At 42.5% G+C, this 144,179-nt stretch overlaps 3 protein-coding genes, 1 long non-coding RNA gene, 1 other non-coding gene and 1 pseudogene across 9 annotated transcripts; 3 read left to right on the top strand and 3 right to left on the bottom strand.

Annotated features, from left to right (window-relative positions):
- Positions 1 to 33,105: 33,105 nt before the first annotated feature.
- Positions 33,106 to 33,579, bottom strand: LOC122668531. The gene has a single exon (XM_043865084.1). It carries the CDS (start codon positions 33,577 to 33,579, stop codon positions 33,106 to 33,108), a length of 474 nt encoding a protein of 157 aa, XP_043721019.1.
- Positions 33,580 to 63,298: 29,719 nt separating this feature from the next.
- LOC122669931 (serine/arginine-rich-splicing factor SR34-like) lies at positions 63,299 to 80,765 on the top strand. Of its 3 annotated transcripts, XR_006334101.1 has the most exons (15): positions 63,299 to 63,394; positions 64,007 to 64,104; positions 64,906 to 64,971; positions 65,187 to 65,261; positions 65,358 to 65,466; positions 65,558 to 65,604; positions 65,715 to 65,772; positions 70,747 to 70,796; positions 78,148 to 78,204; positions 78,282 to 78,397; positions 78,486 to 78,590; positions 79,543 to 79,631; positions 80,225 to 80,258; positions 80,343 to 80,450; positions 80,538 to 80,552. XR_006334101.1 is itself a non-coding variant. In XM_043866848.1 (14 exons), exons 2-14 carry the CDS (start codon positions 64,018 to 64,020, stop codon positions 80,556 to 80,558), a joined length of 933 nt encoding a protein of 310 aa, XP_043722783.1. In that variant the 5' UTR covers positions 63,307 to 63,394; positions 64,007 to 64,017; the 3' UTR covers positions 80,559 to 80,765. The 3 variants fall into 3 exon arrangements, 2 of the variants coding, with proteins under 2 accessions (XP_043722784.1, XP_043722783.1); XM_043866848.1 differs by lacking the exon at positions 79,543 to 79,631 and having other exon boundaries at positions 63,307 to 63,394; positions 80,538 to 80,765; XM_043866849.1 differs by lacking the exons at positions 80,225 to 80,258; positions 80,343 to 80,450; positions 80,538 to 80,552 and adding an exon at positions 79,702 to 80,149 and having other exon boundaries at positions 63,302 to 63,394.
- On the top strand, positions 66,301 to 127,594 carry LOC122669928 (beta-glucosidase 11-like). 3 transcript variants are annotated; one of them, XM_043866847.1, is made up of 14 exons: positions 66,301 to 66,307; positions 82,326 to 82,504; positions 83,040 to 83,103; positions 83,824 to 83,879; positions 83,987 to 84,062; positions 84,177 to 84,248; positions 84,354 to 84,441; positions 84,822 to 85,077; positions 85,234 to 85,349; positions 85,418 to 85,638; positions 85,734 to 85,762; positions 85,860 to 85,947; positions 127,187 to 127,289; positions 127,385 to 127,594. In XM_043866847.1, the coding sequence occupies exons 2-14, from the start codon at positions 82,334 to 82,336 to the stop codon at positions 127,584 to 127,586; spliced, it is 1,542 nt and encodes a 513-aa protein (XP_043722782.1). In that variant the 5' UTR covers positions 66,301 to 66,307; positions 82,326 to 82,333; the 3' UTR covers positions 127,587 to 127,594. The 3 variants fall into 3 exon arrangements, with proteins under 3 accessions (XP_043722782.1, XP_043722781.1, XP_043722780.1); XM_043866846.1 differs by lacking the exons at positions 127,187 to 127,289; positions 127,385 to 127,594 and adding exons at positions 86,790 to 86,892; positions 86,989 to 87,221; XM_043866845.1 differs by lacking the exons at positions 66,301 to 66,307; positions 82,326 to 82,504; positions 83,040 to 83,103; ... (7 more) ...; positions 85,734 to 85,762; positions 85,860 to 85,947 and adding exons at positions 122,794 to 122,996; positions 123,523 to 123,586; positions 124,281 to 124,336; ... (6 more) ...; positions 126,175 to 126,203; positions 126,301 to 126,388.
- LOC122669932 lies at positions 72,263 to 72,985 on the bottom strand (annotated as a pseudogene).
- LOC122669933 lies at positions 87,098 to 117,708 on the bottom strand. Its single transcript, XR_006334102.1, has 4 exons — positions 117,698 to 117,708; positions 106,046 to 106,054; positions 96,179 to 96,190; positions 87,098 to 87,221 (listed from the first exon to the last, which is right to left on the bottom strand). It is a non-coding gene; the product is annotated as an uncharacterized LOC122669933 (long non-coding RNA).
- Positions 107,832 to 107,938, top strand: LOC122670193. Its single transcript, XR_006334167.1, has one exon. It is a non-coding gene; the product is annotated as a small nucleolar RNA R71 (small nucleolar RNA).
- Positions 127,595 to 144,179: the final 16,585 nt, after the last annotated feature.

Genomic DNA, 144,179 nt, shown 5'->3' with positions numbered 1-144,179 from the left:
AAAGGGGGGTCCCGACGCTCTTGGTACTACAAGGACCTCCCCGCGGGTTAGGCTCCTCAGACCGAGTCCCATTACTATTGCATCAAGGCCTTCCACTCCCCCATCCACCGCAGTGTAGGGGGTGGCTTCTTCTTCTGCCGGTGTGACCATTGATCGACCGACTTCACCTCCTTTGGTGCTCCCCTGGGAGCTCCAAGAGGGCACGGTCTTGACTTGTCGTGGTGTATCCCGGGAGTGGCTGGACCTGGGGAGGCTTCCAGCTGAGCATTCGGCCTTGTAGGGGATGAGTCACTCGGTTCTAGTGCAGTCCCTTTACCAGGACCTGGCTTCAATAAGTCGTACCTTTTAATCCATTACTTTCGATGTTATTGTGTGTCAGAGGGCTTCTAATGATCTCACTGTTTGCAGGTCCAGCACCTCACTATGGAGGCGGCACTCCGTCTAGAGCATTTTGCCTTCCAGGAGATCCAACAGATTCACAGGCTGTATAGCATGGAGAGGGAGCTCCAGGAGCACAGGGTCGCCTGCGAGGAGGCCGCTGTTCATGAGAGGAGGATGGCTGATGAGCTTAGGATCATGTCTTCTCGGAGCATGACTATGGAGGCTGAGAGTTCAGCTAGGATCCACGCTTTGGAGGAGGAGCTCCGAGGTTTGTGGTAGTGCCAAGAGGTAGAGTTGGTCGAGGCTGGCAGGCAAGCCATGTCAGAGTATTAGAAGCCCTTAGAGCTCATGGATCTATTTTATGAGCAGAACCAGGGGATATATAATGCGAGGATCCAGGACTTGGCCGCCTACGTTCTTGAGGAGACTCCTGGTTATGACTTCTCTTGGTTCGCAGGTGTTGGGCGTTGACCTGAGTTGTTACTGTGGCCACCGATGTCCCTATGGGGGAGAGTACTGTGGCGCCTGAGGAGGGCGTTACTCTGCCTGATGAAGGCACTACTCCTACAGAGGAGGGTGTGGCACGCCCGCTTGAGGCTGAGATGGCTTCTCCTCCAGAGGAGGATGTGACTCCCCCAGCGGAGGCTTCTTGACTTTTTATGTACATGTCATGTCAAACTTGTGGATTCTGAACTTTGAGTTATAATTATTGTGACTTCCTTCTCTTGCTATTTGTAGTTAAATTCTTATCCTCTTCGCGTACTGTTCCTTGTGGTTGATGTGTATGGTCTATCAACCTCAGTAGTCCTTTGATCTAGTGCTTTAATGGTTCTCGGACTTGGTTAATCTGCAGGCGTCGTGCCTTGGAGGTCTACGGACCTTGGTGGTCTATGAACCCTAATGGTCTACAGACCTTGGTGGTCTACGGACCTTGGTGGTCTACGAACCTTGGTGGCATTGCGCCTTGGTGGTCTACGGACCTTGGTAGCATTGTGCCTTGGTGGTCTACGAACCTTGGTGGCATTGCGCCTTGGTGGTCTACGGACCTTGGTGGCATTGCGCCTTGGTGGTCTACGAACCTTGGTGTGGTGGAAGTGATCCGATTGATGGGTAGAAGTAGACGAGTATAACCAAAATCAACTATTTACTTCAAAACATCTCGAATAAAAAATTTTAAATTATCCTTGAAAACTGTAATGTAACCTACTGTGTACCATGGCTGACATCTATCTATGCTACTGCTACTGCTACTGCTACTGCTACTACTACTGCTACTACTGCTGGTGGTACTACTGTTTTTACTGGTAGTACTTCTTCAGGTGTTCTGAGTTCCAAGTATGGTCTACCTTCTTGCCCCCCGAAGTTTTCAAGTGGTAGGTCCCTGAACGTATCTGCTTGAAAACTATATATCATCCTTCCTAATTGGCAGACAACTTCCCTTCCTTTTGTGGCTGCGATGCAGTTGTCCTCCTGAGGAATAGGTCTCCCTAGTGGAATAGCCTTTCTCTTACTCTAGCGTTATAGTACTTGGCCATTTGCTGCTGATATGCCAAGTTCTTTAGGAGTACGTTCTCACGGACCTCATCTAAGAAGTCCAGGTTTGCCCATAGTCCGTCATCGTAGGTGCGATCGTTGAAGTGTAGTACTCTATGGGACATGGCAAGGACCTCTACTAGTGCCAGTGCTTCTATGCCATATGCTAGTCAGAAGGGGCTTTCTCTTGTGGGCATCCTTACTGTGGTTTGGTACGCCCAGAGGACACTTGGTAGTTCCTCGACCCACTTCCCTTTGGCTCCTTCTAGCCTTTTCTTGATTCCGTCTAACAATGTTCTGTTTGTTACCTCCACCTGACCATTGCCCTGTGGGTAGGCTATTGAAACAAGTTGATAGTCAATGTTGTAGCTCTGACAGAATGCTCTAAACTTGGGGTTGTTATTGTTTCCCATTGTCTGAGATTAGTATCCTTGGTACCCCAAACTTGTAGATGATGTCGTCTTGGACGAACTTCTCCATTTCATTCTCTGTTATTTTAGCTAATGGTTTAGCCTCAACCCATTTGGTGAAGTAGTCTATGGCGACTACCAAGTACTTACGGTTCCCTGATGCTACCGTGAAATCACCTAGGATGTCTACCCCCACATGGTAAAGGGAATGGGGTTGAGGATCGATGTCAATTTGGTGGCGGGTAGATGGGGTACTAGGGCAAACAATTGACACTGCACGCAAGTCTTAGCATATTATATTGCTTCCTCTTGCATCCGTGGCCAGTAGAACTCCTGACGGAGGACTTTGTAGGCTAGAGGTCGCCCTCCCATGTGGCTTCCGCATATCCCCTCTTGAACCTCTGCCACGGCATACTTGGCGCCCTTGGGTCCTTGGAACTGGAGTGGTGTTGCTGTGACCCCCCTCTTGTATAGTACTCCGTCTAGGACAGTGTACTTTGCAGCTCTCATCCTTGTCTTCCTTGCTTCGACCTTGTCTTATGGTTAGACGTCATTCTGTAGGTAGTTGAGTATAGGGTCCATCCAGCTAGGCCCTTCCTCAATCTCATTGACCTGCTTCTCTTGATATGTTGGCTCACGTAGTATTTCAATGTAGATGGCACTGGCTAGGTTACGGAGCTCGTCATTGGCTAGCCTGGATAGGGTGTCGACAGTGGCATTCTTGATCCTGGGAACCCAAACCATCTCGAACTTCATGAACTCCCCGATCAATGCTCGAGCACGTGCTAGATATGACACCATTCACTCGACCGTCGCCTCATACTCTCCATTCACCTGGTTCACTACAAGCTGGGAGTCACTCCAGATGGATAAGTGTGTGACTTGAATGGCTTTGGCCACCCGGAGTCCAGCCAGTAATGCTTCGTACTCTACTTCGTTATTGGATGCTGGGAAGGTAAATCGGAGAGCATACTGGATTTGAAATCCTTTGAGGCTGGTGAGTATGAAGCCAGTCCCACTTCTTGCTGCGTTACTCGAACCATCTATGTACATCTCCCATGATCCTTGATCATGCTCCTCTGGTTCTTCCGTTTCTGGCTCGATCTTAAATAGGGTGCATTCGACGACAAAGTCTACCAGAGCCTGGCCTTTGATGGCCGTTCATGGTTGGAACCTCATGTCATGTTCACTCAACTCTACCGCCTAGGCAATCAACCATCCGGAGACGTCGGGCTTATGTAATACCTTCTTCAGTGGTAGGTTGGTAAGTACTATGATAGTATGGGCTTGGAAGTAGGGTCGTAGCTTTCTAACTGTGATCACCAACGCATAGGCTATCTTCTCGATCCTTGTGTACCTGGTCTCTGCATTGATCAGGACATGACTGACATAGTAGATGGGTCTCTGTATCTTTCCTTCTTCCTTCAATAGTACTGTGCTCACCGCGACTGGGGTGGCGGCTAGGTAGATCTACAACTCTTCATTGGGTTCTGGTCGCCCAAGCAGTGGTGGGTTCTCCAAGCACTCCTTCAGCTCCTCAAATGCTTTTTGACACTCTTCCATCCATGCAAAGTCTTTTGGACTTCGGAGGTTCTTCAACATCTTGAAGAATGGTAGACATTTGTCCCCCAACCGTGATACGAACCTCAAAAGGGCGGTGATCCTTCCATTCAATATCTGCACTTCTCTGACCGTCTGAGGGGGTGCCATCTCTTAGATGGATTGGCTTCGATTCCCTGTACTGAGACCATAAACCCTAAGAACTTCCCTAACGTTACTCTGAAGACACACTTTGTAGGGTTTAACTTCATCTGGTTCCTTCTTAGCACCGTGAATGCTTCCTCTAGGTCGGTCAAGTGTTGGTCGGCTTGGACGTTTTTTACGAGCATGTCATCCACGTGCACCTCCATGTTACGCCCGATTTGTTCCTTGAACATCTTATTGACCATCCTCTGGTAGGTGGCCCCTGTGTTCTTCAGTCCGAATGGCATAACACGATAGCAGTAGTTCTCCTTGTCAGTTCAGAATGCAGTGTAGGACTCATCATCCTCATGCATGAGGATCTGGTTGTATCTAGAGTAGGCGTCCATGAAGCTTAGCATCTCATGGCTGGCAGTGACATCGATCAGCAGATCGATCCTGGGTAGTGAGTACTCATGACCATTATTCACTTCCCGTTGGGCAACTTCATCAATGCACATTATTCACTTCCCGTTGGGCTTTGGTACCATGACCACATTTGCAAGCTAGGAGGGGAACTTCTCTTCTCTGATGAACCCCAATCGGCTCAACTGCTCGACCTCTTCCTTGATAGCTGCTTGTCGGTCGAGGGTGAAATTTTACCGCTTCTATTGGACGGGCTTCCTGGTTGGGTCTACATGTAGCCTGTGCTCTGCTATGGATCTGGGTATCCCAAGCAAGTCGGTGGTCGACCATGCGAAGACATCCATGTTGGCTTGGAGGAGGTGCCCCAGTTCTTCTTTTTGTTCATCACTCAACAACGAGCTAACCTGTACGACCTTGGAAGGGTCATCCTTGCTAAGTAGCCATGGGATGAGGTCCTCTACTGGCCTTCTTCTTTTCTTTGTCAGTTCATCTCTCTAGTTGTTGACTAGGTTCTCCATGTATAGTGCCATCCTTGGGGTGTTACCATTATTTTTCTTGATAAAGGTGGCATAGCACTCTCCGGCTTTCTTTTGATCTCCTCGGACTTCGCCTACCCCATTATTAGTGGGAAATTTCATCTTCAAGTGGAGTGGTGATACAACTCCTCTAAGGGCTACCAGGGATGGCCGCCCCAAGAGGCTGTTGAATGACACCACGGACCTGACAACCGTGAAGTTTAGCATGATGGTAACTTATCGAGGGTGCTCTCCAAAGGTGATGGGCAGCTCTATAGTACCTCTGATGGAGGCGGTGGCGCCCAAAAATCCCTGGAGGTAGGTGGCCTCTAGTTTGAGTTGGTCGTCCCCGAACCCAAATTGGCGGTAGGCTTCTAATGAGAGCACATCCACTGACGCCCCTGTATCTATTAGCACCCTGTGCACTGGTCGGTTGGCTATCTCCACTCACACTACTAAGGCATCCTCATGTGGAAAGCTCACACCTTCCAAGTCTGCATCTGAGAAGGAGATCACCGTCTCGGTCTTCGCTACCTTACTTGGCTTCTCTGCTACTCCCACCAACCTGGTATGGGCTTTGGCCTTCCTGGTAAATCCTTTCCCTGGTCCTCTAAGTATGGTGAGGATGGGGGCTCCCTTGGTGCCACTGGGTTCTGGTACATCTCTCCTTTCTTCTGTGTGGTCTCTCTCTCTATCTCGATCCGCCTTCCTTTCTTCCCTTCTTAGTTCTTCTCTTTCTCGATCACAACCTCGGTCTCCTTGGCCCGAATGGCCGTCACGCCTTCCTTTCACGTACTTGTTTAAGCTCCCTGCTCTTACAAGTTGCTCTATCTTCCTCTTCAGTTGGTTGCAATCCTCCGTGTCATGCCCGTTATCCTTGTGGAAGAGACAGTACGGATTGCGCTTCTCAGGCTCTGCTAGCATGGGTTGTGGCCAACAGAGTAGGTCACGGTCTTGGATCTGCATAAGGATTTGGGATTTGGTGGTGTTCAGGGGTGTGAACTCTGGGCTACTTGCTCTCTCACTCCTCTCTGGGCGACGGTCATTCCTTCTTAATGGGCGATCGCCCTTCTCCTATGGATGTTAGGTCCTCAACCTCTTGCTTTCTTTACAGTCATCCTGTGCTGACCTCTTGTTATCCTGTGGCTTGGTTTCAATCACCTTCTTCTGAGCTTGTAGTACCTCGGCCATGTTGGCAAACTCGTTACACCACTCTAGAAGCTCCTTCATGGTCTTGGTCTCATTACGTGCCAGGTCTTTGATCAAGTCCAGGTCCCTGATGCCTCCAGCCAAGGCTACATGCTGGGTCTGGTCGTCTAAGTCTCGGACCTCCAGGGACTCCTTAGTGAACCTGCTGACATATTCCCTGAGGGACTCCCTAGGGTTCTGTACCATGTTTAGTAGATTGACTGTGGTCTTCTTCTGCTTGACACTGCTCTGGAAGCGGGTGACGAACTGCTCACACAATTCTACGAACGAACCTATCGACCTCGGTCGTAGTCTGGAGAACCATGAGGTGGCTGCACCCTTGAGGGATGCATGGAATGCCCGGCAGGAGACCACGTTCAATCCATCGTATAGGGTCATCATCCTGTTGAAATAGTTGATGTGGTCATTAGGGTCCGTGGTACCACTGTAGAGTTCAAAGGTGGGTAACCTGAATCTGGATGGTAGTGAGGCTGACATGATCTCTTCTGAGAATGGATGCTATCTGGGGATCGAGTGTGTCTCGCCCTTGGTCTGCTTCTTCAATCCTTCCAGCTTCTCATCCAAATCTTAGAGTCTTTTGTCTAGTTCTTCCTCCCGTGACTGTCCCTCATGCCTGGCTGGATGCTCACTGCAGCCTCGTTCTCGTCCTCTTCTTGAAGTTCCCTTCTGCCTTGAGTATTGGCGGGATGGTGAAAGGTCATGTCGCGATGAACCCTGGTGTGAACGTGAGGGGCTTTCTTCTCTGTAAGACTGGCTCTGCCCTGGGGCGTAACTTCCCCCTAGTCGACCTTGGAACACCGATCTCCTATTTGAGCCTTCCGAACTGGGTACCACGGATCAATGTGATGGTGTTCTCCCACGGTCTGACTGTACTAGGAGGTCCACTGTTCTTCTGGGATGTTGGGAGGGATCCTCTCGCTGCCTGGTGTACCTCTCTGACCTATCACCCCTGGGAGGGGACCTCCTAGGGATCTGCTATTGTCAAGGGGAAGGATCTATCCTACGATGGTGGGATGTTGCGCGCTGCCTCATTAGTCACGAAAGAGTTATTGGTCATGGAGGATCTGTCGCTGCAAGTCATTGATCTGACCCACAGTCGCCGGTGCATTAGGATCTAATGGTCTACAGATTTTTGAGTGCTTGTACCTAGATAAGAGTCCTTGAGCAAGGTGTGGGATCTAGGCATGATGGCCATTTTAATCCCTGGTGTAAGCTCGGAATACCTTCTGTGTACACTTATTCAGTTTTCTGCCAGACAGTGTCCTTATTTCCATACCTCATTTTGCTCTACTCGGAGGGAGCACCTTCTCTAAGTAAGTGAACTTTCTCCTTCATATTATGGCTCTAGACCCACCTCGTTCCTCGTCCTCTCAAATGTCTTCCAGTCCTTCCTTTGTGACTTTCCCCCAAACTCATACTGCCAAGGTTGATTACCTATATGAACTCAGCTACACTCCCACTGACCAGCAGATCCACCCGACCAACTTTCCTATTCTCAACCCCTATGATGTTTTCCCCAAGGATGCTTCATCTTTCATAAAAAAGGTTCGGACTCTTCTTTCCCCAAAGAAATCTCCTGGCTTAAAGGAATATGTTCAGGCATCTCCTTTTTCTCAAAACCAGGTAACAGCTTTTGGCAAAGAACAATATTTTTTGATTGAATTCCCCCCGAACCTTATCCGTCAATGGCTACATTTAGGATACACTCATCTAGGAGCGGTCAAGATGACCCTTACCTTGCATGGACGAAAGGGCCTGCCAATGGTCATGAAACTGGACCTTCTTGATACCAGATTCAAGCAGTACCAACATGCAACCATCACAAATGTCCAGACCACCTTCAGCTATGGCAAGGTTTTTTACACACTGTACCCAAATTATAACATTTCCCTGAAGGATCCCAATCTTCCAACAACATTGAAGTTTTTTATCCATATCAATGTAGCACCACAAGTTGCCTCTTCCATTGTTGCCACTTTGCACTATCAGATCTGCTATCGACTATAGAACCATGCTTTTGATCTGCATACTGGCCATACCAGTAATGATTCCATTTTGTTTCTACAAATCGACTCTGAGTAGACCCCAACAGTGACACATGTCCCCCGACAGATGAGCCGGTCTGATCTTGCCCGATTGATTCCTGACTCATGGATCATGGCCTATGAGTCTACTCATGAGGAAGACACCACTCCCCTCCTCCAATCTACAGATCCCACTTATAAATAGCTTGAAGGTGCACGAACGGAAGTTCAGTTCCCCAAACCAACTGATATGAGTCCTCTGCTCCCTCAATTCTATGGCGAGCTCCCGGTCCGCCTAGATGGTGTTCCCATTGATGCTTTTGATGCCCAAGGAAATCCTATTTATCGATTTCAAGGTTTGACCAGACACAAATGGTTTGATATCTGTGATTGTCCAGATTGCTATCAAACTGAGGATGAGGATGACTCTTCCTGCCGTCGTCGGAATAAGAGCAAAAAGAAAAAGATCCCAGATCCGTTGTGGCAACGTTATCAAAAGGGTTGTCCAAATGTTGGCCCTCTTGGAGATGACCCTGGCAAATACTAGTTTATTGTTGAATATGGCACCAGTAAGCCATGCTCATTAGGATGCTGTTCCTCGCGGGTTCCTCCAGCATCCCTAGCACCAACCTCACGTTGTTTGCCCCCTAATCCTCCGACTCCACCAGCCCTAGCAGTTCTAGCGATTCCTTATTGTATGCTCGGTAGTGGTGCGAGTTCCAGTTCAGTCTCCATCAGCAAAAATTTCCCTGCTGCTACTGACTATGAGGATGTAAACCAGCGCATGCATAAGTGGAAGGTCACTCCACCAAACACGATTGACCAACATGGACAGAAGCCTGGTAATTCCTCGATTGAGGCTCAGCTCAACTGGCAAGCTGAAAATGCTATAGTTCAGAACCAGTACCTCAAAAAAATTGTAGCATCCCAGGAGCATACCACTCTCGCTCTCCAAAAGCAAGAATTGGATGTTACATATCTCAAAGGGAAGATTGAAGTTGTACATCAAGAACTGATGCATATAGCCACTACAGTGAAAGATGTCGCTTATGCGTCTAGTCTAATCTCTGCCAGAGAAAGAGAAAAGAAGAGGTTAGAAGACCAACTCAGTTGGGCGCAGGCTCCATTACAGTCATCTCATGAACATTTTTATCCTAATTTTCCTCCTGTCATGAATATGATGCTTCACCAAGGCACCATAGTTTCCCGACGGAAATGCTTACAGAATTACAACCAGAGCAGAGACGCCGAAGCCAGCGTAAGTCATCTAGGTCATCCTCCTCTTCGAGATCGGGATCTCATCCTTCCCCCCAGCTTCAGCTATCTTAAGGATCTTCAATGTCATATCTGCCATATCAGGCTCCATATCAACCATACCAGTCTTATTCCCAACCCACTTTCCAACCAGTCCATTCAAGACCACCCCCATTTGTTCCTTATGTACCCCCAACCAAACCACTGTCAACTCAGCCTGCTTGCTCACCATTGCTCCCAGCAAAGCACCCTAACTTTTTGAGCACTTTCCTCAAACAGCTTTACAGTACCTCCAAAACAAAGATCCCTGTTCTTTCCATACAAGAACCAGTCGATTCCAGCACGGTCAAATCTGAGTCTATTGATTCAGTAGATGATTTCCCTCGATCTTTATTACAGAACATGATCAGCAGAACCAATAGCACTAGGATGACCCCAATGTCCATACTGGAGTCACCACTGAACCACTCTCAGATGAAGGCAAAAATATTCCCTAGGTCCCTCTTCCAGATTTTTAGCCCTACCAAAACCAGGATCCCAAGCAGTTATTTACTTTTGATGGAATTTCATTTCACAAATGGCCTCATAAGATTTTGGAATTTCATGCATGGCTAACTGCTGAACTCCTCCAAGAAGCGATGACCCCTCGTGCTGCTATTACAAAGTTCCTAGCCCGCACTCATGGCACTCTCTGAGAATGGTACATGTCCCTTAGCCCATACCGACAATTACAATGGGTACAACTTGGAGAAGATGAATTTGTTTTACAACTGTATAGTGAATTCATCGGACCCCTTGAAAGCAACAGAGTCAAAGCTCGAGAAGAGTCCTTCCAGATGAAATGTTGTTCCTTCCAAAAATCAGATCTTGATAAACATTTCACCCGGATGATGGATCGTTTTTATGTCCTTGGAGGAATTGATGATGTTAATATGAAGCAAGTTTTCCTAAATTCCTTCCCAGAACCTTTGGGTAACGATGCTTTCAAAAATCTGCACATTCAAGGTCTTCAATTGCACCAGACCTCCCTTGGCCGCCTGTACCAAGAGATTCAGACAGCTCTCCAAAAATTGTGTGATCAATAGCAATTCTTTAAAACATGGGAACAAACTACTGAGAAGTTGAAATATACCTGTGATACTTCTTTTCTAAAAACCAAATGCAAAGACCAGAGCTGCACCAGCCCCACAAAGAAGAAATCTCATCATACTCGGCTTCCTCGGCACAGGCCAACTTCCCATTGTCACAGGCGCTCTCGTCCATCTAATGGACCATAGAAGGGCAAAAGATACAAATATTTTAAGACAAAAAATTTTCGTGGCAAGACCACAGATAAATGTTTCTCTTGTGGAAAAAAAGGCCATTTTGCTAAAAACTGCCTGAATAAGCAGAAAAAGGCAAAGCTCATGCATATGCTCGCACAGTTTGATGCCCAAGATGACAGAGATGTTGATGTGGAATCTCTTTACTCCATCGATGATGAATTCTCTCATGATCTCCTTTTTGCTTTAGAAGAACAATTCTCGGACGATGAATCCGACATTGTAACTGAGTCCGACGAATCAGATCCCGTCTACCCTCTCCCCCCCCCCCCTTTCACACCCTTTTCGGCCCTTCCAGCAACCAAAGTCCTTCTCCCATTAGCCCCGCTGTACATAGTCCCTTCCACATGGGACCGTCCAGTCAAAATCATAGGATATTTTGACACAGGAGCCACCATGGCCATCTTAGCACCGCATGACCCCCAGTTGTTGGAAATCCCATAAGCAATATTTTACTGCTGCAGATGGCAAAACCTTTGCTGTGGATCTTATTTCCAAAACCCCCCATTACCTTCAATATTTTTCCCACTTTGACAGTCCACCATAGAGTCTTAGGATCCTCACTCCCTAGCCGAGATGCTCTTAATGGTTTTGACCTCCTCAGTAAATTTCCCTCTCTTTAATGGAGTGCACAAGGTCTAACATATAAAAAGCATTTCCTCTCGTGGACCACTGTCCCCAATCTTTTTCTAATAGTTCCTTTTGCAGATATCAAACAACAGTTGATCTCTCAATGTTGTGCTGACTCTCACACTGAGTTTCTTACTAAGTGTGACCATCCATTATGGCAAAACTCTCAGTTCTTCATAAGGCTTCCCTTTAAGAAGAATGAAATGACATCACCATGCAACATGGAATTATGCTCTCCGCAAAGAAAATGGAAATTGGTGTTCCCAACATTAATTTCCTTGGCGTTACCATCAACAAAGGCCGATACGAACTCTAACCTCATATTGGCAAATCCCTTTTGTAATTTTCTGATGGACCATTTACGGTCCCCCAGCTATAGCATAGTCAACTACATGACTGAATTCATCCCTCGGCAAACTCGGTACACAGGCCCCTTGAATAAGCTTCTTAAGAAAGATCCTCCTCTGTGGTCAAAAGAACATACTCAGGTAGTCCAGACCCTCAAACAAATTGCCCAGAAATTACCTTATCTACAGATTCCATCTGATGGTCTCTGGATTCTTTAGACTGATGCTAGTGATGAACAATGGGCTACAGTTTTGATTGAAGAAATCTCTGATGGAACTCTTAAAGTTTACGGATATAGGAGCGCTCAGTTTAAGCCTGCTGAACAACATTACCATTCCACTTTTAAAGAAATTTTGGCAATCCAACGAGGTATTGAGAAATTCTAGTTTTACCTCATTGGCCATACCTTCCAGGTGGAAATGGATATGTCCTCTTTTCCCCGCATGCTCCAGTTCAGGCAAAAGGTTCTCCCTGAACCTCAGCTCCCTCGATGGGCAGATTGGTTCTCTCAATGGTCCTTCAAAGTGAAGCCCATCAAAGGAAAGGAAAATGTGCTTGCAGACTTCTTGTCTCGCACCAAAATCCCAATTCAGTCCTCAATCCCTATATTATGCATGCCCCTTTGGCCATCGTCAAGACCCTTAACTTCTAGGTCCAATCCTCAGGACCCTGGTCCCTCCCAGCCACTGCCTCTAACCCCAGACCAATCCACACTAGACCTTACTACCCTCTTGCCAAGTCTTCCCCCTGAAATTTATTCTGACATTTCAGGACGAACCATGGTCAGTTACAGTACCTAAACTTACCAGTCCCTCCTAGCTGTTCTTGTCCATAAATATGGTCTTACTTATGATTGGCAAGTTTGTCACCCCGATTACCCTTTTCTTACCTTGTTTACCATCACCCATTATTTCAGTTTTGAAAAAGAATTCGTAGTTTTCTTTTGGCACTTTTTAGTGGTTCATAAGATTACTGTGAGTTTCTCTGTTCATGCCCTTATCCACTATCTCAGGCAAACTTCCTTGGTGTATCGTGTCCCATCTAGGACTAACATTCTGTTTCGCCTGACTGTCTCATCCCATTTTGCTAAATTCCTACAACTGTTTGCTCCCATTCCACACTGGATTAATCTCCTATCTAGTTAACCCCATGATCATCTTTTTGTTACTATTCTCTTTCACCGCCTAGTGGATCACATTCATCCTGCCCTTGTAGAACCTCCCATCTTAGATCACCATCTTATTGCTTACAGTCCTTCCTTCTCCATCCTTGGCACTTCAGATGATGATCTTTTCTCCCAGCGAGATGCCAATGATTCCACCAGAGAGTGCTGGAGACAGTTCATGCAGACCATGTACACTGAGAACCAGGTGGACCCTACCACGTTACCCCCCATCCTCATCAATACTACCTTCACGGCATGGGATGTCAATATAAATGTTCTCCATCATCCTGTCATCCACCAAATCATGATGCAACACGTGGAACATGAGGTTGATGCATATCTCCAGGATCAGATAGTCTCTTCTGACTTCGACTAGTCAAGACAGCTCCAGTCTTTATTAAAGTTGTGTGTTTTGTTTTTATGTGGCTGCTTTATTAAAGTTGTGGTTCCTTTGAAACTTTTGTAATTATTTTGTGTGGTTGCTTTGTATTTGCTTTAAGCTTTGTCTCAGCGGATTCCAGAGTCTGTTAAGTCCGGAAGTCCAAAATCTAGAGTCTGTTAAGTCCGTAGGTTTCTATAAATAGTCGGTGGTGCAATGTTTGTATCAGAGGTTGGAAGGAGCGTTTAATCAATAACATCGCTTTCGCTTTGGGTTTGCTTGCTTATCTTCTTGCATTTACAATATCTTCTTCTCTACTGCTCTTTATATCCTATCTTTGGCTCCACGACTGCTTCAGGGTTAAGATCAATTACCCCTACTTGTTGGTTCTCGGGGACCTTCCTCTCCTGAGAGACAGGGTTATTGGCTCTGCGACACAAGCTCTTTGGAGGAGGTGATCCGTTCCCCTCCCTCGCAGCATTATTGGTGGAGGAGCGGTCTTCTACCCCGTTGTGCCATTGAGTGATGGTGGAATCGAGCTAGTAGATTTAATGGCTAGCATCGTTCCCACAGACGGCGCCAATCTATTGCGTCAGGAAATCGTTTAGGGGTCCCTCTAGTGCTGTACCCTGCAAAAGGACCAAGGTGACAAAGGAGAACAGGTGTGGTTCCTCCTAAGACTCTCCGATGCCTAAGTTAGATCTCTCTGAGCAAACAGATGAATGATAGAATTCAAGATGGGTTGATGGGGGGGGGGGAATACCTCTGCTTTTATAGTGGAGTGTGGTGGTGTGGAAAGTCCCAGTTGATGGCGAATAATCCTCCATAGTGGATAGAGTCCTTGAGTAGCAGGGTCCTTCCATGGTTGGTTACCTCTCTATGGGGGGGATAGTTTCCGATAAAGATGATGTCTCCGATAGATAGACGTTGATGTGTTGTAGATAGGGTATCTAGTGCTTGTGTTCATCTGGGATTGTATAGATGGTGGTCTAGAGTCCGAAGTCCATGTTCGCCCGCGTTCTTGCGAGGTCCGCGCTCTAGGGAATCCACGCCCAAGAGGATCCACCCCCGAGGGTGATTGGTGCCCAAGGGTGGTTGGTGCCCATGGGTGATCCGCACCCACCATGTGGTCCACGCCTATGCTTGGCCCTCCTCTAGTTCTGGCATGGCCCATCTCCTTCTGCTAGGACGCGTGGCGTCTTCTGATTGGTCCATGTAGATTGGGGTTCATCAAGTTGATTCCAAAGGGACGTTAAGATGTCGAAGTCTTCGATTTTTAAGGACTATATGGGTATTTCGGTACAATTTCTGTATAGAGTTTTGCTATAAATATGTAGCGAGGGTTCTTTCTTTTTAACGCAATATGGGAGAGGTGTGAGGATGAACGACAATAACCCTATTCTTCATTGATAGTGAAACAGATCCCATCTCACCATAGACGTAAGCAATCTTATCGAACCACATAAAATCCTAGTGTTCATTGTGTGATTATCATTTACGATTTATATTATTTTTTTCATTGTGTTAGGTTTCATTTTCAACACTTGACATGCTGAAATAGAGAAATCAGAGTTGAGAAATCAAAAAAATGCAAAGAGAGAGAGAGAGAGAGAGAGAGAGAGAGAGAAAGAGAATAGAAAGCAAGAGAGTTTTTTTGTTCGATTCTGATGCCGATGGATGGTCTAAATCCAATTTGATTTCTATGTAAATTTTAAAAGATGAGTAATTAATTAGGATTATTTGTAGGGGTTTTATTCTATTATCGTGTCCCACATGACCAATTAAGTGTTAATGACTTTCTAAATGCCTCATTGCTTTGTGTTGGTTTTGTACACTCGAATTCTATGTGATACCCATTCAATAACCAATTAAGGAAATTAGAGTCTAACCCAATTGTACTCCTTGATGGGAGGATTGCATTAATAGTGTATAAATTAAGGGTTCGATGTCCTCTCTTTATTAAAATACTCTGAAGAGGAGTAAGAAAGAGACACCTTGAGTTTCCACGTTTATGTTAGAGATGATCGTCAGTCATAGCTCACGGAGATCAAACAATGGTGGACATTATGTGTTTCCTTATTCTGATTTGATAATTTGGGATTCGACATTGCATAGGCAAAGTCCTATTATTTATGTTTATACAACAACAACAAACGTAGTCTTATCCCAACTTAACAGGGTCAACTATATGGATCCAAACAAAAACAAAAAAGGGAAAATTGAGATGAGATGAGAAATGCAAAAATGGAAAATGACAAATGAAGGGGGAAAGATAAAAAGAAAAATGAAAGATGTAAGTTAGAGGAATGAGTTAGAACCCAGTAAGTCAGGAAAATCTTAGTTAAATGGGGTCTACTTGCCCTGCAAGAGACTCTATCCAAGGTCGTATGCTATACAAGTCCTCCTATTATTTATGTGTATATGTGACGTAAATCTCACACTTGGTATCAGAGAATTGGTTACGTTGATATACTCTTGAAATCACATATTGTGAAATCAATTTTGGGCCATTGACACTGTTTACACCGAGTTTGCGCTCACCACATCATGGTCGAGATGGACCTTGGTCGAGAGATAGCTTGGCCAGGAAGGCAAGCAGTTACCATCATAGGTAGTTTCTTTGCAGTTGGAGCCAAGAAGTAGTGGTGACTGGAGCATGGCTGGAGCATGGCTGGACTTTGGCTGATACTCAAGGGAACCGCCCCTGGCGGTTACACTTACTATAAATAAGCAAGAAACACAGAGAAAAGGCATCAATCAAACACACAAAAAACCTGCAGTTTTATTTATCTTTCCTTTATTGCATTATATTTTCCTTTGTTCTTAGAATGGTGTGAAATTAAGGTTTCTTTCGCTTTATGCACCCTTTTGATTTGCACTGTGGATTGTTCGTGACAAATAACTTAAGTGCAATTCCATACGAGTTTTCGGACCATTTGTTTGTTCTACTACCCCTGAGAAGTCCTCGAATTATCGGGGCACAAGTAAAACCCTCGATAGCCACGGCTAGCCTGTGTCCTATTACATATCCGATCATACTGTAGCGTTCACAAGAAATTGAGCATAACATTTTTGGCGTACTAGGTGGGACACTCGATATAGTGATGGAAACTAGAGCGAGTCAGCGTAATAGGGAAGGCAACTCAAATGAGTCCGATGGCAAAAATGCTGGCCAAGTAATCACGCAGGGCGAACAACAAGTGGATACTGCTATGCCTCCTTACGTGACTGCTTTATTGCAAGGGCAGGCCCGTGCGGCCGCAGAGACGCAAGGGTGTCTGCAATCAGGAATTGAGGACATGAAGGCCATCATGGCTTCCATGGCCTAGGCTTACAATGACTCCCAGGCCCATTTTGAAGAACTGATCACAATGTTTCTGGCCCAACAACGTCCCCCGCAGGTTGCCCAACTCTGTATCGGCCAAATCTCAGTCGAACAAGTTGGCAGCACGGCCGGGACAGGGGCTGGGATCCCGGTGGCCTAAAGGTCCTACCCTCGACCAGGCAAGAAGTTCGTCCAGCCATCCGGTACGGCCGAATGGCACAGCGATTAGGACTTCGATGCCTCAGAATGGAGCCACATCCTCGGCGTCGCAGGAGCTACAACCTCCCCAGCAGCGGGACTCCAGATTGGAGGGGAGCATTCTGGTCATACGAATACAAGCTTTTATCAGAGGTCGGCGGTGCTCAGGATGAACCTACCGGAGCTAGAGTGGCTGTACGCTGGTCATTTCCCTCTGCCGCCCAATGAGGGCCAGGCGGAGGTCCAGCCGAGGCCATTGGCGGTGGAGTAGGCCAATCAGGTAATTGTTAACTAAGAGGATTTGACCCGATTGATCCAAGAACAGATTAACCCTCTGTTCTGGCCTATCACCCGGCCGGTGTATAGGAAATCGTAACCAGAGTACTATGACCAGCTGGTCCTTGGGTACACTCAGAAAATCCCATAATTCACTAAATTATCGGGAGAGGACAATACGTCTACTGTCGAGCATATAGCGAGGTTTGTCACCCAATGTGGAACCTTAGGGGCTAATGAGATTATGAAATTGAGACTGTTCCCGAATTCTTTGACTGGTTCAGTGTTCACATGTTATATTAACTTGCCGGCTAACTCAATTCAGACCTGGCGGGAGATGGAGGACCAATTCCATGCCTAGTTCTACCGGATTGATCCTCTCGTCTCCATAGCAGATTTGGCACGCATGTATCAGTTGCCTGATGAGTCAGCCACAAAATTTGTTAACAGATTCAAGCTGGCACAGTACAAGTGTCCAACTGTCTTGCAAGAGCCAGAATATGCTAAGATGGCCTTAGGTGGGCTCTCCTTTGAGTTGCAAAAATGTTTTGCTGGCCAGGAATTCCCCGACCTCAGCCAGCTTTTTTGCTCAGGCGGCCAGCTATGAGATGGTCCTCAAGGAAGAGGAAGACCTAAAGGCTTCATCCTCAGGGACTTATTATAACCAGTCAGGCTGTCAACTTCTCAGACTTTGAGGCCGATGAGGAATGCTAGGTTAGCATCGCCGAGATAGTCTCGGGAAAGCCTTATGTGTGTAGGACCTTAACTCCTATGATCGAGCGCGCTGGGGCTAGCCCGAAGCCAAAGCCAACCCCGACGAGGAATCTTGATAGCAGGGCCCGATATTTCTATGATATTTCCAAGGCCGAGTCAATTTTTGACCACCTTCTGAAGGATAAACAAATAAAGCTGTCGGAAGGGCATCAGATACCCTCGGCCGAGGAGATCAAAGGAAAAAGGTACTGTAATTGGCACAATTCCTTCACTCATAATACTAATGGCTGTACTATTTTACGCATGGCACTGCAGAAAGCTATTAATGATGGGTGCTTGAAGTTCCCTGATAAGGGTAAGGGCGTCATGTTGGTTGATGAGAACCAGTTCCCGCCAGTCAACATGGCAGACGTTGATTTATCAAAATTACACTTGCTCAAGAGGAAAGAGTCGTTGGTCACATTGAAGCATCTCCAACATTTGTTTGAGGAAAAGAAGAAAGGGACCGACCCAGAGTCTATTGAGCCGTTGCCCGGTCAGCGGTTCCAGTGGGGAGTTTGTGAGCATTGTAAGAAATTATACGAGAACAAGCCCCAAGGGGAATTGGGCACTCCACTGTTGGATGAGCCTGAAGATAGGGAGGTGAAACTCGCACGGCCTACAAAAGATAGCAGAGAGGCTAGGTCGAAGCGCCGGGCCACTGCTTATGATCGTGGATGGTCAAAAGACCCCCCATGGCAACCAAAAACAAGGGTTGGAGGACATCCTTGCGAAGAGACTGACCGAAGGACGACCAACAGGCTGGAGGGAGAGTCACGGCGGAGGCCATCCATGAAGGATCGACTGGCGAGGCCATCAGCTTTGGCACCAGTGCATCTACAATTAGTCCTCTCAACACCAGAGCAGGGGGTGCAAAGTGAGCCGCTGGGAGACTTGTCCCTACCACATCCCCCAAGGATGGTAATTCCCTGGTTAATGGCCGAGAGGGACTATCATTGGAATGTGGCAAGGCACCCAAAGTTTCCTTCAACCAGGGGAGAAGGATGTCCAGAAGCCAGAAGCACAGGGTGGTAGAGGCGGCAGGCCACAGCACGTCGTCAGTATGAGGAGCGAACAAGCTGAAGAGATCCTTCCCTAATCAAGGAGCAAAGGCAACAGGTGCGCAGGTTACCAAGGGAGAGGGGCGACCAAGAAGGTCTTTCCCTTCCCGCGAGTCAGCCAGAGGCTAGCGGGGGAGGTGGTCAGCAGACAGCCAGATTCCACTCGAAGGGGAAGGAGAAGATGTTGGCCGAGACTGAACTGGCCAAGTAATCTGAGGCAAGTTTTGAGGTGGACCAGCAGCTGACCCCAGGCTATGTTGCTCCGACGACAGAGGAGGAATGTTTGGCCGAATGTGAGCCTTCATCCTCTGAGAAGGGAACATCTAACTATTCGAACCAGGAGTATACTGATGATTTTGAACTTCAATGGTATATCCAGACTATGATGGTTGGCACAATCCAGTTCAAGTAAAGACGCTAGCTTCGTTTAAGGCCATGGCCAACATGGTCCATGTGTTGTCGCAGGTATACCAGTTGAATTGTGAATGTGTTGATGTTCTGGACGAAGAGTTTGAGGAGGAGGATGGCAGCCCCATGATCTTAGGTGACGATCCTGAGAGCGTGCCCGATGATTCTGTCTCTCATGGCATGTTGTCAATCGACGTAGCTGATGCAGGGGTAGCGTCCAAAGCATAGCCGTCTCCCCCGTCGAGCGTGAGTTTTGAAAAGCCTAGCAGAGAGATGACCCAACATCTGAAGCCTTTGTACATCAACGTTTTGCTAAATGGAAAATTCGTGCCAGGAGTTCTAGTAGATAATGGAGTTGTGGTCAATATTCTCCCTTCAAGGATGATGAAGCGTCTGGGTTATGATGAGATCGAGCTATTGTCAGCAGACGTCTCTATTACCAAATTCCTCGACGGGACCTCAGAGCTGAGGTGGATACTCCCAATTGATGTCAGGATTGGGGGCAAGGAGTCATTGACCACCTTCTTTGTGATGGGCACTGATGCCAACTATAATGCCCTGCTGGGTCGTGATTGGATCCACGCCAACAGTTGTACCCCATTGTCCCTCCATCAGCTGTTGGTCTTTTGAAATGATAAAGGGAAGATCGAGTAGGTAAGCATTGACAACAGGTCTTTCCTGGTCAATGCGAGTCACGTAGAGGCTAGGCTCTATAGTGGTGAAATCACCCCTATCACCTTCGTTGGTCAGGGTGAGGATGGAAGGCCGACTACAATGGCCACGGTCTCCATGGTAGTGGAGGATGTCGAGCAGCTGAGCTTTGCCCTCTATGGGCTATTTAACCCGTCAGGTGTAGACGAGCCTGCTTTGAGAAAAACCGAAGTTCATGACTAGAAAGCTTGAGGAAAAGAGCGTGGTGGTTAATGTATTGAGGAGGTTGGGCTGCCATAACTTGGAACAACAGTTAGAGCCGGCTCAAGCCCACATGGCCGAGTGCTTAGCCCACAATAGTGAAAACATTGGCCGGGGGTTGGAGCTGAAGCATCTTCGACCAGCGCTACCTAAGATGGAAGAGACATTGGCCGAGGTTCAGGACCCACTCGAAGAGGTCGATATAGGTTCTGGAGGCACTAAGAGGCCCATCAGTGGTTTACTCACCCCAGCTTTCTGGGCCTTTATTGTAAATTTATTAATGGAATATAAAGACAATTTTGCTTGGGACTACACTGAATTGCCCGGCCTCAATCGGAAACTTGTTGAGCACCGTTTACCTATCCTGGAGGGATGTAAACAAGTCAAGCAACTCCCACGGCGCATGGCACTTGAGGTAGTGGCAAAGATTAAAGACGAAATTGAGAGACTTCTTAAGGCAGGATTCATTCGACTAACTTGCTATGTTTAGTGGCTAGCGAATGTTGTACTCGTCCTTAAGAAGAATGGGAAGCTAAGAGTGTGCATTGATTTTCAAGACCTAAAAGCCACAACCCCGAAGGATGAGTACCCAATGTCGATGGCCGATATGCTAGTGGATTCGGCCGCGAAACATCAAATCTTGTCGTTCATGGATGGGCATTTTGGGTACAACTAGATCTTTATTGTTGAGGAGGATGTGCCTAAGACGGCTTTCAGGTGTCCAGGGGCAATCGGGACGTTTGAGTGGGTTGTGATGCCTTTCGTTCTGAAGAATGCAGGGGCCATATATCAAAGAGGAATGAATCTCATTTTTCATGACAAGATTGGCCATTTTCTAGAGGTCTACATCCATGATGTCGTGGTTAAATCCATGACCCAAGAAGAGCACGTTGAACACCTTTGGAGATCTTTCGAGCGGATGAGGCGTCATGGTCTCAAGATGAACCCCTTCAAATGCTCCTTCGAGGTGTTGGCAGGAAACTTCCTTGGGTTCTTAGCGCACCAGAAGGGGATTGAGGTTGATAAGAACAAGACGAAGGCGATCCTGCAGGCAGTAGCCCCTAGGAATAAGAAGGAGCTTCAAAAGTTTCTAGGGCAGGTTAACTTCCTCAGATGGTTTATCTCCAACTCCACTGGCCGGGTTAGGGCTTTCTCTCCATTGCTCCGGCTTTGGTCAAGTGATGAGTTCTACTGGGAGGCTGAGCAGTAGCAGGCCTTTGAGGAATTGAAGCGCTACCTGACCAAACCCCCAGTTCTGATGCCACCGCGAAGGGGAGTGCCGCTTAAACTGTATGTTTCGGCCTTTGAGGACACGATCGGCAGCCTACTCGCCCAAGACAGTGAGCTTGGGTTTGAGCAGGCCATGTATTACTTAGACCGCGCTTTGACTGATATGGAGAGAAAGTACATGCCCATTGAAAAGCTCTGTCTGGCATTATACATCGCTTGTACCAAGCTCAGGCATTATTTACTACCTACAATGGTGCTTGTTCTTTGCCAAGCATACGTCATCAAGCATATGCTCTCTAAGCCAATTATCAGACACCGGATTGGGAAATGGATGATTGCCCTGACTGAGTTCTCGCTCCAGTATGTACCTCAGAAGTCTGTCAAAGGGCAGGCATTGGCCGATTTTCTGCAAGTGCATCCACCTTTAGAGTTGGAAAGCGTGGCCGAGGGAGTAAATGTCGTCACATAGACGGCCTGGAGATTGTTCTTTAATGGATAAAAAACCAACACCTCAGTTGGCACGGGAATGGTGTTGGTGTCTCCGACTGGTGTTGAAACCCATCTTGCTTTCCAACTATGCTTCCCGTGCACGAATAATCAGGCTGAGTACGAGGCTTTGATCCTCGGCCTAAAAACCTTCAATGCACTTGGGGCCCAGAATATCGAGATCGCTGGCGATTCCCAGTTGGTTATCAAACATCTGGCTAAGGAGTACCACTATAAAAGTCAGACACTTTTGCCATTTTATTCACTCGCCCAGCACTGGTTGGGCAAGTTCGATGACAATTCGGTCAAGCACATTCCTCGGTCAGAGAACAGTGTGGAGAATGGTCTCGCCTAAGCCGTGTCAAGCATCTTGTTCTCGAAAGGAGAAATTGAGAGGTTATTTGTCATTCAGAAGAAGACTTTCTCATCAGTCCTGGAGGAAGGAATGTTTGAGGTGGGGAACCTGGATGAAGTTTGGCCGGACTGGAGGGCTCCGGTCATTCATTACATTCAAAACCCTAATGCCAGGGTTGATCGAAAGATAAAGTATCATGTGTTGAATTACCTATTGCTGGGCGATGAGTTGTACAAGCGAGGTCAGGATGATCTTCTACTCAAGTGCTTGGGGCTAAATGAGTCAGTGCTTGCCATGGCCGAGGTTCATGAAGGGATCTATAGGTCCCATCAGGTCGGCATCAAGATGAGGTGGCTGTTAAGGCGCCATGCCTATTATTGGCCAACCATCTTGCAGGACTGCATTAGGTATGCAAAGGGGTGCCAGGCATGCCAAAGGCATGCGCCTATGCAGAATGTACCAGCAACTCAACTTCATCCCATTGTCAAACCCTGGCCGTTCAGAGGGTGGGCTCTTGATTTAATCGAAAAAGTGACTCCTCCATCAGCCCAAGAGCATGTGTTCATAATTGTGGCAACCGATTACTTCACCAAGTGGGTGGAAGCTATGCTGATGAAGTTGGTCAGCCAGGCCGATGTGATGAAATTTGTGAAGTGTGAATTGATACATTGTTTCGGTCTGCCTGAGACTTTAACCTGTGACAATGGGTCAGTTTTCTCTGGAGGTGAGGTGTCTCAGTTTGCGCAGGAGTATGGGATAACGGTCACCTTTTCAATACCCTATTATGCGCAGGGTAACGGCCAGGCGGAGGCAAGTCACAAGATCATTAAGGCAAACCTATCCAAGGTAATTGATGATAACCCCAGGACCTGGGTGGAGATGTTATCGGAGGTGCTATGGGCTTTTAGAACCTTAAAGAGGACGGCAACAGGAACAACCCCTTATGTACTGACGTTTGGCCATGATGCCATCTTGCCCATGTAGGTGACTATGAAGTCCTTACGAGTGGCAAGACATTTTGAGATGCCCCTAGGACAATACAGGGACTCCATGATGGCCGAACTCGATGACCTTGATGAGGAACGTCTCTTGGCCCTTGATCGGGTATAGGCCCAGAAGGAGAAAGTGGCTAAGGCCTATAATAAGACGGTTAGGTCTAAGTCAGTCGCTGAGTCTGACCTAGTGCTGAAGGCTGTGTTGCCAGTTGTGCATAAGGACCTAAGTTCGGGAAATGGTCACCCACCTAGGAGGGACTATCCGTTGTGCATCAGGTCCTGAAGGGTGGGGCCTACTGCTTGAGAACAATGGATGGACAAGTGCAGTTAAGGCCACTAAATGGCAAATTCTTAAAAGCGTACCACCCAACAATGTGGGAGGTTATGAAGTAACAAGGGCCGGTTGACAGTCATTTAAAAAAAAAAAAAAGATTGTCAAGGCCGGTGCACCACGGCCATTACAAAACATCATGTAGCAAGGGCCAAATCACCATGGATCGGCTGAGAGATTGACAGAGTACCCTATGACGTCAATTGGAACGCAACTTGCCCTCCAAATTGCTACGAACCTGTGCCAGTAGGTCTTCAACCCTTTTGATTTTTGATCGAGAAATTGCAATTTGGCGAACAAGCTTGTCTTCTGTTGACAGGATGATCCGATACGCCTCTGATTCGGTGGCTATAGTAGAGGCCCTAGTGGTTAGGGTAGTTTTAACTTTCTCCAGCCTCTCAGAAACAATTTTCATTTGGCGATCCAACTCGGCCAACTCGCCCTTGAGCCTGATTTCTTCTTGTTGGTATCCCCACAATTGGGTCGAGAGGGTCGGGGGCTCAACCTTCTTCTCGGCCTTTAGCACGGCATTGTCTCACTCATCCTACAATGCCTAGAATGCTGGAGGTAGGCTGTGGGCTATCAGACGGAGGAGCTTTGTGTAACTCTGGGCTGCCATACGTTGTTCATGAGAAGTGTGGGAGCTGGCAATGATCGTTTGTAGGGCTACAATCATGGGGTCAGCCTTGTTGGAGGGGAGAATCTACTCCATAGTCAAACGGCTATTTTCACCCATAATCTTCTAGGCAGCTGCAACTTCAAGAGTGCCTGGGGGCGTCAGAGCAGCTTCTTCAGTAGTTGGAACAATGGGAGGCTCAGTGGCAAGGAGATCATCCAAAGAATCCAGCAGTAGAGCAACAGGATCTCCTTCCTCTTCTTCTTTTTCTTTCTACAAAAAGGGGAAGGGGTGTAAGTTGAAAGGCCGATCATGATGCAAACAGAAAGGAAGGACGACCAATGTACCTGCAGGGTGGCTCCCAAGAGAGGTATCGCCTGGCCTTCAATTTCCCCTTCTTGGATGGGGGGCAAGGCGGCTGAGTGCTTTTCAATGATTGGGGCCATCTACGAATTCACGGGTTTTTCTCCTTCGGGCTCACCAACGGGCAAAGCAATAACAGCCTCAGGGGCCATAGCGATTGGCTTCGGTGGTGAGAGCCCACTTTCAGGGGACTATTTTCTTTGGTACTCTCTACCGGAGGGGAAACACAAGGAGCAATCATGGTTGGAGATGCATGGGGAGTTGCAGGAAACATGAGTTCTCGAGGGTCAAGCTGGTTGTTCTACTGAACTGACTTTAAGGGTGATGCAGGGCTTGAGTCTTACTTCGATGGAGTTGAGAGCGGAGCAGTTGGTGCAGCAGGATCCTTTGGGGCACCGAACTTCAGAGTTGAGGAGGTGGATTTGTTCGAACTCGATCGAGAAAGCCTGGATGGAGAGGCTTTGCTGGTCCCTTCACTATTTTGTTTCTTCACATTCTTCACACTTGTTTGGCTCGGCTGAGGGACAGGCCGGAGCTGCGACCATCGGGTCATCAAGGTTTTCAAGGGGGTACAGTCTTTGGTATCACAGGTGCCTTCACTATCGGCCTTCTTGCTCTGGGCCGTTCCTCGACGTGCCCTTTTGGATGCTTGGGGCTTCTCTCCTTTTACTTTTTCTTTTCCTTTTCTTTCTTCTTCTTCTTCGCTCGCAGAGTCAATGGTTACTACATTTGCAAGGGGGAAGTTGGTAGAAATCAGCATGATAAAAGGGGAAAGAAAAGTAGACCGTAACTCGACCACCCGAAATCTTACCCTCACTGGTTGTCGCCCGCTTCTTGGATGATGGCGACGACTTCAAACTTGTAGAGCCATGTTGGCTGGACGTGGACGAATGCCTTTCCTCCCAAGTGTCAGCTTCATCCTCGCTATAGTATGTGGACTACCATGCATCGAACCTCTAGGTGGTTCCAGGCAGAGGGGAGAAGTAACAGGGCTGGAAGGACGAGAGAGCCAAGCCGCTCAATAAAGACCCATCAGCAATTTCATTATAAGTTTTCAAGAGCTCCCATCCAGGACCACCATTTGAGATGGAGAAAAAGCAGGGGATGGGGATGGCCTGTGTCAAGCCAAACTGATGGGCAAGGAATTGAGGATTGCAGGGTTCAGTGCTGCACATATTATTTTTGGTGTGTTCGAGAAACACTCTGTAATGGAGATCTCGACATGTCAGGTAAGAGGCCCAAAGGTCTCCATGGGTGGCAGGGTTTGCGATTGCATCCCCGAGCCAGTCGAGCAAACTATTTGAAGAGTGAAAGGGGTAAAAATGGCCGAAGGCTGGACATCTTGAAGACAGAAAAAGAACTCAAAATGCTCAGCAGTAGAGAGAAGCGGTGGTGGCGAAAGAAACTTGAAGCCAACAACTGGGAACTCAGCGACAAAAGGGGGAGAACTGGATTCATGAAAGTAGGCGCTCAGCCACAGTTGCAAGACCCAGAAGGGGTCCCCACCCTGGGCGAAGTCAGACTCGACTAGGTTGTTGCAACCCCTGTATAGGGAAGAGAGAACAAATGCTACTAGATTGACACGATGGCCGGAAGCCAACATATTGGCAAGGCTGAGATACGCCTTTGTGATCTTGTCAGCCCGAGTGCAGATGAGGCAGCGACAGATCCAGGACAATGAAACACGATGTACTCTTGCTTGGTTATCGGGCCACTCTATTTCTGGCAGTGAATCAGGTAGGAGGTGTAGCTGGCATTCCTTGTGAGATTCAAGACCTAACCGATCCAGGAAAATTCAGAGCTACCGTTAATCTCTTCGTCGAAAGACTTCAGGCCGAGGAGGGCCCCAATGTCAAGAAGGGTTGGTCCCATCATCCCAAAGCTGAAATGGAAGCAATTGGTTGAACGGGACCAGAAATGAAGGGCAGCGTGAAGGAAATCGATGTCGCAGGGGTCGGAGATGATGGACATTTGGATGACATTGAAAATCCCAAGCTCTCTCCATTCGTCAGCCTTGGCAGCAGTCATCCTCCTTACCCACTCGTCCCCTTCAGGGTAGTGACCGGCTCAGTGCCGCTTGATGGCACCAGGCTTGTACTTGAAATTCAGAATGACCTTGCGAAAGAGAAGGCGTTCAGCTAGTTGGGCCAAAAAGTTTTGGAGAGATGGGATGGTAGAAGGGTCTTCAAAGGTGGGACCAAGCACAAAGTGGCCTGATCGTGGGATCAGTATCTCGAGGTTCACGACAGGGTACAGACTGGCACGCTTGTCTTCGTACTTCTCGGTGGCAGTCCGGTTATCAACGACCTTCCTCAGCAGCCATGGTTACCTTGAGTGGCAGGGCAAATAGGCTGGAGAGTGTTACGAAGAAGATGAAGGGGAGACAAGAGGTTGTCATGCAATCAGGCAGGGTTGGAGGTTTAAAAAGGGTTCTCGCCCTTTTTGAAACTCAATAAGGAATTATGATGGCATCGAGAAATGGAGTGGTAACCCAAGAGGCGCGAGCGTCAGAATGCTATTGGACCACGTGTCTGTGGCTGAAGATTCGTTTGCTTTCACAGTCATGTCACATTACGGCAGGTTAGAAGATATTTTGAGCGAGAAACCGGGATAGGCATGAGTTTCGAGGGCTCCCCCAATCAACCTCCCAACTCGTGGGGGCATTGTTTACACCCAGTTTGTGCTCACCACATCATGGTCGAGATGGACCTTGGTTAAGAGACAGCTTGGCCAGAGAAGTGATTGATTGCACTCCAATGTTTTCAGTCAGGAATCGTTTCATCGGCCAGGAAGTGAAGCAGTTACCATCACAGGCATTTTCTTTGCAGTTGGAGCCAAGAAGTAGTGGTAACTGGAGCATTGCTGGACTTTGGTCGATAATGAAGGGAACCGCCCCTGGCGGTTACACTTACTATAAATAAGCAGGAAACGCAGAGAAAAGGCATCAATCAAACACATAGAAAACCTGCAGTTTTATTTATCTTTCCTTTATTGCATTGTATTTTCCTTTGTTCTTAGAATGGTGTGAACTTAAGGTTTCTTTTGCTTTATGCACCCTTTTGATTTGCACTGTAGATTGTTCACGACAAGTAATTTAAGTGCAATTCTTTACGAGTTTTTAGACCATCTGTTTGTTCTGCTACCCCTGAGAAGTCCTCGGATTACCGAGGCACGAGTAGAACCCCCGGTAGCCACGACTAGCCTGTATCCCATTACATATCCGATCATATTATAGCATTCACAGGAAATTGAGCATAACAGACACCCACATGAAAGATTGTCGCCGAACCATTATTAGGGAGGCTTGGAATCTTATGCGTAGCAAGGCAAGTTCTTATTCAATTAAAAATAAAAACCACAAACCAAGCGTACCCCGCTAACAAGGGGCCCAGCACAATGGCTTGGCGCTCCCACCAACCTTAGTTTGTTCGAGCATGCTCAGCCTGCTATTTGCATAAGTGAAGACCAAGTGACTTGTTGCATGTTGTTCAGCCACCGACCAACAAGGGTTTTCTGACATCACTAACGCTATGTTTGTGTTGGTGGAAAAAAAGTATCCAACACTCACAAGATGATGTGGATTATGATAAAGGGCAGGGCGTGCCAAAACCTTTGACGCAGGTTCAAACGGACTGGGGTTTATGGCCTATCTGACTACCAACCAGGGACGTAAGGTTCCCTTGTGCCTGAGTTATCTCCAAGGACCTTTGGGTTAGACTATATAGGTTACGGACTCAATGGGGCTCACCAAAAGCTTGTAAAGATCAATTAGGAGAAGCAACTAATAAATTACTAAATTAATTAATAAGAGAAATACACTGACCAGTTACAAACAAGCCAAATCCACAAGAACAGAACTTCTCCAATGATTGGCTCGATGAGGTGGCAAGTACACTCCTCCAACTACTAAGAAAGCTAAAATAAAATTGACAAGCAAGAAAACAGTAAAGATAATGCCAAGGAGTTTGATTTGTGTGTCCTTTCTCTGTAGTAGCCACCGTCCCTTTTATAGTGATCCTTTAGATGGTGGGGGCGGATTCCCCTTGGCTTCAAACCCTACCTTTCCACCTCCACGTGGAAGAATTTGTCGCGCCCTTCTTGGGCTCCACCGTTGAGGTGAACGTGGCCTGCCCCCTTAGAAGTAGGGGACTCCTTCCTCATGGGAGCGATTCTCTCAACTGCCTTTGATGAAGTCCTCCTCACTTCCCTTAGGCTGCTGACGTGGCCCCTCTCTCAACGGTCTCTTGATGGGGCACAATATTGTGGGACCCATCCGAAAATGGCTTCAATGATCGTCCCTCACAACTGCCTGAGGCGGTGTCACATGGCCTACCTAGCATTAGGAAGTTGTGCGCCTTTCATGTCACCTCCTGGACTTCCAACGCTGTAATTATAATGCAGCACCCTATTTTGCCTTGGCACACTGCCCCTTCAATCAGTGTGACACCCCTGATGTAACCGTCGGCCTTTCGATTAGCGTTCAAAATGACCACGCTCCTTTTAAATTTTGAATTCTCCCAGACTGGCGCCATAAATTCCCTCAGTTTCCTTTTTAAGGTGCCATTCTCCGTGGTTTTCCTTTCGTTCTCATTTTCTTCTAATCATCCATCTTCTAATCCTGCGCCATGGACAACCTTTCTCCCTACCCCGTGATTTCTCAGAGGGAGCGAGAACTCGAGAAGATTTTGAAGGCGAAACAAGCACAGCTCCCGCCTTCATCCCGTTTTGAGGTACTCATCCCCTCTCCTGATCCTCCCTAGTTTACGTTGGGACCTGCTCAACCTAATGTACCAGCTCCTATTCCCAACTTCCCATGACACACGCATGAAGCCATTCTCCTTTGCTCCTCCACCCCTTTCAGCGTCAAACCTAAGCCTTTTAGCAGTCTCTGGCCGTCCTTCCTCCCGGATTGGGAGGCATGGGTGGACCGCGTCGCGGTGATAGAGCATGACCGCCTCACAGCCCTGGGGATTCTCGAAGCCCTGGATACGTCTAGCACTGCCATCCCCCCAGACATCCCCCTCCTACAAGCTACGTTATGTTTCTGGTCGAGTTCCAGCAACGCTTTCTTTTTTTCCTGCGAGCCTATGAGCCGCACCCTTCTAGACATTGGGGCCCTTACCGGCCTCAAGGCCGTTGCCCCCGAGTTTCATGGGGCTTCTCATGTCTACATAGATTCCAAAGGGTTTGAGATACAGCACGGCCTAGATTTCACCAAAAAGGCCAGCTATAGCATGTACCTGTCTTCCATTTGGGGAATGAAAGGGCCCATTTCTGAGGCCGAGTTCGTAGCTTTCTTACTCTTTTGGATTTGCCTTTACCTAGTGAGTGTAAAATCCAACAAAATCGCCAATACCTACCTGCGTCTGGCAAACGCCCTCACCCGAGGGCGTCCAGTGGATATGGCTTCTTTCGCCCTATCCTCCCTCTACAGGGGTTGTAGCAATATAGTTAGCACCAACTTTGAGTCAGGGGGTGGCCCTTTCTGGCTACTCCAAGTCTGGTTGCGGGCTTATTTCCCTTCCTTTTACACTCCCTCCCCAGTCCTTGAGTGCCGCTCCATCGGCCTCTATTTCATGCCAGAGTTGGCGGAGGAGGAACATCCTTCTCTACAGGATTATCATACTTCTTTCTTGGTCTTGGGGAGTCCTGTTCCCCTGCACTATTGATGCCCTTCCATCTTCATCCAGATCTCCCTCCTTAGCTTTTGGATGCTTTGTCCAATCCCCGGGTTGCCCTCGAGCTATGTCGCAAGTTCCTAGTCTACAGGGACCTGCACTTTGGGGTCACCTCAGAACCTTCTGGCAATAATACGTGCTGGGTCAAAGTGTATAATCCCCAATGTTGTGCCCATTAGTTCGGCCTATGGCAATCTGTCCCTCTCCCATGCTACTTCTCCAAAAATAAGGGTGGACCCACTCGGCCTGTCCTGATAGTAACGAGTCAGATCGAGCTCACCGCCAGCATTGACGACCTTGTCATGTCCCGTTTCTTCCCTAAGCCGTTCGACCCAGAGCCTTCCACTATGCCAGAGTTTTCAGCCTGGTGGTCCATGTACTCCGCTAACCTGTCTGCTGAAGCGCTTCCTCTCAATACTGACGACGCTGACTTTTAATCCGAATTGCAGATGGAGGATGTCTCCTGCAAGGGCAAAGCATCGGCCTCCCACGTCTCAAATAAGTCACTTCTGAACTCTATCCTTCGATATGAAGAGGCTTTCGGAGTCAAGTACCATCCAGACCGCATCATTATGCAGCGACGCCACGACCTAGCTGTAGACCGTATCCATCTCGAGATGCGCAGAGCATTCTTAGCCCGGCCAACAAATGCTCGCAAAGTGGCTAGGAGGGCCTACGTGGATATGCGCAGCTTTAACCGCTCATTTAAAGCCTTCATGGATCGGCAGCCTGCTCTTCCCAATGCCGACATGGGAGTGGCCGAGCTTGTCAACCCCCACCTCTGGATGTGGTCCGACGAGGTTGAATTCATTGACTCCTATGTCGATAACTACAGGTCACTCGTACGAGGCATGCTGTCTAGGTCGTCAATCCTGCCCGGCACGGTACCCCTGTAACCCTACAGTCTCTGATTCATTATTATTTTTGAAATTAACAGCTTGTTATTTGGTGTCCAGAGGCTCGCCCTGCCCGGTCTGTGCCTTCCCAGACAGCTAGACCTGACACTTCCCAAAAGCGAAAGACCCCATCATCAGCCCCCACTAGTCCGTTGTCCAGAGGTCATCTCCAGAAAAAACCAAAGCAAGCAACGAAGAAGCCCCCCAAGCAGCAGCAGTCCCACAAGGAGGCTCCCACCAGCGAAGAAGTTTTCAAAGCACCCTCCTGTCTAAGAAGCTCCCGGTGTCGTCTTATGAAAGCTCATGTACCATACTCCCCAACCTTCCTGGACATTGCTTCAGGTTCAGAAGAGGAGGACACCCCAGTCGCAGGTTCCCATGATGAGACAATCTCCAAATCGCCTGCTCCCATTTTCTTGTCACCCTTCTCGAAAGTCGTTAGCACTGGGGACCAAGTGGGCACTTCTAGTCCTATTCCTACTCCGGTCTAAAGTCCTTCACCTGATTTAGTGGTACGTCCTGACGATGGTCTTTTGCTCACCGGTCTGGCTAGGTATCCTCTGACCGAGCTCCCCTTTTTTTTTCTGACAGGATTTTGATTTTGACCCGGTCCTGGCTAATTGCCTCACCCCCCTTGGGGAAGCCCTTCCTATGGGCACACTAGCCCCACTCCCTTTTGCTGTTGAGGAGGCGAAGCGCACCTCAGTTGAGTTTGTAGAACAATAGCTCCCCGCCAAGGAAGGTCTTGACCCAGACCATTTTCTCGCGCTCAGCTAGCCACTTCAGACTCTGTCAGCCTGCACCATCCTCCCGGACTCAGCCAAGTTATGGGTTAACAAAGCCGCTACCAATATCCTAGATCTGACTGCCAATGCACCGCAGCCTCTTAAGGCGGTCCGTGACCTGAAAGAAGTCATCAGGGAAGGGGACGACCTATGTGCTGAGTGGGAACAGACCAAAGCGAAGCTCCAGGAATCAGGTACAACCAACAAATATTTTAAGGATGAGATCAACGCCCTGGGCTCCGAGATCACTCGCCTGGAGGCCAAAGTGATTACAGCCCGACGAGCCAAAGAAGAGAAGGAGGAACTGGTGAAGCCCTCCTTCGCCAGTTTCAAAGTTCTTGTCAAAACTGTAGAGGCTCTTTGGGCCTCTGATGCAGAGGTCGTTAATTTGAAGGGCAACCAGATCGCCCAAGTGGAGACTGCCAACCAAGATGTTGCAAACTTTGAGTCCCAATGGAATGACCTGTGGGGGTCGTTCCCCAAAGAAGACTTTTCTTAGGCCTGCGTGCCTGGCAAAATCTAGGGCAGATGTCCCCTAGTCTTGAACACTTCCTTTTGTTGCAGTAATACTTTAATTCTTCTTGTTCCGCGGCCTGACCGTCTGGGTTGGTCTCTCTTTTTTTTTTTTTTTTTTTTTTAACATACTTATCGACCTGACCGCTGGGTCGGCCTTAGACTGGCTTTGTCTTCAATGCCCCTACCCCAAATCCCACATGGTGGGGTGGAACCTTTTCAAGAGTTTCCCATTTATGGGTTTTAAGTGTACATCTCCTTCCATTCTCTTAGCCTATACACTCCCCCTCTTAGCACTTGATGGACCACGAACGGCCCCTCCCCCGTGGGGGACCACTTGCCATAAGTGGGATCGTTAGTCCCTATTGGAAGGATAGCCTTTAGTACCACTTCGCCCTCCTGAAAACTCTTGGGCACCACCTTTCTATTATATATGGCCGCTACCTTTGCTTTCTGAACCAAAACTCGATCAAGGGCCCTGAAGCACTCCTCATCCCGATCTTCTAGTTCGATCAGTATGGCCTCACTATAAGTGGTGGGCGTAAATCCCTGTTGGAACGCCACCCTTGCAAACCTAACACTTATCTCTAGGGGGAGGACTGCAACATGCCCATAGGTGAGGGCGAACGGCGTGGTCCCAGTACTTGTTCACTGCGACGTCCTGAATGCCCATAGAACTTCAGACAACAACTCAGCCCATCTTCTGGGGTTTTCCTCCACCACCTTCGCTAAGAAATTCTTTAACACCTTATTGCTTGCCTCGGCCTGTCCATTCCCCTGAGCGTAGTAGGGCATGGAATGGGTTATGGTGATCCCATAATCCACAGCAAACTCAAGGACTTGGTCCCTAGTGAAGACTGACCCATTATCGCACGTGATAGTCTCAGGCAGCCAAAACTTGTGAATTATTTGGGTTTTCAGGAACCGGATGACTTCCATCTGGGTAACCGTCTTCATGGGAACGGCTTCTATCCACTTGGTGAAATAGTCCCTTACCACGATTATGAAACAATGCCCCCTCATAGCTGGCGGTGTCACCTTCCTGATCAAGTCCATTGCCCATCCCCTAAATGGCCACGGCTTCACCACTGGGTTAAGCTCCACCGCAGGGGCCTGTTGCATCGGACCGTGCCGTTGTCAAGCCTGGCATCCTTTGGCATACCTCACATAATCTGCCAGGATGGTCGGCCAATAATAGCCATGCCTCCTGATTAGCCATCTCATCTTAGGACCGACCTGATGTGATCCACAGATCCCCTCATGTACTTCGGCCATGGCCACCATAGATTCATTGAGGCTAATGCACTTGAGTAGCAGACCGTCCTTCCCTGTCTTGAATAGGTCATCCCCCATCAGGACATAACTCAATGCCCTGTACTTAGTTCTCCTATCCATGCTAGGACTTTGGTCCCTCAAGTACTGGATTATTGGGGTTCTCCAGTCCAGTTGAGTGTCCTCTACCTGGTTCACCTCTACCTGGTCCATGTTAAGGACTAATCAAACTAACTGCTTTCATATGATGACAGTTCGCTCTAAACAGTCTTCTGTGGGGCGCAAGCCTGATGCTACCTATGCCAAGACATTGGCAGTCTGACTCTCGACCGAGGGACGTGTCTTATTAACACATCATCAAACTTGGCCATCAGGCTTTTTGCTAACAGGAGGTGACAAACCAAATGCTCGCTTTCGCAACGATATTCCCCTGCCACCTGCTTAACCATAAGCTGAGAGTCCCCGCTCACCTCAATAGTTCTAGCCCCCATAAAGAGGAGAATCTTCATTCCGATGATGAGGGCTTCATATTCGGCCTGATTGTTTGAACATGCAAACCCCAAGTGGATGGTTAACTGGGTCTCCAGTCCCTGCGGGGACCGGACTGCTACCCCTGCCCTAGTTGACTGACTAGTTTTTGACCCATCGAATGTCAAGGACCAAGGAGTAATGCCTATGTGTGTGACTTCCCTTACCTCTCCTTGCCCTTCATTCTCACCGATCTGTATAGGTAGGTGATCTGCGAGGAAATCGGCTAATGCTTGGCCTTTAACAGCCTTCTAAAGCACGTATTGGAGGGCGAACTCCACCAATGCCAAGGCCCACTTTCTGACTTAGCCTCTCAAGATTGGTCGTGTGATCATGTACTTAATAACGTTGGTCTGGCATATAACCTCAACCATGGTCGGTAATAAGTAATACCGTAGCTTGGAGCATGACCAAAATAATGCTAGGCATAGCCTCTCCATTGGCAAAACACTGCCTGTTCTATCCCAGCCTCATTGTCCTGGGCTAACAGGCTACCAACCAAAGATTCTATAGCTGCAATGTATAGCTTTAACGGTACTCCTGCCCATGGTGGTGCCAACATCGGGGGTTTGACCAAGTAATCTTTAATTACATCAAACGCTTTCTGATGCTCGTCAGTCCAATGGAAGTCTTCCCCTGGCTTTAGCTTCAGTAGGGAGGAAAACACCCTGGTACATCCTGCCAAATTTGATATGAAACGTCGGAGGAAGTTGACTTGCCCCAAAAACTTTTGCAGCTCCTTCTTGTTCATCGGGGGCCTGGCTTCCCTGATGGCCTTGGTCTTGTTTCGATCTACCTCTATCCCCCTCTTATGAACAAGGAAACCCAAGAAATTCCCAGCTGCTACCCCAAATGTGCACTTAAGAGGATTCATTTTAAGGCCATGAGACCTCATCCTTTCGAACACTTTCTAAAGGTGAGCTAGGTGTTCCTCCTCAGCTTCAGACTTTATCACCACATCGTCAATATAGACCTCCGTGAATTTACTAATCATGTCATGAAATGGCGTTCATAGCCCTTTGGTAAGTGGCTCTAGCGTTCTTCAAACTGAAAGGCATCACTACCCACTCATAGGCCCCTAATTCCCCAGGACACCGGAAGGCTGTTTTTGGCACATCTTCCTCAGCTATGAATATTTGGTTATAGCCCGCATGTCCATCCATGAAAGACATTATCTGGCTTCTAGACGCAGAGTCCACAAGCATGTCTGCTATGGGCATTGGGTATTCATCCTTTGGGGTTGCCTTAGTAAGGTCCCGAAAATCGAAACACACTCTTAACTTGCCATTCTTCTTGACCACGGGGACACTGTTAGACAGCCATTCCACATATCGGGCAAGCCTTATAAATCTGGCCTTGAGCAGCCGCTCTATCTCGTCCTTCACTTTCAGGATGACATCTGGCGCCATGCGCCTGAGTAACTATTTTACTGGTCTAAAATTGTCCTTAATGGGCAACTGGTGTTCGACCAGCTTCCAGTCCAAACCTGGCATCTCGGAATAATCCCAAGCAAAACAATCTCTATATTCCTTCAAAAGAGCTACAAGCTTTTCCCGAAATACATGATTAAGCAAACTACTTCCCAAAGATAAGACGTTTCTCATCCTTGCTTCCTAAGTTAACCTCCGTCAGTGGGTCCTGTACCTCTGCCGGTGTTTCTTCCATCTTTGACGGAGTAGGCCGTAAGTCCTCCATCCTAATCTCGGCCTTGAGATCTTTTAGCTTTCTAGCTGTTATTTCGGCTACTAGACCTTCCTCGATAGACATCCTTCTTTCTAGGCCCGAGACTGTCAGCCTCCGAAGGATGTTTGTTACTGCTTTGCCACTTATCTTAATCATAACTACTGGTGATGTCTAATCGCCAATCCTAAATGGACGACAGTTCTGGCTGCTCTGGCATTTATCTTGCCTGGAGGGTTGGTTGCATTACGGTGGCCGTTGTGACTAGAGACGTCGGTCATCCGTACTCATCGGATCCTACAAAGTTGATTGGGCCGACGCGTCCCCCATAAAGGATGGCATCAGCGTGACTTACTTCTACCACTAACGGCCTGCTGTCCGCTGTGACTACCCTGATGTCACCCTCCCCATGCCAGAAAATGAGGATTTGGTGTAGGGATGAAGGCACACATGCATTGGCATGTATCCAATCCTACCCTAGGAGAGCGTTATAATGAGCCGATGTGTCCATGACGAACAATGCTGTCATGGAGACACACTCCCCAACCTTTAGTTCTATGGGCAGCACACCCTTAGGCTTCGTGGCTCCTCCCAGAAAGTTTATCACAGATACCTCTGTAGGAATAAGATCCAACTCATCCTTTTCCAACCGCTTCATCATCCTAGCTAGGAGGATGTTGACGGCCGCCCCATTGTCAACCAACACTCTTGAAACAGGCTTGCCCTCCATATGCGTCTGGACGTACAAAGGCTTCAAGTGTTGGCACATCTCTTTTGAGGGCTTCCCTAGGACGTCAGGCACCCACCCCTTAGCTATCAGGGTATGAACCATTCATTCGGTCTCTCTGTTAATCACTGTCTGAATGTTCTTCGGCCATTCTTCTTAGTCTCCTAGGGGAACTATTTCAATGTCCATCACACTAGATGTTATTTCCTCCAGGACGTTGCCATCCAACTGGTCCGCCTGTCCTGGTTGATACTCAAATATCCGAGGAAGAACGTAAACCATGGAGACTTGAACCTTTGTTTCCACGGAGCCAAACATCATACTTACGAATTTGGCGAAGTCGGTCTCCTCTTTTGGTGTATCACCCTGCGCGGCAGAATGGCTAACGTCCCCCAGTTTGGCCCACCCGACGACTTTGACCGCTTGACCGTCTTCCTGGTTTGGGGATTGATTCACCAAAACTTTGAAGTCACTTTCTACAGTCTTATAATCTGACACCTCAGACTCCGGAGCCTGCCCTTTGTCAACGGGGTCTTTATTATTCCACTGCGGCCAGAGGATTTCAATCCCAGGCCGCTCCCTGTCTGCTTCCTTGTTGTCCTGCGTCGTTGTTGCCTGAGCCCAGCTCAGGGCGGCTTGCTTCCACTACCACCTCCTCCTCTGGGTCCTGGTCATTTCCATCCTTCTTGACTCGGCGGGAAACTTGGGATGGTGGGCCAAAGTCTACTCGTCCGTCCTAACGGGCTTTGGAAGAACCATCCTTAGCTTGGTCCTCGGCCAACGCAGGCCTTCATCGAAGTTCAGGCCCATCGCATCATATGCCAAGCATCGCTTCACTGACGTCCTACCCAGACAGCCTCTGACCGAAGGTCTCGAAGCAGCTTCTTACCTGGTCATCCTACTAGACCGTGTCATGCACGACCAACTCTCAGCCTTCCTTCCCATGATCCTTTATCGAAGGGGGTCGTCTCCTGAACATGTGCTAGTCTATCCCTCGCGGGGCCCTGGTCCTCCATCAGTCGCTTGCATTTAGTGCGCACCCCCCATTGGAAAGTGTGTGCCTCTGTGGGTGGTGAGTAAACAGGACTGCTGCTCCATTCTCTGAACGAACTGAAGGGCCTCGGCTGTGGGGCATCCCCACTACCACCGGCCACTCGGTAGTCGCTCTAATGTTCAATAGGTGATCTGTCCTGTCTAGACCGCTTGTGAATGGTCCGAAGCATCCCACTCATAGGTCTATATCCCCCCGCCGTTGTTGGTGCTTTCCCTGGTGTGGCAGAGCCTACTACCTCTCTTACGGGCGTAGCCTGTGGACTGCGGCTGTCTGCTTGGGTTACCTTCTCACGTTGCTCAGGTCCTGCCTCCCTCGGCCTGGTGGGGCTGGCCGTGATCCTACTTGCAGTGCTGGTTATCTTTGACAAATCAGCTGTGACCATGTTGACCGGGAAAGGATTTTCATCGATCAGCATTAGGCCTCTCTCCTTCTCTGGGGATTTGATTCGCCCTTCCGGGATAGCCTTCTGCAAAGCATTGCACAACACAACATAGTTAATAGTTATATGCGTACGGGTATTGTGCCATTTACAATACTTCTGGTCTTTTAAGTCTGCACTTGCTCGGATCTTATGTCCAGGCAGCAGCTTGATCTGCTTGTCTTTTAGAAGCTGATAAAAAATAAGCTCAGCCTTAGAGATGTCGAAGGAGTACTTTACCCCAGCATCGAAGGTCCGCTGGAGGTTTGGTCTGGGCTGTTCAGCCTATCGATCATTCACAGCCTGCTTAGCTAAGGCCTTGCAAATGTAGGGTTTCCCTTCAGCTATTTCTGCCCGTCAACCTCGCAATCAAGGAAGCTGACCATTTTGGAATCTCTCGCCCCTAAGAGCGGGTAACCGCCCGACGTGGCTTCCTCCTTTAGCAGGGCCTCATATGGAGTTGGCTGCACCACCAGCTGGCCAAGGTCCGTGAAGTTTTGGCCAGCAAAGCGTTTCATAAGCTCTAGGCTTAGCCCGTCGAGGGCCATTTTCGCATACTCTCCCTTCTGTAACAGGGTTGGGCACTTATACTTGGCTAGTTTAAACAGGTTGACAAACTTGTCCACAATTTCCCCTGGCTCCTGGCACATGCGGGCCAAGTCCCCAATGGTGGTCTCTGGCTCAGTTTTGTAAAACTGCGTGTGAAATAATTCCTCCATCTCGTGCCAATTCTGTACTGAATTGGCTGGCAAATGAAAGTACCAAGTAAACGCTGAACTTATCAGCGAGTTGGGGAAGAGTCTGAGTTTTATGGCATCACTCGCCCCCAGGTTCCCGTATTGTACGGTAAAACGGGCAATGTGCTCAATGGTGAACATGTTATCCTCCCCTGAAAACTGTATGAATTCCGGTATTTTCCAATTCCTCCCTAGATCAATGTTATCCAGGTATTTCGGGTACGATTTTTGATAGATCGACCGTGCCACCGATCGGTAGGCAGGGTCTATGTTGTTTTGTATCAAGCGTGTCAATTCCTCGTGGTCAAGTACCGGCCTGTTCCCCATGGCCAGTTCCCGGTTCACGGCCTGATTGGGTGCTATTGCCCATAGCCCCACAGAAGGCCATGTTGGCATGTACCCTGACCCCCTGCGGTCAGGGATTCCGGCCGAAGCTTGGCTCCTGTATCCTCCCACAGGGATAGCATTCGCCCCCATTGCCACGGGGGGCGGTCGTGTGTTCGCTCCTGACTAGCCAGCCTCAGCTCTAAAATCTTGCTGTGCGGTCGGGGCCCCAAACGAGGCTCCGGTTACTGCTGCCAGAGGCATGTATGCCACTCCGGCCTGGGTTCTGTTTGTCCCTACAGTGTTAGCGAACGCCGGAGTGGGACCGATGCTCGCTCCGGTGCCAAATTGGTACAACGGGTTAGCAAAAGCCACCGATTGGTCCCCTGGTATAGGGGCCTGGCTGGCACTCCCGGTGAACGTGGCGTGTTGACCGCGGCCTGGCTGGCTTATGTTTGGTTCGACTCCCACTATTTAGGATGCTCCCGCCTCTGGTGGTGCGAACCCTAGAGGCTGGACCAGTCCGTGTGGGGCGGCCTACCTCTGGGTGGTCAAGATCGTGATGAGCTGATCTAGACGCGAGTCCTGACCATTTATGAAGCGATCAAAGCTGGCCTGCTGACTTTTATTGGCCTGGTTCTAAGTCTGAATCAGGTTACGGATATCTTCAGTGACCGGCCTGATGGCAGTCACCAAGTGTCTCATGTCTAAAGCCATGGGCTCCAGGGCGTCGTGCATGGCTGCAGCAAATTGATGCGATAATTCACCGCTGCTGCCTGTGTCATGAGAGTCAGAGTCCTCGGTTTCCTGGCCGTCTATAGCAGCCAAGGGGTTAACCATTTCGTCGGCTACCTCTTTCCTAATCAGAGTCTTGTTAGCTTTCTTCTTTGGTCCCATTGCGAATCCTAAGTCTATGAGGGTCCCACCGGGCGTGCCAAAATGTGTTGGTGGAAAAAAAGTATGCAACACTCACAAGATGACGTGGATTATGATAAATGCAGGGCGTGCCAGAACCTTTTGCGGCCTATCTGACTACCAACCAGGGACTTAAGGTTCCCTCGTGCCTGAGTTATCTCCAAGGACCTTTGGGTTAGACTATATAGGTTACGGACTCAATGGGGCTCACCAAAAGCTTGTAAAGATTAATTGAGAGAAGGAACTGACAAATTACTAAATTAATTAACAAGAGAAATACACCAACTAGTTACAAACAATCCAAATCCACAAGAACAGAACTTCTCCAATGATTGGGTCGATGAGGTGGCAAGTACACTCCTCCAACTACTAAGAAAGCCAAAATAAAATTGATAAGCAAGAAAATAGTAAAGATAATGCCAAGGAGTTTGATTTGTGTGTCCTTTCTCTGCAACAGCCACCGTCCCTTTTATAGTGATCCTTTAGATGGTGGCGGCCGATTCCCCTTGGCTTCAAACCCTACCTTTCCACCTCCACGTGGCAAAATTTGTTGCGCCCTTCCTGGGCTCCACTGTTGAGGTGAACGTGGCCTGCCCCCTTAGAAGTAGGGGACTCCTTCCTTGTGGGAGCAATTCTCTCAACTGCCTTTGACGAAGTCCTCCTCACTTCCCTTGGGCTGCTGACGTGGCCCCTCTCTCAACGGTCTCTTGATGGCGCACAATATTGTGGGACCCATCCGAAAATGGCTCCAACAGTTTGGTATGCATTTAAGGTAGATTTTACATTCTTGAATGATAAAAACAGCTAGAATGCATACCGTGCAAACATAGCCCAACTTCTACTCTAGGCCATTTTGTGGCATTCATGTTATTAGAAAAAATTTATTGAAAGAGTTACAGGGGCGGTGGATTTGGTTTACGAAGAAGAAGATGAAAGTATGGTATCACTTTTATGGATATAGACCATACAGTGGTGTGTTAAAATTTAAAACTAACGTATTATTGCTATGGGCTTGGGCTTGTTTGATTTATTTTTGTGACAAAAAGATCGAATTCTGTTTTACTTTGTAATTGTTGATGAATTAACTTATGGGCTGAGCCTATTGAGAAGCCAACTGAACTATTAGTTCTCCTTAAACCATAGGGTATATTATATGGGCAGCCTGATTCTTGACCCAAAACGAACCTGTATGGTTGATCGACAGGCTAGACCTAGGTTGACTCGATTCTTCAAACCCATTTGACTGTAACTTACATAAACCGTTTCTTGTTTTTATAGAAATTTTGAAGAAACTATTATGATGTTTAATGGTTTCTTTGTGAAAGTAACTTTAAGAATTAATTTTCAGAAATTATTTTAAGGGATTATTTCTATTTTGGTCAATTAAGTCATTAGGCCTGTTTGAGTTTTAAAAATTCCACAAGCATACGGATCAATCGTAGCTACTGGTCGAACACAAGGAGATGTATGCCACTCTATCTTACTCACTTAAAAGCAACGCAAAGTGAACCAAATTAATTAAAGTGTTGGATTAAACTAACAATAATTAAACTAACGAATCCTAACTCACAAGCATTTACGTCTTAACACACATCCATCTAACCTACTATGCATCTAACGCGGACTGACAAAATTGGAGGAATTAAAATTACAATAACCACACAATCAGAAGCTAGAAATCAAAGAAATAAAACTACCGAATTGTTGCTTGAACCAGATCAAGCCACACTTGTCCCCCCCCCCATGTGTGGATGGCAGTCTTCTCTCTCCTCAAGATTGAAAATCGTAGAAAGGGTCTCGTACTTACAGTAGATCTCAACCCTTGATTAGAAATACCTTCTTTGATGTCAAAAATACCCTTGGGAAGTGATTGAATGGCTTTGGGCTTGCATTTCAGCTCATTTCTGGCCCATCATTCTTTCCTAGTCTAAAAAGAATAATTGCTTGCATGGTGGCCTAAATGAATGCGTACTTGAATTTCGTCATATCCATCTTGCTCAAAATTCAGTCCTCTTTACAACTATGGAAAAAAATATGGTGACTTTACGTGTAGATTAGGTTATGCAGCTCCCGATAGCCCAAAATAGTATAAAATGACCAAAAACCTGAAAAGTACAGGAAAGCACCCGAGTACCTCTGTTCAATGTGGTAAATACATGCTTTATACCCTAAGATTTCACACATAAATGTGCTCATCAGATTCCCCCACACTTGAACTTTGCTTGTCCTCAAGTAAACAAAACAAAAACTAATCTAAAATGCAGAAATCCTAACTCACTTTCGTAGGAATCACAGTTGCACTTAGCATGTGCAACAAACCTTCAAACCCCTAGGTTATCCCTAGTGGATGAGTTGTGTCTCGTGAGTGTTTCTAGTGAATAAACACCCAAAATTTAATAAGTCAACAAATGCTACAAATTTTAATCATGGCATAAGTAGGATAGTGCACACAATCTCTAAAAATGCTTAACTAAAGATCAAGGAGCCAAGGATTCCCCCACACTTGAATTTTATTACCCCACATCTATTCAATTACGCAACAAGCATGTACCAAGATTAAGGGATATCCTCATATCTTTTGAACACTACTCACCTTCAGGTAAACCACTCATAGTACCGATGGAACCAAAGACTCAGGCTTTGAGCATTTTTATCGTACTTTCTTTTCAGGCATTAAGGCAATAGCTTCTCTTTCTCAATAGTAAACTCGATTTCTACTCCACTACTGTTTCCTGAATGACATGGTGGAGCATACACCAGACACCCAAATACTTGGTAGCTTCACTTTTTGCATATATCTATAAAGACATTGAGACATTGATGCAAGAGTTTTTTTTTCAGTTTCCTTCCAAGGAATTTCGAACAAGTCACCCTGCTTCCTGAGGCACCAGTGCCCTGTCTAGTTCCAAGGAATTCCACTTTCCTTTCTTGTTTCTCTCTTCTTTTTTTTTCCATTCACTTTCATGCCTTGCCACAAACAAATTGGTCTCAGCTACTAGCCAAAAGATCAAAGGGTCCATAAAACACTTAGAGGAATCCAGCCATCAAATGAAATAGTGCTCATTTTTCTAACTCAGTCCCCATTATCGGATACATACCAATTATCATCCTTGAAAATGAATTTTTTTATTAGTTCGCATGCTAGGGTACTTAATTCCCTCTTTCTCTCGCTTCACAATCAAAGAAACGTATGCACAAAACCAAAACTACCGCCACAATCAAAATTCACCAATTAAGTTCACACCCCCCCCCCACACTTAATTCATGTAATGTCCTCAATACATGCAGAAAAGAAAGAATAAGGACAAGGGAGGGCAAACATACCAGGAGATCAATCATCAAGGTAAAGAGGCTCATGGAGATCCATGACCTCTTCCACAACTGGAATGGACATCTCAATGTATGGCTTCAAGTGTTGGCCATTCACCTTAAAAGTAGCACCTATACTTGGACTGGCAACTTCAATAGTCCCATGAGGATAAACAATTTGAACAATATAAGGGTCATCCCATTTAGAGCGCAACTTACCTGGAAAGATGTGCAAACGAGAATTGTATAACAAAACTTTCTAACCTACCTCAAAAGATTTTCTCAAAATATACCTACCATAGAAAGCCTTGGTTTTTGCCTTATAAGTCTAGGCATTCTCATATGCATCATTTCTCAGCTCTTCCAACTCAGATAGTTGGATTTTTCTTTGGGCACCCGCAGTAGGTAGATCAAAGTTAAGGTTTTTAATAGCCCAAAAGGCTTTGTGCTCTAGCTTAACAGGTAAGTGACATGTCTTTCCATACACCAGATGGTACGGAGATTGACCAAGGTCGATCTTAAAGGCGGTCCTATGGGCCCACAAAGCATTTACCAAACTATTAGACCAATCCTTGCGGTTCGAGTTGATAGTTTTCTCAATCATTTGCTTTATTTGCTGATTTGAAACCTCAACCTGGCCACAGGTCTGGGGATGGTAGGGTGTAGCCAATTTTTGAATGACATCATACTTTCTCATGAGGGCATCAAAGGGACGGTTGTAAAAATGTTTGCCCCGATCACTAATGATAGCACGGGAAGTACTTAAATGGGAGAAAATGTTCTCCTTTAAGAATTTGATAACCATCTTATGGTCATTTATCTTGCAAGCAATTGCCTCAACCATTTGGACATATAGTCCACAGCAAGTAAAATGTATAGGTTACAAAAAGAATTAGGGAAAGGTCCTATGAATCTATACCATATACATCAAATACCTCAACCACCAGAATTGGATTGCGGGGCATTATATTCCTTTTAGAGAGACGCCCTAAAGATTGGCATGAAGAACACGCCTTGCAATAAGTAAAAGTATCTTCAAAAAGACTAGGCCAATAAAATCCTCATTGTAAAATCTTGATCGCTGTCTTATTGGGCCCAACAAGGCCTCCACAAGCCTGATCATGGCAAAAAGATAAGATAGATTGTTGCTCATGATCAGGAACACACCTTCGGATGACTTGATCTAGACAGGTCTTAAAAAGATAAGGATCATCCCAAAAGAAATATTTAACTTGAGAAAAGAAACAATTCTTATCTTGGGTGGACCAATGTACAGGTGTCACACCCGTAACCAGATAATTAACAATGTTAGCGAACCAAGGTTCACTATACAATGCCATCAGATACTCATCAGGAAAGTTCTCATTGACTGGAGAAGTATCAGTCAAAGAATTTGGCAACCGGGATAGATGGTCTGCAACCAAATTTTCACTATCTTTTTTATCCCTAATTTCAAGATCAAATTCCTGCAATAAGAGGGCCCACCTAATGAGTCAAGCCTTGGCATCTTTCTTCTGCACAAGATATTTGATAGCTGCATGGTCAGTGTACACAATCACATGTGAGCCTATCAAGTAGGGTCTGAACTTCTCTAATACAAATACAACAGCTAAAAATTCTTTCTCAGTAGTGATATAGTTAAGTTGTACATCATCTAGAGTCCTACTTGCATAATAAATGACATGGGGCAGTTTATTGATTCTTTGCCTAAGAATAGCCCCTATAGCAAAATCAAAGGCATCACACATAAGCATAAATGACACTATCCATTTTGGAGCTTGAATAATGGGTGCTGAGGTTAACTCTCTTTTTAATTTCTTAAAGCTCTTATGACACTCAGGGGAGAACTCAAAGGGGCAGTCCTTTGTCAATAGGGTAGTTAGAGGTCTAGCTATTTAGCTAAAGTCCTTGATAAATCTTCTATAGAAGCCGGCATGACCCAGAAAAGATCTAATATCCTTCACACTCTTGGGTGGTGGTTAATTGACAATAAGGTCCACTTTAGATCTATCAACCTTAATCCCCTCTTTAGAAATAATGTGACCAAGAACTATGCCTTGCTTCACCATGAAATGACACTTCTCCCAATTCAAAACCAAGTTTTTTTTTATGCATCTCTTGAGAACCAAAGAAAGATGGTGCATGCAATTAGAAAAAGTAGAGCCCTGAATAGAAAAATCATCCATAAACACCTCTAGGAAGTGCTCTATCATATCAGAAAAGATACTCATCATGCACCTTTGGAATATAGCAGGGGCATTACAAAGCCCAAAAGGCATACGCCGACAAGCAAAAGTTCCATAAGGGCATGTAAATGTGGTCTTGTGTTGGTCCTATAGAGCAATAAGAATTTGGTTATAGCCTGCATATCCATCAAGAAAATAATAATATTCATTGCTAGCTAGTCTCTCTAACATTTGATCAATGAAAGGCAAGGGAAAGTGTCCTTCCAAGTTGCCGCATTCAGCTTCCTATAGTCAATGCCCATACTCTCTATCCTATTTGGATACGGGTTGGAATCAGTTCATTATTTGCATTCTCAACTATAGTGACTCCTCCTTTCTTAGGCATAACCTACACAGGACTCACCCATTGGCTATTAGAAATAGGATAAATTATGTCATGATCCAAGCACTTTAGGATCTCTTTCTTAATTACCTCTTTCATCACAGGATTAGCCCTTCTTTGTGGTTCCCTAGAAGGACTGAAACTCTCCATCAGATGAATATGATGTTGAACAATGGAAGAGCTAATACCTTTGATGTCTGACATGGTCCAACCTGTGGCTTCCTTATGCTATTTTAGAAGTTTGATAAACTCTTCTTCTTGACTAGAAGTCAGATCAGAAGCAATAATTACAGGAAAAGTGTGATCTTGTCCTAGGAAGGCATATTTTAGGTTGGAGGGCAACGCTTTCAACTCTAATGTGGGGGGCTCAATAATGGAGGGTTTAGGAATGGAGGTGGATAGGGGTCCAAGGGACTCCAATGGTGGTTGGATGCTCCAGAACTCAGATAAGGTGGTATCATCAACACCTTCCAATTCCTTCATATATTCCTGAAATCCCGAATCAAAATCAATCTCAAAGAAAGTCTCAACATCATCGGGGAATCCCTGAAGCATATATATCTCTTCATCTATATCAGGCTGCTTGCCCAACCTAAACACATTAAAGTCCACAGAAGTATTACCAAAAGATAATTTTATGAGACCATTCCTACAATTGATTAAAGCATTACTGGTAGCAAGGAATGGTCTACCGAAGATGATAGGGGTTTGGTCCTTAAAGTTTGCAATAGGTTGGGTATCTAAGACAATAAAATCCATAGGAAATATAAATTCCCCAACCTTAAGCAAAACATCTCAACCATCCCCTTAGGAACTTTATCAACCTATCTACAGGCTGAAGAGTGATTCTAGTGGGTTTTAGCTCTCCCAATCCCAATTGTTGGTAGACATGAAAAGACAGTAGGTTCACACTTGCACCAAGGTCCAATAAAGCATGACCAATAGTGGTGTTGTCTATAGTGCAAGATATGGTGGGGCTTTCAGGATCCTTATGCTTGGCTGCTACTGGCTGTGCGATGAGATAACTAATGTTAGCAGCTAAGAATGCCTCTTTGGGCACATTGGTGGTCTGCTTTTAGGTACATAAGTCTTTGAGGACTTTAGCATAAGCGGGGACCTGGACTACAGAATGTAATAAAGGAATGTTCACCTGAACTTGTTTAAAAACATCAAGTATTTTTTCCACAGAAGGAGACTTCTTGCTAACCAACCTATTTGGGAATGGGGCAGGTGGGGTATACACTCTTTCAAGGGTGGGTCCTTTTCACTTTCTCAACAGAATCATCTTTAGTTTCCTCAACCAAATCATCTTGAATTTCTTCAGGTTCATCAGATGAACCTGGAACAGAAGGCACTATAACAATCTCATCACAGGGGGAGAGTCAACAGGAGTGTGAGATGGTAAAGACTGAGGGATACTACCCTATTGATACTCATGACCACTCCATAGAGCATAACTGTATTAATCTGGCTGGAGGGCCCTTGATGCTGATGACCTTGTGCAACATTAAGCTGAGGAACTTGGGTACCTTGCTGACTTAGAGCCTGATGTCTAGGATTTGGCTCAAGTTGGCTAGGCAATTTTCCTTTTTCCCTCTCATGTATGATTATAAGAAGCTGGATGAGTTACTTTTCTATATTATTATGGCTTGTCATAAGAAGGGCCATACTTTTTTGTAGCTCACTGATTCTTGTTGCTTCTCCTATATTGGTAAACCCTGGGGGTTGCTGATAAGGTACAAGGAGAGGTGGCCTAGCAAAATTCATTGGGGGTCCTAAATGAGGACGAGGGGGAAGGGGGTGAGGAGACATACCTGAGTTTTGTGGTGTATACTTGGGCTTTTAGAGACTAAGATGGCCTTGATGGAGAAAATTGGAGGGGCCTGTTTGGTTCCCTTAGTTCCAGGAGAAATTAGGGTGATTTCTCCATCTTGGATTGTAAGTGTTACTATATGAATTATTTTAGTAGAGAGCATTTACATTTTCAGTGTTGAAATTTCCTGCAAAGGTGTTGGGGCATTCCTCCATAAGATGAACACCAACTATACATGGAGACATGGTTAACTTGGTTAACCGGTATAGGCTCTTTAGGAACTATGGATTCCAACCTTTTGATAAGGCTGTCTAGTTTGGTTTTCTTAGCTGGTACACCCTCAATGAGATAACCCTTAGTGGTCCTTTTAGCCTCTTGGGTAGATTCCCACTCCCTAGTCTTATTAGCCAAGTTGGTCAAAAATGTCCAGGCCTCATTCTCATCAATAAAAGAGGTAAAACCATTAGGACACATAGACTCTAAAACTTGCTTTGTCTGAAAGTCAATGCCCTCATAAATGATTTAACAGATTTGCCACAAGTCAATACTGTAGTGAGGGCATTCTAACACGAGGTTCTTGAACCTTTCTATAAACCTAAAGAAGGACTCATGTGGTTTCTGCCTAAATTGAAGTATGTTACTCTTGAGTTTATTGGTCTTGTGAAGAAGGAAAATTTTTCTCAAGAAGACAATTGTGAACTGATCCCATGTAGTAATGGAATTAGTCAACAGTCCATAGAGCCACTTCTTAGCATGGTCCTTCAGGGCAAAGATTATAAACCGAAGTCTAACTGCATCATCAAATAAATTTTGGACATTAATTAGAACACAAACCTCCTCAAATTCCCTAAGGAAGAGATAGGCATCTTCATTAGCCGTCCCATGGAAATGGGCCAGCATACTAATGAAGTTGGTCTTAAGTTCATAATTGTTTCCTGTAGCAATTGGCAGACTGATGCAGGAAGGCTGTGTAGCCCTGGTAGGAAACCTATCCTTAAGAGTCTTGGGTTAGGGTTGGTCCACCATGGTTAAAAGTGGTGGAGAAGATAGTATTCTAATAAGACGGTTGGTCGAATCACAGGTCCACACTATAGCCACCTAAACAGATAAGAAGTCTCGTCTTTTTTTTTTTGGAAAAAATATTAAAGAAAAATAAAAGGACTAAAACAAAATCACTAAAAACATGAGGGAATCAATAAACAATTGGTGCATTGCCCTCAAGAATTGAAACAATGGTTCCAAAGCTGTAAGGTTGCCATATAGGTTGACAGCAAGGGAACCTGTATAGTCTTCCATAGCCACTTACGTACGACTCCAAGTGGATTCTGATGTAGAGTAGATGGCTACTATATGTTTTTGTTTCCAAACAAAAGCACTCACTATGTTACTTTCCAGTTATTAAAGTTGGTCACCTCTAAAGATAAGTCGCATGCCAATCCAAACGAATCAAGGGGTAGCGTCATAAGTAACTAAATCCTTTGAGGGACACCAAGATTGGTTGGGTTTGGCATATGAAAAAATTTAAAGTGAGTGCACATTCTTTAAAACAGAAGAGAAACAAGATGAGGTTTTCTTTTCTTTTTTTTTTAAAGAAAATAAAGTACTTCGATTTACTTAAAAATAAGAAAAATAAAGTGGACAATTATCTCCCCAGCAACTGCGCCAAAAACTTGTTTGAGTTTTAAAAATTCCACAAGCGTACGGGTCAATCGTAGCTACGGGTCAAACACAGGGAGATGTATGCCACTCTATCTTACTCACTTAAAAGCAACGCAAAGTGAACCAAATTAATTAAAGTGTTGGATTAAACTAATGATAAATAAACTAACAAATCCTAAGTCACAAGCATCTACGTCCTAACACACATCCATCTAACCGACTATGTGTAAGAACCATGGATTCCAAAAATCCAAATTCCCCGACAAGGGGTTGGTTCTCATGTGTGAACCAGATCTTGCCGGTGAACCCTAAAGCAAATACCCTAATTCCTCCTAAGAGGGTAAATGGGTAAATAGGAGCCGCCACCTAGATAAGGGTCTAGGACCCATAAATGTTCCCGCTAGGGAAACGACTAATGGCTCAACGGATAAAGGCTGAGGTCCACCCAGATCTTTGGGCAAGTGTCAAGTTACGGACTGGGAAGGTGTTAGGCACCCAGTCCGTCTGGCCCAGAGCCGGTCATCCTTCTATTGACCATTTGCTTGAATAAGTCTTGCTTGCAACCCTAAAACTAATTATTCTAGATCTAAGTCATCCTAACACTGGGCACCTAGGACTAGGCATCTATGTACAGGCTGGGCAACCCTACGCCAAGTTCCTATATCATTCTACCCTAGGGTATTTAAAGTAATCAAATCAACATAACAAACAATTAAGCTAAAAAAAGATGAATATATATACAATCTAATCACAACAACATATGGCTAAATTATTCTAACTTGACTAGACATAGCATGCATGGAGTTCACACAATGAAAGCAAATCTATTTATCCTACTCGTGTCAAGTAAACAATAAAAGAATTGCTAAACAACTACGGGCTAGATGACGGGCTAGCCCAAATCCCGTAAATGCGCCTACGTCCCACGGGATCCCAACATGCAACGTGTTTCAACTCGGGCTACTAGATGCGCATCCTCACCCCTTCTCACACGTCCTAATTCTACGATCGATCAAGGGTCGACGAAGCTTGAACAATTGCTCAATTTCCTAGATAGGGTCCACTCATGGGCCTAACACATGGGCTCCAACTCCCCGCTCAATCTAACCTTGGTTGATAGGTTAATGCCCATACTGAAATCAAAACCAATTGGCTCCAAATCAATATGGGCCTAAATTGGGTCCACATAGTCCATTATCCAAAAATGGCTCATGCCCATTCACAATGGGCCGATCCAAATCTAAAGTCAATTGCTTTAATAAATGAGCATCAAAATGGACCCTAGGAATTCCAATTCACGTCATCATTGCTTGACCAAAACATTTTTCCAATAAAAAGGAAGCCATTGAAGAGCTTCGATCCAAATGGGCCTGGCCTATGGACCCATGTCCAAACTGAATCTGTCTTGAGACCAAGTTCGATGACCTATGTTGGTTTCAAATGGGACCCTAAGCCCAAGCACATCGGTCAGGGGACCAAATATGAAATATGGCCCACACTCAAAATTAAAACCAAACCGTCCCATCATCTTTCATTACAACGGGCTTCAAATAACCCAAAAAATCAGAAACGGTCCTATAGTAATTCATGGTTCGACCAAATCCCTTCCCCCTTTGATCAAGGTCTCGGCCTAATATGGACCAAAGGTTAATAATTAAATCCGATTCAGGCCCAAAACTGCCACTCATGGTCTAAATGAAGATCAAGATATAACCTTACTTGAATTGGAATCTAAAAGCCATGGAATTCTATTCAACAGTTTGTTTGCAAGCATATTAGATCAAATCCCAGCCAATAAACCATGCTTTGAACTCCAAAACTGAAATGGGTCACACATTAACCTTAAAATCTACGGTTGGAATTGATTTTAAACATTGGATTTAGAACAAAATTCCAGCAGCAGAGAAAAGGAGTAAAAGAAAAAAGAAAAAAGGCACTTAGGTAATGAAGTCGAGATTTCTCCGAGCCGGAGAAGATGCCCAGCCAGTGTGATTCTTCTTCTTCTTCTCGTTTTTATTTTTATTTTCTTGTCTTTTGCTTAAACTCCAGCCATGGTTGTTAGCCTTCTCTTATTTTTTCCTGTTTTGCCCCTGCCCAGGTTAAACCTTCAATGGGCTTGATCCAATAGACCTTCATGGGTCGGGACCTAGGCAGTCTAGTTTTTTATTTTATTATTATTATTATGATCATTTATTTTTTGGTATCTGAGACAGAGATCGCTGGTACTCCATGTATCATCATCTCCAGGGGGGTTGACAAAAATCAAGTGTCTACACTGTGCATCTAACGGGGATTGACGAAATTGGAGGAATTAAAATTACCACAACCACACAATCAAAAGCTAGAAATCAAAGAAATAAAACTAACGAATTGTTGCTTTAACCGGATTGAAGTTGATTGGTTTTCTCTACCACACTTGAATGCTCCTACCAAATCTGAAAAATAAAACAAAAATAATTAAATTAAGAGCTTAACATAATGCGTGATGATGAAAGTAAAAAAAAAAAAAATCCCAAAAGCAAGGAAGAATTAGAGAGATAAGAGAATGAGAATGAAATAAAAAATAAAATCCTACTAGAATGGAGGAATTAGAGAGGATGAGAGTAAGAGTAACATAAAAAGGGTGGAAGAAATAAGAGACCAAGAATAAGAGAAAGAAAAAAAATAAGAACTTTGAACCAATACTCCCTTCTACCAAACTTGCAATTGCATTAATTGATTAGGCATTGGATGGATATGGTTGATGAAGCTTGAAAACTTGAATGAACTTTGCATGTCTTCCTCTTCCAAATCTCTAAGTCTTCTCATAAGAATTAGAAACCTAGACTAGAAAGCTTAAACTAGAATTAGAGATTAAGATATTACAACCATATTGAAGACAATAGTTGAATTAAAACTTGCATAAAATTATTACAACCATGTAAATCAAACTCATAAAATTAAACTAGAAGCTAAAAGCCAAAAATTAGAAGAAGAAGAAGAAGAAATTTCATTAAGCATTGAACACTTTACAACCCCCAACCCTTGGGTATTTATAGGGGAAGGAGAAAAGAAGAGAGAAGAGGGGGGAAGCTCCATGCTTTTGGGAGGTTCTATCACGCTCCCATCCCGATGTAAGATATTTTACCACATAGGGGTATGACTGGGACAATCACACATCATCCCAACACCTACCAGGATCTCAGATGCAGTGTCCCGAGCCACAGTCCACCCTGTCATCACATATTGATAATAGAAAAGAACGTACCAATACGGAATAGGTTGTTCCAAATACAGAGTTGACGGAATCGAAATTAAGTTAAATCATGTGAAATTATAGAGCATCGATTCTCTAATGATAACACATAGTACAATTCTAGTATAAGTAACCATTCATTACTCTCCTATTAAATAAACACATAATTTATACATGATTGTGGAATGAAGACAGAAATTAAATAATAAATTATTACCCCAAGGGCACTAATCTTGGGTGTACATCTGCATTCAAGTCATAGCCTCCAGCACCACTTGATTCGCATCCAACGGTGTTCATCTAAGTAGTACCTCCTGCATAACAACTAAAAAGGGGTTGCGCAACAGGGTTAGCTACACTAGCTAGCGAGGGAGCAAAGGAGAATGCACATACATTACACAATCAATATTAAGCAAAATAATGCATGCTAATGTTAGATTCATTTTCCACCTAGCACGCAATTATATCGGTCAAGTGTATGCTACTGTGATAACTCGGGAGACACTGAGGGTCATTTATCCTATCGCCTCAGTGAAACCTTAATTATTACAAGGGGACCTACGCCGGTAGAAGCCATCATGACCACCCAGTGGCAGACCATGATAGCCATCACTACCCCTGTCCTGGCCTCTCCCACCTCCACAGACCATAGGTGCTCAGGCTATCCAACACATAAACCCCTGTTGGCAAGGGTCATAGCGTAAGGGAACAATCATCCTAGCCGCAGATATACTATATGCAAGTCCTATCATCCCAAGAGATATTCCGGGTGCATCAACGTCCCATTCTATCTAGTACCCGGGTACCAGCATGGTACGGCACATACAGATCAGGATGACATATAGCAGTTTTTGTAATTAAATAAATTGGGATTTCGCGTAGCCTGATACAATGGGGAGCATGCTATCACATTCATAACAGATCACATTTGGATAATAATGCAATGCGCACAATGCTTATAAATATATAATAGCCTGTTTAGGATTTTATAGTAAATATATATTCAAGCCCAATAAATCACCTAGAACCCACTCACCTAACACGAGCGTCGCTGTGTGTGGTTGACATGAATCTCACTTGGGCTCCCTGCTATTCATCAAGTTGGGTAGCCTAGGAATACAAAAACAATCATTAAAGCATGTAGAGATGGGTCCCATGCTGGGCCCTCAAGGTTAAAATCAGATTTCAACCAAGACAGCATGAGCGGACTCACGGACGGTTTCAACAGAGTTGAGTCCGTCCTTGACTCCATTCAGGCTAAATGGTAAAAACAAAGCGAGTGGACCCACGAGCGGAACCTCTTACTTGGATTCGGTGGTGCATCCATTTGGCACCTGGGGCATAACTAAAGGGGAGCGGATTAACTGGCGGATGTGCTTCTTGGGTCCTCCCCTGCATCAGTTCAATTCCTTGAGACAGACCTAAGAGCATCAGGCCCCGAGCGAAGGCAAACAGAGTGATTTGGTACCTTCGTCCGCTCAGGCTAAGGGGCAGGGTTTGTACTGGGCGGACTAACGGGCGGTACCACGATTGGTGGATCCGATCGTTCGTCCGTCGGCAGTCTCTTCCGAGATTTCAGAGGGATTTTGCTCCAGCTTGAAGCTTGGAGTGCCCCAAGCTCTTAGGGACAAGGGTGAGGTGTCTAAGCCTTCCTAGGGTCACTAGGTCCTAAGCTCACCTTAAGGATCCAAGATACTACATGGTTTGGGTCTCACATTGGTCCAAGAGTTGGGTTTCAAGGTTCAAAATTAGGGATTCAACAGTCATGGTTGCAATGTAGCACTTAGAGGCCTAGGTCAGCATCATTAGAGCTTCCAACTAGGGCCAAGCTTCACCTTGAGTCCCAATTGAACCCTAGGTCAGCCTTAGCTCAAGGAAATTCATCAAAATCAAAGAGAAATGGGGGAGAGCTAGGTTTGGGGTGCTTACCTTGGTGAGCTTCCTTCTTCCAGCCACTCTCTCCATCTCTTCTCCCTTGGGTCCGGCCAGCTTGGGAGGAGATGTGGGGTAGCCAGCCATTTTGGCATAGCTCTCATCTTCTTCCCTTCCCCTCCTATTTCTCTCTTACTTCTACTTCTCCTTCTTCTCTTGTCTCTTCTCCTCCACGGTTTATTGGGGAGGGGGAGAGATAAGTGAATGAGAGGGGTTTCCTTATCCTTTAAGGGCTTAGATGGGTCTTAGGGTGTGTTTGGTTTAGGCATCCCCAACCACTTAGTGGCCCTTAGGTCTTTAAATGGATTCTAGTTAGGTCTTAGGACTTGTTTGGCCTTAGTTATAACCATTAGGTCCATTTGGTCATGTTTGGGGTGCACCCTAAGTCCATAGGACTTAATTGTTCACTAAGGTCTGTTTGGTTTTAGGTTAGGGTATATAAAACCCATTATTCATCCAAGTTTGATCTTGTGAGCCCACCTCCATGGTTCAACTATCCATCCATCTAATGGTAAGGGTAGGGGTTCATATAGTCCAAAGGTCTAACTATAGTGTCCGAGACACGGGGATGTAGGTCTCACAAGAAAATAAACCAAAAAGGCAGATAACAGCATGGGTGGATCCTTGAGCGGATTTAGTACGAGTGAGTCTATTTGTGACTTCGGTGCTGCTGTCAGGGCCCAAACTTCAAGGAAAGTTGTGGGGCTTTGGCCCACACTTCTAGGTCTTCAAGGGGATACTGTTAGTAATATTTTAAGTCTAAGGTCACAGGTGTTAGCAAGTGCCACCATGGCATTGCCCCTTAGGTAAAAGGTCTAAACTGCCCCGGGGTATAGGGGTATATCTGGGGTGTGGGTGTAATAAGTTCCCTCCCTCTAAAAAATGTGGAGGGTGGAGCGAATCCTCCCAAAATTGATTCTCTCATCTCTATTTCCTTTACAAATTTGGTTAAATCCCAAGGAAAATAAAAAAAAATAGAAAGTAAGAGGTGTACAAAGCTTAGTCTAATAGACCTGCTATTTTCTAAAAAGTAGACTTTCCAATTTAATTCCCATGTTTCCTCTTTTTTGCAGGTGTCTTCTCCAAGTAATGTGATCAAGGCATCTCCAATCTTTGGCTTTACAACCTTCCAAGGATGAGAGAATATTCTCCACAAAATATCCATCCATAGTCAAATTCCTAAAATACCATTGGAAATTTGGAGGAGAGAAGAGTGCATGACTAGGATTCCACTGAAAAATCAGTTAAACCCCATTATATACTCTTCAAAAATCATGGAGACTTGGTGTACCCTTTAAAAATCGTGGAGGGTGGGTCCCCCCATGTGTGGATGGCAGTCTTCTCTCTCCTCAAGATTGAAAATCGCAGAAAGGGTCTTGTACTTGCAGTAAATCTCAACACTTGATTAGAAATACCTTCTTTGATGTAAAAAATACCCTTGGGAAGTGACAGAATGGCTTTGGGCTTGCATTCTAGCTCATTTCTGGCCCATTATTCTTTCTTAGCCTGAAAAGAATAATCGCTTGCATGGTGGCCTAAACGAATGCGTACTTGAATTCTGTCACGTCCATCTTGCTCAAAATTCAGTCCTCTTTACAGCCATGGAAAGAAATATGGTGACTTTACATGAAGATTAGGACATGCAGCTCCCAATAGCCCAAAATATCATAAAATGACCAAAAACCTGAAAAGTACAGAAAAGCACCTGAGTACCTCTGCTCAATGTGGTAAAATGCATGCTTTATACCCTAAGATTTCACACATAAATGTGCTTATCACATGTGCTCTATTAAATAAATTGTAAGCATTATTGATTTTATTATTTATGGACCTAAAGGCATGCTTGTTTACTAATAAGTACACTTTTAAGGAGCTATTTGGATAATCCCGTTAAGGAATAAAAGTGTATTCGCCCATGTCATTGAAACTGTCTTGATACATCATGAAATCGGCAACCAATAGGGTTCAGACATGTGTATCCCCATGTGGGAGAGGACAATACAAGTCTATGACCGGGTCGTCCAATGGATGACGAGGCAAGGAAGGACCGATCTAGAGTAGATAGCGACCCGATCCTAGGAGGGGGGCCGACCACACCCCGATGCCAAATCCAGATAAGGTGGTGAAGTCACGCCCCAAAAATGACGCAGAATGGCCCTTACAGCCCTAAATTAGCGCATTAATCTAGCCTGATGAGGTGTGAGGGGTTGGGGAGCTTATCCCTAATCCTAAAAATACTACTAATCATCTAAACTCATGCTAGGGAGATTCCTTTCCTATTAAGTCACGTCATTGTATGCAGGACTCTCTCAATCACCTATCTAGGTAACCTTCTTCTATGATCATCTGAATTTAATCACTATTATCTGTTGCTAGAGAGTTCTGACTTAGACATCGGAGTGACTAAACCGGCCCAGCCCGCTCCTCTATTGCTATTTTCTTCTTTGCAGGAACGGCATGCTCTACCTCGGTTCTTGATGCAACATGTCCTTGTAGATACCTCATTTTGTCCTTCCCCCCGGTGGTTTCCCGTAATGATGATGAGCATCCCCCAAGGCCTTGAGCCGGTGTATCTGTGGATGTAGAGTCAGTGTGCACTGCTTGAATCCATGCCCACCCTTCCTTACCCCTTTGCTAGAGCCCGAACCAGAGCCTCTAAGCCCTCCAAGTACCTCTAGAAAGGTTAGCCCTGACCCAGGCCCCTTGGAATTAGCCTGGCCCAGCCCAAAACCTGGCCCAAACAATCCAAACCATGGCCATCGACATCTAAACCTATCTTGATACTCAAAAGCCTCGAGTTGACACCGAGACAACCTAATATCGACATCGAGCCAGACCCTTTCACTATTGAATAATACCCTTCTACTGTCTATCTCACTTCAACATTCAGCCAATGGCACTCGACATCCGATTCATTTCCCTCGATGTCGAGTTCTACTCATCGATAGCCATTCGATGTCGAGTGTATCCCCATTCGATGTTGAATCATGTTCTTTCACTGTTGAATAACAGCAAATCCGAGAAACCTAAACCTTCCATGTTTTGCTCTGATTGCGATACCTTTCGTGTCCCAGCCTATTTTTGGTACTTTGGATCCCAATCTTGGCTCCATTAGGCCTCAAGAAATACCCCCAAAGGTAACTAAACTCTTGCCTAAGCCTCATTGGTCCTTACCTTGACTTTACACCCATCGTCAATACAAAGACCCCCATCTGGACAATCCAGATTAACTCCACCAGCCCTACACAAATTTGGGAGTGCACACGCCCCTCTAGATCTATAAATACACCCTCTCTCGCGTTGAGGGGGTAACCTAGCCATTGCAAAAACTTGGCACAACCTCCCCTTGGTGATTTCTTGCCCACATCATATCGAGACATCCCTCCATCCCTACTTAGCCTTCACATAAGAGCTCCTACTACTATTCCTTTGCATCCCTGAATACACACAACCCCATTTGAAGCTTCAAGTCCGATACTTGGAGACACCAATCTAAAAATCTTAGCTTGCTTGCGAAGTGCTTAAGTGCAAGAGACAAGAGAAGCTCTACAAGTGGCGATACTTGCTCCCCATACAAATCCCCTGAGTTACGAAAGGGAAACCTCCACATCTTTGTTTTGGTCTCTTTTGCTAGGTAGGCCTCCTTTCTTTATTTTCTCTTACTTGTACTTTATGTGGCTTCTCTTTTTACTTTCGTTTTGCCTCTTTTGAAGGGGTGTGATCCCATCTCTCTAGATGGTGATCACGCGTTCCCTCTCTTTTCTCCCCCCTTCTCCATAGGTTTGAGCATATTCCCTTTTTTATGTCATTCATGCATATATTCTTACATGATCCCCATCCCCGGTAATTCAGGATCCCTTCATGCATTTATTTTACTAGTCTTCTCACATGCCACGTACACATACATTTCCATGCTTCACTATCGGTTTTCATGCATAGGTTTAGCCGTCATCTTTGTCTCCTTCCTTTCTATCATCTTCTCCACGCCTAGTCTAGAGTTAATCATGCTTAGGTTTATTAGGTTGTGAGTCCATTTTACATTCAAGCATACTAACCTTTGTTTTGCAGCCAAACCTCCGAGTATGTGCACCTCACTTTCCTTATATTTTATTTCTTCGTATCTTCTATCATTTTATACCACCTTCAAAGCATGTTATGTCATTCCACAATGCCTAGCAATAGATGACCGACAAGTCCGGGCAGACTGGGGTGCCTAATACCTTCCCTGGATCTTAATTTGATCTGTACCTAGACTAACAGATCATTTATGCCCAAAAGGGCGTTTATGAGAGTCATTATATCGCTTTCCTTTACAAAAAAAAAATAATTTTTGATCGCTTCCCAATATTCCCCTTTACATTAAATTCTCCACCCAATAGAATGTTGGTTGACTTGATATCCCTATGGTAGATGGGATGGGACTGTGTGGTGAGGAGTAAAGATAAGTTGAGGCCTTTGCTATTTGTAGAGCGATCTGTAATCTTTTTTTCCAGTCCATAAATGTGCCATCCTTACCCTATGGGTTGGTGCTTAAAGGATATGGGACTTCCATGGAGCCACAATTTGGGTCAGTCCAAGAGAAATTAGAAGTTACAAAGTGTTCCAATTAATAATTAGATGACATTCCATCTATCAATCATCATGAATCCAATCCGAGTTAGCATATTATATGATAAATAAAACAGAGGACTGTGTCAAAGAGCAATCAATAAGAAAATGTGTTTCTCCATGAAGCAGCAGAAATCCAACTGGGTATTCAATATGCGGGGGTGGGGCTTGTCATAGGGCATAATCGAGGGGAGGGGGTAGTAATTTACTCCAAAAAAAAAAAAAATACCATATCAATTACCCAAAAAAAAATTACAGCAATTCCAATTGCCAACTTAAAAAAAAAAAGTTTAATATCTCATGAGTTTAACTTAATACAGCACTTAGAGAGCATAATGTGTTTCTCCATGAACCCTTGCTTCCGACCTTCATGCCATGAACCAACAGAAATCCATTGGGTATTCAATATGCGGGGATGTGGCTTGTCATTAGGGCATAATCGAGGGGAGGGGGGAGTAATTTACTCAAAAAAAAATTACCATTTCAATTACAAAAAAAAAAAAAAATGCAGCAATTCCAATTGCCAATAATAAAGTTTAACATCTCTTGAGTTTAACTTAAAAATAAAAATACAACAACTAGAGAGCATAATGTGTTTCTTCATGAACCCTTGGTTCAGACCTTCATACCATGAATCCTCATAACAGCAGCCATTGGCAAAGTGATACCCCAAACCCATAGATCTTGTATCCGAAATACTATCCAGCATATGTATCTCCATTCCTGAGTAACCAAATACTTAAACAACAGATTGCTTTTAATTAAACTTACAAATAGATAAAGATTCATATGATTGCAACAATAAGATTGTCTCCTCTGTCCTCACTGTTTTATTAATCCAAATTCAGTGTGAAGGTCAATAGACTACTCAATCTTCAATTTTTTAAACTGTAATCAGTCAATAACAAACCAGAAAAAATATAATAAAATAACCCAAATGCAGGGCAGAACCCACCTAATAATAGGAAAAATACAACAACTGGAGAGCATAATGTCATTAGGGCATAATCGAGGGGAGGGGGGAGTAATTTACTAAAAAAAAGTTATATATTACCATGGCAATTACAAAAAAAAAAAAATTGCAGCAATTCCAATTGCCATTAATAAAGTTTAACATCTCATGAGTTTAACTTAAAAAAAAATACGGCAACTAGAGAGCATAATGTGTTTCTTCATGAACCTTTGGTTCAGACCTTCATACCATGAATCATCATAATAACAGCCATTGGCAAAGTGATACCCCAAACCCATAGATCTTGTATCCGAAATACTGTCTAGCATTTGTATCTCCATTCATGAGTAACCACATACTTAAACAACAAATTGCTTTTAATTAAACTTACAAACAGATCAAGATTCATACGATCGCAACAATAAGATTGTCTCCTCTTTCCTCACTGTTTTATCAATCCAAATTCAGTGTGAAGGTCAATAGACTACTCAATCTTCAATTTTCTAAACTGTAATCAGTCAACAACAAACCAGAAAAAATATAATAAAATAACCCAAATGCAGGACATAACCCACCTAATAACAGGAAAAATACAGCAACCAGAGAGCATAATGTCATTAGGGGCATAATCGAGGGGAGGGGGGGAGTAATTTACTCAAAAAAAAAAATTACCATTTCAATTACAAAAAAAAAAAAAAAAAAAAAAAAAAAAAGAAAAGGCAGCAATTTCAATTACCAATAATAAAGTTTAACATCTCATGAGTTTAACTTAAAAAAAAAAATACAGCAACTAGAGAGCATAATGTGTTTCTTCATGAACCCTTGGTTCAGACCTTCATACCATAAATCCTCATAACAACAGCCATTGGCAAAGTGATACCCTAAACCCATAGATCTTGTATCCTAAATACTCTCTACCATATGTATCTCCATTCATGAGTAACCAACTACTTAAACAACAATGCTTTTAATTAAACTTACAAACAGATCAAGATTCATACGATCGCAACAATAAGATTGTCTCCTCTTTCCTCACTGTTTTATCAATCTAAATTCAGTGTGAAGGTCAATAGACTACTCAATCTTCAATTTTCTAAACTGTAATCAGTCAACAACAAACCAGAAAAAATATAATAAAATAGCCAAATGCAGGACAGAACCCACCTAATAACAAGAATGATATACAGCTTTACAGCAACTAACAATGGAGTCCACTATTTTGATCCATTTTTCTAAACAAATATTTAACAACAAAAGTCACAGATATCACAACCAAAGAATAATGGAGCTCAAATGATCTCAGATGTGCCTAGAAAATAAAAATTAGAAAGGGGAGTAATCACAAAAGAAAAGAGAGACCAATTATTCAATGGAAGTTGGCTCTACTGCCATTAAACGGAGAATCCATGGAAGATTGCTCTATAGCCAAAAAACAAACAAAACAAAAATTGCTACCATGGAGGCTCTATATTCTTATCCTCCCTATAATCTAACCGATAGCCTAGTTTCCCTTTTCTTTGTTGCTGCCATAGGTTTTGAAATAGTTCTATATTGCTGCTGGATTAAACAAATTTAAAGAACAAAAAAACGAAGTATACCTGCGGTGAAGATGTCTCCTTCTATAATTTAACCAATAGCCTATTTTCCCCTTTCTTTGTTGCTGCCATAAGTTTTGAAATAGTTCTATACAGCTGTTGGATTAAACAAGTTTAAAGAACAAAAAAACGAAGTATACCTGCGGTGAAGATGTCTCCCTCTATAATTTAACCAATAGCCTATTTTCCCCTTTCTTTGTTGCTGCCATAAGTTTTGAAATAGTTCTATACAGCTGTTGGATTAAACAAGTTTAAAGAACAAAAAAACGAAGTATACCTGCGGTGAAGATGTTGTATCCAAAATGCAGTGGCCTTCAGAGCTCGTGAACAGGGTATTTTCAAGCTTCAAAAAATAAAACCCACATCCAATCATTCACAAGGCCAGAAAGAGCGAGAGAGCAAGAGAGAGAGAGAGAGAGCCTGTTGCTTCTTCTACAGGTTGTTGATGACATTTCAAGTGGAAAGCATAAATCAGCTGAGAACCCTAGGAGACTGAGGCGAGAAGACGAAAAAGGTGTTTTATGTTTTTTTAAGTGTATTAGGTATTTCTTTTTTAGTAAGACAATACATATTTTATATAAAAAAAGATTCGTATTTAAGTTTATACCATTGTATACCAAATCAATGCATCATATTTAACTGTTTTAATCCTACGGTCCAAAAACTACCCCTCAAAAGATTCTTAAATGGGGTGGACAGACCAGGAAACCCCGCCCTGTATTACATAGATATAAACAAAAACAATGTGTATTTTAGGGGACAACATATTATACACGTATAATACATACTATACATTTATTTATATTAAAAATAAAAGATCCAAAATCCCCAAACCCCTTATTGTCGTTCCACTCTCTCTGCTCCTTTACTTCCACCTCACCCCTCCATGAGTTGCAACGGCCTAGTAGGCCACTCTAGAACCCCAACCCCTTCCTGTGATCCGCAACACCCACCCAAGGTAGCCCATTCCAGTTTTTATTGCAGCGTCACTCCTCTTTGCTCCATTCATTCCGCCTCACCCCTGCTTGAGTTGCAGCGATTACCCCTGTTTTCCCTCTCTCACGACTGCTTAAACTTCTTCGCCGCCTCCTTCAACTTGCAAACCTCATCCCAATCATGAGTTGAAACTCAACCTATCCACAAAAACAAAACCCCTTCTTCTTCCCTATCGCAGATCAGAATTCTTAAGCATAATAGAAAGAGGAAAGGAGAACTGCAGCAGTCCATTGTGTGGTTCCTTTTCCCATATTTGTTTTTGGGGAAGGATTTACTTTCCAGTTATGTGGTTCCTGCACTGGCACACGTGCAACGAGGGGGCTTACAAGGCATCCAACAGGGACCCCACTTTTGTGTAGGTGCAGGGAAACGCGACCAGACAGCGTTCTTTGTCTCCTTTGTATGTAGACGACATAAATCGAATAAAGCAATCTGAGCCATTAATTAGAAAATGACACTGTTTTAATGGCATCAAAGGTGTGGAGGCAAATATCGAAACAGGCAGTCGCACCTACTTTTATGTAGCCCTATTTTATCATCCTCAACAAAAACCCAAACCCTCGAAGCTTTCGTCATCCAGTTGCTCGCTCTCCTTTTCCTAACTGCTCTTCTTGTGCGAGTAAGTTTTGAACCCTAGAAGTCCCAGTGTTCTTTTTTATTCTTTGTTACTTGTACTGATATTATTCTGTCTGTTTAATCTATGCACAAACATGCATGCAGTATATGAATTTTCTTTTATTTGGATCTTTCTCACGAGATTTTTCATGGAAATAGCTTATATTTGTTGTTTCTAACGTTTTGAGTTTTTTACGGATAATAATTGTTTGTTTATATACTGATTTTGATTTATCTGCTAACGATATCGGTATACGAACTAACTGTTCCTTTTAATTCAAGCAAATCTCAGTTCTCGTGGGTGGGCTATTATTCCTCTTTGTCGTGTTTGGGTATCCGTGGTTATCTTCCGGGGCTTATTTGTTTATTTATTTAAAATTTTTTTTTTGGGATGGGGGAGTGGATGTACATGTTTGTTAGGTATGGAGATAGGTGTTCGTATTTTTGGAGTTGCTAATTTCCTTTCTTTATTTGGGGTTGAAGAAGTTAGGGTTCCTTTTAGTGCATGTAACTAGTTTGCTTTGATTGCGTTTTTTGTGTCTATGTCCAAGGGAGGGTTGAAAGTAAAATATACTGATGTTTCTTTTTTTCCTTTTTTGTTTTTCTGGATAGTCCCAACAAAAATGAGCAGCCGTTCAAGTCGAACCCTATACGTTGGTAATCTCCCTGGTGACATTCGTGAGCGGGAAGTGGAAGATTTGTTCTATAAGGTGATTTGTATTTATTGGAAGTGTTTCCCTATGTTTTTTTTTTTTTAATATTTAAGCCATTTATGTTCCTTTCTCTTTTATTATGAGCACTTATTAAATTATCTGGTTGCTAAAACACTCTGACAAGTTATTGGATGGCTCCATATCAACCCCCAAAAAAGTAGAAATTGTTTTTTATGTTAATATATTATTTGTTCTAGGTTATGCTGTTCACTCTGTTTGTCCTTATGTTACATTGCCATTTGACAAAAGAAAAAGGGAAGGGGGAAGAGGATTAGGTTGAATAGTCCTAATACATATGTTTGATGTACCAATTCTAGACTGACAATGGAATTTAGTCATGGTCAAATTATGCACTAAAATCAGAGTTTGAGTTTGTACAGCCGAATTGGCAGCCATTGCAAATCGTGCCTATTATGGATTGGTTATTTTTTGGACAAGCGGTTCTGTAAATATCATTAATCTGATGTATTGGGGCTCCCCCATTATGTTTGTTGTAGTAAGGATTTGGTTGAGCTCTCCTCCTATGTTTAAGTCATTATCCTTCAGTGTTAGTCATGGTCAAATTGTGCACTAAAATCAGAGTTTGAGTTTGTACAGCCGAATTGTCAGCCATTGCAAATCGTGCCTATTATGGATTGGTTATTTTATGGACGTGCTGTTCTGTAAATATCATTAAACTGATGTATTGGGGCTCCCCCATTATGTTTGTTGTAGTAAGGATTTGGTTGAGCTCTCCTCCTATGCATAAGTCATATATATATTTTTTTAGTGTTTGCTAATTGGTTTTGCACATTGCAGTATGGGCCAATTGTTGACATAGATTTGAAGATACCACCTAGGCCTCCAGGCTATGCTTTTATTGAGGTAAGCAAGAGCATTCGTAGACCCAGTGATGGTTTCAAGATTTCTTCCCCTCCCTCTTTTGACAATCTTCCTTTCTGTTATGTTGTTTATGTGTGGAATTTTGGTTTTTCTTCCTTGTGGTCATATTTTTGGTGTGGGTTTATGATCCAGTCCTCCCCCCCCCCCCCCAAAAAAAAGGGGTTATTTTCCTAACAACGTTGTTACTTCGACTGTAGTTTGAAGAAGCCCGTGATGCTGAAGATGCTATTCGAGGTCGCGATGGATATAACTTTGATGGGCATCGTTTACGTGTTAGTAACCCTTTTCTAGTGTTTTGAATATCTATACTAATGCTTGTGCCTCTTCCATTACCAGCTGATGTTTCTGGTTTTTCTTCGTTTTTATAGGTGGAACTGGCACATGGTGGACGAGGACACTCGTCATCAGTAGATCGCCATAGTAATTACGGTGGTGGAGGTGGCCGTGGTGGAGTCTCTAGGCGCTCAGACTATCGTGGTGTGTATTGCCATCCATACCCTCTTCTATACCTTTGCCCTTACAATGATATGTTTTTTTGATCCAGACACTTTTTCCATTTTTCCTTCAGTGTTGGTCTCTGGATTACCTACTTCCGCCTCATGGCAAGATCTAAAGGTGAGGATATATATTAATACATTATAAGTTTTTCCTAGCTCATTATATCTATGCTCCCTTGCATGATAATTTTTCCTAGTTCATCTCGTCATTCCTTTTTCCACACACAGGATCATATGCGCCGAGCTGGAGACGTTTGCTTTTCACAGGTGTTTCGTGACGGTGGTGGTAAGTTTCATTCAGTTATTATTTTAGTATCTTTCATTTGCAAGTCAACATCATATTTCTAACCATGGAAAGTAATATTTTACATTTTCCCTTTAGTTTTTTTGTTTTTTATGTTTACATCTTTATCATGCTTATACTGTGTAGGACTTCTACTACAAACAGTTCATTCCACATGGTGGCTAATTGATGCATTTTAAAAGATGCAGCAGGCCTGATGGATAGGTGTCAGGACTGGGAAAATTTTTTATCCAGTTGTGCGAACTTGTGTCTAGTTTATCTTGATGATTGATGTAGGAAAGCGTTCTTGTCGTGTACTGATGACCGTTGAGGAAATTGATGAGGAGCACCCCACTAGTGCAGGGTTGAGAGAACTCTATCCCAATTCCCAACTACTGCAGATTGGTTACAGGCATCCAGTTGTGCGGTTTGATGGTGGTTAAAAAGGTATGGTAGATGGAATGAAGTAGGTCTGATGGATAGGTATCAGGTCTGGTAAGGTAAAAAAGATAATCCCAGTTGTGGGAATTTGTGTTTAGTCTATGGTTATGATTGATGAATGAAAGCATTCTGGTCATGTGCTGATGGTCATTTGGAATATCAACAAGGAGCAACTTGCTAGTGCAGGTTTGCGAAAGAATTCTATATCAAATCCCTACTCCTTAGGGTCAGCATAATTGTGCCGTTTGATGGCTCTCAAAAGGTACGGTGGACAAAATGATGGTATTAAGACATTGAAATGCATATAAATTAAAGGGATTTGAATGTCTTAGCTGAAGGACCTAAATTCACAGTTATGGTCTGTGCCATTGTTTAGTGGGGTGGTTGGGGAGGGATTATTAACATAGTTGTCTAGACGTTGCCTAGGCATCCAGGTGCCTTGTTGGTGTCGCCTTGATTTTGGACCTTCTCCAACACCTTGGGTTGCCTAGATGTCGTGACAACTATGACCATTAAATGAGTGATCTGTTCTTGCCTAATTTGGTTTTGATTTAGGTTTAGGAATTTATTTGGTAGGATTGCAGTGAGTTCCAATTGATTTGCTTTAGATATTGTGACATCTATTAATGGTTTGTAATATCTGTTGTCAATATTTCTATCATGGAACAAGACGCTAACACCTCGCTTTTTTGGAAAGGCAAGACTAGATGAATGGCAAAATGACTGGTTTACATTATCTCGGTCGATATTGAGATCTCGGTCGAACCGAGATCCTGGCCCATATAAAATGTGTAGTAGAGATCTTGCTACTCTCGCTGGTCTCGACATAGAATCCTTAGAAAACCCAATTTGCATGGTTTTGATCCCATTTTCCATCGAAAATTCGTCGGATTGCGCAGAGAAGCTTCATCCAACATCAAATTTGCTACATCTATAACAAATCCAAAGAAGCTTAGGATGAGGACATGAGTATGAAGACCATGCTTGAAAGTTTCGGGAGCATGAGTATAGATATTACTAGTGAGCGTCAGTCATGGCATGCATCTCAGCCTCAGTATGACTATAAGTATGGCCATGAGAGCACCAGTTCCGAATATAGTGGCTATGGTCAGTTTGGGCAGGCCGCAGTTAGTACACTCTGCACATTATTCCATAGTTGGAGCACTGAGTCAAGTTTTGTGGACGATATATTCACAGTCCCAACCCAACCATACATGCCGATGGTAGTTCAAAAGCCTGATGGCAGTAGCAGTGGATTGATCTCATCGCAACCGCCTCTTCCATACCATAGTATAGGGTACCTTCCTTTAGTTGATGACAACACTTATATGAATTGTGTAGAAGACTATGTGCGATTCTTCAGCAACACAATGACATGGGAATTCTACGTGGCACATTTAGAGGAATACTTGATTTGGCAATATGGCTTAGGATGATAGATGTATATGTTAAGATTGATGTATTTTACACTTTTACATTTTTAATGCTTATTTAAGTTGTTTTATATTAATTGTATGCTTTGATTGTTTTCTATTACTAAATTATGTGTAGAATAGGGTCTATTAGTACATCATAGCCTACCAAATTAGGGTCTATAGTAGTTCGATTTTGGACAATTTGATAGTGCCATTGTGTTTAAATGGCCCAAAATAGTCTGTATACCAAGTTTCATGATCAAACTTGGTAAAAAACCACCGAAACCATCTACCGAGTTAAAAAAAAAAAATGCACCAACTCGCCGAGATTTCGGTACTTGGTTTTCTGGCTGGGTGAAATACTGAAAACGAGTTCTCGAATCATGTCCTGTGTTCTAATTTCATATGTTCCGTAATCGTTTCTCCATTAACTCATACTATGTTCTGTACTAGCTGTCAACGTCCTGCACCAGTTGACGTGTTTGGACGAGATATGGATTAAAGAAACTATTTAGGTGTTCTTAGGTCCTACTGTCAAGGGGCTCCTATTATTGCCAGTATCATGCTTCTATTGCCCTGTTCACATGGGTTCGAAGTTCTTATCTTGATGACAGGGTCTTATTGGTGCATATGGTTATTAAAGTTGTGCTCATTAACCTAGCGTCAGTTTTGGATACATTCCAGTTGATGTTGAGATCAAGAAATGCCTTTAATGAATGATTAACCAACATGGGAGTTTATAGGGTTTCTATGTTGTAGTAGTTCATTGTTCTAGCATGGGAGGAGAATGTTTTGCTGTTGGGGACCTTATCATTTACCTATTTTTTCATGCCTCTGATCATTGCCAATTACACATAAAAGAGGGAGGGAGGGAGGGAGGGAGGGAGGGAGGGAGGAGAAAGAAGAGAGTCAAGAAACACATGAATGTAGAAATGATTGCATTCGTGTGTGGTTCATGTTGATGTCCCAGTAGAGCCTAGGAGAATGCCGAGGGCTTTTATAAACAAAATATCCGTATGTTTATGTAGCTAAGTAGTGGAATAGGATTTCTGTGCCTGGGAATGCTGAGGGCTTTTATAAACAAAATATCCGATTGTTGATGTAGCCGAGTGGTGGAATAGGATTTCTATGTGGATCATGAGTAGGCTAGATAAGGGTAAGTTAAATTTTTTTTGAGTAAATTACTCCCCCCTCCCCTCAATTATGCTCTAATGACAAACCCCTCCCCTGGGTTTTGGGTAATGACTCTCTCCTCCCCTGCATTCTTTAGATTCTATCAACCGTACCCATTCCGTTAAAAAGGGCTGTTAAGTGTTATAAAAAGACTATATTACCCTCTGACCTCCTTCTTCCTCCTGCAACTCCGCTTACAACTCTGCCCCCAATCGGTTGATTCAAAAATAGAAAATATAAAATCACTTTTCATTATAAATTGATCATCCCTATCCATTTAAAAGGAACGCTACCGATCCATAACTCATCGTCTCTCGTCTTCCTACTTTCAGATGTCCATTGAGGATTTTATGTTATCAGTCTCTGTTTCTTGTCAAATCTTTACTAATCTCAACAAATCCTAGCTAATTCAAACAAACCCAGATTAGATTCTTTATGGGGCCTTCTTTTTTTTCTTATTTATTCCTCAATTGCAGATCACTCTGTAGTCTTTATTGATGGAATTCTCTTTCATAGTGCAGCATAGAAGAATTCCACAACCACAGGGTTAGGAATTAGAACCAGATTAGAGAAAGTTGATAGTTGGAACAAATCTGGTTGGGGCTGAACCTGGTCGATACGGTCTAATTAACAGGGATAATATGAGAGTAAGATTTGATTACAATACAGTGGCTTATTTGAGACATATTGAGGTTTCCTGTTGGGGTTAGGAAACTTGAAAACCCAGATGGAAAACAGAAATTGGTAGCAGTGATTTAAGGGCTCAAAACAATGAACTAATAATGGTATGATCTAGTGATTAAACAATAATATGTGCAATTAAAGCAATAACTGAAACCAGATTCAGAAAAATCAGAATTGAAGAAGTAGCCTTGAAGTAGACTTGTGGAGTATCAAACAGAAACCTGAAGATCATACAGAAGCGGAATCCTTGATTAAAGAGGCAATTCAATAGCTGGTTGCAAAGGAAGAGAGAGAGAGAGTTATGATATTGGAGTAACCTAAAGTAGGGCTTAGCTTCCAGTTGTGATTGGAGTGACCTAAACTATCTTCCTCACTTCACCTCATCACCGTGACCCACTCCCTTTCCAAGACTTCCAAAAACGAAACCCATCTTCCTCATTGCACTTCACCTCAATTCAGACGATCTTAATCCCTTCTTCTTTCTTATCTTTTTTGGGTCTCTTCTGTTTGTCCAAATTCACCATAATTCTTCTTCGTTGAGAACACCCAGATCAAGAATGTGGTGGTTTATTTCTCCGGTGACCTTTCCGAGGAGATACGTCAGATTCGGGAAGCCATTGAAGGTCTGGATGTTGGCATTCTCATTAACAACGTCGACGTTTCCTAACCCTATGCAAGGTTCTTTCATGGTGGCGGCGGTGGCTACGAAAGTGAAAGTGGTGGTGGCGGTGGTGGATACAGTCGTGGTGGCTGCGGCATTTCCTAGAGATGTTTTTAGGGTTTTGATATGGTTAGAGGGTATTATTGGAATATCACAAATATATGAGTATTTTGGGGTTTTATTGAATATATTTAGGATGATGTCACCACTTAACGGCCATTTTTAACGGAATGGGTACGGTTGATAGAATCTTGGGAATGCAGGGGATGGGAGAGTCATTACTCAAAACCCAGGGGAGGGGTTTGTCATTAGAGCATAATCAAGGGGAGGGGAGAGTAATTTACTCATTTTTTTTTATAGATGTCTAAAGCACTTCTACAAAATCTTTCCTTATTTTACATTCATCTTCTTATAATGTAAATGATGTGATGTATTTCTTTTTTGTTTCAAGGTCCCCCCCTTTTCGTGTTTATATGTTCTTCGCCTCTTTTGTGTTTAACTTGTTTTTTCTTTTATTTATTTTTGAAGTGATGTGGATTTCTCCATATTTAGAGAATTCATTTGATGAGTTTCTGAATTTCTTTTTGGGTGATAATTTTCCAGGCACCACTGGAGTCGTGGATTATACCAACTACGATGACATGAAATATGCAGTAAGTTGATTTTCTGTATAATGATTTATTGATCATTGGAATTGTAGATCTCTGAGATTTCTTATGATAGTTCATGATATTGTATGTTTTCTACCATTGTGATGATGCAGTTGGTACCATGGTAGAATATTGGTTTATTTGCTATTTTGACGCCTTCAATATTACAAATTTGCATTATAGTTATCCAATATTAAATTTAATGCTTTGCTTTAGCGCTAGATGTTAGCAGCATAGTATTAAATCTTGTTTCGGCAGGCAGGCCATTTTGGGCTGACCAGAATTTTTGAGATACCCAACTTTGGTATTTTTTGTGCAAGATTTCGGTTGGTCATTTCCGTGTGTTTTAGGCCAAATTTCATGGAAACCCCATTTTAGGCTATATAAACACATGTAAATGTTCATATCGAAAAAATAGTGACCCAAGTGGTGTTTTGTATTTGCACCCTTGATTGGCAGTATACAGTCGAATCCTAATGTATAAATACACATTGTTTTAGTACTAGACGACAAAATAAGCAATTTAAAATTTTAAACAAGTAAATCATACAAACATAGAGTCAATGACTCATAAGTCATAATATTTAGTACATAATTTGGATGACATCAATGCACTCTCCTAATACAAGTCAAGTGTAATATTAATTACTGCGCCGTCTAGGATCGATCCCACTCCAGTTGTATGGACCCGATGTTCGTTGTCCACTTAAGGCAGGTGCACTGCCTTGGACCGACCCAGACCCATTTGGGTATCCATGTGAAGATGAACCGGGTTCATGGGCATTTTAGGTTCAATAGGATATTTAATTTTTTTATTTATTAGGGTTTTTATTAGTTGGGATTTTATCTTGTAATGTTTTATTTTTGATGGACGACTTAGGCTATCTTTGGTATAGTTTTTATTTTTGATTTTTGTCTATTTAACAAAAATCATTAATGAAAACTATTTTTGATTAAAAACTAAAAATCGTTTGGTAAACATTAGACATAATAGAATTTAAAAATGAAAAATAGTTTGGTATGGTCATGTGTAGAATAGTTTTTTGAAAAAGTGGTGTGGGAAGATATTCCCTCTTCACCCATCTTCCTTCCTGAAAACGAAAAGGGATGAGGAGAAGCTCAAATTAATCAAATACGAGAGGTCGCCCTGACCCCACTGGCTTCTCCGGAGCTGAAGTAGTTGCAGCCACGGCGTCCAAGGCGAGCTTGTTTGGAGATTGTCGGGCAAAGATCAATTAATATTTTAACAAAAAATAGCTGAACCAGAGGAGGTGGTAAGAGAGAAAAAAAACCCAAAAAAAAAACGAGTTGCGACTTGGGCTTCAAAGCAGGGATTTAGGGTTGGGGTCACCCTTAGATGTATGACCTATGTTCCAAATTTCAAAGAGAATCGAGAAGGATCGATAGATTTCAATCCAAAGATTGTTGGACTGCAGGTACCAATTTTTATTTTTTTGGGCAGCAAGTAATAAAGACTACTCAATTTCTATCAACCACTGATCTTGGTCCTCCAAACACAATATTCTCTGTTGCATTCCATTGCCCAGATACACACTTTGGAATGACAGGTGAAAAAAGATATGCAATTGTTCTATGACCTCCCTCGGCCCCTAAAGCCACCACCACGGCCACCACCTCTAAAAGGACCACCCCTGCCTCCCCTTGGAGCACCCCTTCCACGAGAACCACCACCTCGCCCACCACCTCTAAAAGAGCCACCTCTGCCTCCACGATCTCCACCTCTTCCACCAGCTTGTACCTGTCCCTTTGGCTGTGGGAGAAATCTTGAAAAGGGCAAAAGCTTCCCCGGCTCAATGTAAAACTTGTCACCCAATGAATATGAAGTTGCCACGATGCCTTCCATCATCTTAATAGAAAATAAAGATTCATTGATGGGACCAAAAATATTTTATCAACCTTCCCAATCTGTGTCTTGTTTTGCAGATAGATAGGTGCATTGAAGTATGGCATTTTCTCATTCGTGAGCTTGGTTACAACGTCACCTTCACATGCGTGAAGAAAGGAAGCAACCTCTGTAACTTCCGCAGGAGGTCCTTCGTCGCAAAATCCACCGCTGCCACGGCCACGAAAACGTCCACCTCTGCTACCATCGCGACCACCGTCTCTACCCCCTCTAAAACCACCATCTCTACCCCCCTAAAACCACCCCCTCTACCCCTCGGAGGTCGCATGCTTCCCCCCCCCCCCCCCAACACACACACACACACACTGACACAGAGACACACGGAATGTAGCTCCCTTTGAGGACTTGAGGTGCTTTTCAGCTAAGTGGAGTGACTGTGAACTGGGCTGCAGGTACCATTAGAACAGGGTACAGCAAATAAAAGGGATAGAAACTAGAAGTTAAAAGAAGATGAAGAACAGAATAATGATAAGAAGCAAGGAGAGGATAGAAGAAAGGGGAAATAGAAAGTGTACCTGAGACGGGAAGAAGGATGGAGAAAGAATAGGAGAAGGAGAAGAAGCCAACAACCGGTGGTGGTGCTACTGGCGCCAGCGGTGGCGGCATTAGATGTGGATCATGGTCTCCCTATTCTCTCTTTTGATCGATGAAGAAGGAGAAGGGTCAAAGGCTTGCCCTTTTTAAAAACAAAAGCAATTTACTACTTTAATCTTTAATTTTGGGGTATATGAGCACATGCTCATTAAAGTGTCCGCACAAATAGCGGAAAATAGTTTTCAACCAAAAACCATAAATGGCTTTCCATCTATTTTTGGTTTTTGGTTTTTTTCAATCTTTTTTAAATAGAAATAGGCCCCATAAACGATACCAAACGCAATCAAAAATGTTTTTAAAGGCAAAAATCAATAATAAAAACTATACCAAAGATGCCCTTAGTGTAGAGTCGTTTCCATACTTTAGTTTTAGTAGGCTTATTAATAGTAGAGTTGATTTAGGAATTTTATTTTGAGATTTAGTAAGCAATTTGGTGTCTCTTATTTTATCTTTAAATATTCTTGTAATCAGGTTTATTTTTCAGTTTTGAAGATTGAAATTTTGAATGAGTTGTTTTTGGTGTCGGGTTGGTAACATAGCAATGGTCGTGTGTCCTCTTCCTCTATCTCTTTCCTCTGTCTTCTTCCCTCTTCTGAGTTCTGATATTTTCTTCTTCTCCTTCTGTTCTTCTTATCATCTTCCCAATCTCAGGTTCTGTTTTAGCAGAAGAGTGATTAACAGAGGGTTTGCTGGAACTCCGTCGGCAGAACTCAGTTTGGTCCAATGTCTTGAACAAAGGTAGGTCTTTCATAGGCGATCGGTATCTTGGAGTTTCCTTTCCCAAGCCTTTATCTGTCACGAGCAGATAAACCAGTTTCAGTTCTGGTCTCACCTTTACCTCCAGGAGCAACTTCAGGTGTGCTAATCTGATGCATCGAGTACTGTTTCACCAGATTGTTACTTGGGTTCATAGGACTGAAGTAGAGTGACATTCTCCCAAAATCTGGGCCCCATTAGAGTGCTGTGGAGGAAGATCCAACTCCCATTGTGTTTGGTTTTTCCGGCTCTGGTTTATTCTAGAGGTTGAAGACAACCACCCCTAAAACCCTCTTCCATGGTTCCTTTTACTTTTTTATTTTACTCCTTAATTGCCACTATTGCCCCTTCTTTCTTCTTTTATCCCCTTAATTCCCTATTATACAAACCTTTCCAAAATTACTCCTCTCACTTCATACTTGACTATTCCCTTTGTTTCTTTTTCTTGTGATTAAAAAAAATTACCAGACTGCCATTGAATCTTATATTTGAGTATTTCTTTGGCTGGGTGGGTCCACAAGCAACCCAATAAGGGTTAATCGAACCTGGGTTTGCATCACCTCTAACTGTAGGACACTTGAATGCCACATCATAATTTGGAAGAAGAAATGAGTATAGTCCTCCACAGTTGCCATGTAAATTGCATCATCGACATAGTGAAGGTAACCTATCCTAGGATATGTGTCACCCAAGTGTGAAGAACTACCCACTGATCCACTGTGATATGACGCGAGCATGTATGGGTACAACTGGTGGGTTGGATAGGAGATGTCCACAAAAGACGATCCAATACATCCTTGTGTGTGGGAGTCGTACTCAAAATTGGGAACAGATGAACAAGATATATGTCCCATCACCCTAGTGAATTGCCCATTCGACACTGTGAGGTTGTAGATCGGCCTCTGGTGTCTAATATATAATAAATTCCATAGTTGTCAAGGCGTCACCTTGGCGTCCAAGCTGAAATCTTGTGGGTTAGGCGCTTGGCGCTTTATTGTGAAGGCATTATTTTATTATTTTTTTATGTTTTATATTTTTATTCCATCTGTTATATTTCTATTGGGTTGTGTACGATATTACTGTACAATGTTTTACACCAAATCACCTAAAGGGAAAGATATATCGAATGAAATCCTCGACTCTGGATACTTTTGGTCTCACGCCTCCTCTCAAGGGTAGAAATGAAACCCTCGATTCCTGCCCCAGCTCTCGCCTCCAGCAACTCCGGCAACCACGAACTAGGCTCCTATGATCCTGTAAGTTCTTCGATTCCTGCCCCAGCTCTCGCCTCCAGCGACTCCGGCAACCACAAACCTGGTTCCGGTGACGACTGCAACCTAGATTTTCTCCGGTAAGTTCTCTTCCTCTCTTTTGCGATTTTTTCGATGTTTCTTCTTCTTCTCCGTTAGTATTTTTTTTTGCTTTCAATTCCGGCAGTGTCTCACACTCGGTCTCTGCTATTCCGGCAACAGCAAGTCAGCAACTACACTCAAGCAAAGCTTCGTCCTCCTACCTGTCCGGCTCCAGCAAGGTAAGTCCTTACTCAGTATTCTTCTTCTTCTTCTACTTCTCTGTTTTCCTTTTTTTTTTTTTTTTTAAATTTTAACGCTTGCTTCCTCCTGCCTTTGATTAACTGCTGTAATGCTGTTTCATTGTTTCTTTTTCTTCTTCTCTGTAGTCTGTAACACTTGCTGCTGCGTCTCTTTTAATTTTTTTGCCTTCTGCTTCTTCTTCTCTGTATTCTGTAACGTCTACTGCTTCTGTGCTTCTTCTACCTTTGATTAACTTCTATGTTTTCCGTTTTTTCTTTTGTAAAAAATTTTCACGTCTCCTGCTGCTTCTATTTTTTTTTCTGGCTTGGTAAGTGGTAACTTGTATGCTGCTTCTTCTCTGTAGTCTGTTACGCTTACTGCTGCTTCTCTGTTTTTGCTCGATTAACTGATGTAGTTTGTAATGCATATTGTTACTTTTTTTTTTTTTTTTTGGCTTGGTTTAGTAGTTAACTGCTTCTAGCCTTCTTCTTCTTCTTCTCTGTAACTTAACTGCTTCAAGCCTTCTTTGTCTGCTTCTTCTTCTCTGTAACTTAACTGCTTCTACCATCCTTCTTCTCTGTAACTCACTAACCCTCTGATATAAGGTATGATGCATCATGCCATCATGTATTGAGTGTTGGGGGGGGGGGAGGGGGAAAATTAACACTAGACTGCCTTTACCGCTTAAGCTCCGGTTAGGCGGCCGCTTTACCGCCTAAGCGCTTAGACAGGCCTCCACCGCCTTGGACCACCGTGACAACTATGATAAATTCATCACTAACTAACATGTATTGATCATATGTTTTGGAGAATATTGTGTACTTGAAATAGTAGAGCAGGCTTCAATGATGTGTTTCCCAAGTGATTCCGGTGTTGATACGGCGATAAATCAAAGAAGAAAGCTCAATATAGCAAGTTCCAGCTTCAAAATCGAAATGGGACAAACCAGAGAGGTCTGGGTCAAAATTTCAACACTGACAAGTTTTGCCCTTTTTATACTTGGGCTTTGTAACATCTTTCTGAAATTTCGGCTAGATGTTACAAACAGTCGAAATTTCGACTGAAACATTGTCTTTTTTCATTTCAAATTCTCATTTCGTTTCGGCTCGACCGAAATTTCTGAGATTTCGACGTGATTATGTGGAGATTTTGAACTATGGTTGGTAGACAAGTCATTTGTGCTTATTTTCGCCGTCTTCTTGCATTGGTTCCAAAAAAAAAGTCAATTCATCAGACTATTCATTGGTAGGCATTGTTTTCATTATACTAGAGGTGGAATTTGTTGCTGTTTCTGTTAAAAATTTTTTCTCCGTCAGTTTTTCTGGGGTCAAATTTTCTGCTCGACATTGTCTTGGTCTAATTGGAAATGTGACCTATTTAAATTTCTTTTCTTTTGTTTAAGTGCCTTATAGTTTATATTCTTTCATTGGTTTCTCATTTTGCTATAAACATTTTACAAAGTTGATGAATTATTATTATTTTGTTGCATTTTGTTCATTTTATTGTGTGCTTCCATGTAAAATCTTGTGCATCAAGGAAGCTAACAAAATCCCAACATTTGATAGATATATATGGCTTTTAACTCATATATTCTCCATCCTCATGTTCTCTTTTCTTCCCTTCCCTTGAAAGTGCATCAGTGAGTCTCCTCTGGTTGCCAAATCTGATAGTGTTTGCCTTGTTGTTTTCATTTGTCATAGTCTGTATTTCTCCTTTACCATCCAAACTTAGAAGACAGGTCATTATGCATAATCCTTTTTCCCTCTGTAATTTCATTTAGAGGTATGTACGGATGGAACTGGGTGAGATGTCAGTTCGATCTCAGATTTCCCTTTCTAGATTAAGAGTCATCATTATCAGTCGCTACAGACTGATCAAAGAGGATATGACTCATAAGAATTTCCTGGACCCATAGTCTAACTTATTGTATCTGTATTTTGAGCTATAAGAAATCCTGTTTTAGTAAGACTCTTGTCATCAGATTCGACCTTTAGAAACCTTCTTACATGGACTACATTTCTTGCCAGCTCTACTCAATGTTATTGTGGCATTGAGGGAAGCAGCACGGAAGATAATAGAGAAGAGGAGGGAGGAACATAGGGAAGGTTGAGCAGAAAAGTAGAAAAGGAAGAAAGAAGGTTAGATCTGGTGGACTGATTGGTCTGTGGTAGGATTCTGTCCCTGATTTTCAGATTCACAGACATGAACTTTACACGGTGGAGACATGATATCCCAATGTTGAATATGAAGTCTGGCTTATGGTTTCACAATTACTTTTTGCCATCTTCAATTCTCCCTTGGTAACCCTCCCTGCCATCATTGATTAAACAGAGATATGGCCAAACTAACTCTGTTTATAAAATGTGGGAATATAGAGGGTCATTAAAAATATAAGAAAGGTGAGTGGTGACTGTTTTTTGCCTTTGTACATATATTAGCATCAAATAAGCCTTAATGCATGTTTATATTAAATTCTTCCAATGTATATTAACTATGATGATATAATACGACTGTTATTGGTTACTGACTCTCTCCCCCCTCTCTCCAGATCAGGAAACTTGATGACTCTGAGTTTCGAAATGCATTTTCACGGTCATATATACGGGTATGAACTGTTTAACTTATCATTATAGAACCTATTTTTTGCGTCCTTTGCATTACACTTCTATTTGTCTCCTGTAGGTGAAAGCGTACGACTCAAAACGAAGCCTTTCTAGAAGCCGTAGTCATAGTCGTTCCTACTCGAGAAGCAGGAGTCCTAGCCGCAGTCACAGCAAAAGTCGAAGTCAGAGCCGAAGGTTTGCCTTACTCTAATTTTGGTATTAAAGGCTAGAGCTTCATTGAAGTGGTTATGGTTATCTGACCTAAGGATTAATGTATGTTCAGCAAGTCTCCAAAAGCCAAATCTTCACGCCGTTCTCCATCTAAATCTCGTTCGAGATCTGTTTCTTCCCGTTCTCGTTCAGGGTCAAGGCCACGCCCTGCGTCAAGGTATGCCTTCCTTCATTATCCAGTAGACTTGTTAACATATATGTATACATTAAGTTCAAATTGTTTAAAATATTGTGTGTAAAACTTATTTGATGCATATCTACCTGCTTATTGTTCCAAATTGTAGTAAACACAGGCTCTGAGTTCTGCCTTACACTGCTTTGGTTTTGTCTTGGTATGTTTTTGAAGTCTCATGGTACTGTCTTGGGCAGTCTGTTGCAGTATGGCATTACTGGATTGGTATTGTTTTATTGACATTTTTTTTTTCCATATGTTTGAGAATGTTGGCATAGGATCCCATTTTTCTCCGAACCTACCCCCTCCCCCAAAAGAGGAAAAAATTGTCTTCATGAATACTTCAAGTTTTCTTATATTCCCAAAGGAGTGAATTCTCTTCCTGAAAACGAGCACAGTTACTTTCCAGTATGTATTAAGTTGTAATTAATTATTATATCAAGTTCTAAGCAGTATGGAATTATACAGTCTGTTGAAATAATGGAAGTTAATCCTAGAAATATGCCGTTTTGAGGGAACAACTATACTGTTACTTTATGTGGTTCTCATTGACTTTAGTAAATTTAAAAATACTGCGGGCAAAGAGATTCTTTGGGAGGTGTAATACATTTTATTAGGAGAAGTAGGAAGTTCTTATAAAGGGCCATGCCTTGTAGAATGGGACAATTCTTTTACTTTGCGAAGCAACCTTTTTGGGGCATATTAGTTCACATGGTATGAAGTCTTAGGTGCTCTCAATTGTCCAGGTTACACTGGTGGGCGGCTTTCCACGATATCCCGTTCTATTCTTATTGTGCCTTTTTTTAATGTTCCGTGTACTTTGCCCCTCATAATAATTACTTTATTCAAACACATAGATGGGGGTTTTTGAGAAAGAGAAAACTAGGTTTCGTGATTATCATCCGTGTTTATGAAGGTTGCCTTTTTTGTTTTCTAGATATGGGCTTTATGCGGCGATTTGGGGATGCTTATTAGGAAACATGATGGGATATGGTGCAAATGCCTGCAACTCATTTGGTTGTGGAGGTATGCTGTTTCATAGGGGAGCAGCTTTATAAACCTTAATGATATATTAATTCTTATGCGTGATGCATAGTGTATGCACATGGGAGCTAGAGAGGGACAAGCAGGATGATGGGGGTTGATACTAAAGCTGGATTACCGTCTCTAATTGCTATTGGGATGCCGCACCGATCGGTGGTAGAAACAAATTCAAAATTCATATTCCTCATCCAACATCATGATGCCTATAGGGGTTGCGCTCAGGATTTATGGATTTTGGTGGTACTCATTGGAAAGAAGTTCCTCCCTTATCCTCTAATATCTTAATAGTTTAAAGTAACTATTGTTTTACTTTTATTGAAGTCTTTCTATCTAATTTTTTTTTTAATCTGGTCATCTAGGTTTAAATTGACCTGCTGGGTTAGGTTCCTTTTGTATTGTTGGCTGGGAATTGAATCTAATGCTATCTATTGAGTTGTGCTAAAAGTTTTATTGGTTGTTTTTTGCCATTTTGAATATGGTAACTCTGACGTGGAAGAGGCGTCAAGGCTTTTGGGTCAAAGGTGTTAACGGAACGTTGTGGATATTGAAATGGGTTGTTTCTGGAACTTTTGCAGATCACGATCAAGATCCAAATCTCCGTTACCATCTGTAAGTGAAACCTTATGCATGCCTTGAAATAGTGCAATTGCTTGCTTTGTGTTGCCTCCCTATACTGAGCTCAAAAATGTGCAGCCTCCTCGCCCCAAGCGTGTGAGTAAAAGCCCAAAGAAACGGAGTCCTAGCAGGAGCCGGAGTGCCAGTCGGAGTAGGAGCCGGAGCAGAAGCTTATCTGGGTCTCCTGTATAGTACTTATTAACCTGTTTTGTCGATCTTCAGCCTGAATTTGTTTTGTAGGTTCTGATAGCAGTTGTGATTATTGGTTAACAGGTAAGATCTGATGGTAAGTGATCCATTGATGATGGTGCGAGGGTGCTGTTGCTGAGGATGACATTTCATGCTTTGCTATGATATTCTCTGTGAACCAGAGGGAAACAAGAAGGGGCTGATTTAGAATTATCTAAAATTTGTTGTTTAGTTTTTAACTATTATGCGTCTATTAGAATGTTGATTTGGTATGTGTTGAATTATTCATTATTACATGGACAAGTATTTGACTGACTGGGCAATTTATAGTGGTTCATTTTTGGGGGGGGGGGGGGGTGTTGGTCTCAGATTCTCAGGGCTAAGGTTCAGAGCTGTTTTAGGATTTTCCAGAGGTACTTAAATCATCTCCTTGAATTGTTATGGGTTCCCTTGGGGCTAAATGTGGTTGAACATATTTTGTTTGATCACTAACTATTCTAGCTTGGGTTGTTTTCTGGGAGGCTCTGGATAAATTGATAGGGCTTGTGAGTGCGGTACTAGGAATAAAAAAGGTCAAGAGATCACTACCTGGTCGTGTAACCCCTGCACCAGTTGGGGGGGGGGGGGAATAAGAGTGGGCACTTCTTGCCTATGCTCTACAAGGTAGCGTTCAGAGTCAGGTTCACATTCACGGATGAGAACGATTCAGTGGTTTAGATGGAATCCAGCGTGTGGGATCCACATGGAGTGATCTCACAGGCTGGATTTTTCGATTCTAACTGAACGGCTGTGAACTGTTCTTGTATGTTCATGTACGTGAACGAGAGCCCAACTCTAGCGATAATCTCCCCACACCGCCCCCCCCCCTCCCTCTCACACCACAATTGAATATTAGATATAAGAATAGGCATAGCAAAAATGTATATCATAAATAAAGTTTAGATGCAATTCATCCATCAGTATAATATACTAGAATCGAATAGGCCAATTTGGAATGCCCAGAATTGAAATCGTTCAAAACTGATTTATATCTGACTCGTCCAATTCGATCGATTCGGATCTGATTACAATCTCTCTCTCTCTCCAATAAATACATAGGCTTCAGATTAGACAATTTGTCCGTCCCCATGTGCGTAACTGATCCGGATCCTGCCTCTACGCTTCTACCCATGTGATGTTTATATTAATGTACAGGCACATGATAGAAAACCAGGCCACGTAGCTTGTGGGTTCAAAAGATAAAGAGTGTTCTTCTATATAAATATATAGGCACGTGATAGAAAACGAGGCCACTTCACTTTTTGTGGGTTCAAAAGATAAAAGAGTATTCTTCCCATGTGAACTTCTAAAGGGAGGACAGTGGTCTAAAATCATCCAGCCTTTTTCTGAATCATGACTCTCTCTCTCTCTCAAAACTCAAGACTCGAGTGAAAACTGTAACTCTGTAACTGTAAGTACACCTTTCAACAGGATCCCAAATATGGCGGAAGAAACCAGAAGAAGTACGAGAGCAGGAGGAAGAGAGGAACTGATGGTACCTTTGGGTCAAATCAAATCCAGGAGGTTGTTTTTTTGGTCAAACCTAGGAGTTTGAATTTTTTTTTATGGGGGGCGGTAAAAACCTAGGAGTTTGTTCAATGACAACCAAAGTGATCTTAATCAGGTTACAATAGTTAGGTTTTGTCATGAATCAGAACCAATTATATTTTGAAGGAGAAGAATCCAAAAGTGCAAGAGGGGGTCAATGAACTCAACCACTAAAAGTTGAAAACTAGTGTCTGATCTATTGACAAAATGGGGCATGAGATATTATAAAAATGAATTCACACACTGAGCCTGCCTGGCTTCCTCCTCAGCGTTGGGACTTGGGAGGAAGAGAAATGAGGAGGATGGGTTGTCATGGTTATTGTGTATTGATAGTGGTGTTACATGTTGTAGCCCTAGTAAGGGTTTCACCGGCCTTGCTCCAAACTGCCACCAGCGATTTTAGCAGAGACGACTTCCCACCACCACCTCGCTTTGTTTTCGGCGCCGGATCTTCTGCTTATCAGGTACAGTAACAACTCCAAAAACTTTCATTAACATGTGTCTGGTTCATAGCTATAAAAATGACCCCCCTTTTTTTTTTCTTTCCTTTCTTGATTCCATCTATTACCCAAGTGAAAGAAGAAGGTTTACCAAACAAAAAATTCAGACATTAATAAGGAGAAATCAGAAAACCAAGATTACCCATCTAAGGAACCCGAGTGATAATTTGATGATATGGGCTTCAGAGGCTACATGATGAAAATTAATATATATTCAAAAGTTTTAATGGGTCTGAAGCATATGAGGGCAAAAGATAAATTTCATGGGCATCAAAGTGGAGTTGGGGACATATACATGAAAAGAGTGAAACCTCTTAAGGTTCATAAAAAAATTTAGCATGCTAGTGATTGTTAAATACTTGGAAGTGTGATCCAGCTTAATTGTTAAAAATTGCAAATCCTGTGAAACACTTTTTACTAATGTATTCTAAAATGGAAGAAGGGAATATTTGAAGAGATTAGTGAAAGATAGACTTTAATACATCATGATATCTTGAAGGTTGAAGGAGCAGCATTCGAGGATGGAAGGACTCCTAGCATCTGGGATACCTTTGCTCACTCTGGTAAGTTTTCCCTTTCCTTGATTACCTGGCAATAAATTGGAAATTTTTAGAATGATTAGAATGATAAACAAGTTTTTTTTTCTTCCTGATAATTAAAATTCAAAGAGTTGCATTAATTGTTTATTACACTAACTCAGCATTTCCTTCAACATAATGGCATATGTTCTTATTAATCTAAAAAAAATAAAATTTTCTGTGACATGGTTAGGCTAATCGGACCACCCAATTTTAGCCATTCAATGGTGAGCCTCAGGCTGGGTATGTTACCACACAAACACACAGTAAAAATACTGTTGGGTTCATGGTTCAAAATTTCGACCTAAATATCAAAATTTTGGCAAAATATTGTGAAATGATTACCAATTTACAAGCTGAAATCTCCAAAATGTATTGAAGTTTACCAAAATATTTCTGTTTCAGCAGGGGTCAAGATCCCTCCGAAATCCAAAATTTTGAACCTTGGTTGGGTTATCATGCCACTAAACAGAAAAGGCTAATGTACAACCCGCTTAAGATTTGTTAAATTGAATGTACAGCCACAACTGCATTAAGTGTATTAGCTGTACAGTTGCCCTTTCCATATTTTACATGTCACTCTTGAAAGTTGTACAAATTTTGGTGGTATGATAGCATTGGTGGTGCATAAGTTCTTAATATTTTTGGTTTATTAACTTCCTCTGAGAACCTAGCTAATAATTTCTGGTGGCTCAATAATTTCAGGAAGATACGGTGACAAAAATGGGGACATAGCCTGTGACATGTATCACAAATACAAGGTGTAATTCAGCTTCTTAATCTTGCATAATTTATTCTTTCATACTTAATAGACACAGGTTTTACTGGATTGCATATTCAAGGTTCTCTTGTTTTTTGTGTCTCCCAGGAAGATGTCCAACTCATGGTCGATACAGGCTTAGAAGCCTATCGATTCTCCATCTCATGGCCTAGGGTTATACCAAGTATGAAGCTCTAAACAAACAGCAGATTATCCCAGTGTTATAATTGAAAAATGAGATTAATTTTTCAAGTTTACTTTTGTGACTTTTTTTTTTGCCATCTTGCCAACTTGTCAGATGGAAGAGGACCTGTTAATCCAAAGGGAGTACATTACTATAGCAGTCTCATCAATGAACTGCTTAGCCATGGTAAGAAAATGTGTTTATAAGAGGAAATACTAGGTATTATGATCATGTTTGACCCTGCCTACCCACAAAATTGCTTATGTTTCTTATACTTTCTTGATGCAATAGGAATTCAACCACATGTTACACTGTTCCACTATGATATCCCACAGGCACTTGAAGATGAGTATGGAGGATGGGTTAGCCGAAAAATTGTGTAATCTTAACTCACTGTCACTTCTCCAATTTATATCCTATATATTCTTGGCACCTAAGAGATAGGAATCATGTTGATGAGTGCTCCAAGGGCACTGATTACAGAGCATAATTTGCACCTATTGGGAACAGTTTTCAGAGTTATGAAATATTTTGAGTACATTGTGTCTAAATTACCTAAATTGATGATGATATGAGTGCATCAAATACACTTTAACTAGCCATGTAGATCACTCATTGATGTGACCCTAAGATATTCTATATAACAGTGACCACTATGGAACACATGACCTAGCAAAGCAGAGTGGTTGCGCACTTTGTAACACCGATTTGTTTCATATTATAAAGGTGATAATAATATAAATGTATTTGTGGATGTAGGAAAGATTTCACAACATTTGCAGACGTGTGCTTCAGAGAATTTGGTGATAGAGTTTCACATTGGACTACTATGAATGAGGCAAATGTGTTTGTCTTGGGAGGGTATGACAAAGGTGTATTTCCACCAGGCCGTTGTTCTTCACCGTTTGGTAGCAATTGCGCAGGAGGCAACTCAACAACAGAGCCTTACATTGCCACACACAATATCTTGCTGGCTCATGCATCAGCCGTGAGGTTGTACAAGGAGAAGTACCAGGTACCAAGTTAGCATCTTTAATGTGGTTTCAACAGTTGCCTTGGTCAGTAATGTTTATACAGTAATTTGTTTGGAGGGGAAGATAAAAGTCATGTAGATATAACCTTATTGAATCTGCATGTAAGGGAATTAAATTAACATGGATGGGTGATGCAGGCCAAGCAACATGGACTTATAGGTCTTGATATCTTAACCTACGGGTTGGTTCCTTTAACAAATTCAACAGAGGATGAGAAAGCAGCTGAAAGGGCCCATGACTTCTTTCATGGTTGGTAAGTCTCCAATTTTGAAAGAATGATATTGACCATCACCTTATTTTCTGAGACTTGTCTAATTGCAGGTTCCTGAACCCTTTAGTGTTCGGTGACTATCCTGAATCTATGAAAAGGAATGTTGGCTCAAGGCTCCCTTCTTTCACCCCACTCCAATCGAAACTAGTGAAAGGCTCATGTGACTTCTTTGGACTGAACCATTATAGAACAATGTACATCAAGGATGATCCCGGCAGTCTCAATATGAATCAAAGAGATTACTTGGGAGACATGGGTGCACAGATGTTATGTATGTTGATTAAATCAATTCCTTGGTCACATTGGAATTACTCGTTCACATTAATTGAATCTATGGAACTTACTTGAGGCTTTCATTTGGTACAGCTAAGCAGGGCATATTACCAACTGGTGAGGTAATAATACGAAACAAATAAGAGTTGTATTAAGTGGTTTAGGTTATTTTATAGAGCCTATGCCTTACTAAACTAAGCTAAATATCTGCTGATTCAGTTTCCTATTGATCCTGCTGGTCTTCAAATTGTGTTGGAGAATTTCAAGGAAGTTTATGGCAACCCACCCGTCATCATTTATGAAAATGGTACCTCTTTCTCTACTTTTGATTTATTTGCAGAAAAACTCTCCCACCAAGTTAGCAAGAGAACGGTCGTTTATTCAGTCATATCAATAGTTTGCCCCTTAATTCACTATTCATTTTCTTCTTGTGAATTAAGATTGAAAGATCACGTAGACTTGATTCTTATTGCAATCATCTGCACGCCAAGGGTGCACATGAAGACTCAAGTCTAAATATACACCAAGGGTGCACTTGTAAGTCAGTTCTTTTAGGGGATGGTGTAGTGTGCATACTCCAAGGGTGGTCAGGTTCTGAATATACTGGTCTGTTTTGCTCAAGGTTGGCTCTTGTAGGGCCAGGCAAACCAATAATGGGTTTCATGTTCATAATATTGGTCTATCTCCTAGGGTTCTTAAAGCATACTCTAAACATCTCTCTAGGTCAACAATAGTAGCTTATGATTGGGAGAGGGGTCTTTGGGTTTTGTTTGCGAGCTGTGGGGGTGTTTCTGCCCCCCCCCCCCCAAAAAAAAAAAAAAAAAAAAAAAAATCTTTTCCTTCTTGAAAGAACTCATGAAGCCCTAAAATAGTGTCAATTATTTCCACAAGGTTGCAAAGAGCCTGCACATGACGTGGTAAGCTCTATGTGAAGGGCAGTTGATGGAGAGTACTGTAGGGAGGACATAAGCTCATCCATTGGTTTCTTTTACAGTCCTGTTTAACCCTCTCCCTCTTCCCTTCCCCTCCCCCCCCCCCCCCCAAACCACCCCGAACCCCCCCGAAAAAAAAAATGAACAAAAGGAAAGCCACTTCACTGTATATTGATATGCCTTCATGATGTGGCATGATCATAATATGTCTGCACAGGCCAAATGACATTCCACAATGCTTCGTTGGATGCTACCTTGAATGACACATCAAGAGTGGAATATTTGGAAGCTTTCATGGGAGGTTTGCTCCAGGCCATGAGGTATTGTATAATTTTATTTTAGGTAAAATTATATTCAGAGTAGGGGTTTTTGTTTATAGTTACAGTTAATGTTATTTTTTTTATGTTAAATGACAGAAATGAGTCAAATGTCAAAGGGTATTTCGTTTGGTCCTTCATGGATCTGTTTGAATTATTTGCTGGTCCCAGATCCACCTTTGGCCTCTATTACGTAGATTTCGATAACCCGGATTTGAAGAGATATGCTAGGTTCTCTGCACACTGGTACTCCAGCTTTCTCAAGGGAAGAAGGATCAACCAGTACCTATGGCATTATTAAAGAACTCTGCACTCTACCCTTATCTTAGTTTCTTGAGGCTGAGTAATTTAAAACCTTGTTTTCATTGTAAGATGTGGTGAGATTCATTTTGTATACTCAATGAAATGCTCAATGTCCTGGAAATCTTTTTATGTTCTTTGCAAACAGTACAGTAACTACAAGGTTTTTTATTAGAAAGGTGATTGATGTATCGATAGTCCTCAAGTACATAGAGTAGTTGCAGCAACTCACAATTATTCAACCTACCTCTAATAGTATCATTACAACTATGTCTAGCTAAAAGATTTGCACCAATATTAACATCCCCTGAAATCTTAATAATAGAATAAACTTGAATTTTTCAACAGATTTCTTAGATCTAAAAGTCCATGTTCAGTTGTTCCTTCCTGGGTTTTGATCCAATTCACCCACTGTTGAGTCTCTGTTTGGATATCAGAGCTTCAGTCTCTTAAACCTTTCTTATTCCAAGCTTGGGCTTCTGATTCAGCTGCTCCTGGTGCTGATCCACAATCATATATATAAACACAATTATGTCAGAATAATTACTGATAATTGTACTCTGACCCGCTCTTGTATCTACAGGGTTTAAAAAACCAGGATTGGATCGGCACAATTCTGGTGATCCAACTTGGCTGATCTCCTTCCAAAAACTAGGGTTAGGGCATATTTGGGTTGGTTCTTATTGATTCACCCAACAGGATCAATCCAGATCTCGATTCCTGGTTTTTAAACCTTAAGTAGCTACCATTAATAATAATTGTAGTGGTTCATTTACTCTACTCTAAGGTCTTCAATTCCCTGCAAATTGTTTCACCCAACATATATGCTCCAAAATATAAAGTTTTTTTTTTTTTTTTTTTTTTGAGTAGAAAAAATATAAAGTTTTCTTTGATAAGTTGGACATGGATGTTCATTTTCTAAAGGACTTTTTATACCTAAATCATAGTGCTCCAAATCCCATTTATCGATATTATTTATCGAAATCTTTTTGTAAAACGTTCCTGAAAATCAAATAATTACTTGTTTGTCATAGGAAATATGCAGTTATTGGGGACATATTGCAAATATTTGTTTGGTTCTCAAGCTCAGTGGTCCTGCAACCCTTAATCTCTTAGACAAAGGACATGATATAAAATATTCTAGAAATAAGACAATGGGCAATCTTTTTTGTGTAGCTACCATTAATCCATCCTCTTAGTAGTGTTCACAAAAAGGATATCTAGATGACATAGAGATATTTTTGGGGAGATGTTTCTCAATTGGAGTGGTATAATATTTAAGGTGAAACCAAAGTGGTTGATTGTCCATTGACTTATTTCTAAAATGTTTTTAGGTCAAATTAAAATGAGTTTTCAAAATAAGTTGAAAGTCACTTACTGTTATGCCATATGTAAGAGTTGTTATTGTCTTGTACGTTTTTTTAAGCACACATATGAAATGAAAAGATTTTAACCTCATTAAAAGAAATGTGTTAGATTAAAAGGACTAAAAGTAAAGTTATTTATTTTTCACCGACTTAGGGTACAACTATCTCCATAAAGAACACTTCAAACTTAGGGTTTTAAATTGAGAAAATATCAACCCCCTCCCCTCTAAGTTTGCCTAATATCAATTCAGTACCTAAGTTTTGAAAAATATCTACCCCTCCCCTACTTTATAAAGATTATAGGGAAAATATCATCCCCTTCTCCTCTAAGTTTGCCTAATATCAATCCAATACCCAAGTTTTGAAAAATATCTTCCCCCTCCCCTATTTTATAAAGTTACTATTATCAACCGTACCCTAAGTATGTAATACTGTTAAAAAAATATGTGTAAGAAGAAAATTACCCTTTTTAATATCTATTGAAAGCATTTGTCTTTCTGTCTTGCTTGTGAAAAGACTATATTACCCTTTTATTGAATTACAAAGAATGAATAACCAAAACAAAACGGACCACTCACCAAACCGACCAAACCAGAATTTGGACCTGCACCTCTCGTCTTCTTCCGCTCACACACTGAACCATCCATCTCTCTTCTTCAGAGTTCGAAGCTATTCTCAGATCTGTTCTGTTCGTAGCTTTCAATTCCTTTATGCTCTTCCTCTTCTCCCTTGCGTCCCTAATGCCTACTGATTAGTATACTATTGGCCACTCTCTTTTCCTTTGTGTTTCTTCTTCTTCTTCCTCCGCCAGCAACTCGACTGATCCTTATGCTGAAACTAGGGTTGAGACATGTTCCAACCAATTTCTCATCGATCGTGATCATATTGGAATCACGCTGACTGATCCAGATTTCGATTCTGGATCAAATTCTAAGGGTTGATAAAGGAATCACATCAATTCGAAGTTTTTAACTTTTAAACCATGGGGATTGAATAAGAAAATGTAGAGCCCAAATGGAGCAGGTGGGAGCGTAAGGAAAATTTGAGGGAAAGATGTATTGAATCGATTCATAAAAAAGATGAGGCGAAAACCGAAACCCCACTGAAACCCATTTCCATCCATTTCATATTTATTCTTCATTCCTTCTTTCTATTCCCCATTTCCATATAGTCGAACCTGAAACCTCTGCAACCCACCTCTGTTTCCTATTTCTTGAAACCCATTTTGATTCCACTACCACCTACCCGCTTTCTCCTTTATTTTTCTAATTTATTTTTCTAAAAAATCCCACATAAACCCCACCGAACCCTCTCCCATTTTCCATATTCTTCTTCTATTTTCCAGCCGTTATCACATCCCATTCTATTTCTTCTTTTTTATTCTATTGAAATCAATTCTCCCACTTTCTCTTCCCATCCCGGTTTTTTATCCTTTCTTCCATCTTCTGCAGGTCTATCGACCAAAACCTTTAACCAATTTCTCATCGTATCCCAACCACGACATAACCAACTCCTTCTTCTCTGTCACCGCCAACAACCTCTTCACTTTGCTCCCCAACTTCAGCTCCTCATCGCCAACGTATCAACATTACTGAAAACAGAACATTACCTATAAACAAGAATAGAGGAAGTAAAGGAAAATTTTGAGGGAAACATGTATTGGATCGATTCATAAAAAATATGTTAGAAGATAATCAGCATCGGTGCATCACTTTCTTCCTCACACATAAGCACACACACGCACAGAAGATTTGTGTTCGTAAGAGACGCCACAGGGTTTTAGGGCTTTAAAGGAATGAATGAGGAAGGAAAGGAGGAGCAAGTTGTCTGTTATACATACGAACTAGGGTTGGGTTTTCCAAATTCTTATATCAATTTCCTACTTTTGCCCCGTGGTGGTGGTGGCGGTGGAAGAGGATCGGAGGCGGCAGTGGTGGCGATGAGGGCATTCGACTGGTTGGACGCCATTTCAGGGACGAAGGAGTTAGGTATGGACAGTAGCAGAGAGATGGATGGTTTAGTGTGTGAGAGGAAGAAACATTGGATAGTTCAGTGTGTGAAACGAAGAAGACAAGAAGTGCAGGTCCAGATTCTGGTTTGGTCGGTTTGGTGAGCGGTCCATTTTGTCTTGGTTTACGGTTTATCTCATGAAACCATATTTCAACTCAACTTTTGTAAGATTTTAATTAAGGTCCGTTAGATCTTCTTTAGGCCATGTGTCACTCTCACAAGAGAGGACAGGATGCTGCTACATCTTAAGCCGTAGAAGATCTGAATCCTACAAAAAGGGAATTTTGGGATTGGAGGGGTAAAAATGGAATTAAAATAAATTAAAGGTAATTTGGGGTTTTAGATAAATCGGATTTGTCCACGTCATCCATTAATGGTAGTTTTTAACGGTTTGGGTACGGACGTACGGTTGATAGTAACTTTATAAAGTAGGGGAGGGGGAAGATATTTTTCAAAACTTGGGTACTAAATTGATATTAGGCAAACTTAAAAGAGAGGGGGATGATATTTTCCCAAGATTATATCAACCGTACCCTACGTATGTAACGGTGTTAAAAAAACCTATGTAAAGATAAAATTACCCTTTTTAATATCTATTGGGCATGTCTAAATTTTTTAAAACCCCAAATTACCCTTTATAATTTAATTCCAATTTTATTTACCCTTTCATTCCAATAACCCCTCTTGCATCTTTTTCCCCGAAACCCATTTTTCTCCTCTCTGTCTCTGCGTTTCTTCCTTCTCTTCTTCTTCCGCCAGCACCACCAGCCACCCTTTTTTTAGTTTTTATCATCCTAAGCTTTTGTCCAAATGTCTTCCCACAGACCCACCATTCCATAAACATGCAACTACTTCATATTCCATTTAACAATAAGATTTCCCATAACGAGAAGATTAAACGAGTAAAACCCAGATCTAAGAAACATTCCAGTGATGAAATTCGGGATCGAAAGAATTGTCTATTGGGTTATGAAAGTGGATCAAATTGAAACAGAGATGTTCCATTAAGGGCAAACCCTGATTTTTAGGGCTTCTTTTTCTTCTCAATTTTTTTATTTTGAAATCCCTTGCAATGGAGGTCTCTGAAGGGATCCGTGAAAATCTTTGCTTCCCTTATATTTTTCGTCCGTCTGCCTTTGTTTTCCTCTCTCTCTTTTGGGTTTGGTAGGAGTTGTTAATTCTTCGTTTGCTCCCATTGAATTCTACAAAAATAAATCTCCCCTGTTTTTGACCCTATGAAGAGATTTTGGAAAATGCAACAGAGATTGAAGCAGTCGCAGCAAGCGTTGCTACAGCAACAACAACCTCTTATGCAGCACGCGTTGCTACAGCATCAGCAGCTCTATCACCCAGGTGTACTCGCCGGTGCTATGTCGTAGGTTCAGTTTTTTAGTTCTCTTCGCTTTTCCTGTTACAACCCATTCGGTGCTTGATTCATGTAATTGTGTCTGGCTCGTTAAAATATATTTGTTTGTGGTTTGAGGGAAAATAGCCAGGTGTGCGCCATTTCCGATCAGTTCAGTCGAAGCAGAGAAGAAGGGAGCGATGGAGGGATTCGGCTCCTCTGCGCCATGGTCTTGCTCTCAGTTTTCAGAAGAAGAGAGGAAGGTCGGTTCGATGGAGAGGTTGTGCAATCGATTTGGGGATTTTAGTTTTCTCCTAAACGACTTGAATCCAACCCTAGACATGAGTGTTGATGGGTTTGGATTGAGTGAAATGGGTTTAATGGAATCCATGGCCGAAGAACATGATTACGAAGAAACTGTAGCCTGTGATTTGGTCCAAATGAGAAAATTTGGGAAGATATAAGAAGAAAAAATGTCAATTCTAAACCAACTTTCTGTTTGAACCTCTTTCTCGCTCTTCTTTTTCTTCACTGTCTTGCTGGAGAAGATACTCTCAAACGATCCTGTTCCTGTGTATTGTCCATGGGAAGATGGGTGTTGCAGCTACTGCAACCTGCTTTGGGCGTTGTGGAGGAATGGTGGTGCGTTGTAGAGGAATGGTGGGGAAAGGAGTTGCAGAGGGTGATGGTGGCGATGATGGTGGTGCTGGCGGAAGAAGAAGAAGAGCAAACGGGAGAAGAATATGATTGATTTTGGGATTGGAAGGGTAAAATTGAAATTAAAATAATTTAAGGGTAATTTGGGGTTTTAGATAAATTAGACCTATCCAAGTCATCAGTTAATGGTCTTACGGTTTGATATAATTTTTATAAAGTAAGGGAGGTGATAGATATTTTTCAAAACTTGGGTACTGAATTAATATTAGGCAAACTTAGAGGGGAGGGGATGATATTTTCCCTTTTAAATTTGTTTCCATAGCATATGAAAAGGGTAATGACTCTGAAACTTATGTTGTGTTTGGTGTCCATGCGGAATGTATTTTAAGTCGATTTTGCGATTTTACATTCTCGGATGATAAAAATAGTGATTTTTATCATCTAAGAAAGCAAAATCAACCTAGAATGCATACCAAACACAACCTTAATGAATTTGTTCTTTTGATAATTGGAAATAACTTTAGTTGAATGACGACCGATCTAGACAATGGACAAAACAAAAGTGATTTTCAAATGGTGAGATCGCCGAGATTAATCAATGTGATCTTAGATTCTTAGTAACCATCCAATACCCGGGTCTCTAGTTTGTGTTTGTGGTCATAAACATTGATTTGAATTTAACATGGAAAAGGCTTCTCCATCTCCAGAGGCTAAGGATGTTAATGAGGTGTTTCTAAAGTCTCTTGCTTCAAGTTATCTGAAGCTAGAGGGCCAAGGCTCATTTATTATCCTCCAACATTGTTTGATTAGCAAATTAAATCAAGATTATGTAGTAGTTTTTCCTAAAACCACTACATAAACTCGGAATTGGAGTCGAATTGTCCTTGCTGATTCAAATCAGAATTGGCCAAGATGTCCCAAAAACACTAGAATAAGACGCTTTGAAATAGCTGGAGTCAGGATCCATTTTGGCCAATTCCAATCCAAATCCGTTGGTTCAATCAATCCGATAAAACGTGTTTTTGGTAGAAGATCGGATAAGGGAGGTTGTGGCCATAAACGGAAATCACCCGGTATATAAGTACGGATTATCTACTCCATTTTCTGGGTAGGTCAATTTCCCCAAGTTCCTCAAATAGAGGGGGATTAAAAATGACCACCCTGCCCCTGTCGGGTTGGGATCCACCCCCTCTATTAGAGGAACTTGGGAAACTAGAACGTGTGGGAAATGAAGCAGATAAAAATACATATAAGTACCAATTATAAAAGAGGGAAATATCTAAAGTAATCAATTTCAAGTTCACCCGGTATGGTTTATTATTGTTTTAGTTTCCATTTTTTGTTGGTTTTTTTTTTTTCTGTTAATGGCTTTTAATTGGATTAATCGGGTTCAATTATTAGTTTTATTTAGTTTAATCGAATAATAATGATATATCAATTCCTGTTTAAACTAAAGGGTTATTTCCAAATGCCCCCTGAAAATGGTCAAATTTACAATTGCCCCCTTAAACTTTCACTAATTCCACGTGCACCTCTGTTTGCTAAACTAAGTACCAATCTAGTCCCTCCCGTTAGTCAGAGATGTTATGTTATAACGGATCCTAGTTTTTGAAAATTTATGGATCATTCTACCCCTTGATAGGGTAGAATGACCAAAGTGCCCCTTCAGGGGGACAAAAATGCCCCCTTCAAAAAAAAAACAAAAAACCTGCAACTCATCTTCCCCAAATCGATAAGTTGCAAGTATCCTTGTAGGGAACACCATGGAACCGATCCTGATTCACTCTCTTTCCTTTCCCTCTTCCATTTGCTTTAGGTTTTAACCCATTTGTATTTGTGTTTCTAGCTTTTGCTTTTGACTCTCTGATCAGCTTTATTTTTGTTCAGAACCTAGGGTTTGTTAATTGTTACCGTCTTCAAAACTATAGTTCAAATTCAAAGAGTAATAACTAATGGGATTTTATGTTGCTTTGATTAGGTTAAAAAATTCCGGATTCGTGAGATGGAATTGTCATTCACGCAAGGTCGCTGGAACTACGAACAATGGGGTGGATTTGATCCTGTATCGAGTGCAAATGTGAAACCTCTCGGAGTTGAGTTGTGGGCTGTCTTCGATGTCCCCAAGATCAGATCGATTCAACCTGAAAAAATCTGACCCATACCTTCTTGGATCTCTTTTGTGCTTCGATTAACTTCTATGTCCGCACAATTTCCTCCCCATCTCCTTCTTCTCCGCCCGGGTTTCCTCTTCTTCTATTTTTTCTACTCCACATGTCTTTGCACCACAATGGACAATGGATTCTAGAGAGCTTGAAAAAAAATGATGGCAACCAATGGATTCTGATTCTGTGTTGGGTTTGGAAAAATGGGAATAAAAGAAAATAAATAGGGATCCGATGGTTATTGGGAGGGAAAATGGAAAAGGAAATCAAAGACATGATGGGATCAGAAATGATAAATTAGTTGAGGATGGGTGTGGTCATGGCTAGAATTCAGATTGGGGTTTTGTTTAGACAAGGATGTGGGTTAGATTAGAAGTGAAAAGAAATGGAGAGGAGAATCGATGATGGTGGGATGAGGGTTTTTAGAATGAAAATGATAAAAAAATACAGAGAAAAGAATAGGGATGAAAGGAGAAATAGGGGTTAGTGGAGATGATGGCGGTTTTAGCAGAGATGGGTTTTGAGAGAGGGTCGGCGATGGGGTTTCGGAAATGGAAGATGTATTTGCTTTTGGGCTTGGAATCATCTACTGCTTATGCTTCTCCACATTGGAGATTTCGACCATTCTTGGGTACCTTTAGATATGGTGCTCTGCCATGGGAGGTTGTTTTTACTGAGAACCTAACTCCCTGGTTGAAGTTGCTCCCTTGTCGAGATAAAGCTGGGCTTGCTGTTCTAATGGACAGACCTTCTATCTATAGCCTACAACTCATCTTTCCCCAATCGATTTGGGGAAGATGAGTTGCAGATATTTTTTGTTTTTTGTTTTTTTTTTAAAGGGGCATTATGGTCATTCTACCCTATCAAGGGGGTAGAATGGTCCATAAATTTTCAAAAACAAGGATCCGTTATAACATAACATCTCTGACTAACAGGAGGGACTAGATTGGTACTTAGTTTGGAAAGCAGAGGTACATGTAAAATTAGTGAAAGTTTAGGGGGATAACTGTCAATTTGGCCATTTTCAAGGGGACATTTGAAAATAACCCTAAACTATAAACCATGTATATCTCAATTATTAGGGCTCCTGACGTCACTTATGCTATGTTCAAGGACAACTTTTGTTTGGCCATTGTGCTGAAACTAGCTACTTATGCGCAAGCCAAAAACCATGTATATCTCCTTAGTATAATAGGATCAGCTTGTTCTCTTCATCAAAAAAGAGAAAAAAACATTCCTGTTTAAACGGTTCAATTTAATTTAATTTTGAAATTGTGACCTTTACTACATAAACAATAAATATAATTTAAGGTTTTGTTTTTTATAGGTAAGCCCCATGGATAGTTGTACTCAGGATTTTTATGTCTTTCAATTCTGACACCCTCCAATATTCCTTCGGATGGTTGCCACGTGGCCAGAGTTGATCCTATAGTCCATTTCAAAATCACATTTTTGCTTTTCTCAAAAATCGCTTTTCATTGACTTTGGAGGAGATATAAATCCTCTGGAGTTACTCCACATAATTGAAAAGTCTTGAGTTCAACTCTCCTTGTGACTTACCTATCAAGGAATAGAAGAAAAAAAACTCGTGTCTCCTAATAGATTCTCGCTTATCTCTTAACATTTAATGATATGGACCTTTTGTATATGAATCGAAACTATCAATTATCAAAACTTTTTTCCCCAATAGACATGTATGATGTCAATATAGGGGGCAATGTGTACATCTTCCCATATTTTAAACTAAAAAATCCGAAAAAATACATATCAAGCTATTTTGAAGGATGAGGTACAACCTCTGTTAGGATCCTTTACCCTTGACCTTTTTTTTTTTTCCTTGAGGAAATTAGAATATCCTTTAGCATATAGTCTTGGCTGTCTCTCTACAGACCTCAAAGACATCTGGGAATGGCCGAATGGCCACATAAAGTATTCTTTCATGTTCGATTCATTCCTGTCAGTTTTGCTTGTCAATTATATACGAAAAAACCTTAAATGCTTAGAATATACTGATTCCAAGTTTGATTTCGATCGGAATCATCTGAAACTAATCCAAATCCCAAACTGGGTTTTTAAACCCTGGAGCAAAACCATGTTCTCTTAATCTAATGGTCAGAATAGTCTCATCATCTATCTGTGTGACACTGCTAGCCAACAATGGAGTTTTTATGAAAACAATAAACATCCTAAGTATAAAAATGATTTTTCTTGAGGATTTTGAATAATGGGATTCCAACTAAAGTAAGACTCTCCAAATGGTTGCATGGTGAAGATATATGCAATTTTTATATTAAAAAAAAAAAGAGATTGAATCTACTTGGAATATGTCCTTTTCGTGTGATTTCTCTAAAAGAATCTGGATTGTAGAGATACTTATTGGTTAATCAATGTCCTCCTCTACCTACCACTGGTTCTTTAGTATAGTTGTATCACCCTTTATTTACTTTGGAATCATATAAAAAGTTTGTGTTTCATAGTTGTGATCTTGATCCTAATTTTGTTTTGCTAAATGTTATATGGTGGAGTTTGGATTCATTTGTCTCCAACTCCATAATCCTCCCCTCCTTCTATAGAGTGGAAAAAATGGTAATACAAATAAGAAGGTTGCCATTGATGAGTCATAGAATCCCCATCTGACAAAAAGTGACATATGGACGGTTTGAGGCTGAACCCGAGGGTCGAGCCGAGCACTTATGGTGTTGTGCCGAACCGAGTCGACCGAACAGAGCCAAACTCGAGGACCGAACTGACCCGGCCAAACCAAGCCAAGGGACTCCAAACCGAACACCAGGGGCAAGCATCGCAGTCGCCGAGCACTGAGCCGAGGGCACCAAGCACGGTCGAAAGGGCAATCGTCGCTAAGCACAAATGCTTAGTCAAGCCCCAGTCCAGTTCGAGGACCGAGCCGAGCCAAATGGTGCGGCATCAAACCAACCTCCAAAGGAGAAGGCCATCACCCTGATCACCAACACGGTCGAACACGACCTAGCACTGGGGCCAAGCACTAGGCCTACCGAGCCATGGGCCAAGCCCGCTCAGGTCAGCCATAGGCCGAGCACCCGGCCGACCCGAGTTCGGCCGGCCTCACACATACGCCTGGAGGCAGTTCCCACGCCAATTGTGCCGAGCACGAGGCTGAGCATCAAAGACTCGATCGCCCAAGGCCGAGCACCGAGGACACGACTGTCCGAGGCCGAGCCCTCCCTAGAAGCAACAATAACGGCCCACCGGGGATCATGGAGCCACGCCAGCATGCCCACCGCGATACGGAGTTACACTCCAATAAGGACTCTTACCTTAATGAGAGTCCGACCCCGAAAATAACTCTCCACTCCGCCCCGCGTGGAAGAGCCCTACCAACAGAGGACTCTTACCATACAAGGACTCATCCAACCGCTTCACCTCATTCTATAAATACTCAGGTATGGAGCTCAAACGCTCATCTTATTTTTCACTACGTAGTTAAGCTGTTGCATCAGAGACCTGACTTGAGCGTCGGAGAGTCCTAGGCCGGAGCCACACCAGCTCTCTTGCGCTTACTTGGTTTTTGCAGGCTCATCCGTGGGCGAATCGGGCATTGGAGGTTTTCATCCGCAACAGTCAGCTTTCATAATCGTCTTCTGTCATTTAGGGTTCATATCAGATTGTGATGATTCAATGTAATCATGTAAAGTTACATGGAGAATATACCTATACAATATGTATTTCATAAATAAAGTTTAGATGCAATTCATCCATCAGTACAACATACTGGAATTATCCATTTTAAGTTTTTTTTTTTTACGCATAATTTTTTGTTAGTTTATCTCCCATTTTGTGGTGGTTAATGTATACCTAAACTTGGCTCTAACATGTAGGACCTAAGTATATAGGTATTGATAGGAGTGCAAGTTTGGCCATGACGGCCCAAGCCCGCCCTGATCCCGAACAGGGCCTGGGTTAAGATATCCTAGTCATGACTCATGAGTGCTAGTCAGGGTTGGCAATTTCAGGCCCAGAGTCAGGGCCGGGCTGGGCCAGGGTTTAGGCCCTGGGCTGAGCCTGGCCCAACACTATCCTTTTTTTTTCTCTTCATGTTCTTTCTTTCTTTCTTCTTCTTTCCAGCTAACCCGGCCCGACCCTGAGAACGGGTCAGGGATGGATTTTTCTGGCCTTGAGTTAGGGCCTGACAAGGCTTGGGTCAAACTAATGGGACTCAGGACTGGGTTTTAAAAGACCCGATCCAATCCGACCCTGTTGCAGCTCTAGGTATTGATGAATCATTATGTTCCATTCTCATCAATGCTTATCATACTTATATGTTTTGCAATTTGATGGTAAAAATTAAAATTTTAGTCATCATTTGGATTTTTTTTAATCCTATGTGGATCTGATTTTCATGGATGTTCATATATTCTTTGAGATGTGATCTGTAGGGTTGACAATAGATTCCTAGTAATTGCAGTATTCAATTGCTAAGCAGTGCGGTTTTCATTACCAAATAACAGAAAAATAATAATAATAATAATAATGTTGTTTCAAATTTCAATACGACGATGAACAATTCATTGTACGGATGCCATTTAGCTTATCATATTTTATATTTTAATCTATTTCTTTTAGACAAAGTTTTCCTCACGCATAGATGATGATTCACCCACTATTCTAGGGTTTACAAACTCTTCTTAGGGTTTTGATATGTTCCAAAATTCTCTTCCGATATCATCTCCTGCCCCTCAGTGAATGGGATCCCTATGGATGGAGGAAAACTGGATCTTTTTTTTTTTTTTTTTGTTTTGTTTTGTTTTTCTTTCTTTGTAAAGATTAGGAGAGACAGGAGTTTCTCCACACCATGGGTGAAGAGAATCTCACTATCGAGATGTGTTAATAATTTTCCTTCTATACAAATAGTTGGAAATGTCCTTGGCATCATTCTCAAAGTCCAATCGAAACAGGATTGACTTCTCTCTTTGGAGGGCATCGCCCAATTAGGCATCCGGTTGTTGTGACTAACTGGACACACGCCGGGATATGTGCAGCACAGCCCAACCGTCAGATGCTTCATTGGGCGATGTTCTCCAAGAAGAGGAGCTGAATCTATCGAAACAGGGTTTTAGGTATTGATTTAGTATCGACTGTATTGGTATTATCGGTACCGAATCCATTGAAACAACATTTTAGGTATCGATTTAGTATCGATCATATCGATATTATCGGTATCGGTGGATATTAATATCAATATGCCCATAAATGAAATCGATCGATTTAAATCTGAATCATCCCGCGACTGATTCCATTCTGATTTTGTAATTAGTGTCTACACTGATTCTTCTCCCATGTTTATATAAAGGGTAAAGTACAGATCACCCCTGGTTTTTGAAAAAACTCAACCGTCTCCCTCTAAAGTAACATTGTTACTTTAAATCAAACCAAAAGGTGAAATGACATATTTAACCTCTCTCTTCCATCTTCTTCTTTGGACTCCTATTCCGCAAGAAGCAAAGCAGAAAGCAGTTGCAAAAACTTAAGGGCTTAGGCATGTTGTTGCAGCGCCTAGTGCCTATTGTTTTCGAAACACATGGTCGGTCGGGTTACTCGGTCTTCATCTTCTCCTTCTTCGAGCTTCCCTTTGCCGAACTTGCTAACCCTTGTTCCGTTTTGTTTGCGGCCCAAATCACCTGGTTCCAGTAAGGATGGGCCAGGAGTGAACCAGAACCAAGCTATCGTCGCTAACCAGGGAAAGCTCAGCAGCACAACTGCGCTCTGGCAATTACAGGCTAGGCCACATGCCAAGGGAGTAAAGATCGCCAGACGCAGGTCTGCGTTCCGTGAGGGATGAGGACGATGGAGCTGGTAGTGGGACCCTTCATTACCGCAGCGGTTAGGGTAAAGGCGTGGGTAGCAATCCACATGGCAACTCCTGGTTGGAGCTTGGGGGATATGGACTTGAAGGGAGAGCCTGGGAGGGGACGGTTGCTAGGCTGATAACCGCCAATGCCTATCCTTTATAAGGAAGGTGACAAATCTGAGAAAGGGACACACACTCGATAACCAAACCTGCGTTTCTCATTTTACTTCTGTACTTGTCTTTTATTTCTTTGTTAGCATTTAAGATTGAGGGAATGTACAGCCGCATGCTAAAGGCTGCAAGGAGGCGCACGCAAGGCCTATGCTTGTATCTGGTATGATTAGCTAATATGATTTCTGTTTCAGTCTTGATATTCTTATTTGTGGTGTAATTGTTCATTTCGTTCATAAGGCCGTGTTATTTAGTGCCTAAGTGTGGTTGCCTTAACCCAAAAGACCTTAGAGCTACTCACGCAGGAGGGAAACCTGCTAGCCTTGTAAGGAGTCAGATTGGGCTATTTTCAGCCTCGTTTGGACCTGCACAAAGGTCTTGGCACGTCCGCGCTATTCGCACCTTGTGCAGTGTCCCACGTGTGAGTGTTTGGGAGTTTTTTCACCAACACATTTTGGCACGCCCGGTGGGACCCTCATCAGCCAACCATTGATATGGTCAGACAAAAAAGTGCCCTGAACGACCTCGTGCTCATAGAGAAATAGTGATCGACGAAGGGATGGAAAACCTCACAGCGGCCGAGTTCGTCAATTAGGCAGAAGACGACCCGGGCGGGTCACATAGCAGTAATGCTAGCCATGGCTCCTCACAACAGCTGGCCGTCGTGGTCCGCGATGCGGTTGACCCTTTGGCCGGTAGCATACAATAATTAGTGGAGGTTTTTAGGCCTATCTCGGATGACCTACGACATATGATGGCCGCAGTAGACAAGTCTGTGGCTAGTCAGCAAAGCCAATGTGACGAGTTCTACGAGACCTTGGTCGCCCTCCGGCAACAAGTAGTGCCAGGGGCAAGGCCACAGGCCATAGCGGTACTACCTGACCAGGCGTCCTGATGGCTGAAGGGAGAGGACTCGAGACGGCCCGAGGCTTCTAGCTGGCTCAGACTGCATACGACGAAAGCTCGAGCCAGAACCCTGTTATAGGGGACCGACCCCGAGTCGATCTTTTGGCAATGACTTTCACCAATCCTTTGTATCCGACGGTTCAGCTTGGCGCCGCCAATCTTGCTGGGAACCTCCAGGCAGGTAGCACTGCCAACATGCTTGTCGCCCCCATCCCAACCGGCCTACAGTGGTCATCCATTGGGGGTGGCACCCTAGCTAACAACATTAGACCCAATCCAGGGTCCCACAGTACCGCGGCCTCAGGGGCAAACGCGGTCCCTATAGGAGGGTATCCACACCCAGGACGCAAAGGCGCGGTCCTTGGGGTGGTAGGACATCGACCTATGGGCTTGGGTCCTAGAGAGGGCTTCCCTGGGTATAACCAGAGACCAGAGTTTCCCGCGAATCCCCATCCTGGGCAGGCTTACCACAGTAATCCATGGCTGCTCGATGCGGCAGGGCACCCCGTTGCCCAAGGGCCACCCGTGACAGTTGACCGAGGGGAGTTGACTAGGATCATTCAAGAAAGCATCAACCCCTTTTACAGGACGATGCCATGTCCCATTTACTAGAAACCTTACCCGGAGTACTTTGATATGGTGGACCTTGTTAGGAATCCCAACATCCCAGAATTCACCAAGTTCTCTGGAGAAGACAAGGTCTCCACCATTGAACACATAGCCCAATTCACGGTGCAGTGTGGAAATCTGGGAGGAATCGAAGTGGCAAAGCTCAGGCTGTTCCCCAATTCCCTTACAGGGCGGCCTTCACCTGGTGCTTTAACCTACCCGCCAACTCGGTCCAAAGTTGGCAAGAGATGGAGGAGTTATTCCATACCCAGTTCTATCGAACTAAACCTGAGGTCACAATAGCAGACTTGGGTAAGATGACCCAAGAGTCAGGAGAGACCATAGAAGGGTTCATTACCCATTTCAAGATGATGAAATACAAGTGCCCTAGTGATCGTGTCGTTAACCGGTCAAAAATAAAACCCTAAGCTAATCTAGTAAGTAGCAAGTAAGGGGTCGATCTACGGGGAACTAGAAGGCTAAATTACTAAGATGAAAGTGATGAAAATTAAAATGCAATAAATCTGATTTTAAACTAAGACAAAAGAAACAACTCTAAACTAACAACGCTGTGTAAATATGGGAGAAGACTATCTTTAGGGTTCGAATCCCCAATGGATTGCTATTCAATTCAGTTGCATGCTTCGGTTTATTATAACCACAGGTCTAATAATACCACAGAGTATAGGGTTCCTCTTAGGTATGGACTATCTTAACGAGTACTATCGTCCTTCTCTTATAGGCCTTGGCATGCTTAGTTCGTTCAACTATAATCCATCATCAGTACAACCACATAAGAACAAAATACCATTGTTTGAATGAAAAATAATGAATCACAGAAACAAAAATTTTCTACTAAATACATCAATTAAAATCATCCAAATAGGGATGGAGTCTCAACATCAAGCAATCAAGCATACAAACCAGAATTTTAAATAACAAACACCATTAGTTCATCTACCCTAAAGATAGAAAGAACTTAGCCAATCATGGAGGAAGGTGACAAAAGGCAGTAATGGCGACAACGATGCATGAAGACGAAGCTGGAATGATGATCCTCCTCCTCTCCTTCTTGCCAAACCCAAGATCCAAAAAATAAAACAAAAAACAAAGAAACAAAAGAAGAAAGATGAAATAAGAAGAAGAAGAGAAGAGGGCACGGCTAATGGCTATGGGAATTGAATGGGATCGCCTTGAATGGCAATCTGTCCATGGGTTTATATATCTATAAGAGATTTAATATAAAAAAAAAAAAAAAAAGAAAGAAAAAAAAGGAAAGCACGAGAGATAGAAAGAATGATGGATACCCCGAATCCGTGAGGGATTTGGATAGAATAGATATAAGAGGAGGGAGAGAGAAGTGAAATATAATTAGGAATGGTAGGACCCATTAACGATTTGAGATGGAGAAGGAGAGAAATTTGAAGTTGGAGAGATAGATTAAACCGTACTAAATGAGAGAGATATATTAGAGAGGAGAAAGAGAGTTTATTGTAGATTATGAATTTGATTAAAATTCTCTTTTGAGAATATCTCTCTTTGCTGGCCCCGGGTGGATCCAGTCCGAGAATTAAAGTTGCTCCAATTAATTTTTCGGACGATAAGAATCCAAAGTCGGATATCTTCTGAAGATGCCCTAATTTTCTAAAATTACAGTTATGCCCCTAGGTCTTCAGTGAAATGTCTTCCCATCTCGCCCTTGATAACCTATGAGTTGATCCATGGGTAGCTTGGTGCCTATGTAGCACTGAACTCCTCCAACTTGGTTTTCTCAATTTAGTCTCTGAAAATGCATTTTTTTCTCTAATTATTCCTATATGCCAAAAATACCCCTGTACCCTAAAAAAGACAGAAAATACCCAAGGTAGCTCCATTCTAAGCAGATAAAATGTAGAATTAAATGGGATAATTTCACACATAAATGTGTTCATCAAATACCCCCACACTTAGATTGTGCTAGTCCTCGAACAAAAAGAAAATAAAAAAAAAAACAAAAAAAACCTAACTCACTTCTGTAGGAATCACGGTTACACTTAGCATGTGCAACAAACCTTTGAACCCCTATGTTGCCCCTAGTGGACGAGTTTTATCTCTTGAGTGTTTACAAAGAATATACACACAAAATTCATGAATGCAAATTTAAATTTTGACAATGGGTAAGAAGCACACACTGAACCCGAAACTAAGATGCTCTACTTAAGATTAAGAAGACAAAGGTACCCTCACACTTGAGCTCTTATTACCCAATATTGATTCTAGCAACAGGTACACATCCTAATTAGGGAGTCTCTCCATATCTGCCAAACACCACCTTACTTAAGGTAAGACCACTCATGACGTCAAGGGCACCAAGGACTTTAGGCTTCAGAGCATTTTTGACCATACAATTGTACCAAGGCAATGACATTTTTTTTTTTTTTTTTTAAAACAATGAACTCCATTTGTTACTCCACTACTGTTCCTCAAATGCCATGCAGGATCACTACACAAGACACCCGAGCTACTTGGTAGCTTTGTTTCTTACATATATCCACAAGGATAGTGATGCTAGAGTTCCTTTTCAGAGGTTTCACCCCAAGGAGTGTCGATCAAGTCACCTCGCTTCCTGAGGCGGAGTACCCTGTCTAGCTCCAAGGAATTCAACTCTTACTTTTATTTATTCCTCTTTTTTTTTTTTTTTTTAATTTTTTAATTACGTGATTCTCAGATCCGTGCAATGTTCTGGCTTGTTAAGCTTTCTAGAAGGCTCAAGTAACGAGCTTTAAGCCAACCACTCCCAAGCCAGATGGCTTTAGGGGATTGAGTGTGAAACACTCCTCGGGCTTACTCACTCGAACAAAAAAGGCTACAAGCCCGAACTGGATTCAAGAATACAAGTAATAATAATCTAACTAGTCACTCCAACCGTTTTACGCGAGACTCTGGGCTTGTGGTCTAGATGCCCCGGTTACTAAGTTGAAGCAACAAAACTAAACTTTCAAGATTTTTATTTATTTATTATTATTATTATTATTTTTAATATGTCACGCCAAAACTAAACTTGGTCTCAGCTCCTAACCAAAAGCTCAAAGAAACACAAATCAACCAAGTGGTCTGTCCCTTCGACAAGATGGGGCTCTTATTGTCTAAGTCAAAACCCACCTTAGGATACATACTAGCTACTGTCCTCTCAACAGGGTTTTCATTACTTCAGATTAGGGTTCCTAAGTCTCTTTCTCCCGTATTTCACATCAAAGTAACAGAGAGACATGTAAAACTTACCAAAAGCCAAAAAATAAAAATCTGCCAATCAGTCCACACCTCCCCACACTTAAAGTATGCAGTGTCCTCAATGCATGTAGAAGAATAAAAATAGGTTAAGTGAAGGAGTGTACCAGAAATTAGCAATATACGATAGAATAGTGCATCCAGCTAGCAGTAGTAGCTACCTAAAAAAAAACAAAAACAAACAAACACAAAAACAAAAGTACTAAAGAAAGAAAAAAAAAATAGTGGGTTGCCTCCCAAGAGCGCTAAGTTTAATGTCTTCAGCCAGATGACGGAGTGACTCACGGAGGGTCAATGATCAAATCATACCAAGGAGTTGGTTTCGAAGAAGGTTGGGGAGATGTAACCAAAGGAGGAAGTGGCTCAAACTTAACTGTCCAGGGTGGCTGTTCTAAAGAGGATGAGGAGTCTAGCAAAGTATGCACCTCTTTAGTGTATGCCTTAGACTCATCTCCATAGTGCTGCAAAGGGTCATCAATAAGCATGTGTGAAGTGTGATAAGCCACAACTTCATCTAATAAATCAAATGCAAAACACTCTTCCTCTCAAATGGAACCTAAGGATGCATTGAAGATGTTGAGCCTAAGCTTCTTATTCCCAAAAGAGATGTCCATGGCATCCGATCTATAATTTATGTAAGCATTTGCAGTAGCTAAGAACGGGCGCCCTAAAATGATAGGGGGAAGCTTGGCTGTGGTTGATGTATCTATATCCAGGACAAGGAAGTCCACAAGAAAGTATAATTCTTTCACCTTCACTAAAACATCTTCTAACAACCCACGAGGTATTTTGATTGAACGGTTAGCCAACTGAAAGATGACCTCAGTGGGTTTCAAATCTCCTAAACCAAATCTGTCATAGACTGAACTAGGCAAAATATTCACACTAGCCCCTAAATCAAGTAGTGCCCTACTTATGGAGAGATCTCCAATGATGCAGGAAATAAGAGGCGCACCTGGATCCTTAAGCTTAGGGGTAGGTGACTGAAAATTACAGAGCTAACCTGTTCAGTCAAATGGACAGTCTTAGGAATTTGAGTTCTCAACTTACGCTTTTGGGTGTAGAGGTCTCTCAAAAACTTAGCGTAAGCAGGAACTTGCTTGATGGCATCCAAGAGGGGGAGATTGATGCAAACTTGTTGGAACAAGTTGATCATCTCTTGCATCTTTTCACCTTGTTTACCCTTAAGGGGAGAAGATGGTGTCTGAAGGGCTTGGGGAAAAGGGACCTTTGGATTGTAAGAATCAGGTGATGGTCCCTCCACAATGGGGATGTGCAGCCCCTTCCTTGGGAACTGATGAGTGCTTTCTATAGGTGGTGTTTCAGTAATGGACTCATGGGTTTCTCCACCACCAGTATTCTCTAGGGTTGACTCAGGCTCTCCCTGGCTTTGAGACTTAGTAGGCAACGTCTCATTAGTGGCTAAGGGCGCATCAGGTTTTTCCACCCTTTTGCCGCTCCTTAGGACTATGACCGACTGGACTTGCTCTTTCCCTGGACCCGTTTGATTGATTGGGTTACCTATTGGCTGACTTGGCAATTGGCCAGCCTCCCTCCTGCTTATAGCATTAGCTAGTTGACCCAGTTGGTTCTCTAGCTTATTAATGGACTGAGTATGTGAGTGTAGCAGCTGTGTGTTCTGCTCGAGTCCACTTAATGCTTTTAGCACCTTTTCCTCGAAGGATTGATTCTGTTGGGGTTGAGGATATAGTGGTTGTCCACCCCTATAGGCATTAGATTGAACATTAAATGGTGGCCTATATGGTGGGTTTGGAGGGTTATTAGGTACTAAGTTTCTCCATGAAAAGTTAGGGTGGTTTCGCCATCCCGGGTTATAGGTATTGGAAAAAGGATCATTACCCAATTTAGGGAAACCTTGAGCCACTTGTACCTGTTCCTAAACAAATTCAGGGTATTGTGCAACCGAAGGACAGTCTGTCACATAATGACTAGGGCTAGTACATAAGGCACAGGCTTCAGTCTGATTGGGTGGAGAGAAACTCATTGGGAAAGGGGACATAGGATGTTGCCCTATAGACATCAAATAGTCTAATTTCTTGGATAACATATCAACCTTAGCAGTCATCTCTACAGTTGGATTGATCTCATAGGGACCACCCTTCTTTGGTTGCCCAATGTGTGGAATCTCAGTCCGAGAGGCTGAAGCATGATGTTGGGAATTCTCACTTAGGGTTTCAAAAAGATCCCATGCTTCTGTCTCATTCTTGTGCATAAATGTTCCACCACAAGAGGAGTCTACCATTTGCCTATATCAGTCATGGAGGCCATCATAAAAGCACTGGGCTAACTGCCATTTCGGGACAGCGTGGTGGGGGCACTTCCTAAGTAATTCCTTGAGTCTCTCCCACGCTTCATGAAATTGTTCGCCCTCTAATTGGGAGAAACTAGTGATGGTTCTTCTAAGGCTATTAGTCTGGCCAATGAGGAAGAATTTCTTTAGAAATTCCTGCTGCATCCCCGCTCATGTAGAAATCCTAACCGAATCTAGGGAATGAAGCCAGTATTTGGCTTTGTCCTTTAAGGAGAATGGGAATAGGAGTAACTTTAGGGCATCTTCAGAGAGGTTTTGGATTTTAACTGTAGAGCACACCTCTAAGAACTCATCAAGATGCTTGTAAGACTCCTCATTAGCAAGTCCATAATAGGATGGTAACATTTGTATAATGCTGAACTTAATCTCATATTGAGCAGCCTGAATGGTCGGCAGCTGAATGCAAGATGCAGGTGTATAGGCAGTTGGAGTGAAATGTTCACTCAGCGGTCTTCCTGGCTGGTTTTCATCACCCATTTTATTACTATTATCCTTATCCTTATCCTTATCCGTAGGTACAAATCGCTCTATTTCTAGGTCAAGGGAAGTCAGGTTGGGGTGCAAAGAACGCCGACCAAGCATAAAACACAAACACAGGTAGAACGTGCTAATTAAACAAAAATTAAAACGTAATAACTAAATAAAAAAAAGTCAATAAAAATAAAAATCAGAATTAAAAAGTAAAAAAAATGTACTAATTTAAAACTAACGAAAATACTTACCTAGTGTTGGCGGTTGCACAATTCCACGTGTTGCCCCTGATGAACGGTTACACATATGATCTTAAGGGGTTGGGGGAATTAAAATTAAACCTAAACACCCAATCTAATGCTGGAACAAAATAAAAAAAATTACATAAAATAACCCTATTACATAAAGTCTAGGAATTAGAAGTAAACCAAACGGACAGCTTGTCCTACTCGATCTACTTGGCTTCCTGCACAAACAAAGAGAACGTTAGATATACTAAAATTATCCTAATAAAGAGATTAAAAATAAAAATAAAAATTCTGGAATTATGAAATTAAGACTAAATCAAAGTGACACAAAACAACTCAATCAATCCTAGCAACCGTGCTTCGGTTCCCCGGCAACGGTGCCAAAATTTGATCGTGTCGTTAATCGGTCAAAAATAAAACCCTAAACTAATCTAGCATGTAGCAAGTAAGGGGTCGATCTACGAGGAACTGGAAGGCTAAATTACTAAGATGACAATAAATTTGATTTTAAACTAAAAACAAAAGAAACAACTCTAAACTAACAACGCAGTGCAAATATGGGAGAAGACTATCTTTAGGGTTCGAATCCCCAATGGGTTGCTATTCAATTCAGTTGCATGCTTCGGTTTATTACAACCACATGCCTAATAATACCACAGAGTGTAGGGTTCCTCCTAGGTATGGACTATCTTGACGAGTACTATCGTCCTTCGCTTATAGGGCTTGACATGCTTAGTTCGTTCAGCTATAATCCATCATCGGTACAACCACATAAGAACAAAATACCATTGCTTGAATAAAAAATAATGAATCACAGAAACAAAATTTTTTTATTAAATATTTCAATTAAAATCATCCAAATAGGGATGGGGTCTCAACATCAAGCAATCAAGCATACAAACCAGAATTTTAAATAACAAACACCATTAGTTCATCTACCTTCAAGATAGAAAGAACTTAGCCAATCATGGTGGAAGGCGACAAAAGAGAGCAATGGCGACAACGATCCATGAAGACGAAGCTGGAACGATTATCCTCCTCCTCTCCTTCTTGCCAAACCCAAGATCCGAAAAATAAAACAAATAACAAAGAAACAAAAGAAGAAAGTTGAAATAAGAAGAAGAAGAGAAGAGGGCACGGCTAATGGCTATAGGAATTGCATGGGATCACCTTGAATGGCAATCTGTCCATGGGTTTATATATCTATAAAAGATTTAATATAAAAAAAAAAAGGATAGCACGAGAGATAGAAAGAATGATGGATACCCCGAATCTGTGAGGGATTTGGATAGAATAGATATAAGAGGAGGGAGAGAGAAGTGAAATATAATTAGGAATGGTAGGATCCATTAAGGAATTGAGATGGAGAAGGAGAGAAAATTGAAGTTGTAGAGATAGATTAAACCGTACTAAATGAGAGAGATATATTAGAGAGGAGGGAGAGAGGTTAATGTAGATTATGAATTTGATTAAAATTCTCTTTTTGAGAATATCTCTCTTTCCTGGCCCCGGGTGGATCCAGTCCGAAAATTAAAGTTGCTCCAATTAATTTTTTAGACGATATGAACCCAAGGTTGGATATCTTCTGAAGATGCCCTAATTTTTTGAAATTACAGTTATGCCCCTGGGTCTTCAGTGAAACGTCTTCCCATCTCGCCCTTGATAACCTATGAGTCGATCCATGGGTAGCCTAGTGCCTATGTAGCACTGAACTCCTCCAACCTGGTTTTCTCAATTTAGTCTTTGAAAATGCATTTTTTCTCCAATTATTCCCATATGCCAAAAATACCCCTGTACCCTGAAAAAGACAAAAAATACCCAAGGTAGCTCCATTCTAAGCAGATAAATGCAGAATTAAATGGGATAATTTCACACATAAATGTGTTCATCACCTACTCCTCTGCCTGAGGCCGAATACGCAAAGATGGCCTTAGGAGGGCTCAGCTTTGAGCTCCAAAAATGGTTTGCTGGCCAGTACTTCCCTAACTTAGGGCAGTTAGTACTTCAAGCCGCGCCTTACTAACAGTTGTTGAAAGAGGAGGGCCAGCGTCAAGCGGCCATCGGAACGTATTATAAAGATTCCGTTGGTCGGGCATTCCCGTTACTGGGTACTGGTGACCAAAAATAAGTGGACTATATGGAATTTGAGATCGACGCAGCAGAGATCTCGGAGGGGAAGCCATATGTGTGCAAGGCCTTGGCCAGACCTAGCGAACAAGCTAAATAGGCCGAATCCAAGGCCGCACCTCAAAGGATCTACGACTCAAAAGTAAATTACTCTAATATTTCCAAGGCCGAGGTAATCTTTGACCAGTTGCTTAAGGATAAGCAGATCAAGTTACCTCCAGGGCACCAGATACTTCTCAACCATGAACTGAAGGACTAGAAGTACTGTAAGTGGCATAACACCCGTACCCATACAACCACTAATTGTGTAGTTTTGAGCAATGCCTTGCAGAAAGCTATCACGGCTGGGCGCCTGCAGTTTCCTGCAAAGGAAAAGGGGGTCATGGTGGTGGACGAAGACCCATTTCCAATCAACATGATCAGTGCCAATTTTTTCAGGATGGCCGGACCGAGAAGAGGTGCAATACCAACCCTGAGCATCGGACCGGAGGCCAGTCTAGTTAGGCCGAGCTAGTCAACGTGGCCATCAGAGTCACGCCTGAACCCGCTGGCTCCTCCCTACCGCGAGCAGGTTAGTCATGACAATGAGAATAGGCACGGTGCATCGGAAGGAGTGGGAGTATTGCCATGGGCACCACCAGAGCGGCCCAAGGCACCAGTGATAGGGCGGTCTAGTAATGTCCCGATACGGCCTGAGAGACCGAAAGAACCCTAGAAGCGATACAGGAGGAGTAAACGCCGCTACACTAAGCCCTGCTACGAGTTCGACCCACACGGGGGATTGAGAGGCTGGTGGGAACGAGGGGGAGTTACACCCAAGTTAAATGAAGCACCGAGGCATCACCATGATGTGTGCCCCAGGTGCAGCCAACCAGTCAGGGAACTACGAGAGATGCCAAGGCCACCAATGGAGGAGGCTGGGCATGGGCAAAATGGGCAGCCTACCCTGGAGGTGAAGGTTCGAGATGGACTACCTCCAGAGCAGTGAAAAGTCCAGACATCCCAGCAACAGGACAATCATTCCAGGCCATCAGCTAAGGATCGACTCGAGAGAGTGTCTGTACGAAGATGCCTGACGTATGAACGATATGATACAGCCTACGTAAAGACCCACCCTGCTAGAAGCAGCTTACTTGGCCCAGAGGAACGCAGGCCCAGGATGGTCTTGCCCAAGGTTGAGGGCGAGGAATGGAGGGTTGCCAGACATCCAAAGTTTCCAGTTGATGCGGGCACAAGTCATATGACTCGAGCTCAGAAAAGGAGATGGCAGAGGAAAAGGGCAGCCCAAAGACGCCACCAACAGGGGCAAGCAAGCAGAAGCCATCAGAGTTCGGTCTGCCAGGGGCAGGACGGGATAGGCATGGATCCCCACAGGCAAGGCCAAACAACGCGCGAACCGACAAAGATGAAGGAACCAGAGGCAGGTCCGGTAGATCGTCAGCCCTTGGAGCCAGAAGTCTCAGACTACAAGACCGAGGAAAGTAACCCAGACGTATTGGGAGATGTCATCACTGGAGCCAGCCCAGGAGATAGCAGCGGAGGCCTGGATAATCCCATACACTCCCCAGATGTGGGTTTCAGCGAACTGGTCAAAATGATGTTTGGAACAGTCCCTACTCAGGTATAGATATCAATGGTTTATATCTTGCCCAGGACGTTTTAGTATCAGCCAGGGCAGTCAACTAAGCATAAAGGCGATGTGGCTGAAGGGGAATTACCCCTTGGGGTATTGGGCATAGAGTTGGTGCCAGGGGACAAGGAAATGGCTGGCGGACAGATAGACCGACAGGATGTAGGGGACAGTATTAAAATTGTCATCACAAGATAGACCGAATATACGTTTGACACTCCAGTGCTGCGAGGGAAGATGGCCAACATCTTTGGAGAGCCAACTCGAGAAATGACGCTGCACCTGAAGCCACTGTACATCCAATCCCATATGGATGGCAAACCTATGACCAGGGTACTGGTGGATAATGGAGCGGTGGTGAATATCCTCCCTTCCAGAATGATGAGGTGCCTTGGCAACGATGAGACAGATCTCTTGCCCGTCGACCTCTCAGTCACCAATTTCCTGGGAGGCTCGACCAAGCCAAAGGGGGTTCTCCCGATCGACCTAAAGGTTGGAAATCATGCGTCACTAACGGCGTTCTTCATCATGGATGCAGTAGCCAATTACAACACCCTACTGGGATGGGACTGGATACACACCAACTCTTGTATTCCCTCATCACTGCATTAGATTCTTGTTTTGTGGCGAGAAGGGGGGAAGATTGAGTTGGTAATGGCTGACAACAGGCCATTCATGGTCGACGCCAGCCATGCAGAGGCCGTCCTGTATGATGGGTGCATCGGCTTAATCCGGTTCATGGGGAATGATAGCATGGAAGGTCGACCTCATTGGTCACTTCATCCACCGTTCTGGAGGAGGTGTTCTGACTAAAAGAGCCCTTGGCACTAGCCCTGCCAAACCTGGGGGAGCGGTGGAGGAAGACTGACAAAGATTGTTTCTGATGTCAGGCCGCATAGTTGTAACAGACATAATGCGCCGATTGGCAATTGCAAGCCTGGAGCAGAGGGGGTCCCAGGAGGCGAACTTGGTCGGGGAAGTGTCAGCCAAAGAGTACGCACTAGGCATGCCAGAGGTAAGGCTGCAGGATTTACCTCCTGAGCACCCAAAGATGGAAGAGACATTGGCCGAAGTCCAAGATCCCTTAATAGAAGTAGAGTTAGGAGAGGCCGAAGACCACCGGCCTATCTATATTAGTGGCCTACTCTCACCAGAATTTCGGGATGAAATTGTAACCTTACTTAAGGAATTTAAAGATTATTTTGCTTGGGACTATTCTGAGATGCCTGGTCTGGATCGAGCCTTGGTGGAGCACCAATTACCCATCAAAGAGAACTATAGGCCGGTGAAATAGCTGCCTAGGCGAATGTCTTCGGATGTCGTCCTAAAAGTAAAGGACGAGATTGAATGGTTATTAAAAGCAGGATTCATCCAAACCGCCAGGTACGTGGAGTGGGTGTCCAACATCATCCCCGTCATGAAGAACGGGAAATTAAGGGTGTGCATGGATTTCAGGGATCTAAACAAGGCTACGCCTAAGGACGAATACCCAATGCCTGTTGTCGATATGCTGGTGGATGCGGCCACAAAGAATCGGATCATGTCCTTCATAGATGGTCATGCCGGGTATAATTAGATCTTCATTACGGAAGGGGATGTCCTGAAAATAGCCTTTCGTTGCCCAGGGGCACTTGGGACGTATGAATGGTTGGTTATGCCATTTGGTCTCAAGAATGCCGGCGCTACCTACCAGAGAGGCATGAACACAATCTTCCATGACATGATTGGTACCTTCATGGAAGTCTACATCGATGATGTGGTGGTCAAATCGAAGCTTGAGAGTGAGCACCTTGAGCACCTGAGGAGGGTATTCTCAAGGATGAGGATCCACGGGCTGAAGATGAACCTGTTAAAGTGTGCTCTCGGGGTGGCGGCTGGAAACTTCCTCGGATTCTTGGTTCATCAGAAGGGAATCGAGGTTGACAAGAACAAGGCCAGGGCCATTTAGGAGGCCATGCCGCCTTCGAACAAGAAGGAGTTGCAAAAATTCTTGGGGCAGGTTATTTTCCTACAACGCTTCATCGCAAATTCTATAGGACGAACAAAGATCTTTTCTCCACTACTAACGCTAAAAGCTCGGGAAAATCTCAGATGGGGGAAGGCTCACCAGGAGGCCTTCGACCAGATCAAGGCATACTTGATACAACCCCCGGTCCTGATGCCGCCCAGGCAGGGAGTGCCTCTGAAGTTGTATGTTTCTGCAGCAGAGGGATCGATTGGAAGTTTGCTGGCATCGGACAACGAAGCTGGGAAGGAACGGGCCGTGTTCTACCTTAGTCGGGTCCTCACAGGGGTTGAGCAAAAATACCCCACCATAAAGAAGCTCTGCTTGGTGCTATTCTTTTTGTACAGCAAGCTTAGGTATTATCTCTTACCAGCCATGGTGGACGTAGTTTGCCAAACTGATATCATCAAGTACATGCTCAAGCGCCCGATCTCAAGGGGGAGAGTGGGGAAGTGGACACTCGCCCTGACAGAATTTGCCCTGCAGTACGTACCCCAGAAGGTTGTCAAGGGGTAGGCACTGGCAGATTTCCTCGCAGACCACCCACCTATTGAAGTTAACAGGGCGTTGACAGAGGTGCCCATCGTCGATTTGGCACCATGGACACTTTACTTTGATGGATCCAAGACTGAACAAGTTGCTGGGGCAGGAGTGGTCATGAGATCACCAAGTGGGGAGGAAACACAGATGGCATTTCGCTTGGACTTTCCTTGCTCAAACAACCAGGCCAAGTATGAGGACCTTATCTTAGGGCTAGAGCTACTCTATGGCCTCGGGACCAGCACCATTGAGATTGTCAGGGATTCACAGCTGGCTGGGAAGTACAAGTGTGAGAGCAAACACCTGTTGGACTATTTGGCGATGGCCAAAAGACTAACGAACGACTTTCAGGATGTGGTGGTCCATCACGTGCCACGATCAAGAAACCAGGCTGCAAATGGACTGGCCTAGGCCGCATCGGTAATCGACCTGCTTGAGAACGGTATGGAGAGCACCTTCGTTATTAAGAGACAGGTTCGGTCATCGATCAAGGCGGCGGGCTTGGCCGAAGTTTGCTACATCCAGGACACCCAGCCTGACTGGCACACACCCATTATCCAATATTTGAGCAACCCAGGGCCAAGCTTCGACAGGCGGATTCATGATAGGGCAGCAGGTTATGTAATGATCGGTGAGGACTTATATAAAAAAGGGAAGGACAGTTTGTTACTGAAATGCGTCTGCCTAAATGAGGCCACGTTGGTCATGGCCGAAGTGCACGAGGGCATCTGTGGGGCCCACCAAGCGGGTCCCAAGATGAGGTGGTTGATCAGGCACCATGGCTACCATTGGCCAACAATAATGTCAGATTGTGTCAAATATGCTAAAGGTTGTTGGGCATGTCAGACCCATGGACCAGTGCAATGCCTGCCAGCGACAGAATTCAACCTTGTAGTAAAACCATGGCCATTTCGAGGATGGGCTATGGATCTGATCGGGAAAATCTCACCGCCAGCAACACGGGGGCATTGCTACATCATTGTGGCAACGAATTACTTCACCAAGTGGGTAGAGGCCGTGCCAATGAAGGGAGTCAGTCAGACCGAACTGATCCAATTCCTAAAGTGCCATATCATCCACAGATTTGGCCTCCCAGAGACTGTCACCTATGATAATGGGAGCGTGTTTGTAGGGGATGAAGTGGTCGCATTTACGGCTGAGCTAGGGATAATGTTTACTCACTCTACCCCATACTATGCACAAGGCAATGGGTAGGCCGAAGTAAGCAACAAGATCCTTAAGGGGTACCTATCAAAGGTAGTCGACAACAACCCAAGACGATGGGCAGACATGCTCTCGAAAGTCTTGTGGGTGTTCAGGATGTCCCAGTGGACTAGCACTGCCACCACACCTTTCGCCCTAACCTATGGTCATGACGCAGTACTGCCAGTCGAGGTAAGCATAAGGTCAGCATGGGTGGCGTTCCAACAGGGACTGTCGCCAACAACCTACCACGACGCCATGATGATCGAGCTTGATGACCTAGAGGAAGAGCGTTTGGCTGCTCTGGATAGGATGCAGGTCCAGAAGAAGAAGATCATAGCCATATATAATAGAATGGTCAACCTGAAGCACTTCCAAGAAGGAGATAGTATCCTACAGACAGTGCTCCCCATTGGGGCGAAGGATCCCAGGTTGGGAAAATGGTCCCCGACGTGGGAAGGACTATTTATAATTTGTCAAGTGCTCAAAGGCGGGGCATACAGATTGCAAGATATGGAAGGGAGCATCCATGTCAAACCTATCAACGGAAAATTCTTAAAAGCATACCATCCCACGATGTGGTACTTAGGGTGAAACCTGAGAAGGGCAAGTTTCTCCCAAACAGAGTCATGGACGAAAGAAAACAGGCTTTACTAGCAAAGTTCGAAGGGCGAATGGCCTAAGCAGGCTACCTCCACCAAAACAAGAAAACAGCAGAAGTATCATTGTTTCTAACCAAAAGAAAGGGGGGGGGGGAAGGCACGCAAGCCTAGTTCTAGAAATCATGAGGAGAGTTGCCTTGGAGTTCATGCCACTTTTGTTCCATCACATTCAAGCCCTCGTTGGCAATGGCAAGGTTAGTTTTGTGACTCAGCCTCAGCGCCTTCTGTTCCTTTGCCTGGGCCTTGGCTGTTGAGGTTACGACGGACAGGGTTTCAGATCAAGCTTCTGCCTGATGGTCTCACCCAATGCAATCTTCTCTGCCCGAAGGGTTTCAAGCTGGGTTTCCAGATCTTAAATGTTCTCGTCCAACTGAGCAAGCCATCCTTGTCCTTCCTTGACCTCACCAACCAAGGCCTTCAGGTCGTTCTTCAATTTTTGATAGCGCGTGTTCGCAGCGTCGGTCTCCTTGAGAAGGTCATCAAAATCCTGGACATTTTGAAGGATGAGAGGGGCTGAGGTGGTCACATTGAACATGAAGGCCACAACCTCGTCTAACCATTCACGGACAGAGGCTTGAAGATCTGGGAGAGATGACAGTGTTCGAAGAGCTGATGCAATCGGTGTAAGACTGGTACTTTTCATGGCCTCACGGAAAGTGGACTCAAAGAATGATCTAAGAAGTGCTTTCGCTTCGGTCACCTGAGCAGTATTGACCTCGGAGACTGAGGCACCATCGGTGTCCTGATCTTCTTCGGAGGAACTCAGGTCAGCCAGGAAGGCCTCTATGCCGGGGACCTAAGGTGAGAGATGAGTCAGCGCCAATAAAGCACAAAGGGGGTAACCATAGTGGCAGAGACACATACCGTTGGGGTTATTTCCGGAAGGATTGGGCCCTGAGGGGAAGAGGGCATTGGATCATGCGGGGGAGTTTTGGACCCACTTGGTTCGGCCTCATCATGCTTGACAACATTGTCGCCTTCCTCTTCTTCTTCGTCGACTCCCATTTCTTCTGTTTCATTATTTCCCTCAGGACGGCCCTTGGACTTGTCCTGGAAAAGGAGGATCCGGATGTGGAGGAACTAGAAACAACAACCTGGGCAGCCTGGCTTTGAGTGACTGGCTTGGGATGAATGCTTGATCGGGTACGATCCTTGACAGAAAGGGGGATGCCTGAAGGAGAGGCTGTTGAAGATTGGGGCAAAGCGCCCGCGGTCTCACCAGTCTTAAACATGCTTGGAAGGGAGACCCGACGTGGGGCAACCTGTGATGGACTGGCCATTTTTGGTTTCTTGCTCGACGAAGGAGGTTCTTCTTCTTCGTCCTCCTCATCCTCTTCTTCCATGGCTTCAGAACCTTCCTCAGTCTCCGGGGAGCAACCCTCGTCGCTCCGGTTGGACTGGGCTGAAGAAGATGAGCGAGCTGCAGATCTTGCTGTGGCAAAAGAAGGGTTAGTTTGGAAGCCGCTTAGACTGTAAAATAGAAACAGGGTAGGGCGTGTGCTTACCAGCAGCATGTTTAGAAGCCATGGCTTTCTTTCACTTAGGAGCAGCGGACTGGTGACCTACGCCTGAGGCCGAGGGGGGATGCTTGCTGCTGTTAGGGCAGGACCGAAGAGGCGCCAAAGAGGTGAAGTACGCGTACCACCAGGCAGTGAAGTCCTCAGTCGCCGATGGTACCTTGACGAAGGACTGCAATTGGAACTGGGGTAGGACAAGGGCATTCATGGCTGATGCTTGAAGAAGTTCAGTCACAGAGGAGTAAACCAATCGGTCTAGCTCGCAGTTGGTGATCGAGTAGTAATTCAGGTAGGGGATGCCCTGGAGATGACCGAACTGGTGCGCATAGAAGTGAGGATTATACATTTCGAAGCCACATGCGTTGTTGCCCAAAGGTTCTAAGGTCACCCCAACGTGGAGGTCCTGGCAGACGAGGAATTTGCTCCACAGGTTTGGTTCCAAGGAAGGGCAGTCGATGGCCACAAGAGCCATTCTGGGATGCCCTCCCCTGTATGATAGGGGAGGAAGAAGTCACCGCTAGAATCGAGCTCAAAAGAATAAAAGAAATCGTAATACTCATGCAAAGACTTCAGGTCATGATGAGGGTATGCAGCGAATAAGTAATCGGCCACAGGACATACTGGGAGCGGTGAAGGGGATGGTGTACAACTCGATGAAATGAGCGCGAAGCCACATCTGGAGGAGCCAGAACGGGCCACTGCTGTAGTCGAAATCAGATTCAGACACATCATTGCAGGCCCGAAATAGGATGGCCAGGGTTATGGAGGCCAGGTCAACCACACGACCTTGCCCTAAGGCATTGGCCAAGCAAAGGTAGGTCTTCGTAATCTTGTTGGACTGAACGTAAGCAACGTAGCGATAGATCCAGACTAAAAAGAAGGCTACGAGTTCCCTGGAAGTGATAGGGCCGCGGGTCTACCTATAAGTTCGAAGGTAGAAGGAATAACTGGCAGACTTGGAGAATTCAAGACAATGATGGACCTCGCACTTGGTGGCATCGAGCAGGCAGGAAGAGGAGCCATTGAACTCCTCACCGACGGCCTTCAGGCCAGTAAGTGCTCCAATGTCTAGGAGTGTGGGGGCCATCATCCCAAAGCAGAAGTGGAAAGTGTTGGTGGACCGTGACCAAAATTGGAGCGTGGCCTAAAGTAGAGGTTGGTTAGGTGGAACTGGGTTGGTAGAGAGCTGGACGGCGTGGAGAACTCCAAGCTTAATCAGTAAGTCAGATTTGTCACAGGCAACCCTATCCACCCAAGTCTTCCAGTCTGGGAGATGATGGGGCCATAGGCACGAAAAGGCCTTGTCCTTGAGGCGCAGGGGTCAGGGGTTTGAGCAAGTAGCTGCTCCCGGTCATTTTTTGGAAAACCTAGGATACCATGGGGGTGGAAAGCTAAAGCTGGACCTAACCTAAAGACGGCAGACTCAGAATAGGGGATTTAAACATTGGTCACGATGGAGGGCGGTAAGAGTGACCCTTTTTACGCAAGGAGTTCTTCTGTTTTGTCCACCGACGCTGGAGTTTTCTTCTTGGCCATCATGCTGGGAAAGCAGGGAGGATGGAGACTAAGACAGCAGGGAGACTGAGATGTCGAAGGCGGTGGATGAAGGAAGAAGGGGTTAGAGAGTTTGTTGAGCTCTCGAGAAGCAGCGAGGAGTTAATAGGGGCTGGAATTTGTGCCATCATTATGGCGCCAGGGTTTGAATTTTGAAAACCCTAATGGCCCGAGGAGATGGAGCGACGCAGGGGTCTTCGTGCGGCGGGATAGTTTAGTTAGGCTGCCGTTTATGCCACAACCCTCCCTGAGCTTAGGCCAAGTGGCATCGCCCAGAAGGGTTGTGAGGGGCATTGTTTGCGGCCCAACCACCTGGTTCCAATAAGGATGGGCCAGGCGTGAACCAGAACCAGGCTATCGTCACTGACCAGGGAAAGCTCAGCAGCGTAACTGCGCTCTGGCAGTTACAGGCCCCACGTGTCAGGGGAGTAGAGATCTCCAGACGCAGGTCTGAGTTCGTGAGGGATGAGGACGATGGAGCTGGTAGTGGGACGGGACACACACTCGATAACCAGACCTGCATTTCTCATTTTACTTCTGTACTTGTCTTTTATTTCTTTGTTAGCATTTAAGATTGAGGGAATGTACAGCCGCATGCTGAAGGCTGCAAGGAGGCGCATGCAAGGCCTATGCTTGTATGTGGTATGATTGGCTAATGTGATTTCTGTTTCAGTCTTGATATTCTTATTTGTAGTGTAATTGTTCATTTCGTTTATAAGGCCGTGCTATTTAGTGCCTAAGTGTGGTTGGCTTAACCCAAAAGACCTTAGAGCTACTCAGGCAGAAGGGAAACCTGCTAGCCTGGTAAGGAGTCAGATTGGGCTGTTTTCGGCCTCGTTTGGACCTGTGCAAAGGTCCTAGCACACCCGCGCTATTCGCACCTCGTGCGGAGTCCCACGTGTGAGTGTTTGGGAGTTTTTTCACCAACACGTTTAAGAGAAAACTTGAAATTGAATAAGAGTTCTTGAGAGAGGAAGTGACAATCTGATTTCTAATAACCATCTCTAGATAGACGACGAATCGGTGATTCCCAACTTCACGTCTCTATTGATAGAGAGAAGCTGAACATTTCGCTAAATTTTTTTTTTTTAAATTAAAGATTCCTGTTTCTTCCATGCAATTTGAGTCTGCTGTTTCTTTTATATCTCCTCATCTCCTCCTTTATTTTCGTTCTTCTCTTCAATCCTTCCTTATTCCAATTACTGATTAAACCGTTCTTATTTCTCATCCTTGTTTCACTGTTCCTGCAAGGACCTCGTTCTTTACTACTGTGCTTCGATTGATTATGACTTTTTCCTTTTTTGGGCGGCTGGGGCAACAATCTCCTCTAGGTAGCTGCCGAAATCAATTTTTCAGCTGGAACTGGTTGATGGGTCGCAGGTAATTTCATTGTTTGGGGCATCTGTTCTTAGTTTTCATGAGTCTTCAGGTGATTGTCTGCCTATCTCTAGGGGTGTAAATGAATAGTCAAAATTCGTTTCCGTATCCGTGTCCGTATCCATTTAGCACTATCCGAATCCGTCCGAAAGCTAAACGGATGCGGATACGGATAGGCTATAGCTATCTGAAAAGCTATATTTACATGTAAACAGATAAAATATCCGATCTGTATCCGTGTCCATTTCCGTTTAGCACTATCTGAATCCGTCCGATAGCTAATCGGATGCGGATACGGATATAGCACTATCTGAGTCGAATCCGATCTGTTTACAGCCCTACCTATCTCCAACAACCTCCCTGGACTCAGAGATAACAGCGAAATCCTCCACAACCCATTTCCAATTAACCAGCCGCGAAACCAAATTCGCATACCTCTGTAGATCCCTAACCTCTTTTTGCATCATTTTAGCAGCCCTAAGTCTCTTCTCGGTTTAGAAATTTGGGGAAGAAGGAGAGGGATAGGAGAGGGACTATTCCCTCTCCAATTCCTTGTTTTAATAATTTTTTTAAAATAAAACCTCATATAATTTAATTTAGGGGTTTTTAGATTCAAGGTTAAAAAAGTAACTCTACACTAGTCAGGGTAGTTTAGGATTTAAATTTATTTAATTGGGTGACATCATCACTTAACAGTATAAAACTAACGTCAGGGATTAATTTGGCATTTTAGGGTCTAAACCAGGGGATAATTTGAGTTTTTTTCTAAAACCAGGCAGTGATCTATAATTTACCCTTATATAAATATTCCGAATAGACAATTTGTCTCCTCTGCCCTCTCTTTGTTGAGATATCCCATCTCTCCCATAACTCTTTACCATGTTTATATAAAGGGTAAATTACACATCACCCCATGGTTTTTGAAAATACTCATCCGTGCTCCTCTTTAGTAATGGTGTTAATTTGTTGTTAGTGATTGATGTGAAAAGACTATTATACCCTTGTACTAAAACATTAGAATTAAGTTTATAAAATTATCCTTCAAAATCTATATTTGGATGTCAAGGGTAATTTAGGGATTTTAATTTATTTAACTAGTTGACATCATCACTTAATTGCATAACACTAATGGTAGAGATTAATTTCTCTCATTAGGGATCTAAAAAGGGGGTGATTTGATTTTCGTTTGAAAACCAAGAGGTAACGTGTAATTTACCATTATATTAATATATAGGCACGTGTTACAAAACCAGTCCCCCTGCCAGTTTGTGGGTTCAAAAGATAAAGAGTATTCTTCCCATGTGAACATCGTCTGAAGCACGAATACTAAAATAGAAAAAGTAGAGTTCTCTGAAAATTAAAAAATTCATCCAGCGTTTTCTGAATGCTCTCTCTCTCTCACTCGGAAGTCAGAAGAGTGAAAACTGCAAGTTCTACCACACCTTTCAACAACCAACAATCAACAACGAAACAATGCAAATGAAACCACGAGAAGCACGAGAGTAGTAAGAGACGAATAGATGGTCCCTTTCAAATCAAATCCAAGAGTTTAATTATAAAAATGAATTCACTCAGAGTCTAGCGTGCTCTGCGAGGGAGGGAGAGAGAGAAAGAGAGAGAGATAGGTTTTATGTTTGCGAAGCAGAGAAATGAGGAGATTGGGGTGTCATGGTTATTGTGTTTTGGTAGTCGTGTTACATGTTGTATCCTTAATAAGGGTTTCACCGGAGTTGGTCCAAACTGCCACCGCCGATTTTAGCAGAGACGACTTCCCACCACCACCTCGCTTTGTTTTCGGCGCCGGATCTTCTGCTTATCAGGTACAGTAACAACTCCAAAAACTTTCTTTAACATGTTTGTCTGGTTCATAGCTATGAAAATGTCCTCCTTTTTTTTTTCCTTCTCCCCTCTGACATGATTTTCCTTTTCATCTATTACCCAAGTGAAAGAAGTTTTACCAAACAAAAAATACAAACACTAATAAGGAGAAATCAGAAAACCAAGATTACCCATCTAATGAACCCGAATGATAACTTGATGAAATGGGTTCAGAGGTTACATGATAAAAATTGATATATTTTCAAAAGTTTTAAAGGGTCTGAAGTATATGAGGGCAAAGGGTTAATTTCATGGGCATCAAAGTGGAGTTGGGGACATGTACATGAAAAGGGTGAAACCTCTTGAGGTTCATGAAAGTGTGATCCAGCTTCACTATTAAAACAAGAGGGGGGGGGGGATTGCAAATCCTGTGAAACTCTTTTTTCCTAATGTGTCTAAAATGGAAGAAGGGAATATTTGAAGAGATTAGTGAAAGGATTGACTTTAATACATCATGATATCTTGAAGGTTGAAGGAGCAGCATTCGAGGATGGAAGGACTCCTAGCATCTGGGATACCTTTGCTCACTCTGGTAAGTTTTCCCTTTCCTTAATTACCCGGCATTTAATTGGAAATTCAGAATGATCAGAATGATAAACAAGTTTTTTTCCTGATAATTAAAATTCAAAGAGTTGCATTAGTTGTTTATTAAACTAATTCAGCATTTCCTTCAACATAATGGCATATGTTCCTATTAATTTAAAAAAAAAAAAAAAGATTTCCTGTGACATGGTTAGGCTAATAGGACCATACAAATTTAGCCATTCAATGGTGAGCCTCAGGCTGGGTATGTTACTACACAAACACAGTAAAAATAGTGTTGGATTCATGGATCAAAATTTTAGCAAAATATTATGAAATGACTACCAATTTACAGGCTGAAATTTCCAAAGTTTTATTGGAATTTACCAAAATATTTCTGTTTCAGCAGAGGTCAAGATACCTTCGAAATCCAAAATTTTGAACCTTGGTTGGGGTATCATGCCACGAAACAGAAAAGGCTAAGGTACAACCAGCTTAAGATTTGTTTAATTGAATGTACAGCCACAACTGCATTAGGTGTATTAGCTGTACATTGCCCTTTCCATATTTGACATTCACTCTTGAAAGTTGTACAACTTTTGGTGGTATGGTACCATTGGTGGTTCATAAGTTTTTCACATCTTTTGTTTAGTAACTTCCTCTGAGAACCTAGCTAATGATTTCTGTTGGGTCAATAATTTCAGGAAGATTTGGTGACAAAAATGGGGACATTGCCTGTGACATGTATCACAAATACAAGGTGTAATTCAGCTTCTTAGTCCTGCATAATTTATTCTTTCATACTTAATAGACACAGGTTTTGCTGGATTGTATATTCAAGGTTCTCTTGTTCTTCGTGTTTCCCAGGAAGATGTCCAACTCATGGTCGATACTGGCTTAGAAGCCTATCGATTCTCCATCTCATGGTCTAGGGTTATACCAAGTATGATGCTCTAAACAAACAGCACATTATCCCAGTGTTATAATTGAAAAATGAGATTAATTTTTCAAGTTTACTTTTGTGATTTTTTTTTTTTTTTTTCGTCTTGCCAACTTGTCAGATGGAAGAGGACCTGTTAATCCAAAGGGAGTACACTACTATAGCAGTCTCATCAATGAACTGCTTAGCCATGGTAAGAAAATGTGTTTAGAAGAGGAAATACTAGATATTATGCTCATGTTTGACCCTGTCTACCCGCAAAATTGCTTATGTTTCTTATATGTTCTTGATGCAATAGGAATCCAACCACATGTTACACTGTTCCACTATGATATCCCACAGGCACTTGAAGATGAGTATGGAGGATGGCTTAGCCGAAAGATTGTGTAATCTCTAACTCACTGACACTTCTCCAATTTATATCGTACATATTCTTGACACCTAAGAATTAGGTATTATGTTGATGAGTGCATAATTTGCACATATTGGACACCGTTTTCACAGTTAAAGGAGATAATTTCAGTACAATGTGTCAAAATTACTTAAATTGCTGCTGATATGAGTGCATCAAATACACTTTAACTAGCCATGTAGGTCACTCATTGATGTGACCCTAAGATATCCTATATAACAGTGACCACTATGGAACGCATTACCTAGCAAAGCTGAGTGGTTGCGCACTTTGTAACACTGATTTGTTTCATATTATAATGGTGATAATAATATAAATGTATTTGTGGATGTAGGAAAGATTTCACAACATTTGCAGATATGTGCTTCAGAGAATTTGGTGATAGAGTTTCACATTGGACTACTATGAATGAGGCAAATGTGTTTGTCATGGGAGGGTATGACAGAGGTATATTTCCACCAGGCCGTTGTTCTTCCCTGTTTGGTACCAATTGCACAGGAGGCAACTCGACAACCGAGCCTTACATTGCCACACACAATATCTTGCTGGCTCATGCATCAGCCGCAAGGTTGTACAAGGAGAAGTACCAGGTACCAACTTAGCATCTTTAATGTGGTTTCAACAGTTGCCTTGGTCAGTAATGTTTATACAATGATTTGTTTGGAGGGGAAGGTAATAGTCATGTAGATATAACCTTATTGAATCTGCATGTAAAGGAATTAAATTAACATGGATGGGTGATGCAGCCGAAGCAACATGGACTTATAGGTCTTGATATCTTAACCTATGGGTTGGTTCCTTCAACAAATTCGACTGAGGATGAGAAAGCAGCTGAAAGGGTCCATGACTTCTTTCATGGTTGGTAAGTCTCTAATTCCGAAAGAATGATATTAACTATCACATTATTTTCTAAGACTTGTCTAATTGCAGGTTCCTGAACCCTTTAGTGTTTGGTGACTATCCTGAATCTATGAAAAAGAATGTTGGCTCAAGGCTCCCTTCTTTCACCCCACTCCAATCGAAACTAGTGAAAGGCTCATGTGACTTCTTTGGACTGAACCATTATAGAACAATGTACATCAAGGATGATCCCAGCAGTCTCAACATGAATCAAAGAGATTACTTGGGAGACATGGGTGCACAGATGTTATGTATGTTGATTTAATTAATCCCTTGGTCACATTTGAATTACTCGTTCACATTAATTGAAGCTATGGAACTTACTTGAGGCTTTCATTTGGTGCAGCTAAGCAGGGCCGATTACCAGTTGGTGAGGTAATAATACGAAACAAATAAGAGTTGTATTAAGTGGTTTAGTTTATTTTATGGAGCCTATGCCTTACTAAACTAAGCTAAATATCTGCTGATTCAGTTTCCTATTGATCCTGCCGGTCTGCAAACTGTGTTGGAGAATTTCAAGGAAGTGTATGGCAACCCACCTGTCCTCATTTATGAAAACGGTACCTCTTTCTCTACTTTTGATTTATTGGTAGAAAAACTCTCCCACCAAGGTAGCAAGAGTACGGTCGTTTATTCACTCATATCAATAGTTTGCCCCTTAATTCACTATTGATTTTTCTTCTTGTGAATTAAGATTGAAAGATCACTTAGACTTGATTCTTATTACAACCATTATACACCAAGGGTGCACATGTAAGTCAGTTCTTTTGGGGGATTTTGTTCAGCATGTAGTGTGCCATACACCAAGGGTGGTCAGGTTCTGAATATACTGGTCTGTTTTGCTCTAGGTTGGCTCTTGTAGGGCCAGGCAAACCAATAATGGGTTTCATGGGCATAATATTGGTCCATCTCCTAGGGTTCTTAAAGCATGCTCTAAACATCTCTCTAGGCCAACAATAGGAGCTTATGATAGGGAGTGGGGTCTTTGGATTTTGTTTATGTGAGTTGTGGGGGTGTTTCTGGCCCCTCAAAAACTTTTCCTTCTTGAAAGAACTCCGGAAACCCTAAAAAAGTGTCAATTATTTCCACAAGGTTGCAAAGTGCCTGCACATGGTGTGGTAAACTCTATGTAAAGAGCAGTTGATGGGGGAGTACTGTAGGGAGGAAATAAGATCATCCATTGATTTCTTTTACAGTCATGTTTAACCCTCTCTTCTTCCCTTCCCATCCCTTCCTTCCTCCCCCACCCCCCAAACCCCAAAAAAAAAAAAAAAAAAAAAACAAAATGAAACTACTTCACTGTATGTTGAATTGTTGATATGCCTTCATGATGTGACATGATCATAATATGTCTGCAGGCCAAATGACATTCCACAATGCTTCATTGGATGCTACCTTGAATGACACATCAAGAGTGGAATATTTGGAAGCTTTCATGGGAGGTTTGCTCCAGGCCATGAGGTATTGTATAATTTTCTTTTAGGTAAAATTATATTCAGAGTAGGGGTTTTTGTTTCTAGTTACAGTTAATGTTATTTTTTTATGTTAAATGACAGAAATGGGTCAAATGCCAGAGGTTATTTCGTTTGGTCCTTCATGGATCTGTTTGAATTATTTGATGGTCTCAGATCTACCTTTGGCCTCTATTACGTAGACTTCGATAACCAGGATTTGAAGAGATATGCTAGGTTCTCTGCACACTGGTACTCCAGCTTTCTCAAGCGAAGAAGGATCAACCAGTACCTATGGGATCATTAAAGCACTCTGCACTCTACCCTTATCTTAGTGTCTTGAGGCTGAGGAATTTAATTGTCTTGTTTTCATTGTAAGATGTGAGATTGATTGCCTTTGTAGATCCATTGGAATGCTCTATGTCCTGGAAATCTTTTTATGTTCTTTGCAAACAATTTAGTAACTACAAGATTTTTTTATGAGAAAGGTGATTGATTTATTGATAGTCCTTGAGTACATTGAGTAGTTGCAGCAACTCAAAAGTATCCACCCTACATCTAATATTATCATTACAACAATGTCTAGCTAAAATATGTGCACCAATATTAACATCCCCTGAAATCTTAATAATAGAAAAAACTGGCATTTTTCAACAGATTGCTTGGATTCAAAAGTCCTTGTTCACTGCTTCCTTCCTGGGTTTTGATACAATCCACGCTCTGTTGAGACTTTATTTGGTTATCAAAGCTTCAGTCTCTTGAATCTTGCTTATTCCAAGCTTGGGCTTCTGCTTCAGCTGCTCCTTGTGCCTGATTACAATCATATATATGGCCACAATTATTTTTTGAATAATTACTGACAATTGCACTCCGACCAGCTCTTGTAGCTACAGGGTTTAAAAAATCAGGATTGGATCGGTCCGATTCTGGCTGAACTAACTCGGATGGTCCCTTCCAAAAACTAGGGTTAGGGCATATTTGGGTTGATTCTTATTGATTCACCCGACCAGATCGATCCAGGTCTTGATTCTGGGTGTTTAAATCTTGTAAAGCTACCATTAATAACAATTTTAGTGATTTATTTACCCCACTCTATGCTCTTAAGTTCCCTGCAAGTTGTTTCATCCAACATATATGCTCCAGAATATCAAGTTTTCTTTGATGAGTTGGAAATGGCTGTTCATTTTCTAAAGGAATTTTTATACTTAAATCAGAGTGCCCTATGTTAAAATAGTTTGATTCAAATAAGGACAAAACCATAAAAGCCAGGATCTCTATAGAGTGTTCAAGAATACATCTCAATCAAATAATAGAGAATCAAAGATAGAATCACTAACCTTGTTTTGAATTCATAGTGATGATAATCGCAGCGGAAAATAAAGATCAAAGATCTAGGAGCTTCCCCTCTATTCTTAAAGATAACTGGCTTGATGAGAATACCGTATGCATAGGGATGATGAACACTGAATATCTTTCTCTCTTTCCAGAGTGTACTATTCAACAGAGATTGAGAATAATTAGTTGTTATGGGTGAAGAGGGGACTTAGCTCTCTTTATATAGTAATTCTAAGAGGGCCTCTCTCATCATAGTTCCAGCAGGAATCTATTTAGCCCACACCAAAGCCAATCCACATAAGACTCCTAATACAACTCAATGACCCCCTTTATTAGATCAAAACTCTAATTAGTCTGGTTTAGGATTATTAATATTAGTCCGATAGGATTAAAATTCTAACACCCTAAACCCCATGTTCATTAGGTTAATGCTACATGTTCTGCTATCATTATTCAATTCATTTACCTTGCCAATGCCTGGGTCTCTAGTTTGTGTTTTTTGTCATGAATCCCTCTAAAGATGCAATCCATGGGGTCCAAAACAGTGATACTCTTCTCATCACCCACCTTCCCACATAACATTGATTTGAATTTAACATTTAAAAGGCTTCTCCATATACAAACGGCTGTGGATGTTTCCTTTTGTCACAAGGAATGAGGTGTTTCTAAAGTATCTTGTTTTAATTAATCTGAATCCGTAGGTAGGGCCAGAGCTCATTTATTATCCTCCAAGATTGTTTAATTAGCAAATTAAACCTAGTGTTGCGTCAAGAAATCGCCTGGTGGTCCCTTCGAGTGTCGCAACCTGCAAAAGGACCTTAGTGACAAGGGAGAACCGGTGTGGTTCCGGTCTATGACTCTCCGATGCCTAAGTTAGATCTCTCTGAGCAACAGATGAATAGTTAGAATTCAAGATATTCGAGATATTCAAGATGGGTTAATGGGGTAGAGTACCTTGGAGTTTATAGTGGAGTGAGGCGGTGTGGAGAGTCCCAGTTGGTAACGAATAGTCCTCGTAGTAGATAGGCGTTCCTAGTTGGTAGGATTCATCTCTTGGTTGGTTGTTCCTCCATGGGAGGTAAAGTCCCAGTTGGGAAGATGTTCTCAGTAGATAGACATGCATGCGCCTTTGTATATTGGATAAGGTCCTTGGTGCATGAGTCCGTCTGGAATTGTACCTCTAGTAGCTGGTACCTTCAACTGAGGAGGTGATGTATATCTTGTCAGTGACGTTAGTAGCTTGCGTGTAGTACTTGGTCTTGGACCTTGGACGTCTTTGTTGGTTCTTTGCTTTCTGGGCCAATCAAGAGGGACGTTAGGTGGCCGGGTTTGGGATGGTCTTCCCTCTTGGGCCGAGACACATGGCGGCCCATGATTGGCCGGTATAATTTTGGTTTATCGCCTGGATTATGCAGTCAATTTGGATCCTCTACCTGTAGCCTCAAACATGCAAGGGCAAAATGACCACCATACCCACTACTCCAATGGGGTCCACTCCCTGCCATCTGAACTCCACATAATTAAGAAGTCTTTGAGTTCAACTCTCCTTGTGACCTACCTATCAAAGAAAAAAAGGGCAAAAAAAAAAACCTAAAACTCATGACCTATTAATTGTGAGGTGGTAGGTCTATTCAGCCACCCCCTAGGGTTTCATTCATGATAGTTGCTCTCAATGTCCTCTTATTGCCATAAAAGATGGTTGAGAGTCCTGTTTTTGTTTGGCAAACAAAGATAGTTGTGAGTCAATCTCAATATCCAGAACTCTGGCTAGGAGTTCACCAATAAATGACAAGCTTAAAGTTCCAACTTCAGAGATTAAAGATCAAACCTTCCCTGCATAACAAATTGCATCCCCAAATCTCATGATTCTGATGCTGGGTTCATGCTCCAAACAGCAAGGGATGGAGAATAGGAAGGATATCACACTTGGCACCCGACTATTGTTTGGTCGTGTGGATTGCCATATAGAAAAATATTTTCATAATAATAATGAGAAAATTTTCATATACGGCTATGTAATCCGTGTATGTGAGAGGGTGGGAGTTTCAAGGCATTAATTAATGGGTGGGGATTTATGACTTTTTCAACTCTTTGTGAGAGGGGACACGACTGTGCATGCCTACACAACCGTGTATGAAAACTTCCCCATAATAATAATAATACATTTTTTTTGGTGAAAATAATAATAATACATTTTAGTAGTGTGAAGAATGAGATAGAGGCAAGTGTGGACCTCACACGACCACGGTTTACATGTCTCCTCATAGATTCTCTTTCATCTTTTGTCATTTAATAATATGGGCCTTTTGTATATGAATCAAAACTATCAATACTTTTCTCCCTTATAGGCATGTATGATGTCAATATAGGGGGCAATGTGTACATCTATCTCCATATTTTAAACTAAAAAATCCGAAGAAATACAAATCAAGCTATTTTGAAGGATGAGGTACAACCTCTATTGGGGTCCTCTATCCTTGCATTTTTTTTTTCTTTCTTGAGGAAATTAGAATACCCTTTATCATATAGTCTTGGCTGTCTCTCTACAGAACTCAAAGACATCTAGGAATAACCACAGAAAGTATTCTTCCATGTTCGATCCATTCCTACCTGTTCTGCTAGTCAATTATATACTGAAAAAACCATAAATGCTTGGAATATACTGATTCCATGTCTTATTTAGATCAGAATCATCCAAAACTGATTCAAATCCCAATACTGGGATTTTAAACCTTGAAGCAAAACAATGTTCTCTCAATCTAATGGTCAGAATATTCTCATCATCTATCTGTGTAACACTGCTAGCCAACAATGGAATTTTTGAGGAAACAATATACATCCTAAGTTAAAAAATGTTTTTTTTTTCTTGAGGATTTTGAAGAATGGGATTCTAACTAAACTAAGATTCTCCAAATGGTTGCATGGTGATGATATATGTGATTTTTATGTTTTAAAAAAATTAATCTACTTGGCATGTGTCCTTTTCGTGTGATTTCTCTAAAAGAATCTGGATTGCACGAAAACTTTGCTCACTGAGTAATCAATGTCCTCCTCTGACTGACACTGGTTTTTTTAGTATAGCTGTATCACCCTTTATTTAATTTGAATCATAGAAAAAGTTTGTGTTTCATAGTTGCGATCTTGATCCTAATTTTGTTTTGCTAAATGTTATAAGGTGGACTTTGGATCTTCATTTGTCTCTAACTCTACCATCCTCCCCTATTTCTTTGTTGTGTGAGTTTTAAATTTTCTTTTAACAAAAAAAAAAATCTTACAGTGTGACATAAAGAGGATGGACTGTACAAAAGTCTTTATGCCTTTATTTTTATTTTTTTTGGGGGTTAAAATTATGCCTTTATTTGTTGGATATAACAAAAAGAAGAGTATCTGTTTTTTGTGATATATTTGTTATTTCTCCATTATGTGAATTTTAATATTTCTTTTCACACACCAAAAAAAAAAAAAAAAACCAATGTGACATAATGATGATGGACTGCACAAAAGTCTTTATGCCTTTATTTGTTGGATATAACAAAAAGAAGAGTATCTACTTATTTTTGTTCTTGAATGGCCTATGGAGATCATGTTTTCTATGGTTTTCCATCCTTTTGGGATAAATAATCTAACATTATCCTCTAATATTGTTTGATTAGCAAATTAAACCTAGATTATGTAATCAATTTGGATCCTATGTTGTCGCCTGCCCGTGTGGCCGGCCTGCAGCCTCAAACATGCAGGGGCGAAATGACCGCCATACTCATTGCCCGCAACCTGCCCGGGTAGGATCCACGCTCTGTCTGTATGAGACTGCATACCGACCGCACGGGCATGCGACGACAGAGGAGAGGATCCCGATCCTATGTAGTAGTTTTTCCTAAAACCAACCCCCTTCTTTATGTCTACAAATATAATCCTATAAGGGAGGTTGTGAGTACCAATTCAAAAAAGAAAGGGAAAAGAAAAGTAATCAATTTCAACTTCCCCAATCGAAACTGATTACTAATTGATCTCAGTTTACTCAGTTTGTAATCAGTTCAGGTTGTATGGTTTATTATTGTTTTGGTTTCATTTTGTTGTTGCTCTTTTGTTAATGTTTTGTAATTGGACTAATTTCGTTCAATTATTGGTTTTATTTAGTTTAATCTCTCTTATTCGGTTTAGCGGTTTGATTATTCGATCTGTATTACATTGACTTTGCTTTAACGATGTCTCGCTTTTAAATGGTTTTATATGGTTTAGAAACGATGTTTTATCAGTTAAAAAATGAACCAAATGTTTAATATTTAATTTTGGTAAATGGTTTTGGTTTGAAATTGACATCTACATAAAAATCATTCACAATGGTTTTTTGATAGATAGGCCCCATGGAGAGTTGAACTCATGACCTTTTAATTATAAGATGTTAATTGTTGCCATCTAAACTAGCCTCCACATAATTAAAAAGGCCTTGAGTTCAACTCTCCTTGTGACCTACCTATAAAGGAAGAGTAGAAAAAAACGCATGACCTATTAATTGTGAGGTGGTAGGTCTATTCAGCTACCCCTAGGATTTCATTCACGATAGTTGCTCTCAATGTCTTCTTATTGTCATAAAAGATGGTTGAGAGTCTTTTTTTTTTTTTGGCAAACAAAGAGAGTTGTGAGTGAATCTCAATGTCTAGAACTGTGGCTAGGAGTTCACCAATATATGACAAGCTTAAAGTTCCAACTTACTTCAAAGATTGAAGATCAAACCTTCCCTGCATAACAAATTGCATCCCCAAATCTCATGATTCTGATGCCGGGATCATGCTCCTAACAGCAAGGGATGGAGAGTAGGAAGGATATCATAGTAGGCACCGGACTATGGTTTGATTGTGTGGATTGCCGTATTGAAAAACATTTCCATAACAAAATAATAATAATAAGGGAAAATTACTTGGACACCCCCTGTACTATGGTCATTTTGCTTACGATTACCAACGTTTGAAACAATTATTTGAACAGCCCCTGCAGTTTACCATTTCTTTCAAGTATATTCCCACTTCTTAATATTAGAGAGGACCCGATAAGGATTAGGCTTTTCCTGGTCATGAAAAACTCTGTTCTATTCAATAAAATATAGTACAAAAGCAATATGTACAAATATGTGCATCACCTCAGATTTGGAGGAGGACAAAATAATATCTTGTAGAAAAGAAAACCATGATGCAGAAGATAAAACTGTGCTTCTAAGTCCGACCTTACAACCAAACCAATTAATACGTGAAAAAGAACATTCAAAACACAATTGCCAAAAGTATTCCTTAGCTTCATTGCACACCACACACTTAGTGTCTATTGAGAAGAGTTTGTTGAGGTAGCATTTGGTTTGGAGATCATTATGACAATATTTCCATAGAAATATTTTGAATTTAGGATGAATCTTCAGCTTCCAAATGATATTCCACATCGATGGGAGTGGTGTAGGTGCAACTGAAGAAGTGTTAACCCTGTTTTTTGCCAGAAAAGATGCAGTTGGTTTAGTTGAAAAATTTTCAGCTTTGGAAAATGGACAAAATCATGAATCTATGATGAGGGCTGATAAGAGCTTAAATTTGAGAATACTAGACACAATCTCCAAAGGAAATAGGGAGTTGATGAGGGGGATGTTCCAGTCTCCTCTCTCATCAAATTTATACATCAAGAAAACATTAAGGAGCTACTTCAAAGTGTATTCATTATCATTTATATCATTAAGCACTCACACAAGGAATAAGGTGACATTCTTTGTAAGCTTACAATTTATTTATTAAGTTGTGATTATTTATGCTCTTGAGTTTTGGTGGAATTCTAGATTGAGCATTATTATATTTGCCTTAGTCTAGATTGTACTTAAACTATTGCAAGGACCCTCTTATCCTAAAGAGATTAAAGGACCCGTTCATCTTCTAAAGAGATTATAGGACCCTCTCATCCTTTAAAGAGATTATAGGATTCTCTTATCCTTGAAAAAGATTTGTTAAGGATCCATTTATCCTTAAAAAGAGTTGTAAATGTAACCTTTTCCCCACATATTGTATTGAAAAAAAAATATTAGTGGAATTCTCTCAAGCTTTGAGAGGTATGGATGTAGGTTTAATTGGCTGAACTACTATAAAATCTTTGTCTCCTTTAATTGTGCAATTATTTACTTATCAATTGTGAATTGCTTAAATATAATTTCACGTCATACATTGTACTTCACAAGTATTGAAAAAGAGGCAAAATCCACTAGTTATAACCTATTCACCCCTCTCTAGGTTATTTCACAAGTAATGTATTAGATCTTACCATACCGAGAGAGAGAGAGAGAAAGAGACTTACAAGTTGTTTAAAGGGAGGATGGGCTTGAAGAATTGAGGTTCTGTCTACTGTCTCATACTTCTCCTTTGGGGCTCAAGAGTTTCCAACCTAATCTATTGTGGAGGTTACTTATTTGTATCAGAGAGGGTTATTGTAACACAGGTGCATGACAGTAGGAGAAATGGGAGAAATCTAGTGTGGATGACATGCTGAGAGTTAGGAGATTCGTGGATGGTGTCGGAAGATATTCTGGCCATTTATGTGTGTCCCCGGGAAGGTAGCAAGTTAGCAACATTGAAAGATTGAAAAATTTTTGCTGCTACCTGGGTAGCAGTAATGTTCCTGCTACCCCCATTGGCACCCAAGGGAATGGAATAATTCACTTCCCCTTTGGGTTCATAAATACCATCTAGGTTTTAGTATTTTCCAAAGTACCCTTTTAGATTCCATTTCCTTGGCTGCCAATAAGGTAGCAGCAAAGTTTTATTCAACCCTGCCATGACATGTAATCACCTCTCTCTCTCTCTCTCTCTCTCTCTCTCTCTCTCTCTCTCTCCAATAAAGCTGTGAATTATGAACTTCGATTCTTGCACCCATGGTATTGTAAACTTAAATTAAGAGGAACTGGGGCTTCTGCAATATTCACTGGAGTGAGGACGAGTTGGATCTTCTCTACCTTCATCAGTCGATGCCGGATTCTTTGGTTGCCAGTATGTACGGTTTCTTCGTTCGACGACGGTTGTAGAGGTGATTCTCCTCAGTTGAGGTATTCGATTGAGAAGGAAGATATTTGGTTGTTTTAATTGGAAGGGTAGGGTAGGTACTTCATGTCATTATTAGGGCAACATTATCTTTAAGAAAAAATTAATCTTCTCACATCATTACTTAACAACCTTTTACTAACGGTAGGTTGTGTGTGTGTAAAAAGCGAAAAAGAAGTTGCAATTTCTGGGAAAGGTCGAAAGTCTTTGTGGAAGGAGGATATTTCTGTGGGATTTACCGACAAAAGGTCGAAAGTCCTTCAATCCATGATGAATGAATTCCCATCCATTGTGACTAAATGTTCACCATTCCATCCTAGGGTTCAGAGAACTCTCGCACCAATTTTTTTTCTTTTCACACATTAATTGTAAAAAAAACATAAATAAAACATAAATAAAAGGTTGGACTGAGTTTTCCTTCAGCTACAATGAATGAAAATTAATTCATCATGGGTTGAAGGATGGGCGTGAGAGTTTTCCCAATCCCAAAATCTATGAGGTAAATTCAATCATATATGATGGTTTCCCAACTATCTAAAAAAGAGCGATGCCAACACCTTTGTCAATAAAATTTGCTGGATGTTTAAAAAAAATTCATACGACAATCAATCACCATTAATAATTTTATTAATCTCTATCATTGAGAAGTGGTTTCTTGTTTATTAAGATGAAGTAGGTTAATGAAATCTCGATTGACATTTGCACTGAATGACATAACTCCCCCACTCCTCCCCTCACCCCTTTCTTAAATATTTCTTATCTTGTTTGTGTCAAAGTTATCAATTTATCAAGGATTGTTCCAAATAGGTATATTTGGGAAGACAGTTCCCCAACTTTGTAGTGGAGACTTGAAGCAACACGATCAATCTCACGTAAAGTTTTTTCTAGTACTCCTACTCCCATGTGAACACTAGTTGATATTTCCTTTTTCAATCTTAGAAGATTTCGTTTTCCTTCCTATCATTTTTCTATCCAATAATATAATTGTATGAACGGAAGTCCCACTATCAATTCCATGGTGGAGATTGTTCCAAATCGAGTGTCGAGGTGAATACATCTGCAAAGATAACGCACATGAAAAAGACAAACACAAATTTTTCCCACACATCCCCAAAAAGTAACAGAATACAATCTGTTAGCATTCATTTTTCGTCCAATTATCGAGTCATTCCTCACAGCATCTAGTGCTTCAATTATAACTATCAATTTTTTCCTTAAAATTTTCAAGTCTTCAAGAAATGATATCACAAATCGAACAAATTGATTGGGAAGGGAATGGCCAGTTTCTGGTACCTTTAAAGTTCTAAAACGGCTCACAAATTCCTTTGGGCTTTTGTAAAGCTTTGGCACATCCAAATTTGTCTGAAGTGAGCGTTGATCAAATGAAGCAACTCTCTAATTCAGAACCCTTTATGTTCTCTAAGCTGTGTTACTGTAATGATCTCTTAATCAAGGTCAAAGAGGTCCTTAAGACCATTTAGAAGAGCACTGAGCGGCAATGCTCTCAGTTCCAATCCGAATTCTGTCCTTCTTAAGTTTGTGTGCTTAGTGTTCAAGTTCACTAAATGGTTACCATAATTTTCCACAAATGGAGAGTCGAGCCTACCCAAATCCCGCTGCTCAGCTTGCTCCTCCGGTTAAGCAGCTTGTTCCTCTAGTGAAGCAATTTGCTCCTCTACTGAAATATCTTGCTCGGATGGAACTTTGGAACTTTTATTGAGTTTAGAACTTTGAGGCTACCAGCTGATATGTACTTTTGTTCTCATCGTTCCATTTTTTGTTCAAGGTAACACCCATCCTTCTGTGTTCGTCTTTCTTAAGAACATGAAAGAATTAATGAAAATGATGAGAGATATACTTATAGAACTACGTGATGTTAGGCGTAACTCGAGGATTAAATGAGAGCCTATTTGAAAATAGACTGTATTCTGTAATCATTAAGGAGTCTGTGGTGGCAGTTTTGTTTCTCCCCATTTTCGTGGGCATCCTCATTGTTGTTATATTCACTGTGACTTTTTCTTTTAAGAATTTTGATGACGCAATGAGATTCATAGTTGGACTTCCATTTTCAAAACCATTTATAAGAGCACTGAGCGACGATGCTCCCAGTTCCAATCTGAATTTTATCATTCTTAAGTCTGTGTGCTGAGTGTTTAAGTTTACTAAACGGTTACCATAATTTTTGGCAAATGGAGGGTCGAGTCTACCCAAATCCCGTTGCTAAGCTTACTCCTTTGAAAAAATAGCTTGTTTCTCCAGTGAAGCGGCTTGCTTCGTTGAAGTATCTTGCTCGGATGGAATATTCAAATCTCTGATACCAATGTCAGACATTTGGATATTCTTTTTAGTAAGAATTTCGATGTCGTAATGGGATTCATAGTTGGACTTCCATTTCTACCTATATATAATTACATTCAAAACTGTTGGGGGAGGGATTCAAAATTTTCTTAGAGCTCGAAAGGAAAGCTCAGCAGTGTCCACCTGTGATTAGGTTTGATTGATAAAAGTTATGTGAAATTTATCGTGCTGGTCATATTCTCCACAACCAAGTGGATAACGATAAAGATAAATTATCTTCCAAGATACAAACATTTCGAAGAATCCCTAATGTATTGGCAGATGATGCAAAAACACTATAAAAATTGAATTACCTCACGTCCCCAAAAATTTCCCATCTCACTAGTGTTGGGCTTATTTTCACTCAACCCGTTTTCTCGATGGGCGGGTCATCTCTCCAATAGGATTTATAAATGGGTGTCGGGTGTTTTCAATTGAAGTGAAAGCAGCAGAGCTTGCATTGCATTTTTTATCCACCCAAAACCCTAGATAGACACCCTCTGTGCGAGAAAATCGAAAACCACCTGCACACGTTAAGGTAAGTACTTCTCCCTATTTTTTCTTGCAGTCGCAATTTCTAAAACTTCAACTCCAAAACCCTAGACACACTCTCGCAGGCAACTGAAATTAATTCTTGTTCTCTTCGTCTCCTTTTTATTTTTTTTTGTCTTTCTTACCATTGGACTTCACTTCTTCGTTTTTCTCTGGCCTGCTATATTCTAGGTAGTTCACTTCATCGTTCATCTCCCACCGTATTACAGATAGTGTCCACCTAGAATCCTAGACACACCCTCTGCGCGAGAAAATCGGAAAGCACCTGCACACGCTAGGGTAGGTACTTCTCCTCCCTATTTTTTCTTGCATTCGTAGTTTTTAAAACCTCAACTCCAAAACCCTAGACACACTCTCGCAGGCAACTGACATTACTTCTTCTTCTCTACTTCTCTTTTTTTTTTTTTTTTTTTTTTTTTTTTTTTTTTTTGTCTTTCTTACCATTGGACTTCACTTCTTCGTTCTTCTCTGGCCTACTGTATTCTAGGTAGTTCACTTCATTCTTCTCCTACTGTATTAAAGATAGTGTCCACCCAGAATCCTAGACACACCTTTTGCGTGAGAAAACCGGAAAGCACCTGCACACGCTAAGGTACTTCTTCCCAATTTTATCTTGCATTCGCTTCGCTGTCTTTCTTCTCTTTTTTTTTTTTTTTCTGGACTTCGCTTCTTCGTTCTTCTCCTATTGTATTACAGGTAGTGTCATCATGGATCGAGATTTAGCAGAGAATTTATTATTAGGTATGCCTCCACCAATGCCGGAGCTACCATTTCTAGATCCATCATCACCACCAGAGCTTCTCCTCGGTTTGAGAAACTACGACTTGTCATTTGCCGAAAAAGATCGTAGCAACGATTTCAACATTGAGCAAACTGAGTTGAGTTTGACAGTATGTGGATTAGAGCTCGGAGCCTTATCCATCACGACTCTTATAAATGGTATCCAAGATGTTTTGGACCGAAAAAAAGACTTGGTTGGAGTAGTTCTATTTGGAGAAAATGAAGGCTTTAGAAGCTGAGAGCTTATCGAGCTGATCAATGTCCACTGTCGAATGATTATGAATGTATTGGATCTTTGCAAAGACTCCATGAAGTCTGTGAGTAACTTTAGAACATTAACGGCACCAGATGATATGGTTCTATTTTTTGTTCGAGGTATGCACCCTTCTGTGATTGGATTTCTTGAGAACATGGAATATTTATTGAGAAGACTGAGAGATACTCTTGAGAAAGTATGCGAGGTTAGGTGTAATGCAAGGATTGAACGGGACCACTTTTAAAACAGGTTGTCTTCTGAAATCTTTAAGAGACGTTTGGTGGCAGGTTCGGTTCTCTTTTTTTTCGTGGTCATCTTGTTTGTTGGTATATTGACCGCCGTTTTTCCTTTTGGTAAGAACTTTGCTGCTGTAATGGGGTTCATAGTCGGATTCCCATTTTTATCCCAATATAACTACATTTAATTGTGGGGAGGGATTCTAGATTTTCTTAGAATTCGAGTGGAAATCTCAGCTACTATCCACCTAGGATTAGGGTTTATTGATAAAAGTTTATGAGAAATTTATCGTGCTGGTTAGGCTCTCCAAAATAAAATAGATGAAAATAGAGATGAAATTTCTTCTAAGACACAAAAATATCAAAAACTCCCTAAAGCATTGAAAAATGGCACAAAAACATTTTAGATTTTATTGATAGGTGATGTGAGGTGGCTAGTAAATCAAACATGGGTATTCTACGGAAGTTGGCTAATCATCCCTTGGTATTATTCTTCATTCCTCTTACTTTACTTTTCAACCCTACTTTCTCCTAATAAAAACATACTTTTTTAATTATCTGGTTCTATTTTGTTTCTCTGATTTTCCTTCTTTGCACTTATCCAATAGCACCTGTAACTAGGTTCGTTCTCTGATTTTTATTGACATAATCTTATATGTCCTTGAAAATCAAGGTCCCTTGCCTCATCAGAATTTAATGTCTCCGCTGCCAAATTGTCAACAAAAAAAAAAAAAGAGGATTATTGTGCTATTTTGTTGATTTTATTTGGCTCTTACTTTGGATATGACTCTGTTTGTTTTCAAGAAAAAACATCATACATAAAATTTACAAGTAAAGTTTTGTGGTTTTTACCTGAAAACAAATGAAGACAAAAAATTATTTCAACAAGTGTCATTAATTACTAATGGAACAACTATGATGTTGTTCAAACCTAGAGGATGGCAGTCCAAATGTGTCACCACCAGTCTAAATACTATGGAAGCAGTTTTCTAGGGAAGTTTTAAAAAATTCATACAGTTAAGGTAAGGTTTAGCTACATACTAGCATGGCAGTCCAAACGGGTCACCACTAGTCAGAATGCCATGGAAGCGGTTTTCTAGGAAAGTGCTTTCTGTGTGTGCGGATGTTGGGAGTGTAAGATTTTCGTAAGGTGGGTTGGTATAGTCCCACTTTATTTTAACAAAATCGGTTTAGTTGTGTTGATGGAAGCTACCTTAATGCTATGAGTCCAGTTTCTATGTGTGGACCTAAGGAATTATTTCCTTAATGGAAAGGAAACCCTAGTTTCTATGCAGGGTTGGTCCCTACCCTCACCACTATAAATAGTTGTCACTGGCCCATTAAATGATTAACCTAAGAAAACCTAAAGTTGAGTAGAAGAAGGGAGACCAAACCAACGCAGTTCATGTGCGTCAGAGATCTTCAAGAATTCAGCTTCCATAACCATGGATCCAGGTACGCCATTCACACCACTGGATTTATTTGTATGCTCATTGATCTCCATGAGTGTTCCACATAAATTATTCTATCAATAGTATTAGAGCATTATTCTATTTTCTGTTCAAGGTATGCACCCTTCTGTGATTGGATTTCTTGAGAACATGGAATATCTATTGGGAAGACTGAGAGATACTCTTGAGGAAATACGCGAGGTTAGGTGCAACGCAAGGATTGAATGGGACCACTTTCAAAATTGGTTGTCTTCTGAAATCTTTAAGAGATGTTTGATGGCAGGTTCAATTCTCTTTTTTTTCGTGGCCATCTTGTTTGTTGGTATATTAACCGTCGCTTTTTCTTTTAGTAAGAACTTTGCTTCGCAATGGGGTTTGTAGTCGAACTTCCATTTTTACCCCTATATAACTACATTAAATTGTGGGGAGGGATTCTAGGTTTTCTTAAAATTCGAGTGGAAATCTCAGCCAGTGTCCACCTAGGATTAGGGTTGGTTGATAAAAGTTTATGTGAAATTTATCATGCTGGTCAGGCTCTCCAAAATAAAGTGGGTGAAAATAGAGATGAAATTTTTTCTAAGATACAAAAATATAAAAAACTCCCTAAAGCATTGAAAAATGATACAAAAATATTTTTAGATTTTATTGATAGGTGCTGTGAGGTGGTTAGCAAATCAAACATGGGCATTCTACGAAAATTAGCTAATCATCCCTTGGAATTATTCTTCATCCCTCTTACTTTACTTTTCATCCCTACTTTCTCCTAATAAAAATATACTTTTTTAATTATCTAGTTCTATTTTGTTTATCTGATTTTCATTCTTTGCACTCATCCAATAGCACCTGTAAATAGGTTCGTTCTCTGATTTTTATTGACATAATCTTATATGTACTTGAAAATCAAGGTCCCTTGCCTCATCAGAATTTAATGTCTCTGTTGCAAAATTGTCAACCAAAAAAAAAAAGAGGATTATTGTGCTATTTTGTTGATTTTATTTGGCTCTTGCTTTGCATATGACTCTGTTTATTTTCAAGAAAAAACATCATACATGAAATTTGTAGGTAAAGTTTTGTGGTTTTTACCTGGAACCAAATGGAGACAAAAAATTATTTCAACAAGTGTCATTAATTACTAATGGAACAATTATGATGTTCAAATCTAGAGGATGGCAGTCCAAATGTGTCACCACCAGTCTAAATGTCATGGAAACGATTTTTTAGGGAAGTTTTAAAAAATTCATACAGTTAAGGTAAGGTTCAACTACGTACTAGCATGGCAGTCCAAACGGGTTACCACCAGTCAGAATGCCATGGAAGGGTTTTCTAGGGAAGTGCTTTCTGTGTGTGTGGATGTTGGGGGTGTAAGATTTTCATAAGGTGGGCTGGCATAGTCCCACTTTATTTTAACAAAATCGATTTAGTTGTGTTGATGGAAGCTACCTTAATGGTATGAGTCCAGTTACTATGTGTGAACCTAAGGAATTGTTTCCTTAATGGGAAGAAAATCCTAGTTTCTATGCAGGGTTAGTCCCTACCCTCACCACTATATATAACTGTCACTGACCCGTTAAGTAACTAACCTAAGAAAATCTAAAGTTGAGTAGAAGAGGGTAGACCAGACTAACGCAGTTCGTGTGCGTTAAAGATCTTCAAGAATTCAGCTTCCACAACCATGGATCCAGGTATGCCAATTACACCACTAGATTTATTTGTATACTCATTAATCTCCATGAGTGTGTCATATGAATTATTCTGTCAATGGTATCAGAGCATTATTCTATTTTCTGTTCGAGGTATGCACCCTTCTGTGATTGGATTTCTTGAGAACATGGAATATTTATTGGGAAAATTGAGAGATACTCTTGAGGAAGTACTCAAGGTTAGGTGCAACGCAAAGGATTGAACGGGATCACTTTCAAAATAGGTTGTCTTCTAAAAAATTTAAGAGACATTTGGTGGTAGGTTCGGTTCTCTTTTTTTTTCATGGTCATCTTGTTTGTTGGTAATATTGATCGTCGCTTTTCTTTTTTGTAAGAACTTTGCGCTGCAATGGGGTTTGTAGTCGAACTCCCATTTTTATCCCTATATAACTACATTAAATTGTGGGGAGGGATTCTAGATTTTCTTAAAATTCGAATGAAAATCTCAGCCAGTGTCCACCTAGGATTAGGGTTGATTGATAAAAGTTTATGTGAAATTTATTGTGCTGGTCAGGCTCTCCAAAACAAAGTGGATGAAAATAGAGATGAAATTTCTTCTAAAATATAAAAATATCAAAAACTCCTTAAAACATTGAAAAATGGCACAAAAATATTTTAGATTTTATTGATAGGTGTTGTGAGGTGGCTAGCAAATCAAACATAGGCATTCTACGAAAGTTAGCTAATCATCCCTTGGTATTATTCTTCATCCCTCTTACTTTACTTTTCATCCCTACTTTCTCCTAATAAAAATATACTTTTTTAATTATCTGGTTCTATTTTGTGTCTCTGTTTTTTCTTCTTTACACTCATCTAATAGCATATGTAAATAGGTTCATTCTCTGATTTTTATTGGCATAATCTTATATGTACTTGGAAATCAAGGTCCCTTGCCTCATTATAATTTAATGTCTCCGCTGCCAAATTGTCAACCAAAAAAAAAAAGAAAGAGGATTATTCCCTGAAACTATACCACAATATTGGGTTCTAGTAAAGTTGTATGTGCAAATGCACATGTGGACAAAAATCTATGTGCGTGTGTATCTACAAATTTTGAGTAAACTTGCATGCAAATGAACACGTGGCCATTTGAGAGAGAGAGAGAGAGAGAGGTCCAAAACAATGTGCATGGTATATATTTTTTCCATTTGAAATAATTAATTGTATATATGTTAATCAAAATTTTAAA

The sequence above is a fragment of the Telopea speciosissima genome, chromosome 7, assembly GCF_018873765.1.
Source record: "Telopea speciosissima isolate NSW1024214 ecotype Mountain lineage chromosome 7, Tspe_v1, whole genome shotgun sequence".
NCBI lineage: Eukaryota > Viridiplantae > Streptophyta > Magnoliopsida > Proteales > Proteaceae > Telopea > Telopea speciosissima.
Note: the sequence above shows the minus strand (reverse complement) of the source record. Positions and strands in the feature narration are given on the sequence as shown.

Bases quoted from the DNA above. Each gene is read 5' to 3' on its own strand.
- LOC122669931 (XM_043866848.1), top strand. From the start codon at position 64,018: ATGAGCAGCCGTTCAAGTCGAACCCTATACGTTGGTAATCTCCCTGGT. The intron at 70,797-78,147 runs GTAAGTTGATTT...CCCTCTCTCCAG, and splicing joins ACGATGACATGAAATATGCA to ATCAGGAAACTTGATGACTC. The intron at 78,205-78,281 runs GTATGAACTGTT...TGTCTCCTGTAG, and splicing joins TTTCACGGTCATATATACGG to GTGAAAGCGTACGACTCAAA.
- LOC122669928 (XM_043866847.1), top strand. From the start codon at position 82,334: ATGAGGAGGATGGGTTGTCATGGTTATTGTGTATTGATAGTGGTGTTA. The intron at 83,880-83,986 runs GTGTAATTCAGC...TGTGTCTCCCAG, and splicing joins ACATGTATCACAAATACAAG to GAAGATGTCCAACTCATGGT. The intron at 85,639-85,733 runs GTATGTTGATTA...CATTTGGTACAG, and splicing joins CATGGGTGCACAGATGTTAT to CTAAGCAGGGCATATTACCA.
- LOC122668531 (XM_043865084.1), bottom strand. From the start codon at position 33,579: ATGCAACAGGCCCCTGCGGTGGAGCTTAACCCAGTGGTGAAGCCGTGG.